Consider the following 144,179-nt stretch of genomic DNA (forward strand, 5'->3'; position numbering starts at 1 on the left):
TATTTGCATAGTTCAAAGTATCTCCCCCAAGGTATCTTTTAATTATAAATGGCAAAATAGTAACGTTACAACGGAGAAACCAGAAGACACCAGCCAAACCAAGTAATTGGGCTAATAGCACTAGTGTGGTAGGCATAATTCTAAGATGTCCACTCCCTCCCTTTCCTCCCCACCTTCGACATGCCTTTCATAACCATCCAGGCTATGAATACGATGGATTTTAATCCGTGACTAGGTTATGTGACACAGTTGACTTTAAAAAAGGGAGTATGGGTTTGGGCCTGACCTAATCATATGAGCCTTTTAAATCCGGGTCTAGAAGTCAGAGATTCAAAGCGTGAGAGGGACTGTAGGGAGGGGACATTCTCCTGCTGCCCTTGTAAATGGAGAAGCCACCAGTGAGAATTTGAGAATGGCTTCTAGGAACTGAGAGTGATTCCTGCTGCCAACCCGCAAGAAAACAGTCCATCCTGAATTCTGCCAACAACATGAATGAGCTGGAGGACCACAAGCTCCAGCTGAGGACACAGCCCAGCTGACACCTCGATGTTGGCCTTGGGAGACCCTAAGCGGGGAGCCCAGCTGCACTCAGCTTGGCCCTCTAAGCTGCAGAAACTGTGAGATAAGAAGCTGGGTGTTGGGCTTCCCTGGTGGCGCAGTGGTTGAGAGTCCACCTGCCAATGCAGGGGACGCGGGTTCGTGCCCCGGTCTGGGAAGATCCCACACGGGCTGGGCCCGTGAGCCATGGCCGCTGAGCCTGCGCGTCCGGAGCCTGTGCTCCGCAACGGGAGAGGCCACAACAGTGAGAGGCCTGCGTACCACACACACACAAAAAAAGCTGGGTGTTGTTCTACGGTGCCAGGTCTGTGGGGACGTGTCACAGCAGCAGCACAAAACCATACAACCAGTCGTAACACAGGTCAACATCATGTGCTCCCTGATGGGATGCTCTGAAAAGGACATATGATGTCTGAGATTTTCTTGCCAAAAATACATTCCCTCATCTAATCATGAGGAAATACCAGAGAAACCCAGACTGAGAGACATTCTACAAAATAACTGACTGCCACACCATTGGAAAGCAGTTATACTCTAATAAAGATGTTTTAAAAAAAATAATAACTGACTGGTACTGTTCAAAAGGGTGGAGGTCATGAAAGACAAGAACAGACTGAGTACCTGAAGCAGAAAAAGGACATTAGTGGTAGACCTGCAAAATCAGAATAAAGTCTGTAATTTAGTTAACAACAAAAATTACAACAGAACATACCCAAAGTTATTCCTCTATAGAATCAGGCGACTCTATGTAATCTTAAGCAATTCACTTCTAGAATGTTTTTCCAGTTATTAGGTAACACGAAAAGTATTTGTAGTGCGCTTTAGGATTCTTAGCTGAAATAGTAACGGTTGTGTTGCTTACTGTTTGTCTTTGCTATTTTCCTTTAAGATGGCTACATTTTGGAAGAGTTACTGTGTTTTGGAAGACTCAGTATGCTTCAACATTGTAATGGCTTTGGCGCAACAGTACAGATCAATGAAAACAAATACTATTAATGGATGCAATCCAAAAATGAAAAATTAGACAACTTAGTATATTGTGGAGGCTTCTGTGGTTGTTGCTTTGATGTTTGCTTTTTACTATTATTTCAAATTAAGGAGTTGGCATGTAGAACTATAAATACACAAAATCCTTTCAACAGCTTAAAAAAATCAACATTTCAGAAGTTGCCTGAATTCAAGTCAAGACAGAGGGAGGGAAGCAAAAAACACTGTTTGAACAGTTTGATTCAGTCAAGATAGAAATGCCCTTCCAGTAGAGGAAAAAAAAGGGCAAATGATCTGCATGGAGTATTTACATCAGTTTTCTAAGAATGGTATCATGCGTCTCCTTCCCCTATAATCTTTTTCTTAGCTTCATTTCAGAGAACTGGACACATCCTGTAGAGACTGAGTGATAATTTATCACTGCATCAGTGATTATTGCATGAAGTACTCTGACTTTGCTGCTCATACATTTTAGGTAACGTAATTCTTCCCTCCTTCCTCCATAGAGAGAAACATAGTGCCTAACATTTAGCTCAAGCCTGGCTTAACGGCCTCCTCTGAGGTTAATGTTAACATCATTCTGGACGGAGCAACAGGAAGCATCTGTGTATCTTACCACAAACCGAGATGATCCACTCTTTCCCCATTTGAAGTATAAATTTTGTTGGTATTAAATTACTTAACTGCTCTTGCTGTGCACACCTAAAACATTTAGATATATAAAACATCATGGTAATAAGCTCTGAGAAAACTGAAATGATTTATGACTATGTAAATATTTATTTAATTCTTCCCAGTTGGTCAATATTGATTTTTTTTTTCTCGTCTATAATTTAAAGGAAACTTGTAGTATGAAAGCTATTCTGACAAATCTTTGGTTCTTGTGTTCTGCAACCATCTATGGTGACAGCAAAACTCAGGGAACAATGTTAGTTAATTAACAGCTGCCAAGTTACCTGGAGGAGCAGATGGTATAATTGATTATGTCCTACAAAATGGGGGAAGGGAATACTCCAAGACATTTGCTCAAATATGCTTGAGCGTTTCCACACAAAAGGCTTTAATGAAAGCCATACTTTTTCCCTCTTGTATGTTTGCCTTTTACTTCGGGTGATTCTCTTATATTGTATTTATTAGCCTGTCAAGTGTTCAATATTAAGTGACATTAGTCATTTAAAAGTAGAGTATACAGAAAATAAATACATAAACAAAAATAGAGCATACATTTTAAGTTTTTTTTACCAATGAAGAATGTACAACAATTGGGGAATTCCCTGGCGGTCCAGTGGTTAGGACTCTGAGCTTTCACTGCCAAGGGCGTGGGTTCGATCCCTGGTCAGGGAACTAAGATCCCGCAAGCTGCACAGTGTGGTCAAAAAAAAAAAGAATGTACAACGGAAATACGCCAAGAATACTTAACACCAATCCCAGATATTTTTAACTGGACTATAACATGGTCAAATGGAATATAATGCTCAAAGGTTATTGACATAATTAAAATTGTACAGATATTTTACTAATCGTCTTGGACCTGTATTGAGATTGACAACAGAAAGTCCATACTTGCTTCCTTAGAACCTTTCTCATTTAACCTATCCAGAAGCCATATCTTGATTATCTAACAATCTCAAAGAGATTGTACTGCTTAAAAATTCAAAATCTCAAATATTCATAGTTTGTGCTTGGCACTCTTCTAGATGCTAAGTCAACAAAATAGCTCAAGAGGAAAAAAAAAAAAAGGACAAAACCCCTAGCCTTGGGACTTCCCTGGCTGTCCAGTGGTTAAGACTCCACACTCCCAACAAAGGGGGCCTGGGTTCGATCCCTGGTCAAGGAACTAGATACTGCATGCCGCAACTAAGACCCACACAGCCAAATAAATAAATAAAAACAAAACAAAAATCCCCTAGCCTTCACAGTTTATATATATATATATATATATATATTTTTTTTTTTTTTTTTTTTTTTGCAGTACACGGGCCTCTCACTGTTGTGGCCTCTCCCTTTGCGGAGCACAGGCTCCGGATGCACAGGTTCAGCGGCCATGGTTCATGGGCCTAGCCGCTCCGCGGCATGTGGGATCCTCCCGGACCAGGGCACGAACCCGTGTCCCCTGCATCAGCAGGCGGACTCTCAACCACTGCGCCACCAGGGAAGCCCCACAGTTTATATTTTAAAAAGTAGGATCTGTATAAAAATAAAACATCCCCCAAACAATAATTCTTTCCTTTCTTGCCAGACGTAAGACACTTGAGGGCAGGGACTGCTGTTTCCCTAATATCCTAACCACTGTGCCTAGCACAGTATAAGTGATTCACAGGTACTCCTTGAATAATTAAATAGCAGATCTTTTTAAAAAAAACTTTATTTATTTGTTTGGCTGTGCTGGGTCTTAGTTGCGGCATGCGGGATCTTTTTCAGTTGCAGCATGCGGGATCTTTAGTTGCGGCACTCAGGAAATTAGTTGCAGCGTGTGGGATCTAGTTCCCTGACCAGGGATCAAACCCAGGCCCCCTGCATTGGGAGCATGGAGTCTTAACTATTGGACCACCAGGGAAGTCCAGAAGATCTTGCCTGTTACACCTGTTTGAACTTTTCAGCTTGGCTCTCAAAGTCCTCTTAACTGGGCCCTACCCTACTGCTCTCTTTTCCTCCATTTTTCCACACACACCTTCTGTTGAGACATGCTCACTCCTGCTTTACCAAATGCCATTTTCTCTGTCCAGGTAAATAAAAATTCTCTCCATTTAAATTCAACAAACACTGATCTAGTATCTCCTATGTGCCAGGACTGTGCTAGAGACGTCCACAGATCTTCTTGAATCTATACACGTACTCTCGTTGGTTTTAAGAGTGGGAGAGGCTCACAGTTCTGAGAGCAGCCAAGGGTCCTTCGGCTACTGAGTCAGGGCCGGATCTCCCACAATAACCCAAGGCAGGCTTCTCTTACTCTGCCCCTTTTCGTCCCTACTGAGCCCTTGATTGTTCTCCAAGGGCTTCCCAGATGTCATTTACCTTGCAAGTAGATCATAAACTCCCTGTGCACATATGTGCAACTGTGCACGTATTTTCTTTTACTTTCCTGCAGAGCCTAACCGAGAAACATGCCCATTGAGCACTCAATAAATACCCTGCTAACTGAGAAGGTTAACCAACTCGGGAGTTAACCTTTGCAACAAATTCTTTTCTTTTTTTTTTTTTTTGCGGTATGTGGGCCTCTCACTGTTGTGGCCTCTCCCGTTGCGGAGCACAGGCTCCGGATGCTCAGGCTCCGGATGCTCAGGCTCAACGGCCATGGCTCACGGGCCCAGCCGCTCCGCGGCATGTGGGATCTTCCCGGACCGGGGCACAAACCCGTGTCCCCTGCATCGGCAGGCAGACTCTCAACCACTGCTCTCAACCACTGGAGATACAAGTTATCTTTGACTCGTAGGTAAACAATTTAATGTTCAGCTGATCTACTTCCTTCATTGACTTGAATTACAAGCCTGTTCAGTTTATTTTTACCAGCAACGAAGACCTAGTGTTTCCAGGTTCTCTCTGACCATACAACCACTCCTTCGTGTCTTTGAGGTACAGCCAGCTAAACTGCATGGTTAAGCTGTATTTTGATGAGATAACCTATCCAGGCTCAAATGTTCTCATCAGCCAGCACATTTACCACAGATGCGTCCAGCTTGGCCGGGAGTCGGAAAAAAAAAAAAAACTTAAAATATTTTTAAGCGCAGTGGTCTCCAAGTTCCTCTCAGGCCTCACCTTCCTTATAGTGTTCAACCAGGGCAATTCAGACCCTTATCCTGTACCTAGACTGTAAAGCCAATGAGGACAGGGACCGCCTGTCTTGCTCACTACTTAACCACTGCAGGATGCTACGAACGTCAGCCTCATAAGATATAGCAGTATCTCTTCAACTTTTTGTCCTTAACCCACCATAAAAATATACATATATGTATCTATAGCTGAAATTTTTTGTGAAATAATACTTCGACTGCAATGACTTTGGGTATTTTCTATTCTATATCACTCTACTCTTTTTAGTAGGTCATAAGCTGCGAAACTGATTTAAGTTCCCTCTTGTAAAGACTCTATGCCAGAGCTGAGATGAGGTCTCTCACCACTGTATCACCCAGGACCCTGAATAAGAAGACCCCACAATCATTTTCTGTTAGAGCCAAGTGCCAGGGAAATGCATAGCTGTCTGGCACAAGGCTGAGTGAATAAATGCTTGTGGTTTTGTGTTGGCTGAGCCTGTTCTTACTGTGAAAATATACAGTTTGATCATATATTTTAAAAATAATTAATCATTTTCTCAAGAGCACTAGTAACTAACCAAACAGAGAAATCTCACACAAATCATGCAAAAAAGTAGTAAATATGTAAATAGGGTTCTAATTAATTTGATATTTGTTCTTCAGTACTTGAGAAATTGCTTCTAGAGCATGACCCCTTTTTATAGTTTTCTAATTAAAGTCCTGCCTTAATTCTAGGCACTTTCTATGAATTCAGCAACAAAAAAATGGAAATGGACAGTTGTGGAGTGGCTGTTATATGTCATATAGTATACTACATATGGTTCTATAAATCATCTTATTCAAGCAATTGTGTTGAGAATGAGGGCACTGAGGTTTGAGGGTCTAGGGAAACTGCCTTAGTTTGTACAGTTAGTAAATAAATATTAGCTCTGGAATTCACACATGGTTTTCTGATCTAAACCCCACACTTTGTCTACTACTTAACACTGCATTTTAAAACAATAAACTAGTACCTGCCCTATCAAACAGTTCATTGGAAACATTAAATGTGTCAAACACCTACTATTCCCTTTGTGGGATGACTCTTTAAAAATTTTTATTTATTTATTTATGGCTGCATTGGGTCTTGATGCACATGGGCTTTCTCTAGTTGTGGTGAGCAGGGGCTACTCTTTGTTGCGGTGTGGGCTTCTCCTTGCGGTGGCTTTTCTTTGTTGCGGCGCACAGCTCTAGGCGTGTGGGCTTCAGTAGTTGTGGCACATGGGCTCAGTAGTTGTGGCTCACGGGCTCTAGAGTGCAGGCTCAGGAGTTGTGGCGCACAGGCTTAGTTGATCTGTGGCATGTGGGATCTTCCCGGACCAGGGCTCGAACTCGTGTCCCCTGCATTGGCAGGCGGATTCTTAACCACTGCACCACCAGGGAAGTCCCAGGATGACTTGCTTTGAAGATATTTCGTAAACCTTTTTATGCCTTATTGTCAGAAAAGTCTTCTCCAATATCTCATATTGAAATTTAAATGCATCTCTCTCTTTAGAACGGCTAATGAAAAGGCATTAACTGGTAACAATATTTCTCTTGCTATATGTTCTATATGTACTCTTCCTGTATCTCATTTTTTATATATATATATATATATATATATAATTTATTTATTTATTTACATTTTATTTTTGGCTGCGTTGGGTCTTCGTTGTTGCACACACGCTTTTCTCTAGTTGCTCTGAGCAGGGGCTACTCTTTGTTGCAGTGCGCAGGCTTCTCATTGCAGTGGCTTCTCGTTGCGGAGCACTGGCTCTAGGCTTGTGGGCTTCTGTAGTTGTGGCACACGGTTCAGTAGTTGTGCGTTGCAGGCTCTAGAGCACAAGCTCAGTAGCTGTGACGCACGGGCTTAGTTGCTCCTTGGCCTGTGGTATCTTCCTGGACCAGGGCTCGAACCCGTGTCCCCTGCATTGGCAGGCAGATTCTTAACCACTGCGCCACTACGGAAGTCCTCATTTTATATTCTTTAAGACCTTGATTGAGTCTGAAGGACACCCAAATCTCAGCTAAACTTAAAAATCTTTGCTACTGACTGTCAACTATTTGGGTATTCAAAAATATCTGGGGAAAAAAATGGATTGTTTTTGTAGGTATTTGGTATGGCATAATCATAGTCTTCTATCTTTTTCTGTATTGAATTAATTCAACTTGTGACTAGTGCTGCTAAGTCCACTGTCTTGGTGGTGTTTAAAAACAAAACACAACACAAACAAAGCAGTACTCCCTGACCTTGGGATGTGCTGCCTGTAAGGTGTTTACTGGCAAGCAACCAGAGAGAGCAGCTGAGCTTTACACGGCACTAAGACCTGCCTTGTGCCTTACATGCACTATGACCTGTAATCCTCAAACAATGCAATGAGGTAGGTACTGTTCTTACTCCTTAGAGGTTAAGTAGCTTGCCCAGGGTCACACTACCAAGGAAAATGGTGGAGCCAAGTTTCTAAACCAGATGGCCTGGACTGGAGATTAAGCTCTTAAACCATTACAGCTCCTCCTGCACAAAAGGAACGCATGTGGGGAAAAAAAAAATCCTAGAAAACAACTCAAGGCATTAAAGTAAGAATAAGGTCACTGTACACTCAGGTTGGCACCAGAAGGCTTCAGGAACAAGATTTTGAAGAAGTCCTCAGAGCAGTGCAGGATTGACCTGGCAGAGCTGAGAAGAAAAGAGGCATCACAAGAATGGCTGTGGCTTGCTCTGTGGGGCAAAAACAGCCTCGGCCTAATAGGAGGCGGCTACGTTGGGTAATTTTTAGTAGAATCTTATCTACTTCTGTGCCCTCATTTCTTTCTCCTGGTTTTCCTTAAGAATAAAACAAAATGCAAATACCTACTGTAAGACCATACAGCACCCAGGTATGTATAAAACAGAAACACCAGCGTATACAGTTAAGGTAAACAGTACAATTTTTATTTTTGACTGAGGTCTTTTCCTCTTCCTGGTGTACTACAACTGGCCTCACCATATTGTATCTTTGATAATCTTCCTTATGTGAATTTAAATCAAGCTGTTTAAATTGTGTTAAATAGTTATTCCTTATCTTAACTGAATGAGAGGATTTCCCCCTTTTCCCTTACGATTGAATTCTGGCAGCCTGTAACAAATATATGGCAAAGTTATTATAGAACAGGAAGTCCAAACTTATGAAAGGGCTGTGTTCCAGAATATCACTGTGAACTAGTTATTTGGAACCTGGGGTTTATTTTCCCATGGAAATAGTGGTTAAGGTCCCAGCGGGTCTACAAAGCTTGCTAACCAGGAACGTAGCAGAAATGAAGTCACCTTTGTGTTGATCTCTGCCTATCATTCCGAGGACTCCATGGATTTCTCTTCTTACTACAATGTTTTAGCTAACCACCACCTCTGGGACACAGTTTTCTCATTATGAATTATAGAAAAAGTTGGCTAACACTTATAATTCTGCCCAAATCCAATCTTTAATACTGCTTTGGGGTGTTTTTACTAACCATTACTTTAAAAACGACTTCAGTTGGAGAGGTGTTTTCCCCAGTGTAAGGTAAGGAGTCAATACAACGGCCCAAGAATGCTATGGCCAAGGCGATGGGGCATCCTCTGCCTGCAGCGTGACGAGAAGGCAGGGAAATGGCACCAGGGATGTGTCTTGCACCTGCTGCTGCCAGTGACCATCTGGTTTTTGGAGGGTATCTTTTGCCCCTTATGGGGATTTAAAAAAAAAAAAAAGACTTTCTTGGTTTCTGGCTTGGCATTAGGTAGTAGTCCCCAGGTCTCAGTGCCCCTGGGTAGGTGTCAGAACTTGGAGATTACCTGATCATGTGTGTTTTGACTATAGTTGCATCTATATTATAGAAATTTCATATTCGAATAACCTAAAGCTATGATGTGGATGTCTCCCAAATACAATGCTTGTCTCAGAAACATTTTCTTCAGGGCACAGTAACCACAATAAAACTAAAATCTTTGTTTTAGATAGAAACATTACCAACAAATGTTTCCAAAACAGAAATGCTTGAAGTGAAAAAAAATTACATTTATGGCCATCATAATAGTATGATTTTTGAAAACTTTTAGGCTCTGTACACACACTTCTTTTCACCTCCTTGGAAGTTTTCAAACTACTAGGGACCTCTTGGTATCACTTCAGAGTGTGCCTTTAGAAATGTTAGAAAAAAACATTTCTGTGATTAGGGAAGGTTTATAATCACGCCCCTACTCTCCCAAACCCCCCCCACTAAATTTGTATAATCATGTCTGCTGTCAGTGTCTTTTTAAACACTTGGTGATTCTGTCAGCAAAACATTCGCCAATAAAGGCATGGCTTTATTGCTTAAAAACATCTAATATATTAAACATGCATAAATCTTTCACTTTAAATCCACACAATCTGTGAATGAGCTCTTTTAAGAATATAGGTTGTATTTTCTTTTCTTTTCTTTTGGCCACACCCTGTGGCTTGTGGGATCTTAGTTCCCGGAGCAGGGATTGAACCTGGGCCCTTGCCAGTGAGAGTGTGGAGTCCTAACCATTGGACCACCGGGGAATTCCCTAGGTGGTATTTTCTTCACCATCGTGTTCACAATAAGGTGGTCAATTTTTACAAAATTAAAATCATTAATACCAAAAGGCAGATCAATTAAAGTTTATAATAGTAAAAATATTAAGGCAAGTGTCTCCTATTTCAACTAAAGGCCAAAACAAGCTACTGATGAAATTAAGGCATAATAACAGAATAAATAAAAGACACTACTGCTCTAAGTATCACATAGGTAAAACTTTGGCATTCATGGCTCCAGGTCACTTCATCCACTGACTAGATCTTTTAGAAAATACCATAACTTTACAACATAGGTAACATTTCTAATTATGCTAGTGCATTACATGTACTGTTCCCTTTCAGGATCAGGAAGGAAAGCTCTCTTAAACACAGTGCATTTCAATTGACAAATATATATTTGTCTGAAAACAATGGATAGACTTAGGTACTAGACTTCATGAAGGTGAAATAAGCCGCTGGTTGCCACTAGTGAATGAAGGGGCCCCAGCTGCTGGCTACTCAGTTTGTTTTTGGCAAAGAGTAAATGGCAGAAACTTAGCATTTCCAGATATAGCGTACAGAGGTGTGGAAGGCACCTCAGAAACTATAGAGCTAAAGGATTTGGAATCTTATTGAAAGCCTTAGGGCCAAGAACGTCTACATTCCTTGAAATTGAAGACGATTATCCCAACTGTACTTAAAAGAAGAAAGAAGTGGAAAGGAGGAGAAGGAGGGGAGAAGGGAAAGAAAAATAACGCTTTTTGGAGCCCTTGGGGGAATTAAACCAGAGCACATACATAAAAGTGTCCAGCAAGGTTACCAAGATGTATTAGGGGCTCAATGTTAGCCAAATTTGAGTACAGTATTGGGAATTTTATTGGGCAAAATACGTTCATTTTAGGTTAATTATGTCAGTAGTTTTGTCAGCACCTGTAGTTTCTAGGAATTAGAGATAACACCGGAAATGAGTTCAATTATCAAGTGAAATAAACTCTGACCAATCAAATTCACCAATGTTACAAACCTAGCAGGATTTCTTCTTGTTGGGGCTGTAATTCCCCAAGTCTGGGCTATTTAGCTCAGCTGGTGGATAAACATCATGGATCACAGCCCTGTACAAGTCAAGCTTTATAAAGAGAAAGACATTGAAATGCTAAGATGATGCACCATATCCCTATCCCCTGATGGACATCACACAAACAAGCTTGTTGGTCACAAGAGGGATTGCATAAAAGGGTACAGTCAGCTTAAGGCAAACACATCTTAATTTCTTGAAAAATTCAAAGCATATCTACAAAGTCATGTCATGTCACATGTAAGAAACAAGTTGCTCAAAAACACGTTTTTCAAGTCTAGATTTCTTCATTAAGGGAATGGATTTCCTTGTTGTGACCGAAGTGTTTGATTTCCAAATGTTAAAAAAATAACTAAATAGAACACAACTTCATAACTGAGGTTTCTGAGACGATAAGAATCAGTTAATTTTACTTTAATTACTTTAGATTTTTCTAGCAAAGAGTAAGGGAAAAAAACTGCAAAAGAAAACCAAGACTATTCAGGTACTGTATTCAAATATAGATGATAAAGATGGGGGTCAGCATGAAAATAATAAATATCTGTTACATGCATTATCTGAACTCATTTTAACATTATGGGAATTTCTAAATTTGGAAGCTCAAAAAACATTTTAAACTGAGTCATCAGTTATTTCTAAATGCTTTGTAATAAATTTTAAATGAAAGAAATTAAATATTCTACTGAGTCCATTGACAGATGAATGGATAAAGAAGATGTGGTACATACATACAATGGAATATTACTCAGCCATAAAAGGGAACTAAATTGGGTCATTTGTAGAGTCCTGGATGGACCTAGAGACTGTCATACAGAGTAAAGTAAGTCAAAAGAGGAAAACAAATATCCTATATTAACGCATACATGTGGAATCTACAAAAATGCATACATGTGGAATCTACAAAAAACCTGTTTGCAAGGCAGAAATAGACACAGAAAACGCATACATGTGGAATCTACAAAAAACCTGTTTGCAAGGCAGAAATAGACACAGACATAGAGAACAAACGTATGGACACCAAAGGGGTAAGGGGGGTGGGGTGGGATGAACTGGGAGACTGGGATTGACATTTATACACTAATATGTATAAAACAGATAACTAATGAGAACTCTACACAGGGAACTCTACTCAATGCTCTGCGGTGACCTAAATGGGAAGGAAAGCCAAAAAAGAGGGGATATAGGTATACACATAGCTGATTCACTTCACTGTACAGCAGAAACACAACATTGTAAAGTAACTATACCTCAATTAAAAATAAATATTCTACTGATGCAACGCACTACTATCACAAATTCATTCCCACTATGTCAGCCAACCTGCGTCAGAAAAATAACTCTTTGTACAAGATTCATCATTCCCTGCAGAACATACAAAAAGACTTTTTGTTCATTTTCTAGTATTCTTCTCTTTCTTCATAAAAACAGCAAAATCTCTCTGCAATTTGTTCTTCTCCAGTAAGAGTTCTATGGGAATTGTTGCGAGTGGGCAGCACCCTTCTCTCCCTCACCTGTGTTAGCTCTGCACTGTGTGACTTTGTTCCCATCTATCTACTAAGCTTTGCTTATTGGAAAAAAGTAGATTCATGACATCCATTGCAATATATTAAAAGCACTTCACACAGTTTGGCAGCACATTAGAAATTCTGAGCATTTCAACTCTAACAAGAATAGACACATTTCTCAATTCTGTGACACATAAAGTGGACAGCAACATGTGTAATGCACCAAAGATCTAAACCTTAAAGGATCTAAATTAAAATAAAAATTAAATGCCTGTACATAATTCTAAATAAGCAATTGTACTTAGAGAAAATCTAAAGCTGTCTTTAAAATCTGTTTTCAGTTTTACAGTAATATTTCTTCATGGGCAGATCATAACAGCATTAGGATTATTTCTATAAAGGTGGTCAGTTATACTTAAGTTGTATTTATGCCCCCAGTGATTTCTGCCTTAATTTGCACTGTGAAAAATAAACAGCTGTATCTTGCCCTTCTGGACAGTCAATAGGTTTTATTTACATTGCTTTGAGAAAAGGAGACAAAAGACATCCCTTTACAACTGTCTTCCAGCAATCTCAGTTTGGAGGGGAATATATAACACAAATTTTTATACATGAGGAAACATAAATCTCTCTGTATATCAATACAAAAACGTATAAATAAGTAGACAAATAAAGTGGCTAGGAAGTCTCTTGAAGTCCAAATTTATAAACTGACCACCAGACCCAGAACTTAGATCTGTAACGGAAAAAAAAAATCATTATTAGCCTGAAAAAAAATTCAAACACCACTCTCACGAACATGGAAAAAATTAAACAGAAAATAGAAAACAATAATCACCGGAAAACCTGTGTCTTGTAAAGATTTCTTGCCATCAGAAGATGCAGAAACATTTTTCCCCCTGGTGCAAATGCAAACGTTTCTCAAGCACCCCCAGTTTCTTCCCCGCTTTTTCTCCCAAGCGCCGGTGTAGACGGCCGGTGTGGACTTTTTTCCAGAGATGAGAATTCGAAATTTGTACTTTACCGGGAGCGGGTGCACTTTTCCCCCCGGCCCCCCTTTCCTCTGCCTCCAAGATGGTAGGAAAGTTGTCGTTTCGGAGGGCAGAGGAGCTGCTCTCTGGTGTTATGTCCTCGCAGTGCCTGTAGTGGTGCTGTAGGAGGCTGCTGCCTCTTCTTGTGCAGCTCCGGCAGCCCTGCCTTCTTGGCTGGAGAGTATATTCAGGGATTTCCCCTTAATAATCACCGACCCTGGGAGCACTTTTTAGTTTCCAAAATAAAAATATGATCCTCACCCCTCTTGCTTGACAGGGAAAGGCTCTTGCCGGAGCCCAGGGGGGAGCAGTAGCAGCGGCGGCCGAGCTTCCTAGTCCATTGCCAGCGCCTCTCACTCTGATCTGTCAGACCAGCCGAGGGAAAAGGGGGGAAGGAGAAAAAAAAAAAAGCAGCTGAAAGGTAAGCAGAGGCGGCCCCAGGCCCGGCCCACATCCCCGGGCTCCCGTAGGGCGGCGGGCTGGGCCGCGCAGGCAGGGCGGGCGGCGAGCGCGCTTACGTGAGGCCGGGGATTCGCCGGCCCGCGCCAGGCCCCGGGCAGAGAATGAAAGGGTGAGAGGGGCCGGCGCCGGGGTGGCGGGGGCTGGGGACTCGGGGGCCTGGGGGGCGCCCACGGTTGACGACGGCAGGCCGCCGGGCGGGGGTGCAGCCGGGGCCGGAGCGGGGCGAGCGGCGCGGCCTGCGCGGGCCAGGGTGGGGGTGGGGGTGGGGGCGCCGGTTAGGCCTCGGGCCGGCTGGCGCCGCAGCGGCCGCGCCCTGCCCCCGCACCCCGGGCCTCCCCGCGCCCCTTCGGGTCTCCCGGGGCCTCCGGGCAGGACGGCGGCGTTGCTGGGCCGAATCTTGCGCGGGGCCCCGGAAGGCTCCCCCGCGGGGCGGCCGGCCCGGGCGGCCGGGACCGGGGCGTCAGGGCCTAGGAGCGGGGAATGGGCGCCCAGCCGCCACCCTCCCCCGCTCTCTCGCCGACGCCCCCCACCCCCGATTCCGGTAATAGTTGAATTTATTTCTCCCCCTCCTCTGCGCTCCGGGCGGTCAGGCCGGGGCGGGGCGGGCGGCCTGGCGGGCGTGGGGTGGGGTGAAGGGGTGGTGAAGAGTCAGGTGCAGCCGCGGCCCGGAAAGTTTCCTTTTAGGCCCGAATTGGGGGCTGGTCTCCTTTCGGGGAGCCCCGGTCCTAGCGCTCGCGACCCCCGAGGGCGTGGGGGAGAGCACTCGGCTATTTTGAAACTCTTTGCCAGTTCCTGTCCGTGGAAGGTACTCCGCCCCTGCACCCCTCGCCCGCTCCCCGGCGAGCCCTTCCAGGGCTGCAGACTCCAGCCCCTTCCCCGGGAGCCCCCCGGCTGGGGAGAGGGCCCGCTCGGCCCGTTTGCAAAAGTTTTCCAGGGATTTGTCTTAGCTTATTAGTTAGTGACTGGGCTTGTTGCAGTGGGAAGGGAGAAGGTAAATTCAGGTGGTATTTCTACGGGGCAGGCTTTCCTAATCGCTTTTTTAGCCCTCACCCCGGAAACCGGGGGTGTTATGTTCAGATTGAGCACCCACCCTCCTCCCATCCCTGGCTCCTTTGGGTCTCGAGCCCCCTTTTCTGGACAGCCTTGCTGAGGGAAAGAGGTAGGGAGCGGTGAGGAGCCTGTCAGTGAGAGGGGGCTGGATGTCTCGAGCAGCCCCCAGGAGTTTCCTGTCCTATTTGGTCAATGTCCGGGAAAACAAGCGCGGGGACGGGACCCAAGAGGGAGACCCAGGTTCTCAGGACGGACCCTGCTGGGAAGCATTAAGAATGAGGAGGGAGTGGAGGTGGGCAGGGCAGCTCCTGAAACAAAGTCTGCAGTTTAAGGATCAGTCGTTTATTTATTCTGATAACAGCTATTTGGATTTCTGTGATACTCTTAGGTTCGACCCTAGAAATAGAAAAATGGGCATTTTAAGGAAACTTGTTATTGCCACAACTCAGAAGGGTCTGTGGAAGAGTCCTCGGGGGACAGAACATAGCTGACACGGTGTGGTTTGAGTATGGGTTTTTTTTTTTCTCTCTCTCTCTATGTTTAAACGGATCCAATTTTAGCTATATTTTGGTGCCGTGAGTTTTGAAAGTTAAAAAAAAAAAAAGAAAAAGAAATCGAAAACTTAAATTTCCAAATCTAGATTTCCTGGTTTTCGGGGATGGGATGTTTCCTGTGGCTACACTTAACCTCCTGGTGTTCTTTAGTGTGGAAGTCGAAATGTTAATGTGCCCTGCCCCCCACTCCCAGCCCCCAGCGTGGGCATGTTTGGAGAGGTGATTTTTCCTCTTTCATTCGCCCTTTTCTTCCCAGCTTTTTTTTTAGCAGACCTAGGACAGGAGGTTGTGTGTAGGTATGTGTGTCCTGCCTGGTAGCAGGCTGGAGTTGGCTGGCAGAGGTGTTCCACATTCTGACTGCTCATCCCTCCTCCCCCACCCACCCAGAACACTGTTACCCAGGGACAAGGTGGTACTTGCAGAGGGCAAGGGGTAACCCAGGACTTGGTCAGTGCTGACTTCTGTTAGGCGTGGAAGTGAGATTCCTTCTGTGATTCTTAGTAAGTGTGGCTTCTTTTCCTTTTGTCTGCCTAAAATAAAACTCCTTCTGTTTCTCCACAATGACAGCCATCCAGCCATTTAGTATTTACTTAAGAAAGGCTTGATATTTGAGATTGTATGGATTTCTTACAAAAATGCAAATTACATTTAATGGTTGTTTAACTTTATTGATTAATTGAAATTGCTTATTGATTTTGATGTTTTCATATACTGTGTACCCAAAATTATTACTTCTGTTATAGCTTGTCCTTATTTTTGGAGCATATTGGATGGAAGAAATCAGTCTATGAGCCTCTTAGGACATTTTAAGGTTTAAAAAAATCTCTTTGCCTCATAATTTGATATTTTTAAGGTATATTGTTGGCATCATATTCCCAGACTTTCAAAATCTGTATATGAACAAATCCCAAAAGTTTTGAACTCCCCGGCCTACACATCTTTTCTGATCTAATCACCCCATGGGCTACTTTATTTTTGAAGGAATGGTGGTTTTCAAATACATTGTATGTGAAACTAAGAAAAGACTTTCAAGGCAAAATTAAATGAATTTTAAGTTGCTAAGGTAATATACTTTTTCACTGTTAAATATTTAGTTTCAAAAACAGATGTTTACTTTTCATTTATAAGTCTGAAGTAATCGTTTTCTTTCCTCCAAAAGATTGTGTAAGGAAATTTGTATACCCTACCCCAACCATTTTTCTCAGTGAGTAATGTTAGTACTATTTTTAGAGAAATGAAATTATAGTTTAGATGGATTTAAAAATTTCCAAGTCAGAGCACCCAAAATTAAACATGTCATTTCAAAAAAAAATGCTGATCCATTCATTCTTACCTGAAATGTTTCCCCAGGGTTAGTAGCTCTCACTATCCAGCTTTGGAACAGTAGTTATTGATAATGAGAGGTATTTGTATGTGAATACAGTTAACAGCAATATTCCGAGACAGGTAGCACTCCGTGTCTCCCCACACACACCTGGTAACTTGTAAACAATGGATGAATTGGTGAGACTGGGGTGGAGGCAGCAAATTGTCCCCAGTGGAGCAACTCCACTGCCTATACAATGGTGTCCCATCCAAGTCCATTTAACTTATGCTAATGCGACTCTGTGCTTTGCAAAACAAACAGCAGTGGAGTCTCCTCCCCACTTCCTTTAGGTATGAGTTTATTCCAGAACCCTGACTGTAATGGCTGGTCCTGGCTTTTTGGGGACACTTGCAGAGTTACTTTTGATCAGCTTAAAATGAAAACCTTAGGTCTCCCTTTTTTCCCCTCCTTGCACTTAAGATGCCAGGCTACTTGGTTCTGATTCTTTCCCAGAATGTGACTTGGTTTTAAGACAGCTTTTTGGTTGCATTTTATTTGTAGCATAGTATCCTGCCGTCAGCCGTATTTGGGCTGGGCCTTGGGTTCTGATCCCAGTTCTTCCACTGGGCAGGTTCTCAGCCTTTATCTATAGAACAGAAATAACTTCTTTTTGTTGTAAAGATTAGATGAGATAGCCCATGTGCTTGGCTCCTAATTCCCCTAGGCCACTCTACTTTTCTATTAGCACCGTCTATACTATTTCTCATTTGTTTGCTTTTTTTCTGACTAAAGGTAATATTTGCTCATATTCATCCCATTCAGGAGATAACCACTGTTAACATTTTGTGTGTGTGTTTCCCTATTTTGTGATTGTATGTGCATACCGCATAATTTCAGGATCTTCCATTTAACAGTGTTGTATAGTTTTGTATTGCTTAAAAGCTTGGGCTGTGGAGACAAATTGGCTTTGAATTCTACCTATGTAACTTGGGTAAATTACTCTCATTAAGTCTCAGTTTATTCATCTGTGAAAGGGGGTGATAATAACACCTTTTTCATAGGGTTGCTGTGATGATTAAATGAGGAATTGCACATAAAGCCTTTAGAGTGGTGCCTGGCGTGTGACCTTTATATAATATTTTCCTTTAAAGATTTTTTAATATTCTCGATGTGAATTTTTCACTGTGAATGAGTGCTTGACTCAGCATATATTAATACTAATACGTATTTGAGTACAGATACAATATAATTATTACTTTCATGGGGCAAATAAATATTTTTGTGCCAGGAAAAATCAGCAGTATATTCATAGAAAGTTTCAGTAGCTTGATGTTAGCCTCATCTCTGTCGTTGAACTCTGAGTTGGTTAATGTAAAGGAGTGGTAAGTACACCAGTGGGCAGAGAAGGTGGGTTTACTTCTAGCTCCTTTTAAACTCTAGAAGTTATCTGCTTGCAGCTGTGTGTGTTGCATGGCTTTGAAGGGCTGAGTAGTCTGTGGCTTTGGTAGGCTCACCTTGGGAGGGTAGGATGTTTATCTGAGGTGGCCGGTAGGATTTGCTGAAGCCAGTGGTGTTTCATTCATTTAACAGATTAGCATCTTTAGTGGTAGCCCTGGGCCTTGTAATAAAAAGACACATTGTCTGCCCTTGAGGAGTTTTTAGTCTAGTGGAGAAGAAAAATAAAGCTGACATTTACATCTTTGAATGGTGAGGGATAGTTTAGCCTGGAGGAAGGAAACCTACTTATTCTGGCCTAGGGGCAAGCAGTTAGCATTTTCCAGGGGGGGATTTCTGCCCTGAGCGAATGGGAGGAGTTAGAAAGGCATTCCAGGAGGTGGGACCTGCAAGTACTAATAAATGCCTAAGGACAAAGGAGTATTCTGTATTGCAAATTGTAGGAATTGGGGGAGTAGGAATCTATAATGGGACAGGGAGTGGTCAGCCTGACCAGGTCCTAAGGAGTTTGTACTTAGGCCAAGGGATTTGGATTCATTTTACATTTATGTAGGCCTTTGGCCAAATAAATTATTTGCATTTTAGAAGATTTGAATTGTACAAAAAGTGGAAGGAAGGAGGGCAAGTGAGACAGCTGCTGAGAAGAGATTGAAGGTTTGGACTAACGAGGTGGCAGTGGAGATGGAGAGAAGGCAGTGGAGAGGCTGTTACGGAGGTAAAAAGCGGTCTTCATAGGTTGACGGGATGTAGATTTGGGAACCATCCTCGTATAGGTAACAGCTGAAGTTGTAGAATTAGAAAAATTTGGTTTAGTCAGTGGTTCTTAGTCTTTTTTGGGAATCTGATGATCTTTCTGGCCCCTTCTCCAGTAAAATGCATTTATGCCTATTCACAGTTTTATACATTTGCTTGAAACTTGGAATAATCTAATCTTGGGGTAGATGTAGAGCAGTCATTAAAATGAAAGCCTGTAAAAATGTTTTGTCTGACATTCACTCTTTGTGTGTGAGTTTATCATTGACACGTTATAGATGAGGAAACAGATTTGTAAAATAACTTGCTCAAGGTCACGCATCTTGTATTTCAACAGTTTAAATGAGCTGCTGACATGGAACAGATTTTGTGGGAAAATTTGGATTTTTGTCTTTGAAAAATTGGAAGATCTGGAGCCCTTGGGTCCACGCGTGCCTGTGTGTTTTAATCGCGACAACTTGTTGGAACTGGTTTGAGTCTGCTGCCTTTAGATAAGCAAAGTTTGCCAAAGTCCGGCCGTGGCCCACCCCTGTGGCCCATGTAGGCATTTCATCTTGGATCCCTATAAAACAAGATTAAGAGCATCTTGGGGAACATTGACATTTAAGCCTGGGGTCAAGAGAAGCCATGACTGAGTGGCCAGAAAGAGAGTTTTCGAGAAAGAGAAAGTGTCAGGTGCCGCAGAGAGGTCAAGTGAGATAAGGATGGAAAGGTGGACCTGGAATTTAGCAACAAAGAGGCCATTGGTTTCAGATTTCTTAGAACAAAAGAACTTTGAGGACTGTAACTACAACTTAATTTTTCTTTCTTCTTGTCCTGCAGTACAGGGTTTCTGTAACAATTGAGAGTGACTGTGGCATGGATAGAAACTCAGAAAGCATTTATTGTAAAGGATTGTTAACTGGAGCTAATAAATGCTGTAACCCAATCAAACACTGCTCATTCTGCTAGTATTGTCATCCTAAGAACACCAGAACACCAGGAATATAGATGTTCTGTAGAATGTAGAAGATATTTTAATATTAGATTTTTAATATGGATTATAGAAAACAGGTCTCAGTGGATTCTGTTACCCTAGCCTCAAGGTGGGAGGACCTGACTTAACTGAGAATTATGTTGTACCATTCAGAAAACCAGCAGCAGCTGGAGACTGCATTTCAGCCCTGCAGGTCTTTGATTAAAGTAGTACCAATAAACTACTACTTACTGCTTCTAATAGTACTTAACATTAAGTGATTAGTATGTGCTAGGTACCATGCACATGAAATACCTAATTTAATTCTCCTAAGTGACTCAATGAGGTACATACTATTGTAATCCTTTCTTTGCAACTGAGAAAACTCAAACCTAAATAACTTGCCCAAGGTCAGACACCCAGTAATTAGCAGAGCCAGATTGAAGCACCATCTCTGATGCCCACTAAAGCCAGTAAGTGCTCTAAACTGCTGCATGAGCTATCCTTACCTTTCTAGTAAATTAGGTAAAGAATTCGACTAGCATAAGGGCCATTTTAATTAAAATTCACAGTGCAAACTTATTTGTACAATGCTGTTTGAGCACAGTGTTTGGCACATAATAGACATTCAATAAGCAATTTATTTTTAAATATTCTAGTTTGAACTTCATGTTGAATATTGTTTATATTTTGGGGTGATAGGCAGTTTTTCTCAGTGATCTTTCTCTTTGAATCACATCAGTTGATAGATTTTTATCATTTCTGTTTGAACTTCATGTTGAAGTTTGAACTTCATGTTGAATATTGTTTATATTTTGGAGTGATAGACAGTTTTTCTCACTGATCTTTCTCTTTGAATCGCATCAGTTCATAGATTTTTATCATTTCCGAGTCTAATTTTACTACTTTTCACATTGATATGTGGGATATTGCTGGTTTTTAAAAAAATCAATAATAATAATAATCTGTTTAGTATCGCATTTTTATGCTCCATGAAGTTGAATTAAAATTCATTTCAAAAAAAGCTTAAAGTAGGGGGGGACATGCTTTTTAAGACTTTATATGATCTGGGATAAGTAAAAATTCTTTTCGTTTGTATTAAATATATTAGAAAACTAACATTCTGAGAATTTAGGTTCATGTTGGATTAGAAAAATTGTAAGGTATGTTGTAGGTCCAGGCTCTTAAAAGGGGGTAGAATATAAAATTACAGATGGCAATTAGGGGAAAATGCTGTGGCAGTGAAATGAACGTGCTTCTGAAACTTGAGACTCAAAAGAACAGTAATGACACGCAGAGATTCCACATGGAGGTGATACAGTGGCAGTCCCAAAGAGAATAATGTTCAGATTTTTGCAAATTGGTTTATGGTTGCTGTTGGAAGACCGAAAGGGCTGTAGGTTGCTTTTGTTAAAAGCTTATCTTTGGAGAAATGTCTATTTAGGTCTTCTGCCCATTTTTGGATTGGGTTGTTTGTTTTTTTGTTATTGAGCTGCATGAGCTGCTTGTAAATTTTGGAGATTAATCCTTTGTCAGTTGCTTCATTTGCAAATATTTTCTCCCATTCTGAGAGTTGTCTTTTGGTCTTGTTTATGGTTTCCTTTGCTGTGCAAAAGCTTTAAGTTTCACTAGGTCCCATTTGTTTGTTTTTATTTCCATTTCTCTAGGAGGTAGGTCAAAAAGGATCGCGCTGTGATTTATGTCAGTGTTCTGCCTATGTTTTCCTCTAAGAGTATTATAGTGTCTGGCCTTACATTTAGGTCTTTAATCCATTTTGAGTTTATTTTTGTGTATGGTGTTAGGGAGTGTACTAATTGCATACTTTTACATGTACCTGTCCAGTTTTTCCCAGCACCACTTATTGAAGAGGCTCTTTTCTCCACTGTATATTCTTGCCTCCTTTATCAAAGATAAGGTGACCATATGTGCGTGGGTTTATCTCTGGGCTTTCTATGCTGTTCCATTGATCTATATTTCTGTTTTTGTGCCAGTACCATACTGTCTTGATTACTGTAGCTTTGTAGTATAGTCTGAAGTCAGGGAGCCTGATTCCTCCAACTCCGTTTTTCATTCTCAAGATTGCTTTGGTTATTCGGAGTCTTGTGTTTCCATACAAATTGTGAATTTTTTTGTTCTAGTTCTGTAAAAAATGCCAGTGGTAGTTTGATAGGGATTGTATTGGATCTGTAGATTGCTTTGGGTAGTAGAGTCTTTTTCACAATGTTGATTCTTGCAATCCAAGAACATGGTATATCTCTCCATCTATTTGTATCATCTTTAATTTCTTTCATCAGTGTCTTATAATTTTCTGCATACAGGTCTTTTGTCTCCACAAGAGGGAAGAGATATGGGAACATATGTATATGTATAACTGATTCACTTTGTTATAAAGCAGAAACTAACACACCACTGTAAAGCAATTATACTCCAATAAAGATGTTAAAAAAAAAAGAAATATAAACAGGGACTTCAGGGAAAAAAAAAAAGCTTATCTTTCTTACTTTTCTCCCTGCTAATGTCTTATTCCTCCATTTTTGCAGAAGAAAGAAACTGTGGAAAGGAATTTATTTTTCATTAAACTCAGCATGTAATATCAAGAAGGATTTTTTTGTTTTGTTTTACACGGACCCGTATTTCCTTCTCTTGAATTTCAGTATATGGATATGTTTGCTGTGAAAGTATTCTTTCTGTGGGTCTATTCTCAGTAATAAGTTATTTTTGCTTTTTTGGTAATAATTAATAAGAGTGTATATTCTACTGCTGCTCTTAAGTGTTTAATTACCTTAATTCTCTTCTTTAAGGGAGCATAGATCTGTTTGTATTCTAATTCTAAACAAGTTATTTCCACAGCAGAATATAGTATGTACTATAGCTGTGATAAATTTAGTCTGGTTAGGATTTTTTTTTTAGTGATATTCATCGTGTATTAAAAGGTAGAGCTTAGGTATAGTTCTAAGTGGATTAGTCAGTGGGATTGTATTTAAATGTTAGGGTCTGTAAGCCATTTGATTAAGATCATGTGGACTTTATAAATTATATGTTTCATCTCTTGTTTTATCTTACAATGAATGTCAGTGAGTGAAGGCCATGTGAACTTCATCTTTGGTGGAGTAGGGGTAAAGAACTTAAGTGGTGGGAGGCTAGACGTAAAAAATGAAAAATATATAGTGTTTTTTGTCTTCCCCTGAGATCTACCTTAGCGCTTTTGTGATGATTTCTTCTTTAATTTAAAAGGAAAAACCTGTTAATGTAGAGAAGACCAGATGAATAGTTGTTTCTAGTTTACAGACAAAGTGATTTTTTTTTTGGCCATGCCATGCGGCATGCAGGATCTTAGTTCTCCAACCAGGGGTCGAACCAGTGCCCCCTGCATTGGGAGTGCAGTCTTAACCACTGGACTGCCAGGGAAGTCCCTATAGACAAAGTGGTTTTGATATTAAATAATACTCATTAAGAAGGAAGTTAGATTTCAAAGCAGAGGGCCATTGTCCCCCAACATTATTTCCTTTTATGGTATATAAAGTGAGTTTGAATACATTAAAGAATTGAAAATATAAGTATAAAGATTAAATTGGGCTTAAAAATTTTTTTTATTAATTTAATTTATTTTTGGCTGCATTGGGTCTTTGTTGCTACGTGCAAGCTTTCTCTAGTTGCCGCGAGCAGCGATACTCTTCTTCGTTGTGGTGCACAGGCTTCTCACTGTGGTGGCTTCCTTTGTTGCTGAGCATGGGCCCTAGGCACTCGGGCTCAGTAGTTGCTCTAGGGCATGCGGGCTTCAGTGGTTGTAGCTGTCGGGCTCTAGAGCGCAGGCTCAGTAGTTGTGGCGCAGTGGCTTAGTTGCTCCACGGCATGTGGGATCTTCCTGGATCAGGGATCGAACCTGTGTCCCTGCATTGGCAGGTGGATTCTTAACCACTGTGCTACCAGGGAAGTCCCTGAATTGGGTTTTTAAAAGAGGGATTTGAAAATGGAGAACAGGTAGGTGATTGTTCAAAAAGGAGATGGAAAGTTGGCTTTTAGTAGGACTTTAATACGTTAAAAATCAAAGAAATATTAATAGAAAAAAATAACAGGTAGATGTAAAAAAAACTAAGGTTGAAGAGAAGTTGTTTATAAGATATTGCAATTAAACACCCATTTGTAATGGCATAGAGGTCATTAGCAAGAGCTTTGGCAGCTTGTGGCAAATGCTGAAAGAGGGCAGTTGGATAGATTAATGAATTCTTAGAGTTAGGAGGAAGTTGAATAGGTAGATTTTAATTCAGAAGATGTTGGGGGTAGGAGTTTATTAATTAATTTATTTTTGCTGTGTTGGGTCTTCGTTTCTGTGCGAGGGCTTTCTCTAGTTGTGGCAAGCGGGGCCACTCTTCACTGTGGCACGTGGGCCTCTCACTATCGCGGCCTCTCTTGTTACGGAGCACAGGCTCCAGACGCGCAGGCTCAGTAGCTGTGGCTCACGGGCCCAGTTGCTCCGCGGCATGTGGGATCCTCCCAGACCAGGGCTTGAACCCGTGTCCCCTGCATTAGCAGGCAAATTCTCAGGCACTGTGCCACCAGGGAAGCCCCTTACATTGTTTTAAAAAACATTATTTGCCAGATAGACATTGGGTAGCAAATTATGTGAATCTATTTGATGAAACGTTTGGTGTTACCTCAGATGTACTGCAATATTCAAAAAATTTAAAGCTTCTAAATTATACTTTCTCTTGGTATATGGCTATGGCTATTAGAAATTATTGTGTAGACTGAAGTACCAATTTAGTGATTTTTAAAAATTAATGATTGGTGGGTGAATCTAGTAACCTGCTTTGGGTAGACAACCTAGAATTGAGGTACTACACAAGCTATTATGTAGGCAGCATGTACTTATTGAGCAGCTATTAACTTCTGGGCACTATGCTAAGCTCTGGGATATAATGATGAACAGAAAGCTGTTTATCCCTCTAGGAGCTTATTTCCTAAGACGGAAGACAACGGAAGAACAGGCAATTAAAGTAGAATGTGATAAGCGTTAAAACAGGGAAATGCACAGAGTACCTCAGAGGAGCATGTAACTAACTCAGCCTTAGGGAATCTGCATGGGTGACAACTGAGCTGTGTTCTGAGGCTAGGGCTGGCTGGAGGAGGGGGCACAAAGAGGAAGACATCCATTGCTCTGGACAGAGGGCCTATCCTTGGGCTTAGTGAGACCAGAGGCGCCTGGGTGCTCAGAGCTCTGGGTGAAGTCCTCCAGTTATTCACTTCCTTTCTATTGAGTGCCTCTCATTGCATAGATTATAATCTTTTCAGGGAAAAAATTATGTCTTTTACTATTAATATTCTCTATAGCTTCTCTGAAAATGATGGACTTGCCATCAGTGTTTAATAAATAAATACTTGTCATTGAAGCTAGAATCACATGGATTTGACATAGTGAAAATGAATCAAGTTTAGTAACTTCTTTAATAACATGTTGATTCTTTAAAATAAACAGAAAATAACGTAAGGAATATGTTTGTTGTAAAACTTAGATAATTTGTTTTATGATTTTGATTTTATTTTGGTACATTTTACTATACAGAATTTTAAAAGATACTTCTGGTTAATGATGTCAGAGTACTGACATCTCTGTTCTCTAAACCAACTAAAAAGAATAAGGAGAATGAGAAACAGAAGAAAAACTCAATCTTTGATAACTAAAAAAACCCTTGTAATCAGAATATATGAATTAGTGCTATTTAAGTGCAGTGGGAATGGAACCAGGGCAAGAGAGGATGCAAGGAGAGGATGATTTCCTCTGTAGAACTCAAGCAAAGTGGGGGGAGCAGCTTCCTCCCAAGTAGGTGACACACCATGAGGACGAAACTAGTGATCCCCTTACTAGGAATGTCAAAGTTGGTATATACATTGTGCTCCCTGAGTGGCAGGAGAGGTGGGGTTGAATAACAAACCGTAGAGTCGTACTATTTTTGCAAGAAGTTGAGAGTAGAGGAGAAACTGGCGGCATGCAGCCATATAGCTGCTGATCTGGTCAACTGAACAGAAATAAAGCCTAAATTATCATCCCCTAATCTATGCCATGTGGGCCCCTGCGAGTTGGGGAGACTAATCCAACATTGAGTCAAGCCTTAAGGGAGGAGTGTTGGAGATGATCATTTTCAGAAAGAACAGAGAAAGTGAAAATTATGAATAAATAGTTCCTTATGCTGGGAGGTGGTGTGCAGAGTTGGGGGCGAGACATGGCTCCTCTGAAACAGGAGTTTAAAGATGAGATGCAAAAGCTCAAGAAATAAATAAGATATAAGAGTGAGCTCAGGGAACCAGGGTATGAAATAAAAGAGGAAAATATAGTCATTGTAGAAATGAAGGTCACTTTCAAAGCAACACATATACACTATAGCTGATGATAATGGAGGTGAGCTTGAGAAATTTGAACAATCCAAAATGGAAAAAGTAAAAAATAAAGACTAGAGGGCTTCCCTGGTGGCTCAGTGGTTGAGAGTCCACCTGCCGATGCAGGGGACACGGGTTCGTGCCCCAGTCCGGGAAGATCCCACATGTCGCAGAGCGGCTGGGCCCGTGAGCCATGGCCGTCTGGAGCCTGTGCTTCTCAACGGGAGAGGCCACAACAGTGAGAGGCCCACATACCGCAAATAAATAAATAAACGAAAAATAAAGACTAGAGACAGACAGATATGGAAGACAGTAAATCTAGCATACCAATAATTGGTACCCCTGACGGATACAATAGAATAAATGAAGTAGAAAAAAAAATTCAAGATACTAAGGAAGAGTTTCCCACAATAAAAGACGAAATTCTAGAATGGCTTCTAGTATTTAAATATAGAGACTTAAAAAATTTTTTTTTTTTTAATTTTTGGCCACACCACGTGGCTTACAGGATCTTAATACCCTGACCAGGGATTGAACCCTGGCCCCGGCAGTGAGAGTGCTGAGTCCTAACCACTGGATCGCCAGGGAATTCCCATAAAGACTTTTATTGTTAGGTTAAAGTGGGGGGAAAAAATCAAACCTCCAATAAAAGAGGCTGGCCTCAGGCTTTTTCATTCTAGGAGACATGGAAAAAAATTATACAAAGTCAATAGACAGAAAAGAAAAAAATATGATCCAAGACTTATGTCCAGGCAAGCTATAGTTTAAGTATAATTTCAGTTGACATATATTTTTAAACAAAAACCATGGCTTATTTTCCATAAGTCAGTCCTTGGTGGGGAATGTGGAAAAGGGAGGTAAATATTTTATCAACTATTGAATCAAGAGATGAATTGAAAACGAAGTTAAAAGAGTAGTGATTAGCATCGAATAATTTTAAATGTAGGACAAACATTAAAATGTCATAAGCTATAGCAATGTAGAAATAATAATCTAAGGAAGAAACACTGAGTTGGAATGGGTAGGTAGTTAACAAAAACGGAAATTTTTCTCATTCATAACATGAGATTAATCACAATAATGCTAAATATACTAATTTTCTTAGTTTGGAGTAAAGAAATGTTATTTAAAGGACACAGACTATAAATCTTCTAAGAAAATAGACTGTATAGTGAAATATGTAATAAAAAGATAGAATTGAAAGCTAAAAACAATACAAAAAATAAGGTAATAAAATTAAGATGAAACATTTGTCATGTAAGTAAATACAAAATTATTAATTGGATGAACTCATTTATTAAAAGAAAATGACTCAGATTGGAGCAAAAAAGTCAAACCTGTTAAGAGATGCATCTAAAAATGGGACCAACAAATAATAATTTAGTAAATATTTTAGGCTTTGTGGTACAACTACTAGTTCTACTGTTACAGCATGAAAGCAGTCATATACAACGTGTAAATGAATGAACAGGACAGCCTTCCAATAAAACTTTATTTACAAAAACAGGCAGTGGGCCAAATTTGTCTTATAAGCCAGTGTTTGCTGACCTGTGATCTAAAACAGTGCCTCAGAAAACCTGAGAGTAAAATGATGGGTAAAGACTTAACCAGCAAGTTCACATCCAAAAAAATGGAGTCCAGGTATTAGTGTCAGACAAGGTTGAATTCAAGACAAAAAGCATCAATTGAGTTATATTTCCTAATGATAAAGAGTGACAGTCTAGTGATCATGAATCTCTGTATCAAATAATACAGCTTTAAAATTTATAAAATAAATACAAGGAGAAACAAATAAGATGATAGTAGGAGATTTTGATTCATCTCTTCCAGCTCTTGGTAGATAGAGAAAGCAAACGAAATAAGTAATAACATAGTGACTGTTAATAGCATGATATATGATACAACTAACAACATACCCTGGAAACAACGAATACTCTTTCCCAGGAATATCTGTTAGTCCCCAAATAAAAACTCAGTCAAATCCAAAATCAGAAATATATGCAGATTATGCTCCTTTTTCTTTTTTCCTTGTGAATTTGTTTTTATTAGGATATGGGGGATGGGTTGAGAAATATCTCCGTGGGTTATGCCCCACCAGGGAAGTGTCCATTCTGATCTTCCTGGGATGGCTTTTAGAACTTTTCCTTAGAGCTGCTATTCTTGCTGCCAGCAGACTCTAAAGGTCCACTGCTGAGTGGCTGCTCCTTGGAAGAGAATTTCCTCTTTTTCTTGGGGGCACTCTTGTTTCTGACTTCAGGGTCACTAACTGGTTCCTCTTTGGGGAATGATTTCTTCCTCTTGGGAAGACTTCCACTGCTAGCTGTCTCTTCAAGGTCACTGCTAACCAGCTTCTTGATTTCTTTTTCTTGGGTTTGGAGAAAGAGATGGGTCTTCCATTCCATTCTCCTGAGGAGCCTACTGGGGCTTTTGCTTTTCTTCATTTGGGGTCTTACACTCCTGGGAGGCAGCTGAGGACTTGCCCAGGGGATGAGTGTGTGCTGCAGTCAGCTCTCTGGGCTCTCAGCAAGGTCTCAGCACCTTTGTCCTTCCTCACACTCCTCTACACTGCTGCTGTTTTCTCAAGATGTGAGGGCAGTGGCAGCCAGCTGTTTCTCTTTTCCTTCTTCAAGTGTTTCTTCTGTTTCTCCAGCTTCCTTGTAATCTCAGCATCTATTCTCTTCCTGAACCATTGCCTCCTTCATGACATCCATTCTTTTGTGGAATCTCTCCAGTCACATAAGACAGCCGTTCCTCGACTTATTCATGAAGCTTCTCCCCAGATATGCTTGTGGGCACCTCAGAGAAGCAATCAGTTCATGAAGCAGTACTGCGTTTGTTTACTAGGTATCTGGAGATGCAGCCTTTGTTCTTGGTAGCTGCTAGGCCAATGAAGGTGGAATGGAAAATAAGTCCATATTTTGAGGTGTTACCCCTTGTCTTCAGAGCTCTGGAAACTTGGTTCCTTTGTTGGGCCCAGAGAATCACTCAGACACCAGTATGCTCCTTATTCTTTTTTATTTTTATTTTTTTGTGGGATCTTAATTCCCTGACCAGGGATTGGACCTGGGCCCCAGGCAGTGGAAGCACGGAGTCCTAACCACTGGACCACCAGGGAATTCCCAATGCTCCTTATTCTTAACTAGCACTAAAACAAAGGGAAGCATAAAACTCTACTATCTGAAAAAATTAAATAACTCTTGGGTCAAAGGAGAAATAAAAAAATAAAATCCAAATCAACTAGAAAGTATTGATAATCAGAATTCTGTGTATTAGTACCTATGGGATATGATTAAAACAGTACTCAGGAAAATTCATAGATGTAAACAAATTACTAAGCAAGAAAAGAATGAAAATAAAAGAATTCAGCCCAAGAAGTTAACAAAATAATAAAATAAATGGAAAGAAAGCAGAAAGAATGAACAAATATAAAAGCAGAAATTGATGAATTAGAAAATACATGGAGGTGCTGATAAATCCAAGAGGTTTTTGTTTTGTTTTGTTTTGCTTTTGTTTTTTGGGGGAGGATATTGGTAAAAACATTAAACAGATAAACTCCTGTTGAACCCAATCATGAACAAAAGGAGGAAGCACAAATATCACGTATATGTATGGACATACACAGAATACGAGAATGAGTCACAGATATTTAGAAATTTAAACGTAAGAGGTCACATTGCTAAATTGTATGCAGATAAACTTGAAAACCTCATCTGCAGAAAACACTAGTAGGCCCAGGCAACTTTCTAAGTAACATTATAACTACAATGCTTTTTAACTGTTCAGGAACATAGATTTTATAAATTGTTTTTTAAAATATTAACACCTAATTCTGCCAAAGCACAAAAAAAACCTCCAGACATTCTCAAAATACAAAAATCAGAAATCCTCAATATTAGCAACTGTAACTCAGCCATACGTTAGAAGAATAACGCATGATGACCAAGTTGCTTTCATCCCAGGAGTGTAAGAAGAGTACAGTATCAGGAAATACTAAATAGTAAATTTTTTTTTTGCGGTACACGGGCCCTCCACTGCTGTGGCCTCTCCCGTTGTGGAGCACGCAGGCCCAGCGGCCACGGCTCACGGGATCCTCCTGGACCGGGGCACGAACCCGCGCGCCCTGCATCGGCAGGCAGACTCCCAACCACTGCGCCACCAGGGAAGCCCAATACTAAATATTTTTAGTACATACTTTTAAAAGTACAAAAGAGAAAAATGATCATTTCCCTAGAAGCTGGCAAAGAATTCAGTAAAAATTAACCATCAATTCTGAGTTTTTTTTAAAAAAGAAACAACTTTTAATAAAGTAGGAATTTCTTTATACTTCTTTAACATAACACAGAAGTCAGCATTATTGCTGCCATTACTCAAAACAGTTCTCATTTAAAGTTAGGAGTACCAGTGGTTGCTATTATTAACATTGTTCCAGTAGTTCTAGCCAATGCAAATAGGAAAAAAGAAGATGCATAAACATTGGAAAGAAAGGGGGAATCATCAATCTTGATAGATATGATGCCACCTAGATAAAATATGTCAGTAAAAAGTGAACATTAACCATATGATTTATAAAATATTCTCATACATATATAGGCTACTTTTTTCATACTGGCAGTTACTTTTTTCAGTCACTTATTTCCAGCCTATTTATTTCCTGAAGTTCATGTAGATTTACTTGGACTAATTCATGAAAGATTTATGTTTGCCAGGTGGATGAGCAGGCCAAAGAGGGTGTAAAAATGAAACAGCATGGGTTTGCTTTGAAATAATTTCCTGTCCTGAACATCCAGACCTTCGGGGCAGCTAAATTTAAATTTTTAGTCCAACTTTTCTTCCTTGCCTCCTGATAAAGTGAAAAGGGAAAGCTCTTATTTTTGTTTTACATTGATGTATGATTAGGTTTACTCAGTAATAAATGTGATTTTTATTAACCAGGCTAATGTTTCAGATTTTTTTTTTTTTTTGCTAAAGTAAGCGTAATGCTTCTCAAAGGTAATACAAATTCTCTACCTTTATCATCAGCAGGTAAAATGTAGTAATAATAAGAACATTTATGAGTAATAACTTCTATTTCTTCAGTGCTTAACTTATACAAGGCATGGTACTTCACGTGTTGCGTGCTTTGTATCATCGGATCCTTAGAACAACCTGATAACATAGCTACTAATATTATCCCTATTTTACAGATGAGAAAACTGAGGTTAAATCATTTGTTCAAGGTGAATACTGTAGTTACCTTGGCAGATAATCAGACTTGAGCAGACTTATCTTCTGACTCTTCAAGGATTTATGTATCTTGTCATTCACTGGTATAAGGAGTTTTATATTTACTTTTGGAAGTGACAGAGTGTTTCTTGAGTTTCTCTGTAGCTGGTATCTAAGCTGGTCATCAGCTGTCTGGGTGACTTCTGGAATGTGGAGAAGGTGGGTTAGACCAGTGGTCCCCACCCTTTTTGGCACCCGGGACCAGTTTCGTGGAAGACAGTTTTTCTACGGACCGATGGGGTGGTGGGGGTGATAGTTCAGGTGGTCATGTGGGCGATGGGGAGCGATGGGGAGTGGCAGATGCAGCATCGCTCGCTCCCCGGCTGCCCACCTGCTGGGCCGCGGGTTCCGTCACAGGTCCACGGCCTGGGGGTTGGGGATCCCTGGGTTAGACCACAGCAGCCCCCTATGTCCTGATGTGACAGATTAGTTGTTTCAGTTTCATTGCAGACTATATGGTGTTATGGTACATAAATGTTACTGCTGGACCTTTTGTGTGTAGAGAGATAGTGACTATTGTGTGATTGCTTCCTTCTGTTTTCTTAAACCTCCAAAGACTCATAAGCCATGATAATTATACTATAGCACAGTGTGCTGCAGAGCACTCAACTGAATGGTGGAAATGTGGTGAATAGTCTTTGGACTCAAGAAATTTACAGTCTGGATGGGATAGGTAGGGGGGAATATTAGAGGGAAAATGACTTTTTAAAACAGGAATTTGTTCTTTTTTTTTGTAGTTTATAGAAACATTTGTTATAAGCTGCTAAATATTTTGCCAACATATCAAAAAATGTAGAAGTTCTGGGGGAAGTTTTGGGTCTATGAGCTCATTCCATTGTCATTTTAAAGAGACCTGGGTTCTGAAAATAGGCATAGCATGCAACCATCAGTGGTGAAAAAAGTGACTTGCCACCTTATGACATTAGTTTGGTGGAAGAGCCCTGCTGCTTTGAGTTATTTACAAAACTTAACCAAAGCAAAAATTATTTAGTTCAATTTGGAGTGGTAGGGCAACTTAATATTTTATAATGTGTCTTATTATTTGAATTCAATATTGGGATGTTGGATTACAATGAAGAATCCATCCTGTTAGGAAGGGTGATATCCTAGTATTTTACTTCCCAGATGAGCAAACTTTGCTTATTTCTCGTTGTTAACTAGGCCTTTTGATATTTTTGTAGACAATCTGCTTCATCTTGATTCTGCAGCATTCCAAACTGTGGTATCCTTGGGGTTCTCTTAACATTGCTATGGTGCAGAAGATTTAAAATCAGGTATGGCTGTGGGGCAGAAGTCCCTCAGTGAAATTCTCAACTTAAATCTGCATTATACTCTCTGATTTATCATTTGGGTTTCTTTTTTTGTGGTGGTCTTTTAGCTGATGTTCACAAGGAATAGAGTCACGTGATGTATGAAGGGAAACATATACACTTCTCTGAGGTTGACAATAAGCCCTTGTGCTCATATAGCCCCAAACTGTGCAAGCAGCGGCGACTCAACGGCTACGCTTTCTGTATCAGACACGTTCTGGAGGACAAGACTGCCCCCTTCAAGCAATGTGAATATGTGGCCAAGTATAATAGCCAGCGCTGCACCAACCCCATCCCTAAATCAGAGGACCGCAGGTAAGCGCTGACAGTGGAAAGCAATCTTTGATTATTAATTAGTAGGCTTGGGAGTTGGGTTTTCTTGTTTGTTTGTGTTTTGATACGATGAACTTAAATGTTGAGTTCTGGGGGTAATCTAAGTAAACTTTAGAATGGTTCTAAAGATGAGTGATGGCAATATTTAAGAAATGGAGTAGTAACTTTGGGGAATTATTTGAAAAGTATGTTTGTTTTCTTCTTTTTTACTTAATAGACTTTCTAGGATTATTTTTTAAAAAAAATTATTTTGCTTGAAGTCTTGGCACTGATGTGTTTGGTTTGCAGCCTCAGAAGGTATTTCCTGATTTCTCTACTTAGAATTTCATCAGCCAAAGTGAGAGAAATTATAGGAACTACTTAGGTGTTATAATTAATGATAATAATTTTAGAGTTTTTAAATCTTTGTTTGAAAGGTAGCAAATGGTATGTACTTATTGAAAAAGAATTATTCAAAAGAATGATTACTTGAATCATTCAGATTTACTTCCTCTCAGACTTCTTTTGGTTAAAAAGGGTTCCATATAGACTATATTTACTATAATTTAGAAACTGTATTTTCATAGTAAAGTAGGCTTTTTGACTAGGATTATGAATTTATATTTTTCTGAGTTAAATAAAATGTGGAGGTGTTTTAAAGGAGTCTTATGCTGATTATTCATCTTTCATATTCTTAGGAAAATTTATATGATTTCACATGTAATCTCTTTTTTTATGTCTCTTTATTCTCAGTTCTCCAGAAACCATGCTGATCATTGTAGGATATTACAGAGAGATGCATGCTTATTTTCCTAAAAGTTTCAAATACTTGTTATCTTTAGGTAGAAATTTGAACTTTTTACTTCTGTCTTTAAAAAATACATATACAACCTTTATTTTTGTTCCTATATATAAGCGAATGTCACCTATGTAAATTGGTTGAAAAGGAATCATGTATTTTGTATGTCATGGTGAGCAACTTTTAAACTTTTAGGGTGAAATAAATAATTTGTGTTGATAAATATCCCACCAAAATGAGTACAGTATAATGTGGTGATTTGGGAATACTCTCGTAGAATTTCTAATGAGCACTTTAGGCTTCAGATTACAATACCTGAAAGTTAGAAACAGCTGTTTAGTGAGGAAAGGAATAAAATTTTAATCTCAGGTGAGAAAGGTACCAAGGTATTAGGCTAAGCATGTCTGTCCAGTTGGTTTTAGCTGACTGAAAATAATTTCTTACTGCTGCCCTTTTCTAACTTGAAGAATGGATGGACTTGGATTAACTTTTTTACTTCAAGATCCATTATAATCACATTTCTATAATTTTGTCTTAAATTTAGTTTATCACACACAGTTGCAATTTTTGTCAACCTTGGATTTTTTTTATTTCAGTCGAAGCAAGTGTTATCTTAATAGCTAACAGCAAGAAGTAAAGTGAGAGTCACTCTGAATTTCTCCAAAATATTAATTCTCTGAAGCATACGTCTTCACCTTTATATTTGAAGTAATTTTCTTTTTTTAGAACAAGAAGGGAAAGGACTTTTGTGTTGCTGTGTCAAGAGAAACTAGGCTTAATAAATGCTAAGTTATACATTTTTTCAGAATTGGTCCAAAATCACATGAACACAAATGCTATGAATACTTTTCTTGTTGTAGGGTTGATTGAAAACAGATTAAAGTAGACATTAGTAGGAGGTAATATTTTACCTCGAGAAACCCAGATTGAATTCATGTAATATGTTTAAACCTGTGTATAAATATAATAGTTTTAACTGTACTATATGATACAATGTAGAAAAGATTAATATTCTTTTGAAAATAAGCTTTTATCATTGTTAAGGCAGTTACTCCTTGGACACTTAGGGATTTGACATGGTTTTATGTATAGTTTTAGAAAACAAATTTCCAAGGACTTTTAATTGGCAGAATTATCTGGTTGGTAGTCAGCTAGAGGAAGCTTCTTAATATCTGGTGTGTAACTTAACCTGGTGTGTATTATAAGTGCTAACTTATGGGATTCCGTCCTTTCGATAGAATAGTGTTATGTTTGGTAGAAGTACTGGTATAATTGAAAAGTCCATTTTCTAATATACAGTGGGAAGCTAAGGCCCATTACTGTAGCCTTGATAGCTTAGAGATAAATGGGTATATTAAGTTGGTTATTTTATATAGTATTTTAAATTTAAGTTTGGTATAATTTTATATATATATTTATTTAATGGTATGTATTTACCAAGAAATTTTCTTGTTTCCTATATTTATTCTTTTCTAAAACAACTTAAGATATAATTCACATACCATACAAGTCACGCATTTGAAGTGTACAATTCAGTATTTGTTAGTTTATTTACAGGAGTGTGCAACTATCAACACAGTCTAATTTTACATTTTCATCCCCTCAAAACAACCCATTTGCAGTCAGTCCCCTGTATTCTTTTAGACTGGAAATTCATATTTGCATTACTTTAAATGCTGTTCATAACTAAGCTGTTCTAATTCTAGTTATGAAGAATTTTCCCTTTTAGAAGAGGCAGAGTTTTTAAGAGTTCAGGCTAAATGTTGTGATAGTGTGACAGTGGCTGGAGTGGGAGTTGAGGGTGGGGTTGAAGGAGGACTGTACATGCGGATTTTCTCTGCTGGGTTAGGTAATGTAGTACATAGTAGCCTCATTTACCAGTCCAGGCTGCCCATGTAAATGAGCAGAAGAGTTTGATTTCTAAATTTAAAAAACCCACTTCATTTCTCCCCACTAATAGTACTAATCCTTTTGTTAATTTGAAAATGAGTAGAAAATAACAAAAACCATTAACTCTTTGTTGGGAAGCTTAGTACAGTTATCCCTGAAACCCTTTTCCCTGTTGGCTGCGGCTTTGAATCTGTTCTGTTTAAGGTTTGTAAGGGACCTAGCTCAAACCTGCTAGGCACACGCGTGTGCGTGCACACACACACACACACAAACACAGTGTAACGTCTCTTTACTGTCCAGAAAGCTTTTTCTTAATAGTTCTATTTAAAATTAAAGAGTGCCTCTGATAGATTTATTTTTAAGACAAACCAACAAAACCATGTGTCCTGATTTTTGGTGAATCTGTGTTTTTAACAATCATTAAAACAGTTTTTTGTTGCAGCCCATTGAGTTTGGGGATTGACATTATTTACTTTATTGCCTTTTTCCCCAAACTGTGTTCTATGGAGATGTCATAAATATGCTGCAATAAAAATAGGTGCTGTTTTAAATATGTTTGGGAAGCAATGCTATAGGGGTAGATTTCTACCCTTGGTGTATAATGCACAGTATCATACAGAATGCTTTGAGAGGTTGTTTAGCAGAAACAAATGATGAAATCATTATCTAATTCTGTTTAAGCCAGCATTTTCCAAATTTATTTAAGCATGGAATACTGTTTTTATGACATACTTGTTAACATACCTTGGAACTGCATGAGGTATACCAGTTTAGGAAATACTACTTTCCTACTGGTTAGAAGCCTTCACAGGATTTCAGTGAAATTTATTGGAATAACATGCATTCTACTTCATTATGTAGAAGGATTCTGTCTTTTCATAGTATTTTTAAAATAGCATTTATATTACAGAAGCAACCTGCTCATTGTTGAAGACTTATTGAGTCTGTGAGCTTTGACTTTTATTTTTTTCTATTTTTTTAATTGAAGTATAGTTGATTTACAATGTTGTGTTAATTTCTGCTGTATAGCACAGTGATTCAGTTATACATATATATACATTCTTCTTCATAGTCTTTTCCATTATAGTTTATCACAGGATATTAAATATTGTTTCCTGTGCTATACAAGCTTTGATTTTTAGTTTGTCTCAGCTCTGTCACTTTCCAGATAGGTGGCTTTGGGCAAGTTATTTAATTTGTATAAAATTTAGTCTCCTCATCTGTATAAAGGGCATTATTTTAGTACCTACTGCAGGTAGAAACTAGCTAGAGGAGATAATCCATGTACTTAACACGTGGCTGGCTATTGAGAAACTCATTTAATTGATTATCGCACTAACTAGTTTTATTATTTTATTTTCTCCTTCTCCCTCTCTCTCTTTGTGTGTGTATGTGTGTGTGTGTGTGTGTGTGTGTGTAGAACACACACAGTAGACATTTGACATTCTTTTTTTTTTTAAACTTTTTATTTTATATTGGAGCATAGCCGATTAACAATGTTGTGATAGTTTCAGGTGCACAGCAAAGCGACTCAGCCATACATATACAGGTATCCATTCTCCCCCAGACTCCCCTCTTATCCAGGCTGCTGCATAACACTGAGCAGAGTGCCCTGTGCTATACAGTAGGTCCTTGTTGGTTATCCTTTTTAAATACAGCAGTGCGTACATGTGGATCCCACACTCCCTGACTATCCCTTCCCTCCATCCTTCCCCCCTCCCCCCATAACCATAAGTTCATTCTCTAAGTCTGTGAGTCGGTTTCTGTTTTGTAAATACGTTCATTTGTATCATTTCTTTGACATTTAACATTCTGAAGTGTTATGTCATAAGATCTTTGTGAATCTCCAATACTTGAATGGCATTGGGACATATATTTTTTTCTCCATAAGAGAATTTTAAGTGATCCTTTAGACTCTTGAAGAGCTACTTTGTGTGCTATGAATAGAGAATAACAAAGCGGTGTGAGAAGCAATAGCTGGGTGGTTGGTTATCCAGGGCCACTCACTGTTTGAATGACTTGCTTCTGTCTGGCAGCCTCTTAACATGTGCAATTCATATATTTGCTTTAGCAAAATTGCACAGACTTTGAGGATTGCTTGAGGGTAGTGGAAGTTGTATAAATCACATCCATGAATGCCAAAGAGTTATTATAGTCATGCATTTTGAACATACTAGGATTCACATTTTATGATACGTAGTTTTATATTCTCCTTTTCTTAATATGTATCATGAACATTTTCCTGTATATGTGTGTATTTTTAAAGGTACTGCAACAGCCACTTGCAGGTACTTGGCTTTATCCCGAAAAAAGAGAGGAAGAAAAAGAATGATCCTATAGATGAGGTAAAGGTCAGGCACCAGATGGATACCATGGCCTTTAGCCTGACGGTGCCCACGTTGGCCTTGAAGATGCCCAATGGACTGGATGGAATGTCCCTCTCTCCACCAGGGGCAAGGGTCCCTCTCCACTACCTGGAAACTGAGTTGGAAGACCCATTTGCTTTCAACGAGGAAGATGATGACCTAAAGAAAGGGGCAACTGTGAGAAAGAAGTTGCAGAGCAAGTTGGCCCAGAATCGGCAGCGCCAGAGAGAGACAGAGATTTTAAAAGTTCGACAAGAGCACTTTAGTCCCCCTCCTGCACCTTCTCAGCAGCAGCCTCCGCAGCAGCACTCCCACCTGTCACCTTTATCCACTTTAAAACCTCCAGCGCCACCGCAGGGTCTAGTCTGCAAGTCACCTCAACCTCAGAACACCAGCCTACCAATGCAGGGAGTGGCCCCCACTCCACACACTATAGCACAAGCCAGGCAGTTGTCTCACAAGAGGCCTCTGCCCCTCCTGCCATCTAGTAGGGCTCCCGTCGTGGACCCGCCCAGGACTGACCGGGTCCTTATGAAAGCCACAGCCTTCTCTCCACACTTCTCTTGTATAAGTCGACTGCAGAGACTGGTGAAACTGTGCACCCAAAAACATCAGCTGGACACTGATCTGTTTCCCCATTTAGGTGAGTTACCGTCTGTTTTACCATATCATGTGTGTGTAATGTGACAAGACGTGCCTATTGCACAAGGTTTTATTTTCATAACCTTCTCATGTAATAGGAGTAAAAGAATACTTGGACAGAGTGGTCAATTAAAGATTCGTATTTAGGTAGACCACTTTAAAGTAAATATGCTACTGGACAGGACAGTGACTGGTGAACAGGTTACAGAAGAAATAGGAGCTGGGAATTTAGAATTCCAGTTATAGCTTCTAGCAGTAGTAGTAGCGGTATTAAAAGCAGTTGTGTTTGGTTTTGTGCCTCTGAGCTCAGTCCCTGTGTGTCTAATGAAGTTCTCCACATGTCTTATCACAGGACTTTGGAGTAAGATAGCATTGTAAATATCTGCTGACAGTTTTCTGAAAAAAAAAAAAATCTTAAAGTAATACCTGTTCACGATTGGAAAGCAAAAAATTACAGATAAAACTTTAATGTAGTCAAATGTCTGTCTTTCCTTTGTTGCTTCTGAGTTTTATCTTACTCAAGAAAATCTCTCTGATAGCGAGTTTATACAGTTATTCTGTATTTTCTATTAATAGTTTGTTTATTTTTGATCATTTAAGCCTTTGATTCACTTGGAATTTATTCTTGAATGTGTTGTGAGTTGTGATTCTAACTTTAGGAAAAATTATTTGCATGACATATGACAGCAATAGAAAAATGGGAAAAGGATGGGAATAGAGGAAGAAGAAATATAAATGGTCAATAAACAAATGAAAACCTCAATCCTCGTAACAGACGAGGAAACGCAAATTAAAGTAACAATGAGTTACCATCATATTGGCAAAAAGTATATCTGTTGTTGATGAGGATATGGGATCTCATACTTTGCTGGTGAGTAATGCAACAATATATACTAATTAAAAGTATATGTATAGCCAGCAAGCTCACTTTTGGGACTCTATCTATGGATAAAAAAAATATCAGAATATAAAGATATGTGTTCCAGGATGTTTACTACAGCATTGCTTACAGTATTGCTTGCAGTATTAAAAATCTGAAAACAACCTTTATAACCTATAGGAAATTCAGAATTGAGTAAATTCTGGTACATATACATTTTATGAAGTATGCAGCTATTAAAAAGAATGAATGAAATCTCCATCTTTTACCTGGATGTGCTCATGATACATTAACAAGTAGAAAAATACCAAGAGGTATTGTACTGTCCCATGTTTGTAAAAATAAGCAAAGTGAACAAACAAGGGACACCAGTATATCTATTGATCAATCATATGGATAGATGTATGCTTCTCTGGTATGAGCATAGTTAAAGTGTGAATGGATGTACACTATCAGTCTGTTAACATTGGCTACCATGGCGGGGGATGGAATTGGACAGGATGTGTTTTGGGGAGATGGGAGTGATATTTCTTCTTCTATAGCTTCATATTATTTCATTTGTTATTAAACCATGTATGACTTTTGGTAATTAAAAAAACTAATAAAACTTAAAGAAAAAATATAGATAAGCAAAGTAATAAATTAAAACACTCCAAGCCTTATTAATACCTATTTGTTAATATCTTGGCATATTCTTTTAGATATATAAAAGTAAGTTCCTGTTGTATGTACAGTATTGTAACCTGTTTAAAATGTTTTGCAGTGTATTATCACGTTAGTAATTTTTCATACACAGTTTGTCACAGCTGAATTCTTTCTTGAATTTAAATCATTTCCAATTTATTAAAGTGTAAAGTGTTGTAGCTATATAGCCCTCTCAGTAAAATAATTACCGTCACGTCTTTAATTTTTCCTTCAAATAGATTCCTGGAAGCAGAATTGCTGATCCCAAGCTTTTGCACTTTTTAAAAAGGTTTTTGATGTATATTGCCAAATTTTCCTTCAGAATTATTTTGTCAGTTTACTTTTCTTTCAGCAGTGTATGAGAATGACAGTTTCTCTACATCTTTATAGCCCTGGATATTAGATATTATTATTATTATTTAGCCTTTGCAAATTTGATAGAAAGTTTGCTTTAATTTGCATACCTTAGATCAGTGTTTCTCAAGTGTTTGGCCTTAGAATCACTTTTTTTGCACTCAAAAATTATCGAGGACACGGTAGAGATTTTATATATGTGAGTTATATTTACTGATATTTACTGAATTAGAAGTTAAAACTGAGAAATTAAAAAAAATACTAATTCATTTTAAAATAACAATAAAGTTACTGCATGTTAACATGTTCTTTTTATGAAAAATAACTTTTCTAAAACAAAAACAAATATAATGGGGAGAGCAGCATTGTTTGACGTTGTTTAGCAAATCTTAATGTCTGATGTGCTAGATATGTGCTTCTGCATTCAATGTGTCCTGATATGTGGGGTTTTTTTTTCTGGTTAGGAGATAAAAATATGGCCTTACACATTTGTAGCTGGAAAATGGAGGGATATTTTAATAGTTTTTTCCAAATAATTGTAGATATTTGTAATTGGTTCTACACCAAAACTTGACAAGTGGTAGTTTCTTAAAAATTAGTTTCAACATGGAATCTGAAACCATATCTAGGAATTTTGCATACTGTTACATTAAAATCCATTGATTTTCTTTTTTTTTTTTTTTGCGGTACGCGGGCCTCTCACTTGTTGTGGCCTCTCCCGTTGTGGAGCACAGGCTCCGGACGCGCAGGCTCAGCGGCCATGACTCACGGGCTCAGCCACTCCACCGCATGTGGGATCTTCCCGGACTGGGGCACGAACCCGTGTCCCCTGCATCGGCAGGCGGACTCTCAACCACTGCGCCACCAGGGAAGCCCTCCATTGATTTTATTTTTTAATTAATTAATTAATTAATTTTTGGCAGTGTTGGGTCTTCGTTTCTACGCGAGGGCTTTCACTACTTGCGGCAAGTGGGGGCCACTCTTCATCGCGATGCGCGGGCCTCTCACTATCGCGGCCTCTCTTGTTGCGGAGCACAGGCTCCAGATGCGCAGGCTCAGTAGTTGCTCCTCGGCATGTGGGATCTTCCCAGACCGGGGCTCGAACCCGTGTCCCCTGCATTGGCAGGCAGATTCTCAACCACTGCGCCACCAGGGAAGCCCCCCTCCATTGATATTTGAATGAATATTTTACCCATGCGTGATGTTGTAACATCGTATGTTGGTCATTTGGAAGATATTGCTCTACTGAGTTACACAGATGTCCCAAATGTTGACACATTTCATTATACAAAAATTTTAGATTGCATTCATTAATATTATCACCAGTCTTATCGGAGAAGTCCAACTCTTAGGTATTTGTCATACTTTCAGTGATAAATTCAAGTTTTCCCCCAAAACTGAGCTTTCAAGTGAACATTTGAATGTTACCATTGGCAATAAATACTGTTCATTGTTTTCCTTGGGGTGATGGTTTCACTATGTTCATTTTAGAAAAAATGACTGCAAGATAGCCAATAGTTTGTCAGTCACTCTTTCAAATAAAATTGGTATTGAATGAGGGAAAAGCAGCTAGTTCAGGTCACAACTAAGAGTCCTACAAAGTGCTTTTCCTCAAGACAGCTGCTGTACTTTCTTCGGATGCAGTAGAGTTGTTTTATATATACCTCACATTTCATCACACACAGCATCATAAAGACATATACACAAGAATCAAGATATAATCAAATAAAGTCTTTAATAAATGAATGCTTTATCAAGGATGGTCTTAAATTGTTTTTTGTGTACTTGTTTTCATTTAATTGCAAGTCATGGTATGGAATATATATTGACAACTGGTACAGTTTTGTGCCCCTGCCTTGGTTCACGCTAAGGTGTCAGCAGTTTCACCCACCATGGGTTTTTTGTTGTTGTTTTTACCATCAGTGCAAATGTCAACACAGTAAAAAAGGCAAATGACATTTTAGTATTGTTTTGAAGATAGCGTTGACCTAAGCATCTCCCTAAAAAGGGTTTCAGGGACCCCTGGGGATCTGTGGGCCATACTTTTGAGTAAGGACTGTTCTTTTAGATTAATAATGTAGTTTTGAATATTGGTTCATACTACTTTTTTTGGACATATGTATTTCCTATTTTATCTTGTCAGTTTTTTCATCCATTTTTATTTAAGCATTTCTCTTTTTTATTGATAGGTGTAAGAGCTTTTTATACATATTTAATGTTTGTTGCAAAACCTCTTTTCACTCCCATTTGTTACTTGCTTTTAGTATCTACTATAAAGGTTTGGAATTTAGAGGTTAAATTTTTTTATGTATTCTCTCTCTCTTTTTAAAGATTTCTTCCTTTTGAATCAGGTTTTTTTTCTCCTCTTGTTTAGGCTCTCTTCATTCCAAGAGTATATAAATATGTTCACCTATATTTTCTTTTAGCCCTTTTATTATTTTAGTCATCTGTTTGGAACTCATTAGGCATTAGTTTTGAGGCAGAGATCTAACTTTTCTTCCAAATGTTTGCCTTTTATTCTACCTTTTACCCATATCATCTGCTAAATTTTTACTTATATTTCTGTTTATTTCTAGATGCTGATAATATTTCAGCTTTTGAAACTATGAAATTTTATGTTGTGTTGAGGGCTGACTTTCAATCATTTTGAACAGAACTAAAACTCATAGAAAATATTGTCTTTTTATTTTTTAAAAATTCAAGCATATGAGGGACCCAAATTTTTAAAACAGTTTATTTTGGAGAAACCAGAAATTACAGTGCACTATTATAACCAAGTGTACTCTGCATTCATGTCAGCAAAGAATACTTAAAAGAAAAACGCAGTATTTAATTGGCTTCTACAGTCCTGTTTGGGCTGGTTATCTCAATTAGTTACGTTGAAACTAGTGATAATGAAGCCAAGATCAAAGGTTTGCTTTATTGGACAGTTAATTTTACAACAGGAGAAACACTTCCATCTTACTTCTTATGACTTAGATCTTGACTTTTTCAGAGAAAGCATGGGTATCTTAGTAGACATTATTATGACTTCTACAGAAAATATAAAAAATAACAACTCATGTTCTAATTTTTAAAGGTGCCTTGAGTGTCACTTTGTGTTTGAAGGACCTCACCTTTCAATGTCCTGAAGGTGATGATGTGGTCACTTATTTGTTTTTTATTTTTTTGATTTACTCTTTAACAAACTACTAATTATTTTAGTTAGAGAAAGTAACTTAGTTTTTAAGATGACCTGACATTTTGAATAGTCGTCTTGGAACTAGATTTGGCGTTTCTTTATGCCAATGGCAATATTTAATTTTAAGCATTTATAATTTGCATTTCAATTAATCTTTTCTTAATTTCCCAATTTGGCACATGTAAACTCATTTAAATTATGGAAGAAATCTGTGAGGTCCTTTTTAACTAACTGTGCCTAATGAAGATGGTCTTTTGATTTTTGAGGGTCTCAAGAAGGAAGACATAGAATACTAGTCATCAAGGTATCTAATTAAAGTTTCATAGTGGTATGAGTTTATTAAGGTTATGTAGTCCACACACTGTTGTATTTTAGGCTATGCAACATCAATATTTAAGACCTCTTCAAGATACAAAATTAAAAAGGCAAAACCTTTGGGTCTTCCTTAGCGGTCAGGTGGTTAAGATGCTGTGCTTCCACTGCAGGGGGCACAGGTTTGATCCCTGGTTGGGGAACTAGGATCACGCATACTCTGCTGTGTGGCCAAAAAAGAAAGAAAAAAAGAAAAGGCAAAACCTGTATGTTGGAAGCTAACAATTATCCAGTCATTAAAAATAATAGGATTTAACAAAATAAATAAGCATTATTATACTGTATTTCTCCACTTTTCCCTCTAACCCTGTTTTCCAAATGGAACTCAAAATGTGACAGCTCTTGTTTAAAAGAACTGAAAGAAACCCCAAGCGATACTAGAAATAGAACATTGCCATCCTGCCCTTCCCTCTTCCCGTAGGGGACAAGAGCCTGGGAATGGCCCTGCCTAGTGGATGGTGTCCTTTCCTCCAGAGATGATGTTGGGAAAAGGAGCTGCAGTGGGCCTGCCTTTCACAGTATACTCTAGGCCCCTTCTTTGTTGGCGTATAGCATGAGTCCCCTGGCACCTTTTGACTTTTTCTTGCCTGAACATGAATTAGGCTGCTTCTCCTGTCATTTTGAACATGTTTTATGTTTTTCGACATTATTTTAGTGTATAACATTTTGATACTTAAGAAATTTTACCCCTTTTTTTGACTTGAACTCTCTCTTTGCTTTGTGTTGTTTCTACTCCATTTGTGAAGCATCTGACGAAAGAAGTTCATCCGTGGAATATGGCCTTTTTGTTGTAATGTCATTATTTTAAATGCGAGTGCATGTCATACATTCATTATTAATACCTTTGCCAGAACAGGGCTGAAACTCATCAGGAGGGATTTATTCACACTATGAGAGTACTTGCTATAGGTGTCGGGTTATGTATTTCAGGTAGCTTTTTATCTAAATTTTAAATAAATGTTCATTTTTTCTAACTTGCAACATCCTCTCCTCCGTCCTAGGGTTGGACTGGTCTGAAGAGAGTGGAGAAGAACTGGAGGACTCAGAGCAGGCCTCGCCATACCAGGTTGCCTGGTCCATCCGAGAGACCCTCAGATACGAAAGACACACGTGAGTCTTCCTTTTTCTTTTTATTCTTTTTTTTTTTTTTCGGTTCATGGACCTCTCACTGTTGTGGCCTCTCCCGTTGCGGAGCACAGGCTCCGGACGCGCAGGCTCAGCGGCCATGGCTCACGGGCCTAGCCACTCCATGGCATGTGGGATCTTCCCGGACCAGGGCACGAACCCGTGTCCCCTGCATCGGCAGGCGGACTCTCAACCACTGCGCCACCAGGGAAGCCCTCTTTTTATTCTTAAATTTCCACTGTAGTAGATTGGTTTTTCCTATATATGCTAATTTCATTTTATTTTATTTTTATTTTTTAAATAAATTTATTTATTTATTTTTGGCTGCGTTGGGTCTCCGTTGCTGTGTGTGGGCTTTCTCTAGTTGCAGCGAGTGGGGCCTAGTCTTCATTCTGGTGGGCGGGCTTCTTACTGCAGTGGCTTCTCTTGTTGCGGAGCATGGGCTCTAGGCATGCGGGCTCAGTAGTTGTGGCTCATGGGCTCTAGAGCACAGGCTCAGTAGTTGGCAGCACACGGGCTTAGTTGCTCCACGGCATGTGGGATCTTCCCAGACCAGGGCTCGAACCCGTGTCCCCTGCATTGGCAGGCGGATTCTTAACCACTGCGCCACCAGGGAAGCCCTCGTTTTATTTTTTAAAGATAAATTTATTTATTTATGGCTGCGTTGGATCTTCTTTGCTGCGCGAGGACTTACTCTAGTTGTGGCGAGTGAGGGCTACTCTTCGTTGCGGTGCGTGGGCTTCTCATTGCGGTGGCTTCTCTTGTTGCAGAGCACGGGCTTCAGTAGTTGTGGTGCGAGGGCTTCAGTAGTTGTGGCTCGTGGGCTCAAGAGCACAGGCTCAGAATTTGTGACGCATGGGCTTAGTTCCTCCACGGCATGTGGGATCTTCCTGGACCAGGGCTCGAACCTGTGTCCCCTGCATTGGCAGGCAGACTCTTAACCACTGTGCCACCAGGGATATCCCTATCCATTCTCTGATATTTCTAATGCGCTGAATATTTCTGTGTTAAAATATTTTTTTGAAATAATCTCGTTAGAGGTTCTCGATATCTACCTTATCAGAAAGCTGTAGGTTAATGCCCAGCCCCTTCAGTGGTAAGAAGACTAGTTCTCTTTCAGGGGACTGCCTCAGCATCATAGGTATATGCTTGGTGCGGTGTGACAGGACTGAGATAGATCCTTCTCTGTGGGGCTAAAAGATGACTCACAGACTCAGCTAATTATTATTTTCGTTTAAGTACTGTGGTTTGGATAGGTGTTCAGCAAGACAGAGGGGAGACTATCTGCACCCAGGCCGACGCCTAGAATTTCACAGTATCATAGTATGCATATACATTCTAAGGTCCGGTTTCTGAATTTATAGGCTTAAAAATGTGATTTGTTAGTACACCCAGAAATGATTAGGCTTAGGGAGCTGATTCACTAGAGGCTAATGTATAAGCCAAAATGACAGTTTTTAGTAGGAAGTATCATCATTAAGTAGTACAGATGTTCACTAAGCAAAACTATATGGGAAGCAAATTATAGTCAGAAGCTTATTTGGACGTGGAATTAGAGCAAGGAGAGTTAGCTGGATTTATTAATGGTCAGTGTCATTAAACTGTAACAGCCTGATGCCTCCATTTCCACTCTTGGGCTTTATATCCCGTATAGTTGTCCCTGTCTCCCCTGTCTCCTAGTTACTATTGGAAAATGCTATATATTTTTTTTCTCTCTCTGAGATTCCATTTTATATGTCATTTAAGACTGTTTCCTCACCATTAGCATTTCTTGTTTTCAGACAGAAGTACAATTGAGCTTAAGCTTTCTAAGTTATAGATAATATCAGCTGTGCTTCCTAAGGTTGATATTCAAATCAGCTTAGCCTGACTTGGGATATTTTGGGTTAATTTTCCAAATGCTATAAATAGATAACATAACTAAATGCTCGGCACAATACCTGGTTCATGGGAAATGATAAATGATAGCTAAGAATCCTATTTTAATTCTGAAAATTACCTGAACATTAGTATTGGGAGTATTTGCCCTCAATTAGGAGCCATGTATATTCCATTTCTGCCTTCTAGTGCAGTTCTCAGAATATTTCTTTTGCTGTTACAGACTTGTGACCATCAGCTTTGTCTTCATCTCTGTAGCATTTTACTTTCTTGGCCAGTTTGGCTAACTTGCTTCTTCTTTGACTGGCTCTTCTTTTCCTTCAGTATATATTTCTCCTTTTTACAAGCAATTTTCCTTACTTCCTGCCCAGCTGTCCCTTTAATCTTTTCCTCTTCACTCATTTGTTTATTCACTTGTTCAGCATATTCTTGTTGAACTAGTATTATGCTTCAGGCATGGGGCACTACATTCTTTTCCTTGGGTGAAACTGGGATTGCGTTGGTTTACCATCCCTTCCCTGCCTGCAGCTGCCCATCTGCATCTGCCACTGTGTTCTCTCTCAGGAACCTCTGTCTTTTTTTAGACTACCTGTAGAACTACCTTATTCCAGCTTCTTGTTGTGCTTCAGTGTAATAGAAAATGGAGAGCTGTAGAAAATTGGCCCTACCTAGCCTGTCCATTATATCTTCAAGAAGTTTTGGCCATGTGAAATTTCTCAAGGTTTTGCCATTTAAAATTGCTCAGTGAGTTCATTGTGTTTGGGGGAAAAAAAGGCACAGTGGCGTGATCGCTACATTCCCCCCGAAGAACCTTTTCATGGGCTTTCTTCCAAAACCAAAATTGTACTTAAAGAAATTTGGGGAGAAAATTTGGCCTCGTTTTGGCAGAGGTTCCTTGGTTACTTAGTTTAGTTGTAGATGCCTATGCCAAAGTGGAGCTCTTAAGATTTTACTTACGTCTCTCAGTAGCAGAAATAAGTTGGTATCTTAAATGTACTATTAAGGAACAGTAAGTACTGCCAGTAACTGCTTCCCTTTTCACATTCCTAAAGATGTCTTTGATAGTTCTTAATTTCTTAATTTCAATGGGTACAGTTTATTAGTTTTTTCCTGTATGGTTAATTTGTGACCTGTTTATAAGAAATCACTGCTTACCCCAGGGTCATGAAGCTATTTTCTCACATTATCTTCTAGAAGCTTTATTGTTTCACTGACAATCTTTCTGGAATTTATTTTTGTATATTTTATATATGATGTGAGTTAGGGCCAAGGATCTTTTTTTTTTTTTCCATATGGCTTCTCTATTTAAGCAGCACTATTTATTGAACACTTATTTTTCATTGCATTGGAAGCCTTGACATAAATGTGTGTGTCTGTTTGTGCATTTTCTAATCTCTTACATTGGCCTATTTGTCCTTGTGCAAATAACTTCAAAGTTTTAATTAAAATAGCTTCAAATAGGGATTTCCCTGGTGGCGCAGTGGTTAAGAATCCGCCTGCCAGTGCAGGGGACACGGGTTCGAACCCTGGTCTGCGAATATCCCATATGCCACGGAGCAACTAAGCCCGTGCACCATAACTACTGAGCCTGTGCTCTAGAGCCCGCTGAGCCACAACTACTGAAGCCAAGCGCCTAGAGCCTGTGCTCCGCAACAAGAGAAGCCACAGCAATGAGAAGCCCGCGCACTGCAACGAAGAGTAGCCCCCACTCGCCACAGCTAGAGAAAACCCACGCACAGCAACAAAGACCCAACACAGCCAAAAAATAAATTAATAAATATAAAAAAATAGCTTCAAATAGATTTTAATCTTTCTTTTTTTTTTGTGGTACCCGGGCCTCTCACTGTTGTGGCCTCTCCCGTTGCGGAGCACAGGCTCCGGACGCGCAGGCTCAGCGGCCATGGCTCACGGGCCCAGCCACTCCGCGGCATGTGAGATCTTCCCAGACCGGGGCACGAACCCGTGTCCCCTGCATTGGCAGGCAGACTCAACCACTGCACTACCAGGGAAGCCCAGATTTTAATCTTTTTGAAGAAAGCTTTTGGTTTCATTGATTTTTTTTTATTTTAATTTCTTGTTTTTTATTTCATTGCTTTCTGCTCTTTGTTTCCTTTTGTTTGGCTTTAATTTTTTTTGACGTTTTTAAGGTAATAGCTTAAATCAGTTAAATCTGAGATATTTCTTGTTTTCTTTTTTTTAATTTTATTTCTGGCTGCGTTGGGTCTTGGTTGCTGTGCGAGGGTTTTCTCTAGTTGTGGCGAGTGGGGGCTACTCTTCGTTGCGGTGCGTGGACTTTTCATTATAGTAGCTTCTCTTGTTGCGGAGCATGGGCTTCAGTAGTTGCAGCGTGCGGGCTTCAGTAGTTGCGGCACGTGGGCTTAGTTGTGGCTCATTGGCTTAGTTGCTCCACGGCATGTGGGATCTTCCCAGACCGGGGATCGAACCCATGTCCCCTGCATTGGCAGGCAGATTCTTAACCACTGCATCACCAGGGAAGTCCTTCTTGTTTTCTAACATAGGTGCTTGGTGCTATACATTTCCCTCCAAACACTGGTTTTAGCTGTATCCCACAAATTTTGATACGACGTGTTTTCATTTTTATTCAATTCAAAATATTTTCTAATTCCCCCCCCCCCCGCCCCCGCCTTTTTCTGTTTTGGCCATGCTGCGTGGCTTGTGGGATCTTAGTTCCCTGAATAGGGATTGAACCCAGGCCCTTGGCAGTGAGAGAGTAGAGTCCTAACCACTGGACCACCGGAGAATTCCCTCTAATACCCCTTTTGATGTCTTCTTTGATCTATGGGTTATTTAGAAGTGATATTTAGTTTCCACATATGTGGGGATTTATCAGGAATTGGTTTTTAATTTAATTGTACTGTGTCCAGAGACCACATTTAGATTACAGTGTTCTGTAAATGTCAATTAAGTCAAGTTGGTTGATAGTGTTGTTCAGGTCTTCTTTAATTTTCTTTCTTTTCATCTTTGGTGATTTTCTTTCATTTTGTTCTGTCAGTTACTGGAAAGGGATGTTGAAATCTCTACTTGTGGATTTGATTATTTCTCCTTTTAGCTCTCTCACTTTTTTTTTTTTTGAAAATTACATTCTTTATTTGTAAACCATCCCTTAATATTATCACATTTGCTTTGTAGCCAATAAAAACAACATATGTATGCTTGGGTGTGGAAGATGGGGTGAGGCAATGTTGATGGAGAGCAGGACGACCTTCAGCCCCTGAATAAGACTCTTGGTATCATTGTTCACAAAGTTTCTTTTGCTGTCTTATTTCTACCATGAGAGACTAAACAGGATCGTTTTTTATTATTCAGTTTATTGAAACTGAGCTTCCCTGGTGGTGCAGTGGTTAAGAATCTGCCTGCCAATGCAGGGAACGTGGGTTCAAGCCCTGGTCTGGGAAGATCCCACGTGCCACAGAGCAACTAAGCCCGTGCGCCACAACTACTGAGCCTGCGCTCTAGAGCCCGTGAGCCACAACTACTGAGCCTGCGTACCACAACCACTGAAGCCCGTGCACCTAGAGCCCGTGTTCCGTAACAAGAGAAGCCACCTCAATGAGAAGGCTGTGCACTGCAACAAAGAGTAGCCTCTGTTCTCCACAACTAGAGAAAGCCCATGCACAGCAATGAAGACCCAATGCAGCCAAAAATAAATAAATTAAAATAAATAAAATTTTAAAAATTTAGGGAAACTAAAAAACAAATAAAACAAAATCCCCCAAAACACAGTTCACCTATTATTCTTACTCATTACCCCTGTCTCTGGCAACCACCAATTAAGTCTCTGTATCTATGAGCTTGATGGGGGTTTTTGTTTGTTTTGTTTTCTTTGTGTATTTTGGCTGCACTGGGTCTTAGTTGTGGCATGCAGGATCTTAGTTACAGCATGCGGGCTTCTTAGGTGCACCATGAATGCGGAATCTAGTTCCCCGACCAGGGATCGAACCTGGGCCCCCTGCATTGGGAGCGCAGAGTCTTAGCCACTGGACCACCAGGGAAGTCCCTGTTTTGTTTTGTTTTGTTAAAGATTCCACATATAAGAAAGAACATATGGTATTTGTTTCTACTTCTGACTTATTTCATTTAGCATAATGCCCTTGATGTCCGTCCATGATGTCATGAATGGCAACATTTCATTTTTTATGGCTGAATAATATTCCATTGTATACATATCATACAATTTCTTTATCCATTCATCTGTGTGTGGGCACTTATGTTGCTTCCACATCTTAGCTATTGTGAATAATGATACAGTGATGCTGATATCTCTTTGAGACAGTGATTTCACTTTGAGACAGTGATTTCATTTCCTTTGGTTATGTTTACCCAGAAGTGAGATTGCTGGATCATATGGTAATTCTGTTCTATTTTTAATTTTTTGAGGACCCTCCATACTGTTTCCCATTGTGACTGCTCCAATTTACATTCCCACCAGCAGTGTACAAGGATTCCCTTTTCTCCGCATCCTCACCAACACTTATTTCTTTTTGGTAGTAGCCATTCCAACAGGTGTGAGGTGATATCTTATTGTGGTTTTGATTTGCGTTTTAATGATGATTAACTATGGTGAGCATCTTTTTATATACCTATTAGCCATCTGTATGTTTTCTTTTGCAAAATTGGATTTTTTGCCTTTTTGCTGTTGATTTGTATGAGTTCTTTCGCTTTTTACTTCACCCATTTTGTAGTTCTGTTATTTGATACATAAACATTTAAGATTGTTCTGTTCTCTTGATGAAGTGATCCTTTTATTTTTATAAAATGACGCTCTTTATCCCAGTCATAGTGTTTGCTCTGAGATCTTACTTTATGTGATATTAGTATAGCCACTCCAGCTTTCTTTTGGTTACTGCTAACTTGGTATCTTTTTCAGTCCTTTTACTTTTAACCTATTTTAGTCTTTATATTTGAAGTGGGTTTCTTGTTGGCCGCATATAGTTAGGTCTTACTTTTTTATGTACTCTGACAATCTCTGCTTTTTATTTGGGGTACTTAGACCATTTAAATTTAATGTGATTATTGATACTATTGGATTTAAGTCTAAAATCTTCTGTTTGTTTTCTATTCGTCCTATTTGTTCTTGTCCTTTTTCCCATTTTTCTTTTTTGATTATGATGATTTCATTTTATCTCCTTTCTTGGCTTATTAGCTGCATTCCTCTGTTTTATTTTTATAGTGGTTGCTTTAGGGTTTGCAGTATACATACTTAATTGCCTTAGTGTATCTTTAAGTGTTATACCCCTTCATGTATAAGAACCGTATGACAGTGTACTTCCATTTCTCCTTTCCCATCCTTTGTGCTATAGTTGTCGTACATTTTACTTCTACCCATGTTATAATCCCCCACGTTTTTACAATTTCTAGAGAGCTCTTCATTCTTTGAGTAGTTCCAGATTGCCATCTGATGTCATTTTCTTCTGTATGAGAGGTTTCCTTTAATATATCTTGTAGTGCAGGTGTTCCAGTGATAAATTCTTTCAGCTTTTGAAAGTCTGAAAAAGTTTTTATTTTGCTGTCACTTAAAAAAATTTATTTTTTATTGAGGTGTAACTGTCTATGCCTTATTTTTTTCCCTCAGCTCTGACTATGCCTTCTTTTCTTAATATTTATTTATCTATACGCGTGGCATGCGGGATCTTAGCTCCCCGACCAGGGATTGAACCCATGCCCCCTGCAGTGGAAGCTCAGAGTCTTAACCACTGGACCACCAGGGAAGTCCCCTAATTCTTTAAACATTTTGTGTAAGTCACCAGTGAAGCCATCTGGTCATGAATCTTTTCTTTGTGGGAAGTTTTCGCTCTTTTGTTGTTTTAATAAAATAAGATAAAGTGACTTTTATTTGGAAAATTTCACGTCATGCCTTGAGATTACAGACAAGCCTGAAGTTTTACGAAATCAGGTTTGGAATTTACTGCTCTGTATTTATTTGGAGGTATTAGTAGCATCTTAATAATAATACCTGTACTTATATTGTGATTTCACATGTATCATTTCTTTCTCTTGACCATGGGAGTTGGGTGAGCCAGCTGTGTCTCCATTTCACCCAGATGAGAAAAGTTAAAGAAAGAAGGAAACTTAACACACATCGAGAAATGCTGTAGGTACCAGCCCTTGTCACTGCTGGTATATTATGGGAACTGGCCTTTCTCTTCCTAATTTGCTACTCTTCCTCAGCAACCAGATTTGAAATATTAATGTCTAGCATCTTAGAAGTGGGAGGCATCTTGAAGATTTTCTAGTTTAGGACAGTGCCAAGGATGGTCTGTGGATCTGTGCTAGTCTGCAAACTGCTTGTTACTGGACCACAGCAAGATAATTTTGGAAGTTATGAATAAGCTTTGAAAACTTTTATCATGATGTAACATGCAGCATCCAGGTGCATCTTCCCATGGTTAACTTGAGAAACACTCATCTAGTCCATTTTCTCTGCAGTAATAAGAGTCTTTTTAAATAACAACGTTGGCAGTTGATTTTCCACCCTAGCTTTATTTTCCCTTTAAGACTTACTGCTTCTCTTTCATCGTTCTGTTATGGCGCTTCCATTCTCTTAGTTATACAGATTCAAAGTCATTATTGCCTTTCTTATCCTTCATACCCAGTCACCAAGTTCTTTTGTGATAATGGCCCTTACGTGTTGTGTTCTTTCTATTATCTCTGTGGCCTTTTACTTTTAGTCCCTCCCAGTTGTTAGCCGTTGACTCCGAAATCTGTATCTCTTCTCTAAACGTGCCCAAGTTTATAATTTCCAACTGTTTCTCCACCACTCCCTATGTTGCCTCATCTGTACTTTTTTTAAAACATAAATTTATTTATTTATTTATGGCTGCGTTGGGTCTTCGTTGCTCTGCTGGGACTTTCTCTAGTTGCAGCAAGTGGGGGCTACTCTTTGTTGCGGTGCGCGGGTTTCTCATTGCGGTGGCTTCTCTTGTTGCGGAGCACGGGCTCTAGGCGTGCGAGCTAAGTAGTTGTGGCACGCGGGCTTAGTAGTTGTGGCTTGCGGGCTCTAGGGTGCAGGCTCAGTAGTTGTGGTGCACGGGCTTAGCTGCTCTGCGGCATGTGGGATCTTCCCGGACCAGGGCTTGAACCCGTGTCCCCTGCATTGGCAGGCGGATTCTTAACCTCTGCGCCACCAGGGAAGCCCCTCATCTGTACTTTAAATTATCTAGGTCTAAAATGGAATTTATTTCCTATCCCAGATCTGCTCTTGCTCCTGTTTCCTGCTCTTTGCCAATGGAAACAGCTGGGGGATTATTGTCCCTTCCATCTTCTTTGCCCAGTTGACAAAGTCTGTCTCTCTCTTTTTTCTTTTTTTAATTATTTGGTTGCTTCGGGTCTTCATTGTGGCACATGGGATCTTTGTTGCAGCACATGGGATCTTTTGTTGTAGCGCGTGGGCTTCTCTAGTTGCACCGTGCAGGGTCCAGAACATCCGGGGTCCAGAACACGCTGGCTCAGTAGTTGGGGCGCACGGGCTTAGTTGCCCCACAGCATCTGAGATCTTAGTTCCCCGACCAGAGATCGAACCCGCGTCCCCTGCATTGGAAGGCAGATTCTTAACCACCAGACCACCAGGGAAGTCCCCAGAGTCTCTCATACATGCAGATTACCTCTGATATTCTCTAGTCCTGCTGCTGCCCCCCTGGTGTAGGGTCCTTGTTATTTCTCACCTGGAGTTTTATCATAATTTCCTCACTGTTCTCTTCTTCTGTCTCTTCTTCCATTTATATCTGCTGACAGTGTAATCTTTCTCATGCATAGCTCTGTTATTGTTAGCTATTTTCTTAATAATCTACAAGGTTCTTCATTGCCTATGGAATAAAGGTTGAACTCTTTAATCTGGCCTTTAGCTTTAGAAAGTCTACCTAACCCACCAGCACTCCCCTGCATTCCCCACGCCTTAGCCAAACCAAGCTACTCAGTCCTTGCTGTTCCTCATCCTGTCCATCTCTGTATCTTGGCTTATATTGCTTTATCCTTGTGAGGTACCTTTCTGTGCTCATCTTCAAATTCTACCCTTTTTTCAAGGTTCAGTTCTGTTGTCATCTCCTCTACAAAAAGCCTTTCATCCAGCAGTCTTTCTAGGGAACTTTAAAAGCATTTTATCTGTACCTCTCCTATGTTTCTTGTTCTCTACCTCACATTAAAGATACTAACAGCATGTACTGGCTCTACTACAATTCCCAAATGGAGACCTGCTGTGGGACTTCGGGGAACAATTAAAATAGAGATTGCTGCGTCCCATCCCATGGAAATTCTGGTTCAGTAGATGTAGGGTAGGTCTTGGGAAACTGCAATTTTAAAAAGCTCCTAGCTTTTTCACAAAGCATGATAGACATAGAGTAAATGTTGAATGTCTAATAGGTGAAAAGGTTGAAGTGAGATCCTTCAATTGGTATATCTGTAGTAGAAGCTATACTGAAGAGAACATGACTCTTAAGACATATACCAAACAGAAGTTTACAGAGTAGCCTGTTATGGGCTATTCTGAAGAAAAAACAGGTACTACCACTCAAGAAGAGAAACCAGGAAAGGATCTACAGAATATTAGTAAGATAATAAATATGTCGTCTGTAGTGTCATATGTGTGCTGTTTGTTTATGTTACAAGAGAAGGAAGGTAAAATAACACAGGTCAGTTTTCAAGTCTTGTGTGCATTATTCCTAACAGTAAAAAGCAATGAGGTCACATTTATTCTATAGAAAGGTGGTAGACATTGCTAACTAACCACAGCTCTCTTTCTTGTTGAGCCTGAATGTGCCCTCAGCATCCTTTTCAGTGGAGTGCTCCAGCAGGGGCCACCAATCAATCAACATTAGCGTTAATGATAGAAAAGCCTCTATGTAATTCCCTGTTATATGAAATGTTGTTTAGGATATCTCCTGTAGTTTAAAAAAATACTGTAGAATGATTGTGATCCCTAGAATCAAAATTCTTTTAAGTGCTTAGCAAAAAAAGAGTAGTTAAAAACCAGTACATCTGAAAGAGCAGCTCTTAGATAGTATTCATGGTCCATTGGAATTCACTGCCCTATTTCTGGTATGACCCATTGTTTATGAAATTATGCTGTTTCCTCATAACCGTCGTGTCATTTACTCAGACTTTTTAGTAAGTAGAGGTAAAGAAATTATTTTCTTCCCCAAAATCCCTAGTCACTTAAAACTTGGAAGACACTGATGCATTGAGTCTCTAATCATGACACACTAAGAAGGTTAAGCTGCTTAGAGCATTGGATTGTCTCTACTGCTCACTTATTGTAAAAACACTGTACTTATTTTCAGCGGCTCTACTGAAATTCTCTTCCTCTAATTTTGTTAAATGTGTGCTCACATGCCACAAGTTTCAGGCCTGTGCATCCAGCCCCCCTTCTTCATCTGCTTTTCCCCTTTTTAAAATGAGCCTAACGTGTAATCAAGTTTTCTGCTTCTCTCCCTGCACTCTCTAGGTCGGATAATGATGATACAGAGAGTAGGAGCTCCAGGGTGACCCAACTTTGCACTTACTTTCAGCAGAAATATAAGCACCTCTGCCGCCTGGAGCGGGCAGAATCTCGTCAAAAGAAATGCCGGCACACGTTTAGGAAAGCTTTGCTGCAGGCGGCCAGTAGAGAGCCAGAATGTACTGGCCAGTTGATCCAGGAGCTACAGAGAGCTGCATGCAGTCGGACCAGGTCAGAGCCTCACACTACCACCTCTTTCTAAGAACTCACCTCAGTCTGTTTTCTCTAATTTTTGAGAGGATAGTCGAGACACAATGAGTGGTGGGCATATTATCTTGAAATATTTAAGCATTGTATTTTGGTTTTGTTGCTCAAAGTTCTATGATGGCAGAATAATCCTGCCATGAGGTGACAGTAAAATTAAAGTATTACTATAATTTTGCTGGAGTTTGATTAGAATTTATTCAGTAGAGGATTCGAGAAAGTTACCTGTCTTTAAAAAAATACAATGCTTAGAAATTTTGTGTTATTTAAAAGTAATATTTAGTTTTTTTGAAGCCACAAAAGTGGTATTGTATGTTTTTTACTTATATTATTTTAAAATTTTCTTTCCATTGTATTTTCTGTTAATATCTACATAATCCCATATATCATGTATTCAAAATGTTTTATTACATTGGATTTCTTTGGGGGGGGGAAATCCCTTCTGTTTATAATGAAGATACTTGCTTATTGTGAAAATTTGAAAAATATAGAAAAAGGCAGAAAATCACCATAATGTCAACATTCACAAAACAGACCAAGCGCTGTGAACATTTTGATTCCGTCTCCTTCTAGTCTTTTTCTGTGTGTGCGCGCGTGCGCACGTGCGCAAATAAACATTATATAGATAAAACATTTCGGGGTTTATATACCTAAATATTACCAGTGTTTATCTCTAGATGGTGGGATTATTGATAAAGTTAAAAAAAAATTTGTAGTCTGTGTATTTTAATTTTTCTGTAGTGATCATGCATGAGTCATTTGAGGAAAAAAGCAGAAAACTAAAAATTAACCTTTGCTTTGTAGCTATTGATCATATTCCTTACATAGCTATATAATTTTTGAAATTTCATTTTGTGTAATTTGGTTTTCATTATATTTGCTGTAAAAAAATAACCTATTTTTCAGTTGGGTATCTCAAAAAATACTATGCCCTTAAGATTTTTCTGCTTCTTGGCATATTTAAGTTGTTTGAAACTGTGTATGTATATCTAATATACCTCCATAGTGGTTGCAGCCTGCAGTATTTCCCCTCACTGTTTTTTTTTTTGGAAAAGCACTTGTTATCATTTAATGAATCTCCCACCATGTGGCTTCAAGCTACCAGGACACAAGCCCCACCGACACCCTTAATCTTCTCCTCAGCTCTTCTGCTGCAGAATTTGGCCTTCACGATGACAGGCTGCTTTGGGAGCTTTCCCTTCCCCAGACCTTTGTAGTAACCCGATCGCACCACGTCAGTGACAGGAGCAGCTCCATTCCTGCTCTTGGCGGCATTTACCCGTGTCTGCTCACTGACCAAGGTCCACAATTTATCAAGGTTGACAGTTGGGCAGAAGCTCTGGTTCCCCTTTAAGTGGTAATGCCTCATACCAACTTTCCCAAAGTATCCTGGGTGATGTTTGTCGAGGTTGATCCTGTGGTGATGCATGCCACCAGCATTACCGCGGCCTCCCGGGTGCTTCCGGTGTTTGCCGATGCGGCCATGGCCGTGGCTCACGTGGCCCCTAAGTTTCCGGGTCTTCCTTAGTCGGGATGGCATGTCGACGGCCGAGACGAAAAAAGCTCCCCTCACTCTTAACAGCTCCCAGTCCCCCGTAATGGAGGTAGTGTCTGTCATAGAACATCTTAGCTTACATCATAGAACATCTTAGATCATCTTAGAACATCTTAGCTTACTTCTTACTCAGAGACTTGCCTTTCTCAGAGAAGCATTCCCAGATTCCACTGACTGTGTTGGGTCCCCCTGATATATATGCTGTTGTGCTCTGTACTCTGCTTCACTGTAGAATTTATACTTACATTAATGTCTCTCTGTCATGCTAGACAGTGGTTTCTATGAGGGCAGGAACAATGTATATTTTGTTTTTAATCTCCAGTGTTGATGAATGAATGAATAGAATTGAACAAGTGAAGGTCTATTCTCTGTTTATTGAAAGAACTCCCTCAGTTTGACATAGGTTTTAAAATAGTGGTATCTAACATTTATATTATATAATGCTTTCAAGAGTATAATTTCAGTAGAAATTTGAGTTTTGTCCAACATAAAACAATCTAGATGTAGACCATTGTATGTATCGGGTCTCGTATATTATAATGACCCTGTCAGAGATGAAAGAGACTGTACTGTGAGCTTGGGACAATTTGCTGTTTGTGTGGAAACTGTATTTGCCTATGATTTTCAACTGGCAGAATCGACTGCTTCCTTTTCAGAACATCTCCCAAACCACCCTTAGTGATGTTTTTAAGAAAATTTCATGATAACTAAGTATTACAAAACAAACACCAAGATGAACTTGATTATAGTTCTCAGATTTATGTGATGTCATTTGGTTATGTCTCCCATGATTAGTAAAAAGTGTATTGCTCAGTGCATCACTGATGATCATATGCCAGTGTGCCATAATCATTCCTTGGTGATTAGTAACTAACTGCTTTACATTACATATATTTTAGGTTTGCAGAAATCAGCTGTCAGTTGAATAATGTCCTCTGTGTTTAATATTTTTTGTCTCAAAGACCTAGTTCCACAAAAGACATTTAAAAGATTGCTGTTAAATATTTTATTTTATTTTTAAATTTTTAAAATTTTATTTCTTTAAAAATTTTTTGGCTGTGCTGCACGGCATGCAGGATCTTAGTTCCCTGGTATCGAACCCACGCCCCCTGCAGTGGAAGCGCGGAGCCTTAACCACTGGACTGCCAAGGAAGTCCCGCCGTTAAATATTTCATTTATTTATTTACTTATAAATTTATTGATTTTTGGCTCTGTTGCTGTGCGCGGGCTTTCTCTAGTTGCAGGGAGCGGGGGCTACTCTTCGTTGTGGTGTGTGGGCTTCTTATTGCTGTGGCTTCTCTTGTTGCGGAGCACGGGCTCTAGGCATGCAGGCTTCAGTAGTTGCAGCACGCCGGCTCAGTAGTTGTGGCTGTGGGCTCTAGAGCACAGGCACAGTAGTTGTGGCGCACGGGCTTAGTTGTTCTGCAGCATGTGGGATCTTCCCAGACCAGGGATCGGACCCAAGTCCCCTGCATTGGCAGGCAGATTCTTAACCACTGTGCCACCAGGGAAGTCACTAAATATTTTAGAAATTAAAACTATAGTGACTACCTTCTAATAGGTATTCTTTAAATATAGTTTAGATATAAACTGAACAACATTAAAATGTTCTTTATATAATAACTTTGTCATATTTATTGGTGAATATGTGGAACAAGTCATTGAAATAGCTTAAAGTATGTAAACCCAAATCTCAGTATCTTGTAACCCACAATCCTGCAGAGAGATAGTGTTGGTTGTGTGAAAACTTCCTTTTTAATGGGGTATCCAGTAGAGCATACAAATGGGAAGCCCGTCGTAGATATTTTCGTATTAACAACATCAAAACCTTTGTTTTGTTGGGATTATTTGGATAATAAAATATATCTAACATCACAGCAGGCATTTTTACCTTAATTATCCATGGGGGTATTGAAATTCTGACTTTGGGTGTATTTTCAGAGAAAGATTGGTGAGTTGGAACATAATGGTGATTTTAAAAAGATGAAACTAATGGTTTACTTTGAAGTTTAGGGTAAAGAAAGTGAGGGTCGTGTTGTAACACTAGGCCTGGTAGCTGGCTGAGCAAATTATTAAACTGTTCAATGAAAATTATCCATTCAAAATAGCGAGGTACCTTCTATTTAAATCTAGACCAAGAGAAATTAGGCTTAACTGCCAAATTAGTAAAGCTTCCTTTTTTTTGAAAGTGTGTATTCTTTTTACAGGGCTTAATGACCTAGTTCCTCACTCTTGTGATCTGACAAATCTTGCAGAACTCTTTTTTTTTTTTGCGGTACACGGGCCTCTCACTGCAGTGGCCTCTCCCGTTGCGGAACACAGGCTCCGGACGTGCAGGCTCAGCGGCCGTGGCTCACGGGCCCAGCCGCTCCGCGGCATGTGGGATCTTCCTGGACCGGGGCACGAACCCGCGTCCTCTGCATGGGCAGGCGGACTCTCAACCACTGCGCCACCAGGGAAGCCCTTGCAGAATTCTTAATTGAAGCAACTTCTATGGCAGCACCTGGAAGCATCTATTTGCATTTACTGTTTATATGAAAGTTACAATTATAATGAAAATATTCTTTTATTTAGATTTTATGTAATAAGTTCATATGTAACTTATTCTATATGACCTTCTCTAATTAGTGTAAATCATTCCACTTAAATCCTTAGAAAGATATTAGAAACAAACAATTCAAAATATTTCTTTATTTTTGATGCCTGACTTGTGACTCAGCGCATTAAGTAGATTCTTTTCCATGCTTAGGCATGTGTAAAGGCCTAATAGTTTGTGACGCTTTATAGAATTACATAGATAGCATAGTTTTTATATTGATACTTTCGAGAATTTAAATATTGTTTATTTTTAAATTTTTTTTATGTTTGTATAAAACTATGGAAGGATCACAAACTAATAAAATGAATACTGGGCTTCCCTGGTGGCGTAGTGGTTGAGAATCTGCTGCCAATGCAGGGGACACGGGTTCGAGCCCTGGTCTGGGAGGATCCCACATGCCGCGGAGCAACTAGGCCCGTGAGCCACAATTACTGAGCCTGCGCGTCTGGAGCCTGTGCTCCACAACAAGAGTGGCTGTGATAGTGAGAGGCGTGCGCACCGCGATGAAGAGTGGCCCCCGCTCGCCGCAACTAGAGAAAGCCCTCGCACAGAAACGAAGACCCAACACAGCCAAAAATAAATAAATAAATAAATAAAGGAGTTCCTTTAAAAAAAGAATACTTATTATAGAGCGAGTGGGAACTAGCAAATCAAGACGAGGGTGGAAAGGAGATTCTTCACTGCGTAGCTTTCTCTTCTGTATCCCATTCCTCATGTATTAGGTTAAGTTTTCTGCAGCTGTATTGTTTAGCAGCTTGACGAGGCAGGACAGGAATAAAGACGCAGACGTAAAGAATGGACTTGAGGACACGGGGAGGGGGAAGGGTAAACTGGGATGAAGTGAGAGAGTAGCATTGACATATATACACTACCAAATGTAAAATAGATGGCTAGTGGAAAGCAGGTGCATAGCACAGGGAGATCAGCTCAGTGCTTTGTGACCGCCTAGAGGGGTGGGAATGGGAGGGGTGGAGGGAGACGCAAGAGGGAGGGGATATGGAGATATATATACATATAGCTGACTCACTTTGTTATACAGCAGAAACTAACACACCATTATAAAGCAATTATACTCCAATAAAGATGTTAAAAAAAATAAACTGAAAAAAAAATGATGATGATGATGATAGTGGTGGCTAACAACCATTGACTCTTTACTATCTATTTACCATACTATATACTGTATGTGGTAAGTGTTTTAGGTGTGTTATGTCTTTTGGCGCTTGCCTGTCGACTAGAAGTACTCTTATCTCCACTTTACAGGTGAGGAAATTGAGGCTTAAGCAAGGCTAAGTAACTTGCCCAAGGTCACAGAGCTAATAAGAGGTAGAGCGGAGATTCAGAACCAGGTCTTTCTGATCTAGTCTATGGTCTTCATAACTATTCTCTACTGCCTCTTTGTAAAGTAAAAGGAACCAAAATATCACTTAAAAAAGCAAAAAAACAAAAACAAATAGACATAGCTGAGACCAATTATAATGTAATATTTGTTTTGTCAGTAGGTTGGAAAAGTATTGGAACTGGTCATTGTAATTCATATTTGCAATTTTAAAAAATAAATTTATTTATGGCTGTGTTGGATCTTCGTTGCTGCATGTGGGCTTTCTCTAGTTGAGTCAAGTGGGGGCTACTCTTTGTTGCGGTGCACGGGCTTCTCACTGCGGTGGCTTCTCTTGTTGTGGAGCATGGGCTCTAGGCGCACGGGCTTCAGTAGTTGTGGCACAGGGGCTCAGTAGTGTGGCTCACAGGCTCAGTAGTTGTGGTGCACGGGCTTAGTTGCTCTGAGGCACGTGGGATCTTCCCAGTCCAGGGCTCGAACCCATGTCCCCTGCATTGGCAGGCGGATTCTTAACCACTGCGCCACCAGGGAAGCCCCCATATTTGCATTTAAATTATGAATGTAGGTAGTTAAAAATGTGGGTGTTACAGAGTAGTAACATTATTTAAATAATTGCCCTGGATTTTTAAACCATTTTTAAAAATCAGTTTTGTGGCTTTTGTTCCTTAGCATAAGCCGGACCAAGTTGAAGGAGGTGGAGCCAGCAGCATGCAGTGGGACCGTGAAGGGTGAACAGTGCACCAACAAAGCCCTTCCATTCACCAGACATTGTTTCCAACGTATCCTCTTAACTAAATCAAGTGTGCGTTGAAAAGTACTAATTCATTGGGGTGATATATTTCATTCTCAGGCCAAGTGATGAATGGCTTTTGAAATCATAACTGTAATAATTGAAAATAATTTTTATATTACTTCTGATTTTCTTGGTGTCCAATGAATAGTTTTTTTCTGCTTATATCATTGTGACTCTGTATTCAAGAATCATACCAAAATGAGCAAAGCTGACAGCAAGTAGTAGGTTTTTCCAGTGGCTGTCACTTAAATAAATTTTGTTAATAGGATTCTGGTCCTTCCAGTGGTTCTAGGTAGTTTGTATGAGGCAACCATGACACTCATTGATGGGAAAGTCAAATCCCATTATTCAAAAACTGTTTTTAGTCTTCCAAGAAAGTTATGCAGTTTTACAGTACACTTTTTGGTATGGGATTAATTTGCTATTTTTATAGAATATGGTGCTGATTTGAGATGAAAGATAACAAACATCACTGACTAGGAAAGAATATATCTTAAGACAGGATATGCTTGAGGAAAACCTATGTTAAGGAGCTTCAGACTGGTTATGAAATCTTATTACTTTCACTTTTATTAAACATTTGAAGTTGAGTGGCATTTAAAAAATTTATATAGTTGCAATTACTTTTCTTTGCTCTCTCTCTGATTTTTGCTTTCCTTTCTGTTCTTGGTGTTGTATTTTCACAGCTTTTTCAGCAGTAGTTTCTATGCGGTAAAGGCTTTATAAATAGCCTTAACCGTAAAAGCATAAAGGAAAAATGAAAGGTATTTCCTTAATAGATAAAAAGTAAATCTATGGAAATGTAGTTAGTGGCTGGCTAAAAGTATAGATGCTTAAAAATGATGATGATAAAAAGCTGATGTTCCAATTTTAACAGTGCAATTTTGATTTAAAAGTAATTTTTCATAAGTTATAAGTTTGAGTTTGCTGTTGGAAGTGTGAAATGAAAAATTCAAATTTGGATAGTCAAGTTTTTTGTAATTATATCTTTAAACATCTATTCTTGATGAGTATCTTAGGCAGAAATTTTCCTTAAAAGAAAGTTTTTTGTTTGTTTGTTTTTAATCATCATAGTGGAACTTTAGGAGTCAATGTGTTAGGAAGGAAATGACCCTGCTTGTCTAAATAGCAGAAATCACAATGGCCATAAATCACAATGGGAGACTCATGTTAGAAGCTCATTAGCAAAATAGACTCCTTCAGAAGTATATTCTGAGAAATAAAGATGTAAACTATTATCATTTTTCTATTATTAGTAGTTGGGTTGGTTCTTTAGCTTTTATAGATAATAAAATTTATACTTACTAAGCACAAGTTAGGGAAGAAACAAATTTTATGTAGAGCTCGAAAAATTAAATGGTTTGAGTGTATTTTATTCCTAACTTAAAAAAACCCCAGATATCCTCTTGAACCGCTCTCAGCAACTCTTCTCAAGTTGCACGGCCAAGTTTGCAGATGGACAGCAGTGCTCTGTGCCCGTTTTTGACATTACACACCAGACACCTCTGTGTGAAGAACATGCCAAAAAAATGGTAAGTTCAAATTTTATTTTCTGCAACAGAGGATTTCAAAGTTCATATATATATTTTTTAAATTGTATTGAAGTATAGTTGATTTACTATGTTGTGTTAATTTTTTCTGTAGAGCAAAGTGACTCAGTTATACATATATGTATATACATGCTCTTTTTCATATTCTTTTTCATTATGGTTTTCACAGGATATTGAATGCAGTTCCCTGTGCTCTACAGTAGGAACTTGTTTATCCATCCTATATATAATAGCTTGAGGCTTTCAAAGTTTTGATAGCTGTCCAGAGTAGGAAATATTTTATGACTTAGTACAAACTATATGTGTATGTAAATCACTGAAACGAGTTTTGTGAAACAATACTCTTTTAGGACCTCATATTTTGTAGTCTCTTCTATTTCACTAAAAAAAAGAAAAAGAAATGCTGGTCATAACTGATTGAATTAATTTTATACCCTCACTGAAAGAAAACACTGTTCTAGAAAGTATTTAGTAGTTAGTTAGATGTGGTCATTTTGTTTATTATCTATAGCTAGTCTATACATCTCTTCTCAAGATACATTTTTTTATACATAGGCGGATTTCCCAAGATCTTTCTTTGCTCCATTTCTCTAGGATTTTGCTTTTCTTATATATAATTCTGCGAATGTCTTGGATATTTGATGAAATTTCAGCCAAAAGCCAACCCTTATTATAATTCCATTGGACTTAATTATTGCTTTAGTTAATGCTGGTAGCGTAAGCCCTAATTAATTCAGAATAAGTTGGAGAGAAAAGTCTGAATTAGTGAACTACCTGAATTATATAATCACTTAAAATAAATGCATGTCACCCATCAGACACTTACTGAGTTGTTCTGCTATTTGCAAGGTATTGTGCTAGGTACCTATGTATTAAAAAATTGAATAAGACAACTCTTACCTGCTATGAGCATATTTTAGTTTGCAGGGATGCATCAGGGTAACCAAGTGGCCATTGGACAGGACTTAGTAGTGTAACACTGTGGTCCTGGCTTTGCCACTAGCTGTATGTATAACATGGACTAATGAGTCATCCTTTCTAGACCTCAGTAGCCGTGTATGAAGTTTACCGGCTTCTTCTCTAAGAACCTGTTTTGTTTTCTAGATTTCCTTTATGGACCATATATTTTGAAAAGTTGTATACTGAACTATGTATACAAATATTGAATAATTACTTTCCCATTTTAATTTTAAAACATTTAAAATATAGACATTTTTGTTAGCTTATTGAGGTGTTATCACGGTTAAAGAATGACTTCATATTTTTTTTTTGTTATTGTTGTTGGTTTTTTTTTTGCGGTACGCGGGCCTCTCACTGTTGTGGCCTCTCCCGTTGCGGAGCACAGGCTCCGGATGCACAGGCTCAGCGGCCATGGCTCACGGGCCTAGCCACTCCGCTGCATGTGGGATCTTCCCGGACCAGGACACGAACCTGTGTCCCCTGCATCGGCAGGCGGACTCCCAACCACTGCACCACCAGGGAAGCCCTAGTTTGAGCTATTTTTAAGTTTAAAATTACATAAGAGTAGAGCAAACACTTGTATTCCATCCGTCCCCCAGTGAGAGACTAACACTGGGTGATAAAAACTGTGCAAATCTCATGGCTCTACTTTCAGACTATATCTTGAATTCACACACATTTTACCAACTTCGCTGCTACCATTTTAGCCTTGGTTACCATCATCTTTGCCTGCATTATTGTAATAGCCTCCTAATTAGTCTCCCTTCTTCCTGCCACGCCTCCTGTGCCCGGATGTGTTGCTCACAGATCAGCCAGGGTAGACTATGCATGTGGGTCCCACTGTCTTTGAATTTACATATAGTAAAGTTCACTCTTTTTAGTGTACAGTACTATGAATTTTGACATGCATACAGATACATAATCAAGATACAGAATCATTCCATCACCCCCCAAAAGTCTCTAGTGTTGCCCTTTGTAGTCAGCCCTTTTCTATCCCCACTGATCTGTTTCTGTCCGTATAATTTTACATTTTCCAGAATGTCTTGTAAATGGAATCATTCAGTATGTAGCCTTTAGAGCAGGCCTTTTAGAATATACATCTGATCATTTTAGTTCCCTGATCAAAACTTTCCAGTGGCTTCCCATCGCATCTAGAATCCAATCTGAAATTCTTACCATGCCTATGAGGCACTTCCTGATCTGGCCCTGGCAACCGCTCCAGCTTCGTCTTATACCCTCTCCTCACTTCCACAGCTCCAGCAACATTGGCCTTCTTGCTCTTTCTTAAACACTCTAAGTATGCTCCCACCTCAGGGACTTCCTGCTTGTTTTTCTCTTTTCCTGGAGTGTTCTTTCCCCAGATTCTCCATGTCTCACTCCTTCATTTCATTCAGGGTTCTGATCAAGTGTCAGTTCATTTCTGCCTCCCCTCTACCCTGCTACTTTTTATCCTTGTACTCTACCTTATTTTTCTTCCTAACATTTATATTTGCCTAACATTATGTATTCATTAGTTTGTTTATTGTCTGAATCCCCCTACTAGAATGTAAACTTCACAAAGGCAGGAACATTTTTTTGTTCAATGCTACTGTATCCCCAGTGCTTGGAACAAAGATGCTCCATAAGTAATGGTTGAATAAATTATCGGTTAGGCACATGGCTTGTGGGGGATGGGGGTGAGATTCTGAACTAGACTCAGCCACTTGATAGGACAGCCATTGGTAGAAGAGGCTAGAGCTGCGCGAGGTCCAGGCTGGCAGACAGAACATGGTATTCAACAGGTATGAGACCATACAACAGATGGTAAGTTACTAAATGCGTTGTCCTGCATAGAAGTAGAATGGGACAGTGAGAATGCTGGGAGTGAACAGTGTTTGTAAGTAGTGTAGGTACATGAACAGTTGGCTTTAGGAAAACCTCTAGCACACAGGTGTTCTTTGGAGGAGCTAAGTAAGGGAACACCAAGGGCCAGGCAGGGTCTCAGTCATGGGCACTTCTGTGTGGAGGAGTTGGCACCTTACCAAACACGTTGCGTGGCTACACAGCATAAGCCTGAGAGTAAGACAGAAGCCCAGAAGCAGAGCCAGTAGGATTAGTATATTCTTGGCTAGAGCTCTCTTCCTCCCTCCTGCTCAAGATTCACACTGGTCCTAGAGGAAAATCCTGGAATGGATGCCAGCACCTGGTGGGTACTGGTAGCTGCTTATTCACTATTTATTCAGTTACATAGTGGGCATAAAAAAAGTAGATGTCACGTGTTGAATCAAAAGGAATTACAGAGGCTGGGAAGCAGCCTCTTTTTTGTTGTTTTCTAAATTTGTGAATTTTGAGTCTGTAATTGTGTTTGGATTCAAGTATTTGTCTGGGATTAAACATCTTTTAGATTTCCTGAATTTATGCTTAATTTTATTCTTGCTTTGAATTTGTTTGATGTTAGTGATAATTATTAGTCTTCAGGTCTTTTTATGTATTTGATTATAAGAGTTATTACTGAGTTCATCAACTCAAAGGTGACATCAATCGTAAAAACCACGTTTGTTTTATATACCACCAAGAAGGAAAAAATGTTGCACAGTGCATTTCTTATCACTTAAAATTTTTATTTTATACTTACCAAAATAGCTTTTTTAGTCTTAGATAGATAGACGTAGATATTTTTATCTTCTATAGCACTCCTGGTTTCAGCTAATTCTTGGTGTGTGAAAGGCAGTATTTTCTACATACATCTACTATAACACAGCTTTGTCCACTTTGTGGATTATTTTCCTTTTTCCTTTGGTTGTGGCTTTGCAATAAAAAGGTGGGTGGGGGATATTGTGGTCAGTTCTTCAATAATGAATATTTGCTTCACCAGTAACAGTTTTACACACTGCCACTTTTTGTGCCTTTCTGCATACTCAGCAGTTTTTCCTCTGCATGTAAAACCAATAATGCATATACCTTCATTCAAACAATGACAGGACAAAGAGCTATGACCAACTTTGAACATGTAGGCAGCACCAACTGTAATGACCATCACCTGGCTGACGGCAGGAATAATATGCCGTCATTGTAAAATGCTTTCCGATTGTAGAGAGAGTAAAATGTGCATCTGGGTCTTCAGATTTAAGGGTACTTAGCTGAAGAAAGCTAGTTGTAGTGCAGGTTTCTATTCCTTCCTGGTTCTTCTTCCTTTGCCTCCTCACTTAATTGCAACAGTTTTATAAAGCTGTGTGCCCATTGTCTTCTCTCTTTACCATGTCTCCCTGGTCCCTATAAATTATTTGAAGGACTTTTACTGTGTCAAGATTTCCAGGTCTCCATCTCCATCCCTGTCTTCCTTCCTGTGCACCAGATATGGTTTTCTCCTGCCTCCCTGGACGTCTTCACGTCTCAAACTCTATCTGAGGCCAACTGAATTCCTTAACTTTTTTCCTGATTCTGCTGTGTTCTGTATCCCAACTAATGGCATTATCCCCTAACAATCACCTCAGCTAGAAATCCTGGACACATTTGAGAATTTTATATTCCCCACATCCTCACCACATCCAAGGATCTGTCACATCTTGAGAATTCTCTCTCAACAGGCTGTCGCTTTTCCATTCCTGCTCACTTGGCCCTCAGCTATTTATCAGTCTCGTAATACTTGTTGAAATAGCCCTCTGATTGGAACTTCTTCCTCCACTCACTTGCCTCTTCTCTTTATCCCTTTACGTTACTAGCAGGATAGTTAATCCTTTTAAAACATGTACTCCTGTCATCAAAACTCATTCCCCATTGCCTATAAAATAAAGTTTAAAATCCTTAACAGAGTAGTCAAAGTCATATAGGATCTGGTTCCAGACTTCTTTACAGGTTACTTTTATATTTTGTCCTCCATTATACCCCGAGCAATAGTCATACCCAATTATTTGCTGTCCTTTTTGTCTGTTTGTGCCATTTCCTTTAGCCTAGAATGATCTTCCCCCTTATCCCAACAACTTAAAATCCTGTTTGTCCTTTAATCTCACATTAACTACAAATACAGGATTTTCCTTTTGTGTGCCCTTAGAAGGTGTTTATATCATTATTGCCCAATTTTTTCTACTGTATTTATGTATCCTTGTAGTCATGTTTTTCCCATGGGAGACTAAGTTCTTTGAGAGCACAAATCAAATTTTATTCAATTTTTTATACTACAGCACCTATGACAATGCCTGTAAATGTGGGATGAGCTATATGTATATATTGAATTGATTTGAATTAAATTTTAAAATGAATTTCTTATTCATTTAATTATCGTTATACATAGTTTTAGGCACTGTATAGAATTTTAAGAGATATAAGTATTTTTTTCAGATAGCTGTTTGGTTTTTCCCAAATAATCTCAGTTTAAAAATACCCATTTATTCATTCCAAAGGATAATTTCTTGAGAGGAGATAGCTCCCGTAAAGTTCAGCACCAGCAGCAGAGGAAACCCAGGAAAAAAACCAAGCCTCCTGCACTTACCAAAAAACACAAGAAGAAGAGAAGGCGTGGACCTCGTCGACCCCAAAAGCCCATTCCCCCTGCAGTTCCTCAGGGGAACCTCAGCATGCCCACCAGCGTCTCACTGCCAGTGGAGGCCTCTCACATCCGGTCAGTGGTGGCGCCAGAGTTTACGTCTGCTTTACGTGTTCTGATTGTTCTCAGAGCATCTGGCTTCGTTTACTTTTCTAGTGTTGGAAGGCTAAAGGAACCATTTGGTATATAAGCCTAGACCTTGTAGTTTTCAATATGATTTTTTTACAAAATATCTGATGGGGTTAGATCTGAAGTAAAGCTTTTGATAACCAAGAGAGCAAATGCTGATATTGGGAATTTAATTGACTACTCTCAGATTTTTCTGTTTCAACAGAAATTCCATATATGTTCCAACAGAAATATTCCATCAGAAATCTGATGCATTATTAATTTTGTCAGGGGTAATAAGCATTTTGACCAGATGAATGAGGCTTCTGTTTCAGCTAAACATCCCAGTTTTATCTGTTTCATTTTTTTAAATTTATTTATTTATTCATTCAGTCATTCATCCATTCATTCATCATTTATTTATTTTGGCTGCGTTGGGTCTTCGTTGCTTCACGCGGGCTTTCTCTAGTTGCGGCGAGCGGGGGCTACTCTTTGTCGCGGTGCGTGAGCTTCTCATTGCGGTGGCTTCTCTTGTCGCGAAGCACGGGCTCTAGAGCGCAGGCTCAGTAGCCGTGGCGCCCAGGCTTAGTTGCCTCGCGGCATGTGGCATCTTCCCGGACCAGGGCTCGAACGCGTGTTCCCTGCATTGGCACAGGCGAGTTCTTAACCAGCGCGCCACCAGGGAAGCCCTGTTTCTTTTTTTTTTTTAATTATTATTTTGACCAGATTTTAAATTCTACTATAAAGTACTAAGACACACTTGATATACCAAATTGTAATTCATTTTACTAGTGCACCAAATTGTCATTCATTCTAATTTGCAGTAAAAATAGTATCTCCAAATGGTTGTCTTCTCTTAATACATGGGTAAGCGTTGCAGAAGTGTGTAACTGCATATGGCGAGTTCTGTCGTTTTGGTTTCCGAATTTCTTCTCTTAGGGTAGGAAGGGAGACATTTTGAGTTAGGATTTTCCGTTTTTGCATCGACAGACTTGTCTTGGGGACACTGATGTGGAGGTCAAGTGGGGGGGGCGGGGCCAATCGTGTCGTCTTCCCCAGGAGCCCGTCCACGCCAGAGCTGAGTGCTGATGAGCTGCCGGATGACATTGCCAATGAGATCACTGACATTCCACATGACTTGGAATTGAACCAGGAGGACTTTTCAGACGTCCTGCCGCGGCTACCTGATGACTTACAAGATTTTGATTTTTTTGAAGGTATGGTCAATGTTTTGATTGGAGAAAACTGGTTTTTAAAATGAGTTTTTTAAAGGGGGAGGTAGCTTTTTTGAGATATGTTTGGAGTATCCCTCCTCACGTGTAACGTCTTTCACCAGAGACAGGAAAGGTAAAGCACTGAAGCTGTTTTACTCTTTTTAGAAGGTGAGGCATGTACAGTTTTTAGACTGATATCCTAGCCTTAGTGGATCGGTAGGTTTGAGAGCTACGTTTATAACTTTGTTCCTTTACTTATTTATTATCTTTGGCCTCACCGCGCAGCACGCGGGACCTTAGTTCCCCGACCAGGGATTGAATGTGGGCCCGTGGCAGTGAAAGCCCTAAGTCCTAACCACTGGACCGCCAGGGAAGGCACCTACCTTCGTTTATTTTATTTTATTTTATTTTTTTTACATCTTTATTGGAGTATAATTGCTTCACAATGGTGTGTTAGTTTCTGCTTTATAACAAAGTGAATCAGTTATACATATACACCCTTCGTTTATTTTTGAACAAAGACATTTTCAATTTGAGTTTATTGAAACCTTTCAGAACTTGTCCTCATTTTAATACCCCAGCATGTACTTCAATTGAAGTGCACTTTTCCAGAACAAAGTTGACTTAATACTGCCAATTCTCTAGTGCTTTCAGGGGAAATCTTTTCTACTCTTAGAAGGTTTCTTTCACCATTAAAAACTGGATATTTTGGGGGTGATTAGTCAAGTTCCTAACAATGGGTTTTTTATATTGGAAATGAAATCAGTGAGGCCTGTGACTTCCATTTTGTGAAAATCACTTAGAAATGGGAGAAGGATGAGAGGGGAAGGGTAGAGAGTAACGCAAAAGCATTTCAAAAGGTAACCTATGAAGTGAGCTGAGTGCTTGGTGTTGCGCTGAGATATGCACGTGAGTTCTGTATCGTAGGCTTCACAGCTGCCCTTCCAGCTGGAAGAGCCCAAGAGTAGAGGAGCAAAGGCGGCTCCTCCCACACAGCCTTTTGTCTCAGATCTGAACTGACTGACATGTTTTCCGTTTTAATGACGTTAATATAGCTTCGGGTAAAAACATACGTGAAATCAGATAGTCACCACGTGTTTTAAATTGGTAGTGCTTAGACTCCTAAGCACTGAACACTTGGCTCAGACGGATTTTGATAGTGCTGTAAACGAACTGAAGATGTGATTCAGGTTCCGGGACAGCTTGACCCCTCACACCTGTCCTGCAGCTGAATGTTTCACTTTTTTCCTTTCCATCCGATCCTTACTAGAATATTGTTACACATAATTCCGCTGTATGATTTTTGTGGTCTGGGGCGGTGAAAGCTCTGCTGACTGTTGATGGCTCTCGTTTACTCAGGCAAGAACGGGGACCTCCTCCCCACCACCGAAGAGGCCGAGGAGCTTGAGCGGGCCTTGCAGGCCGTGACGTCTCTTGAGTGCCTGAGTACCATTGGGGTGCTCACCCAGTCAGATGGTGTGCCCGTCCAGGAGTTGTCAGACAGAGGAATAGGGGTGTTCTCCACAGGGACTGGAGCTTCAGGAATTCAGTCCTTGAGCCGAGAGGTCAACACGGACCTGGGGGAGCTGCTGAATGGGCGTATAGTCCACGACAACTTTTCTAGTCTAGAGCTGGATGAGAGCCTGCTCCGTTCTGCTACCTTGTCTAACCCACCTACACCCCTGGCAGGGCAGATCCAGGGGCAGTTCTCTGCCCCAGCCAACGTTGGCCTTACTTCTGCCACTCTGATCAGCCAGAGTGCCCTTGGGGAGAGAGCCTTCCCAGGACAGTTTCATGGACTTCACGATGGCAGCCATGCCTCGCAGAGGCCGCATCCTGCCCAGCTGCTGAGCAAGGCAGATGACCTAATCACCTCACGACAGCAATACAGCAGTGACCATTCACACTCCTCGCCCCACGGAAGCCATTATGACAGTGAGCACGTGCCGTCTCCCTACAGCGACCATATCACCTCTCCCCACACAACATCTTACTCTGGTGATAACATGGCAGCTACCTTTTCAGCAGAGATGCCCATCATGGCGCAGCACTTGCTCCCAGCCCAACTTGAGGTGCCACTTGGAGGAGTCGTAAACCCCAGAACTCACTGGGGCAACCTCCCTGTCAGCCTCGGAGATCCCTCTCCATTTAGCAACCTTCTCGGCGCAGATGGACATCTTCTTTCCACTTCCCTATCCACACCACCCACCACTTCGAACTCAGAGACCACACAGCCTGCCTTCGCCACCGTGACCCCCAGCAGCTCCAGTGTGCTTCCGGGGTTACCGCAGACCAGCTTCAGTGGCATGGGGCCTTCTGCTGAACTGCTGGCCTCCACCTCTCCCAAGCAGCAACTCCCTCAGTTCAGCGCAGCCTTCGGCCACCAGCTGAGTTCTCACAGTGGCATCCCCAAGGACCTGCAGCCCAGCCACAGCTCAATAGCGCCTCCCACAGGCTTCACAGTGACAGGTGCCACAGCTACAAGTACCAATAATGCGTCTTCTCCCTTTACCTCCCCTAACTGAGCGTATCTGTGTGCTTGCAGGCAGGTGGGGAACCTGGTGTTTTCTATCTTGTTTTCCTCTTTATCACCCCTCTCCCCTTTTCCTAAAGAAGATTTTAAAAATAACAGATGGGGACTAGAGGAGAACTCCCTTTTCCTGTTAAGCAGGTTACCCCACAGTGGACCTCGCTTCAGTGTTCACGTGTGCTCCTTCGCACTGGTGCTCATTCCCTCCTGGCAGGTCCACTCTCCCCCAGTGGTTTCCTTAGTGGCTCAGCACAGTGACTGGATAGAATCGACTTTTAGCAGCAAGTCCTAGAAGTGAAAGATACCTCAGATTACCAGTGCCCTTTACTATTTCCTAGTATTCAGATCAATGCTTTCCATTCTAATACCAGGTCTTTACATAGGTGGTTCTAAATGGAATGAGCCTATTCATTGAGTTCCTGTGTAAGAGATGGCAAGTGGTGTGTAGAGGCAGATCAAGGCTCTGACTTAGCACCGACTGCTAAACATCACATGAGGCCAGGATTCCATTCCTAATTGTGATCATGTTTAATTAAAAAGAAAAAAATTAGTCTTTTAACTGCCTGTGTGTATGTGTGCACCCACGCGTGTGTTTTTGTGCAGGGCAGGAAGCAGCTGTCCCATTGTTTTGTTTTTTTTTTTTCTTTCCTAATGAGTAGAAGGCTCTTCTCCTTTCCCACATCTCACAGCCCTGATAAGGTTGGTCATTCTTTCCCACTGAGTTAACTGACTTTCCTGAATGGAGAAGGGTGGTGGTCTGGTGGCGTGAATAGCACAACCCTTTTCTGCTAAGTTAGCCCAGAACACAAAAAGCTGAATTCATGTCAGTGCCCTGCAGATGTCGTGAAAAGCTTGCCTGGAGGGACTGCAGGGTTGCTGCGATTCTGAGGTCTGGTGGTTGGTTATATTGCCTTTTTAGACATGCATTTGTTTCTAAATCCCTCTTCCATGGAATATATTCGCAAGATGTAATTAAAATATTTTGATGTGAAAAGCAGGATAGGTCAGATAGGTTTGGAAAGATGGGATCTGTGAACTCCTTGATCCATCTTTTGCTTTTGAATTTTTCATGTTTACAGTAGTGATTCTTTGGTAAGATTTGTAAAATGTTGAAGACACTTGTAGAATCAATGTACCAGTTGTGAAGTGATGTGTAATATCTGAAGGATACACATTTTAAAGTTTCTTTCAAAGCGGAATATGGAAATTAGACAAATTTTACCCACCCTTTGGTACTTTTAAAATAATTTAAGTATTTAGGTTTAAGTTTGGGGAAATTTTTTTTTTTTTTTACGTACCAGAACTTTAGGGTTAAAAATCCCATTGGATAGTTTAGTAAGTTGGTGACTATGAAATGAATATGTGAGGTTTCTTTTTACCTGCCTTCTCCCCGACCCCCGATCCCCCCGCCCAAGGGTGGAACTAGATTTTAAAGGCATCTGTACTCTGCTTTTGCTGAGAGGTTTCACTGTCCCTTGAGATACCATTGGCTATTTATACCTGAGTCTAGTCTAATTTACATATATATATTTTAAGATGAGTAGAGAGAACATATCTATTAATGATGGGATATAATAATTCATTTGTCAGGGAATATTTGATCTTAATTCCTTTTCAATAGGTAAAGATTTGGATGTATTTTCCTACTTCCTATATGTGTGCTCTTTATGCCGTGCTAATTCTAACCAGTCCCTTCTTTTGAAAGCTTTCCTTTCTCTGCTTTTTAAAGGAATGATGGTAATCAGCAGGCATTATGCAGATAAAACGTGCCTGAGATTATGGAGGGGAAATGTCACATGACTGTATGAAATCATTATATGCCCTATTTTGTATTTATTGAAGTTTCTTTTTGTGGGCCAAAAATATGTTTGTAATATATTTAGTTTTTTTTTTTAATCATGATAATTGATTGGAAGATTTATTTTTTAATAGCTTTGCCTTTTTTGCAGATTGAGAAATGTCTAAATTATAAAATTATGTCACAAAGCAAAATTATATTTGGTAGCACCGTAAATTTCTATTCTGAAGGGTGAGAAGAGATCATCTGAATATTTTTCACCTGTGAACCTATGTTAGTAAGCTTTTTTATTTTAATGTACTGTAATGAAATGATTATGAGTAGTTACCTCTGCTCAAAAGTGTCATTTAGTTTGCTAAACTCTTCACATCCCGTTATAATCATCACGAGATAACTGTCCATTCCCAGTGATTTGATTCCATCTCCATTGTGTACTAATTAAAGGTTGTAGCAGAGCAGCCCATTGACTTTCTTTTTTATGGAGGTAAAAGTGGTACATACACATTGACTTTCTCATCAGCCTTTCTTTGACAGTGAAGGGTAAGTCATGGGACGTTGATCTGAATTTTTCTGGCTATTTGTCCCTTGCGGTAGCTGCTTAAAATTCTTCAGTTATCAAAACTGAGTTTGCAGTAAGTTGCACATTTTATTGTTTGCAATTTTCTGTTTTCTGTGCATTTTTAAGCCCTTTTCTGCTTTCTGCTAAGGAGGCATGAAATGATCAGGAATGTTGCCAGTTACAGCTTCACACCAAAAACTTTGAGTAAATTCATTTTTGTGTAGATGCCCACGATGATAGCTGAAGGAAGGGCACCTGTAGAAAGTACCAGTGTAGGTTTGAGGAGTTAGCAAAAAAACAAATTTTTCTTCTCGTTTCGTCTACTTCAAAACAAATACCCGAGCTTGCGATTTGTTTGTTCTTGCTGTTTCTTGTGAGTCCCTTTTTGGAAGAGAGAAGAACATCTGTGAACCCAGAGATATCTGTTATGTTGTTCTTTCAGCTAATGGAGCAATTCTAGTCTATTAGTAGTAGGTTGGCTATTAATATGTAAAGAAAGGAATGAAGTGTCTTTTACTCCAGAAATATGAAAATCAGTGTCTTTTAAAATAGCACTTATTCTATAATAAGGCAATACTGGAATCAAAAACAAATTTTATATAAGGTTCTATCTAATTAGGTGGATACTAGCTTTCACTCTAGTGTTAAACTCATGAGAAATAGTGACAAAGAAGGTTCACTCTGTTTCTGCAGTACTTTGGGACCATTTATAAAGGCCAGTTAGATTGTGTTAATGTGATTTAATTTACAAAGTTGCTGCAGTTAATGGATACATTCTGTGCTCTGAGAATCTGAATTCCATTCTAACGTATAATATTCACTGGCTGTGATCTGTAGCATCCGAAGGAAAGATGTGTTTTTCTCCTTTGCACCCTCTGCATAATTGTTAGTATTATTTTAATTAAAGTACTTAAGACATTGTTTTTCTTCTGTACAAATGGCTTAGCAATTTGCACATCTGGGTAGGTTATGTAGTTAGTTAACAATTCGCAATAGTAAATAGCAATTACATTTAACCCACCAAGTGACAGACTATGCAATGGAAAAATTTTCTAATTATCGTCGCATAGCTTATATGGCAAAGGATTATTTTCTCTAGTAACCTACCATGTGAGATAGAACTGCTTCATAAATGACTTCCTGAGCAATTTCATGTTGGCAGGCAGTACGGCGTGTCTAGTGTCCTTCCATGAAAAGAGTATAATTTAATGAGAAGCAAATAGTAGGTATGGAGATAAAGTTGGAAAAAAATTTTTTTCTTTTCCTTAAAATTGTAGTTTATTGTCTTGAGCGGTTTAAGGCTAACGAAAGCTAATACTTTATCTTTGCCAAATAGTTATTTATAAGATTTATTTCTTAAATAAGCCCAACCTCTCAACCGCAAGTTAAGAATCATCACTTTCTGCGACTAACACTAAAGCTTTTCCTTATCAGAGCTCGTTCTCAGTCAGTGATCATGATCCACAGAGGCAAAGACAGTTCTTTGATTTGGAAGGAAACAGTGTCCGTGATACATGCAGATGCCCTAGCTGTACAGTTTGCTTCTTACATGAAGAAATTTATATTTCTGTTGACTTTTATCATTGGGCACTAGAATTTGAGCCTGTGTAGGTCACACCCATCCTGTGAGTTCACTGATACCTGCCTGCAGTCCTTCCTGTGCCCCTGCATGGTGGGAGTGGTGGTGACGGGTGGTAGCTTCGTCGGCAGTGCTTGTGTGGGGCACGTTGCCTTTTCCTCCCGTTAGTTCAAAAGATTGCTGTGGATGGTATCGCAAGGAGACGAGGATGTTAGCACCACCAGGTGAACCAGTTCAAGTTTTATAGGGTTAGAAATTCCTTTAAATTTTGTTTAGGTGTCTCGTTTCCAGTTTCTTCATCCTTTTTCTTTTTAGCCTTCTTTTAACATTCTGTTAAATTCTGTTTTTAATCTGGTATATATAGAATAATACAGTGGTCTTTTAAATGGTCAACAGAACTCTGCAGTTTAATGAGGCAATTTAAAGGATTCCCTGGAAGAAAATGTAGTCATACCAGATCTTTCATCACAGACACCTACATCGCTCCAAGGATTTTTTCCTGACAAGAAATATATTTCTTGAGGATGGGGTGGAGGGGGGTGGTGGGAATATATATGTGATAGAATGTAGATTTTTTTTTTTCCTCTCAATACATTGAAAACAACTGAATTTTCATGGGCATTCTATAGAAAAGTAAAACAATGTAATGACTTCTTAATATTCTGAACTTTATAAAGCTTTCCAATATCATATTCTGGAGGGACCCGAAATCCATGTTCAATAGAATAAAGTAGCATTTTTTAAATGCCACCTTTCAAAAGATGTGTAATAAGATATCAGTGAAGGACATAGTTGGATATCCGTTAAGCATTTTCTTCTTTCCTAACCAGTGAGTTAGGAAAGAAAACATAAAACATAAATGAATAATTATGTCTCTCCTAATGACCGGTGTCATTAATGCGAAAATTGTGGGTCAAACTTAGCCTTATTTCTAAATAGCAAAAATTCTCTTTTCACTCCAGCTCTTATTTTTTGTTAGCTTTCCTCTCTGCACTGTGATACAGAGCAAATAAAAAGAAACATGGCATTTCAGAGAGAAAAAAAGAGAGCAAACTTGGAATGACTTTTTTTACCCCAGGTTCCCAAATCTTGGGGCTGTTTGGCTACTTTTGAGTGGCAGGGTTTTGGTGATCTGAAGTTCAGTCCAAAAACAGTCTTATTAGAGACCCGGCACTGAAGTACACACACACACACACACACACACACAAACACACACACACACACACAATCTGTACTGCTCCTGGCCTAAGAGTAATAGAATCTTCTTCTTTCACTTGGTTTTTGTTTGTTTTTTTAAGCTGGGGACCACTGAAGTAAGCTCTATATGCACCCAAAGTTACCCTTGGAAAAATTTTCAACATGCCGTGCAGAAGGCTCTAATGCAGCTAAATGCCACCCTTGCTTTTACTTGGGGAATAGACTGATTTGCCCTGAAATGACTCCACCCTGCGTTGTTGAGGTACAGTTGGCTCCAGCCGAGGAGTGTGGAAGGGATGGGAGGTTTGGTGCTTGTGACGGTGTCTTCATCTGCTCCGAAGGGTTGAATCGGTTCCTCTCAACAGTGATAGTTCTTTTCACTGTATAGTGTTGAGTATGTCTCAGGGATTCCTTGTGGAAATTAGGGCAGTTTTTAAAATAAGAAAATAGTTTTAAAAGAAGCTAAAGGTGACTCATCATTGAAGAGAGCGCAAGAAAGAGAAAACATTTGGTTTCGTAGCCCACGGTGTCTTGCATGGGACGCTTTTCCTTCTCCTTCAGGCTCTCATCTCAGCCTCAGCATACAGAATCCTTTCCCACCACGCACAGCTTTAAAACTTTTATTTAAAAAATTTCCTTCCCCAATGAGCTTTCAGAATACTTATTGTAGATTTTAAGAGAAAAGGTATATTAATTTATACTATTAACATCACCTCATAAATTATAAGTTTTATACTAAAGCTGTATTGAGTGTAATGAATTATGTTGCCTATGTGTTTAATAGCTAAAAAATTATATATGAGCTTTTTTTTTTTTTTTTTTTTTTTTTTTACAAAACAAACTAGTGAAGCACCTTTTTACACTGGATCTCTGCCGTGTCAAGGTGTATAGCTATCCTTTGCTACCTTGCAGATATATAAAATAAAAGGATATCCTGGGGCCTCAAAACATAGAACACCTTTAGACCATTTATTACTGCTCATAGAACTGTTGAGAATGATGTCTCTTTAGTAAATGATCTGTGGTTTACACTTACGATGGCTAGAAGCTCAGTTACAGGGTAAATAGAAATACATAGATCAAGTAAAGCTCCCAACTACTGTAGCTGGAATTTGTAAACTAAGTTTTTAAAACCTCTTTTATTTCCTATGGATTTATTCTTTAATTACAGTTAAGTTGGGAAGTAAAATAGAGAAAATAATAAATCTAGATGTTCTCAGTGTCTTATTCAGGAACTTTTTATCCCTCCTCACTAAGGAATTCCCACTGTGACTTAAAAATAGAATTAAAGTACTTGTGTGCATGTATATGTCTGTGCTTTCACACACATGCAAAAATATACATTGGGGGCACGTGTGTGAGAGAGATGAATGTGTGCTTAGGTAAAAAGAGAAAAAGGTAACAATGTATAGTAGAAATATGATTTATTTAGTTGAGGGTATTGGAGTTACTTTCTCATCGTCTCTGTTGTATAAATACACCAAATTCTTGATTATGTTATGTTAAAAGGCTAGCTCTGATATCATGTGCATTTTATTTTAACCTTTTGATTAACTTATGCTGTGTTTTTAAAATGACTCAAGAAACAGCAGGTTCTAAAGACCAGCCTCTCACTTTTGAGAGTAAAAATAAGAGAAACAGACCTGGACATGAGCTGTGTTTATCTATTGGGGTGATGGGACCAGAGATCAGCTGAACCTTTTTTATGTTAATAATAGATTTCTTCATCTTCTGAGTTATAAGATATTATTGATCACCTTTTCTTGGTGAAATTTTAAGAAAAGTGTAGGCCTTTTATAAAGAATGCCATTTTTTAAGGGGCTGCTTTGTTTAAAGAGTTGGTGAGATCATTTCACCATGAACATTTCAAAGCTGGGTTGATTTCAGTTATTTCCAAAATTTAAAAAAAAAAAAAAAGTTACTCAGTTGTGTTGTTATTTATGAAGTTAGCATGCCCCCCAACCCCCATATTTTGGCTATACGAAAAGTTATGCTACCCTTGACTATTTACCTGATTTATCTGGAATTTAAAAAAAAATACATTCCTATATTTTGAGTTTTGTCTTTTTGCTATACATTCATTACTGAAGTATCTGGTGGTCTAAAATAGTCAAAGCTAGAGTTGTTATTAAATGCTCCAATCACATTTATTTTTAATATTAAAAAATCATATACTTTGAAACATGTCAAAACAACTTCTAATAATCCATCTGAGTTTGTAGTTACCTTTGAAGCCTCATTCATCTTAGATAACTCAAGACCTGGGAAAGCTTTGTACGTTGTTCTTTTTACAGTTGTATTTTTTGCAGCATCTCCCAGTTTCATTCACTCTTTGCTTTATAGGTTTTTAAAATCTGCGTATTTCTTGTACATATGCATGCAAATGAAAGAAGGGAGGTTGTATTGGTGCCATTTCTCCCTTCAGTTACTATGGGATTTGCTAGAATAAATTCCCCCTGATTGAAGGGTGAAAATAGACCCTTTTGTGTATATCTGTACAGAGATGTGTATATGGGATGTGGTGGCACTTTGCTGAATGTGAACTTGCCTTGTCAGTGGAAAGATTGAGAAGTATTATGTTTATTTATACATTTGTATAAATCTATATATACACGTATGTATATGTGTGTGTATAGATAAATATATATATACATATATTTCCCTAAAAAAAGTGTGTGTATAATAGATAAACAGCCTTTGTTAAGCAAGATTATACGTCTATGGAAAATTCTGGATTATTCTATAAGCAAGAAGAGGTGACAGTCTTGGGTAATCGTCAGAGCATACAAAGATGGAAGTCCTTAGGATTATAGTCTTGTTTATGAGTTCCTCTTAGAACCGTACTTACTTGCCAGTCTCACTATTCTTCATCTTCATTACCTTCTAAGTCAATCTCTCAACATTTAAAAATCACACTTCGTTGTGTTTTTTTCCCTTTATTATGTCCTTTCTAGCCAGAATCATTTGGCTTAGCCATATTTCATTAATATTTCACTCATTTCTTTTAAATATCTTTGTCTCTGAAATTTCCCAGAAGATACAAATTTTGTATATAATACTTTTTTTTTTTTTTTTTTTTTTGCGGTACGCGGGTCTCTCACTGTTGTGGCCTCTCCCGTTGCGGAGCACAGGCTCCGGACGCGCAGGCTCAGCGGCCATGGCTCACGGGCCCAGCCGCTCCGCGGCATGTGGGATCTTCCCGGACCGGGGCACGAACCCTCGTCACCTGCATCGGCAGGCGGACTCTCAACCACTGTGCCACCAGGGAAGCCCTATAATACTTTTTATAGTAATTTTGAGAATTGGGCATCATCTTTGTCTCAAAACAAGCAACCAATAAACCCAAAAAACCACATTCAAACAAGACTACTTCGAAAGTTTTACCTAGATAATTTTGGGACGTTTTACTTAAATTGAAAAAGAACATAATTATGATTTTATGATTGACATTAGTGTTAGGTTTATTTTGTCATTTATTGTCATTAATTTGTCCTTTCAAAAGTTTGGTTTGCTTTGTGATTTAATCATAAATTTACCATTTTCATTTTAATGGAAAGCCTCTTGACTTCTATAACCTAAGCCTCTTAAATTCTATAATTCATTTTATTCATGATGAAACTGCTTTAGTGAATTCGTGTGTAATGACTTCTGCTATATTTCCTTTTGACTTTTCTCACATTGGTGACATCCTGTCTTAACTTTGCTGCAGCTCTCTAGAAAACTTGCATCCCTATATATTGTGCCTTTAAAGCTTTTATGCACACACAGACAAAAGTGTATATATACATGTCGGAGCATGTGTACATATACTTTCATATATACTCACACAGTATGTCTCTAGTATATATTGTGGGAGTGGATATATAGATGTTCAAAGGCAATGAAATGTTGCTCTCTAGATATATATGTATATAAATAGTGTTGATATACTGTATATACACATGTATATGTATGAGTTTTAAATGGCAATCTTTTACATTTAGCAAAATGCTGCCCCTACTGGAATATTGTCACTGCAATGGCAGTTGTATGTAATGATTTAAAATACACTATCAAAAGTTATTTAAAGAACATTTAAAAGTCTCATCTAAAGACGTCCACACATTATTTATTTATCTTCCTTTTCCTTTTATTGTTATTTTTATTTTTTTTAACTGAAAGGGAGACTGTCATTTTAAAAATGCCATCTGTCCCGTGAGAGGAAGAGAGCTGGAGATTCACTTGGGGAACCTTGTGCATTTTCCTCTCTCTGAAATGGAGATGTACCACAAACTAACCTGTTTATTCCAGTTATAAAGCAATCCGAACATTTCCATTACTGTATGTCATCCACCATCTCCTAGACCAACTTAATTCACCAACTTGCCTCTTCCTTTCATTAATAAATAATGATCATTAAGATCATTTTGCCTGGGGGAAGTTAACTACTCTCTAGCTGCAGGGAAATATATCACCTAATTGTTATTCAGCCTTGTTCAAAATTCAGCTTTGAGAGAAGGCAGCTCTCTCATGCAGTTGTCTTAAGTAGGTTTTGCATTTGTTTAGTTAGAGGTCTTCCCAGACTTTTTTTTTTTTTAAGAACTCCAAGTCTGCACGCACTTGACCTAGATTTAATTCTTACTCCCCACAGCTTCAGGTATTTTTCATTAGTATATCAATTTGATACACTGAATGAAAGAATATTATGAGAAAACTGTTACATATTTTATTTTGTGATGAGTTGGCAGCAGATTCCATTTCAAGACCTTATAGAGAGAGGAGTGTGTAAATGGACAATCCTAAATCTTAAGATGTTAACAAAAAACAGGTGGAGTAAGAGTACCCCTGAAGACTCTAGAGGTTGGGGTTTGAGGGATTTCACACAGTAGCTTAGCTGAAACTTGATATCAGAAGCAGCCTTTAACAAGCCTCTTGGCAATTGTATGGTACTAACCAGAGTACTGAAGTACAGATTGAAACCAAGTTGCAGTGGGAAATCAAAGGTGAGGTAGCTTATTGGAAACCAGTAAAATGACAGGTTGCACAGTTTCGAAATCTCTTCTAACGAAGTAACTGCACGGTAGCAAGGACTAGCCGTTCTCAAAGCCCTTCTTTTTCAGTGTTCTCCTTCACCTTGGCACACAAGTATGTTTTAAGGCCATACATGAAAAATATATACAAAAAAAAAAAAGCTGCTTAAAGGGAACTTACAAACTGAGAATCTTCTCTGTATTTGTGTAAAGAGTGGCTGGAAGCTTAGTTATATGCACAAAAGCTAGGAGCCACTTGTTTCTGCACAGACTGTAGGAGCTAGATGAGGAGACTGGCAGATTTTGGGAAGAGGCCCCAGTTCTGAGGAAAGGCATATCTATAGCATTGGGTGTGCAGTTGCTGGGGGAGACCACATTTTGGGAGATGATGGACTTTCGGTTTGTAATTTCCCTTTAAACAAGAAGAGATGGCTCACGTTTTCCATATATATCTCAATGAATGTACTGTATCACCGTTTTAAAAATTTGATGAAATAATAATGGATTGGTCTCCTTTTGTTATCTGGTCCTTGTTTAATTTGTTTAAGGGTTTTTGTATACAAAGGTTTACATTTTTATGTATATTTTTCTTGTGTAAAAACTGATGTAATATGTGTATAAAACACTGTATGTATTATCTGTATATAGTGTGACAAAATGATTTTTCTTTCTTTCTTTTGGATGTATTAATAAATCTTGCTGTGAAGTAGCCTTGCTTTTGGTTTAATTTCTTTTGCCTGGATATTGATGGAAGCTGCTAATCCAGGGTAGGTATTTTTCCCCTTTGTTATTTAAATAGAGTATATGTGTGTGTGTGTGTGTGTGTGTGTGTGTATATATATATATATATATATATATATATATATATATATTTATACCTTATATTTTGTCAAGAACCCCAGGATGCTATATTCATGGTACTTTATGGTTAGACTAACAATGATTAATATTTGTGTAATAACCGTGGATCAATTAAATGCTACTCAAGATGACTTTAATGTGGTATCCAACCTTGAAATCCAACTGGAAGTTGCATTGGAAATTGTTATATGCTATAATGGAGGTCTTACAAGCCAATTTCTATTTCATTTAATCAGGAGCCCTTTCTCTATTCATTTTCATAGTTTCATAAGTATAAGAACAAACAAAAAACTGGAAGAAACACTCTTCCTTTAAGGCAAGGGTCCCCAACCCCTGGGCCACAGATGGGTACCGGTCCCTGGTGCCAAAAAGGTTGGGGACCGCTGCTTTAAGGCATTGCCAGGTGCCTTGTATCTCCTTGGAATTGAATTTTTTTTTTTAATATGTGGATTGGAACTTTTCATTTCCTGTACTGAGGGATTTTGTGGTACAAATAGAGGCTAGGAAAAAATTCACAAAGAAAAATTAGTAATCTTCTAATCACACATTCCTCGTGTAGAGATTTATGATTTTTAATTTTTGTGGGACATTTGTACTTTTTCCTTGATTTCTGTCTAATCCAGGCATGTTTAAGATACATTCCAAAATTGTACATTGCTTCTCTAAAAGAAATTAACGTTCTGCAGCTAGAAGCAGATGACTACAGTGCTAGTGAAATGGCCAGCACTGACAGCTTCATTCATCCGTTTCTCTGCATTTGAAATTGACAGGGTATGAAGAATAATGCTTGAAGTTGATCTGTCCATTTCTTCAGTTATATAGTAGTTGATTTTAAACTCCTTTTCTACTTAAGGTTAATTTTCTAGATATCTGTGTAAATGCAGAAACTTTTGAGATTGTGCTGAGTTCTTGATTTGATTTTTTTTTAAATAGCCTTAAGGAGATAAGCTTATTAGTGAAATGTTTGAGTTAGGCAGTGTTTAATGGGGTGGTGTTTAATGGGGTGAGAGCCTGTGGATTGCCAGGTACAAGCAAAAATTCAAGTTTAGAAGAGAATATGTTTTCTTAACTCCTTCATTAGCGTATCTCTAGCTCCTTGCTCTTTCATCTCCCTTATTAACTACAATGAGGTATCACTTCACACCAGTCAGAATGGCCATCATCAAAAAATCTACAAAGAGTCTATGTGGGAGAGGGTGTGGAGAAAAGGGAACCCTCCTGCACTGTTGGTGGGAATGTAAATTGATACAGCCACTATGGTGAACAGTATGGAGGTTCCTTAAAAAACTAAAAATAGAACTACCATATGACCCAGCAATCCCACTGCTGGGCATATACCTGGAGAAAACCATAATTCAAAAAGATACATGCACCTCTATGTTCATTGCAGCACTATTTACAATAGCCAGGACATGGAAGCAAGCTAAATGTCCATCAACAGAGGAATGGGTAAAGAAGATGAACATATATACAATGGAATATTACTCAGCCATAAAAAGGAACGAAATTGTGCCGTCTGCAGAGATGTGGATGGACCTAAAGACTGTCATAGAGTGAAGTAAGTCAGAAAAACAAATATCGTATAATATTGCTTATATGTGGAATCTAGAAAAACGATACAGATGAACTTATTTGCAAAGCAGAAATAGATACACAGACGTAGAGAACAAACAAGGATACCAAGGGGGGGAGGAGGGGGTGGGATGAATTGGGAGATTGGGATTGACATATATACACTAATATGTATAAAATAGATAACTAATGAGAACCTACTGTATAGCATGGGGTACTCAGTGCTCTTTGGTGACCTAATGGGAAGGAAATCTAAAAAAGAGGGGATACATGTATAAGTATAGCTGATTTACTTTGCTGTACAGCAGAAACTAACACAACATTGTAAAGCAACTATACTCCAATAAAAGTTAATTTTAAAAAACCCTCCAAAACAACAATTCTTAAAAAAAAAAAACCTGTATTGTTTAAAAGCCTACTTATTTGCATTAATTTCTAGCTTTCAGCAATGTGTGCATCTGAACATTAAGGTGGTACTACTTTGTTTCTTTCACATAACTGGCTTCTTGGAAAATTCTTCTCTAACATGTCACTATAGTCAGTTATTTTTCCTACTTTAAATCCCTGTGATGGAAAGATGCCTACTGCTTAGAATTCTGAAATGTCATTCTAGCCCATGGTAATATGCTATATTACTGCCTCTATTCTTCCATCTTTCCAATCTTCTGTCATTCCATCTTTTGTCTTTTTTGCCCTTCCATTCTTTTTATTCACTTGTTTATATTTTTGAGCACTTTGTGTTAAGGACAGTATCTATTCATATAAGAATGGATCACAACGGGATTGTGCATTCCAAGACTGCCACGTAGAAGAGAGAAGATGCACGACTACACAAACAAGGTATAAGTCAAGTGCTTAGAAGTGCAATAGAATGCTGTGTAAGTTCATGTCAGATCATTTCCAACCAAAGGGGAGAGAAAATTTTGCATCTGATCAGAGCATTCAAGGATGAGCAGTATTTGGACATCCAAAAATAAAGTATTCCAGATGCAGGAAGCTGCATACACAGGATGCCTCATGGTTGGTTTGAAAATAGGGAGCGGTTTAACTTGACATGTATAAGATGTATGAAGGAGAATGGTGAGGAGACGTTAATGGGGGTGAGAGCATAACGAGCATGGAAGGATAGACTAGGCAGTGGGACAGGGAGAGATGGTCAGCTGTGATTCAGGAAGACTAATCTGGCCTCATTTAAGAGATGGGGTTCATGGCAGAGAGGTGAGTTGGGATGCTGCTACTGCAATGGTTAGGCTTGCTAAGGAAGTTGAAACTGGTGTGGCAGTAAAAAAAAATGGAAAGGAAGGAGGAATTTTAAAAAAACTTGGAAACATACTGACTAGATGTCAGGACCAAGGGAGGAGAAGGAAGAATAAAAAGAGGCTTCTTCCCTGGATTTCTGGAAGAATGGTGGTGCTGGTGGCAGGTGTGGACAGCATCACTCTACACACAACGGTTTCAGAGAGTCAGTGGGTTGGTTTGGTTTGGTTCTCAATGGGTTTTAAATACTTAAGGTTTGAGTTGGAAGCAGGGGCATCCCATTGGCATGGACAACTGATTGTAGTTAGGGCTCAGAAGAGAGGCCCGAGCTGAAGTTGCAGATGCAGAAGCTATGGACATACAGTTGATTGTTGAAGCCAGCTATAAGTGATGGAGAAGAAAGATAAGGACAGATTTTGGAGAACACTACATAATCTGTTATATTTTACTTACAGACCTGAAAAGAGCTTCAATAATTTTTCCAGTCTCTTATCTAGTAAAGGCTAGCAGGCTGACTTGCCTAGGGGTGATGGTGTTGAGGAAAGTCAGCCCTTCCCCTGCCGCTGGCCTGTGAGGGCCTGTGAACGTGCATTCACCCCTCACACTCCATTCTAATGACTTCTTGTTCACCTCACCTGGACAGGGCGCTCCAGTGTCCATACTCTTAGCGCCTGAACCCCCAGCCCCCTGGCACGATGTGGGTTGCCCATAATCACAGGAAAATATTACTGAATGAAGTTAGTACTCTGAAGAAGTTCATGACTGGAAGGAATGCAGATTTGAAGAGACTTACAGGATCTGGTGAGAGGCAATGTAGCAATTGGTTAAGGCTATGGACTTTGGAGTAAGACTTCCTTTGTTTTCTAATCTTGGCTTCATTGTTTTTACAAACTATGTGATCTTGGGTAAGTCATTTAACCTCTCCCTGCTTCAGTTTCGTCATCCATAAAATGCATTGGGAGGATTACATGATACAACCCATGGAGAGCATGTACAGTAGTCCCTGGCACATACTAAGTAAGCACTTTGTTATTTTAGTTATGCTCATTTTATGACTAGAGGAAAAGACTGAAGATACAAACAACATAGGTGTCTAGGGGAGAGTGGAAAGAAAATGAGCAAAAGAACAAAAGTTAGCTGTGGAGAAGGAGGATGAGGATAGGCACGAAGATTGGGTAAGAAGTGTCTGAAGATAAAGGGTCTGATAAAGGAGTGCTGATTTTTGTAATACAAGAAGACATGGGTAACCAACAAATAGGGTTACTCTTACTCAAGTTCCAAAATATTCTAGGATGTATTCAGTTACTGAAACCCTGTAAACTAAAATATATTTGTCTTTTGCTTTATAACTTTTATAAATTCTACATTTAACCTTATATAGTACAAAGCATCATGTAATGGAACAAAATATATCATTGTATCCTTACTTGTAGAATATACATTGGGTTAAAAAGTATTTAAGAAAATAAAATACAAGTATAAAGAATTAGTAGAGGGTCCTTTATCAAAAGATGTGCATGTCAACTGCTAAACTAAAAAGTAGAAATCAAATTTAAAGAGTCAAACCATATATCACCTCCACAGTCCATAGAGGTCAAGCATGGTGCCCTGCAGTACTTACGCTCTGTACCACAGATATTTCTTTAAGATCTTTCCCTTACTTTCTTTTCCCTTCAACTGCTGTCATTTCTTTCTACTGCTAAGCATTACACTTGCTTTTGCCACCTTTACTCCTTAATCCATTGCAGTTTAGCTTTCACCTTGTTATTTTCCTGAAGCCATTCTTTCCAAGGCTATCTATGATCTTTGCTGTCATTCTCCTGAACCGCTCTGATCCAGTCAGCACTGACGACGTTTCATTGTCCTGTTTCTCCATTTAATTCTCAGATTATGTCTTTTCTGGGTTCTTTGTTAGTTCCAACTCCTCTTTCTTCTCCCTAAGTTTGAACATGTCTCAACCTCATTCTTCAGCCTTCTCTGTTGTTCTTCTCTGTACATGAGCTCCCAGTGTAGGATCCTTCTACTGCCATGGCTTAAACGTTGACCTCCCTGGGGATTAATTCCAAACATATGTCTACAGCTCTGACTGCTCTGATTAGTCTCACATCTCCTGCTGCTTCCTGAGGACCTCCACCTCCGTATTCAGTCATCACAATAAATTTGGTTTGTCTAAATCCAAACTTACCATCTATCCCTTTTAAACCAGCTTTCACTCTGAATTTCTGCCCTTGCTCCCTTGTTCAATCATTCATTCAGCAAGTATAAAGACTCCTAGTCACCCACACTAGAATCTTCAGTCATCTTGATCTCTCCCAGCCTCCCAGCTTTTCATCACTTGGTGACTGAACCAGCACATTAGTTTTCTGACTGGTATCCCTGCTTCTAATCTCTCCTTCCTCAAACCCATCCTTTACATATGCTCCTGCCAGACTGACCTTCCCACGACACTCCCAAATTGGCCAAGAGCAATTTATGATTTCCAGTGGGAACGTCCTTTATTCAATCTCCTTCCATTCCCCTGTTGGAAGTCCCCAACATAGTTTGGTTTTCAAGGCTCCACATGTTGTCTCTTCTAACCTGTATGAACCACATTTCATTGCATGATCATCAACAACAAATGTGCTTCCCTTCACAGCTCCTCTCTTCCAGCCAAACTTATCTATACACACTTGAGTGCATATACCCATAGTCCTGTCTAGACCTGTGATAGTGCATACTGTGAAGACCTTCCCTTTGCTTATCTAAGAGCTACCTTCCTTCAAGCCATCCTACCCTCAAGAAGACTTCCTCCTCCAGAGAAATCCTTAGTTACTTTCCCTCGGCAACACTCATTACCTGTAGTGATAATTTGATGCAAAATATGTTTCCTTGACTTATATATTTATCTTTCTATGTCCTATGTCTGCTCAAGAAGAACAAGCTACATTAGGATAGCTGTCTTTTAAAAATCCTTGTTTTGGGATGGTGGCCCAGTGCCTACAGCAGATCCTCAATAAACTGTTGTTCATTGTGATGCTTAGCAGAAGCCAAATAATACATCTGGTTTCTTTGAGTAGGGAGAAGACGAGGAATCTTCAAATATATCTTGATATTCAATGTTGCTGATCTTATCTATGACACTCATTTGTCACAGCATATGCTAGATTGTCAGCATTCATTTATTCATGTCTCACTCAAAATATGTGCAGAATATTAATCATTAAGAATGTGTGCCAGGGGCTTCCCTGTTGGTGCAGTGGTTAAGAATCCTCCTGCCAATGCAGGGGACACTGGTTCGAGCCCTGATCCGGGAAGATCCCACATGCCGTGGAGCAACTAAGCCCATGCACCACAATCAAGGATATCTGAGCCTGTGTGCCACAACTACTGAAGCCTGTGTGCCTAGAGCCCGTGCTCCACAACGAAGAGTAGCCCCTGCTCGCCGCAATTTGAGAAAGCCCGTGTGCAGCGATGAAGACCCAATGCAGCCAAAAATAAATAAGATAAACAAATTTAAAAAAAAAAAGAATGTGTTCCAGTGTCTTTTTTATTTATTTAATTTTCATATACTGATGGAGCAGCTATGCCAAAATTATTTTTGAATTTTGGTATTGAAAGTATAACATGTTTTCCTGTTCATGGCTATTACCTACAACATTTCTCTCTGAAAATAACAAGAAACTTGGGACTATAATTTATTTGTATTATTATCATTTATTTATCTTATCATACTCCTATTTAATAAATAAGCTACTTAACAAAATAAATTTATTCATGAAAAGTTGGCAGTAAATCTGATTTATATTAATTCATCATATTTTCTTGTTGACATAAATTACCAGATTGGAGATGTTCTCCTTTGGAAAGTGTTTTGGGTCTAAGACTAAATTAAAATATTGGTAGATAATGCAACGAAACATTAAAGTCACATATTCTTAAAGTTCTGATAAAATAATGCTTAAATTACTAAGAATGGAAGCTATTTTTGATGCCATGGAACTAGTCCAGTAGGGGAACAAAAGTGATTTTTTTTTTAAAGGTAATTTTATTTTATTTTTTAAAAAATTTATTTAATTTATTTGTTTTTGGCTGCACTGGTTCTTTGTTGCTGCACGTGGACTTTCTCTAGTTGCGGCGGGCGGGGGCTACTCTTCGTTGCAGTGCGTGGGCTTCTCATTGCGGTGGCTTCTCTTGTTGTGGAGCATGGGCTCTAGGCGCGTGGGTTTCAGTAGTTGTGGCATGTGGGATCAGTAGTTGTGGCTCGCGGACTCTAGAGCGCAGGCTCAGTAGTTGTGGTGCACGGGCTTAGTTGCTCTGTGGCATGTGGGATCTTCCCGGACCAGGGCTCGATCCCATGTCCCCTGCATTGGCAGGTGGACTCTCAACTACTGCACCACCAGGGAAGCTCTCTCTCTCTTTTTAAATTATACTTTTTCCTGCTTATTCCACCAGGTTGTAGCTGTGTAGGGTCTGAAGGATTAGGAAGATCCAGATTCTAACAAAGTCTGTTGACAATAATTAGGGAGCACCATCTATGACAGAAACTCTTCAACAGCATATTTATATAACATAACATAATATGTTTCTCAGAACAGTTCGTTAGCCTTTAAAAATTCTTTGTTCTGAATAGCTTTTGATTTTGTTGATGTGAAGTAGTGTTTTCAGATCCATGTGCTGGGGATGCCCTGGACTCTCCCGTTATGTTGTGTCCAATGGGCTATTTGTCAGCTCCTTGCCCCTAGTGGGTCCCCCCTCAATAAGCCAGTGCTGCCTGTAGGTCCTCTTTCTCTTGCCGACTAGTCAGTGACTCAGCTTCTTAATCAGAGCTCTTTTGACTATTTTTACTGATTTCTGCATGTTATTCCTCCCTCTCTTTCACCATCCTTCCCAAGAGACTCTAAGCCCACCATGGTATAGGGGACGGCTCCGCCCTGGCGCCGTGGCGATCTGTGCATGTCTCCACTCAGGCCCTGTGATTGTCTCAGAACATGAGAGACTTGTGAGAAGATGCTATCAAGCATTTCCCACTTGCCTCCCAGTCTCCCTAGGAAGCCAACATGAGACAGTTCCTCACTGTTTCCCAGCCTCTGATGAGGTTTGAGGCCTTGTCCCTACTCTGAGCGCACAACTGCAGCCTTTAAACTCTTTAGCTGAGCTTGGTGATAGCTCCTCTGCAATAGAGCTTCCTATCGTCCATGTTGTAGTCACCTGGCCCCCTCTGTGGGACAGAGGACACAGGAGCTGGCACCTTTGCTCCTTGCTCTTTTGCTATGTAAATAATAAACTGAATCTAACAGGGCTCTGGCCGAATCTGCCAGCCCCGCTTGACACACGGCAATTATCAGTGGACATGTTATATCTGTCCTTATCATTCCCCCAATTCTTCTCCAATATGCTGTAGAAAAATTTAAAAACTACGAACATGCTATGAAACAAACTAGATTGAAGGAAACTTCCCCAGATTTTGTTTAAAGGCAACGTCTCTCCTGTGGCAATTCCTATTTATTAGAATAGCAACATAATCATCATTTCTGTGCACATCCTTTGGTCCATTCATTGATTGGCACTGGGAAATCTTTGGATTAGTTTTAGCACCATTAGGAATGTTTGTCAGAATAATAGCCTGGGAGCCTAAGTGCATCAATTATTCAAGGACTAATTATCTGTCCTGTTAATATTCAAGCATCTTAAGTCTCCTACCTCTTCCTCTGGCTACTTGTTTTATAGCCATTTCCTGCTGGATAAGCACAGGTACCGTAGCACAGGCAGGGGAAATAAGGAACTTCAGTCAGTTCTGCCATTTCAAAAGTTGTAGTTGAAGACTTTAGGGGAGGAGGCTTGTTACGTGAGCTGTGGGCCTTAGTTACCCTAGTAGTCCTAACGCTGCCCCGGTACGCTTTTTCTCATGCACGGTATTCTTGAACATTTCATCTGAAGGGTAGAACATTGGAATTGGAAGGGTAATTTAGACTAACTCTGTAATGCATGAGCCATCCTTCACAACACTTAAAAGATGTCTTTTAACCTTCCCTCCCTCTCAGGTAGCCCATGCCATTATTGTACATCTCTAGCAAGGAAGTGTTATATACATTCCAGCTATTAATGTGTAGTCTGTATCTGGGGGACACACCACTCAATTATTTATTCTCTTCCCCTCCATAAGGATCTGAGTTCTGCCACTAACTTGTTTAGGGACCTCGTTTAGTAAACATCTTAACTTCCCTGGTCTCCTATGTTTTTCTCTTTGAAAGAAAGAAGTTGAATGATAGTATTTCAAGTTTCCTCCAATTCAAAAGGTCTAGGGCTCTGTGATTTTAGTAGTGAAGACAATATTTCCATTGACTGATTCCTAGTTATTCTTTAAAAAGGAATTATAGGGGCTTCCCTGGTGGCGCAGTGGTAGAGAGTCCGCCTGCCGATGCAGGGGACACAGGTTCGTGCCCCGGTCCGGGAAGATCCCACATGCCGCGGAGTGACTGGGCCCGTGAGCCATGGCCGCTGAGCCTGCGCGTCCGGAGCCTGTGGTCCGCAACGGGAGAGGCCACAACAGTGAGAGGCCCGCGTACCGCAAAAAAAAAAAAAAAAAAGGAATTATAAATCGGAGGCCTCAAACATGATGTTATGGTCACTGAATTCAAGTGTGCCTACCTTTAATGCTGCCTAGCAAACAAGTACCGTAATCCCTTTACTCTTCTCCCTCTCCTAGATGATAGGTTCACACTTTCTCCTCTTTCCTCCAACCTCATCTCACACCTCATCCTCACCTTGAGCAGATATCCTTTGCCTCCTGTTTCACTAAGAAAATTAAAACAATCAGAGACCAACCCTACACGCTCCTACAATATATCTACTTATTGGTAGATGCATCTGTTCCCATTTCCTCCCTTTGTCTTGGTACCGTGGAGGATGAGCCTGTGCCTCTAGCAAGGGCTTCGCTTTCCACTGGTGCTTGGATCCCATACCTATTCATCCACCCAAAACACTGCGCCGGTAATTTTCCCTTCTCTTCCCTATTGTTTCTACTGGATCATTTCCACTTACAGACAAACATGCTGTTATGTTTCACATCTCAGAAAAAACAAAACAAAAAACCCTCTCTGGATTCCTCCTCTCTAGTTATGATTCTAGTTTTCTTCACTTTAGAGCAAAGCTCCCAGAAAGCTGTCTCCAGTTTCTCTCCTCCCAGCCTCTCTTGATCCTACTCCTAGGAGATTTTCACCACTGCTTCCAGCCCTGACTGCCCCACCAGAACTGCTCTGGCCAAGGTCACTCACAACTCTGTGTTGCTGAATCCAAAGGTCACCCTCGTTCCTCCCTTCACTTATCCTAGCAGCAGCCCTTGACACAGTTGACCACTCCCTCCATCTTCAATCTCTTTTTTCAGTTAGCTTTTAGGATGCTAGAGCTTCTCCGTCTTTTTTCCTTCTCCACTCAGCTGCTTCTCAGTCTCCCTCTGGATCTTCCTCTTCTCCCTGAACTTATAACGTCGGGTGCACCAGGGCTCAGACCTGCAGCTCTTCTCCCTACACCGACAGTCTTGTCATCTCCTGCAGTCTCATACCTTTAAGTCCCATCTGTTGACAGCTCCTGATTTATGTCTATTAAGAACAACGGACCCCAAAGGGAGTTGCTTATGCGAAGCCCCCTGTCACCAAAGCCGAGATTTAGCTTAATTAAGGTTTTGATTTTCCCAGAAATGGAACCTTGAACCAGTCAGTTGGGAATCCGCTGATCAACACCAGTTAGATAATCTACCCGATAGGCCCCTGCCAAAAGGGAAAGTAACCTTGTGATAATCGATCCGATTTTTGCCTAACTTTCTTGTTCTTGCACCCTTCTGCCTATAAAAGTTTTTCATTTTGTACAGCTCCTTGGGGTTCCTTTCTATCTGCTAGACTAGATGCTGCCTGATTCATGAATCAGTGCCTGAAGCCAGTAAGATCTTTCAAATGTCCTCAGCTGAATGTTTTTTGTCTCTCAGTTGAATTTTGTTTCGTTAACATATCTCTATCCAGCGTCTTTCCTTTTGTCTCCAGAAACATTTATCTTCTTGATACCTCCACTTGGTGAAAACCACCAAGAGGTTTTCAGATTGAATGTTCAAAGCTGAGCTCCTGACTTCTAACCCTGTCTGCCCCTTCCCCAATCTTCCCCATCTCGAATACCAATCACTGCAATCGTTCCTCCTCAAAACCTCCGCGCTCCTTTCTGTCTTTTATACCCCACGTCTAGCCCGTCAGCTAATCCTGAGGCATCTACTCTCAAAATATACTCTGGTCACTAACAATTGGTTAATCTGATTAACCACCTGGTTACCATGGTGGTCCAAGCCGCTGTCATCTCTTGCTTGGATGATTCCAGAGGCCACCTGGTCACCCTGCTTTTGGTCTTACCCACTTCAGTCTATTCTCAACAGCAGCAGCCAGAGTGATTCTGTTAAAACACAAGTCAGATCACGTGAGCCCTCTGCCCAGAAACCTCCGTGGGCTGCCCATCTTAGAGGGATACGAAGCCCCGCTGATCTGGCCTTTGTTTCCTCTCTGACCTTGTCCCCTTCTCCCCAGCTCCCTCCACTCCAGCCCTGCTGGGCTCTTTGATAGTTTCTGAATGTGGGCCATGCTCCTGCCTCAGGGTCTTTGTACTTACTCTCCCTTGACTCTTTCCACACACACCTAAACTGTGGCACGTCCTTGTACCTACTTCTGGTCTTCACTCAATTAGCACCTTCTCTGTGAGGCTTTCCCTGACAATCTTATCTAAAATTTCAACCTCCCGTACACTTGCCACCCTTTGCCTGTTTTATTTTTATTCCAGATCACTTGTTACTACTAATATGCTATATATTTTTCTTATTTCTTTTTTGATATCTGTCTTCTTCATTAGAATGTAGGTTCCAGAAGTGCAGGGATTTCTGACTGTCTTGTTCACTGTTGTCTCCCAGCACCTAGAACAGTGTCTGACATATAGTAGACATTCATTCATTGAATGAATAAATGAATGATGAATGATTTGTCACTGATCCTTACCTGCTATGAAGACTGGTTACAATTTATTTACAGAAAACATTATTTAACTGTACTATACAAGGACCACATGTTCCTGTAAAAGAATGAGAAAATGCTGTTAAGCAAAAAGATGAAAATATCTATAACGCCTTCACCCATAAATAACCTCTGTGATATTTTAGTGTGTATTCTCCTAGACTTTTCTGTTTATTTATACTTATATATGTATTTTAAAAATGGGATCCTACGATACATATGGTTTTCTAGCCTGCCTTTTAATCATTTAACATATGGTAAAAATCTTTCAATGTCAATAAATCTGCATCTCCATCATCATTTTTAAATGGCTGCATAGTAATCCATTGTATGGAAGGACTACAATTTACTTAACTAATTCTCTTTCTGGACAATTATAATATTATATATATTGGTCTCAGATTGATATAAAAGTGTTGGCAGACTTGAACAGGAAGAGATCTAGGACAAGCACGCCAGAACATCTGTCTTCAATTATTTAAAGGATAAGGATGACATATATTTTGCGTAGTTCCAGAAAATAGGACTTGGATGAGTGGATGAACATTAAATGGAGGTAAATTTCCACTTGATAGAAACAATTTTGTAACATTTCTTAAAAATGGAAAAGGATGTCTTATGGAGGTAGTGAACCCTTTCTGGAAGTTCTCATGGAAGGGCTGGCTGGCTGTCCTTGTTTCTGAAAGAATTCCTGCCTTGAAGGGAGTTTGAAGTCGATGGTCCTCCAGTTCTATGACTTCCAGAAGCCAATTCTGTAGAAGAATCATGAGGGATACTCTCATGCTGGTTTGTAAAAGCTAAATGCTGTAGCTTCAAGCCTCCTCCCGTTTCTAGGCTAAGGCAGGAAAAAAAGTCTCCAAAATTCATCTTTTTGGGGGTAGTCTGGGAACTAAGAGTGAGGAAGTGAGAAAGTAAATAGAGGTTAAGTATTTAGAGGAGTTTTTCTTTTCCTTGGGGTTCTTTTATCTCCCACTTTTCTCACTTTCCTTTTTCTCTTTATTTTATACTTCTTTAATTTCTTTCTTGCCCTCTTTGATTTTGGCACTAAATTCAAGTCATAGGGTTGGTGAGTTTGGCCATGACCTCCGAGTCTGGGGCAGGGACCCAAGCAGCACCAGGTCAGTGATGGGTGGCGAAGAGTCAGGGACCGGAGAGCAGCTCAGGAGCTCTGGGGCCTCTTCCTTGCCTCTCACCCACCACACTTGGCCACCCTGAACTTCCTATGTCCTTGCTAGGCTCCCAAATGCAAATGCCCTCCTTCCTCTCTTGGAATCATGCCCCTCCCTAAAAGACAAGACATTTCTTGTCTCCTTTTCTGAGTCTCCAGGAACTCTTAGCAGACCTCTCACCAGGAAAGAATAGAGTAGAATGGGAATAATTCCCCTTAGCATTTGCTGCTTGTGGGGTGCCTGGCCAGGCATTACAGGGCCGCGTAAGGAGGTCCCTAGAGCTGTCCTGTAACAGTGGCCACTGGTCATATGGGGCTACCGAGCCCTTAAAACAGCTTGTTGGAATTGAGATAAGTGTAAAATACATACCAGATTTCAAGTACTTAATATGAAAAAAAGAATGTAAAACACCTCAAAAATAAATTCTTACATTAGTTATGATGACATTCTGAACTATTGGGTTAAATAAAAAGGTAGTATTAAATTTTTTTAAAACTTTTTATTTTATATTGGAGTACAGTTGATTAACAATGTTGTGTTAGTTTCAGGTGTACAGCAAAGTGATTCAGTTATACATATTCATGTACCTATTCTTTTTCAAATTCTTTTCCCATTTAGGTTGTTTCCCATTTAGGTTGTTTCAGTGGGAAACCTAAATGTTGCCCATTTAGGTCGTTTCGCTGAGCAGAGATCCCTGTGCTATGCAGTAGGTCCTTGTTGGTTATCCATTTTAAATACAGCAGTGTGTACATGTCGATCCCACACTCCCTAACTATCCCCCCAACCCTTCCCCCAGTAACCATAAGTTCGTTCTCTAAGTCTGTTTCTGTTTTGTAAATAAGTTCATTTTTATTAAATGTATTAAAAATGTAGTATTAAAATTAATTTCATCGGCTTCTTTTTACTTTTTTTTTCTTTTGGTCGCACCGCGCTGGCATGTGAGATCTTAGTTCCCCAACCAGGGATCGAACCCGGGTCCCCTGCAGTGGAACCATGGAGTCTTGACCACTGGACTGCCAGGGAAGTCCCTCTTTTTACTTTTTTAATGTAGCTACCAGAAAATTTAAAATTGTCTGCGGGGCTCACGTTTTTGCCTTGCCTTACATTTCTTCTGAAGAGTGCTGTTCAAAACCTCACTGCTTAGTGCGGTACCTGCTCAAGCAGCATCAGCATTTCCCGAGATCTTGGGAGAAATACAGACTCTCAGAGCTCAGCCCAGACCTAAAGAATCAGAATCTGCGTTTTAGATCCGCTGCGGATTCAAGTTTGAGAAGCACCTCTCAGAGGGCTTCCTGTAGGTTTAGTGGATCCATCTGCTACCAGGAAAGCATGCTAGCGTGGTGGCACGCTGAACAGCACCCAAGAGACTTTCAGAGTGTTACTGCCAATTCTGTTTTTTTTCCTGTCTCCCAGCATGGACCCTTTGGGTTGAGGTGAACTTCCACAGGGAGGCTGTTGTCTGATAACACTTTCCAGGGTGGGCTAGGAGGTGGGGTAGGGAGAAGCAGGTGTGTCACAGTAGAAGAGGGAAGCCTCAGAGAAAAAGACGAAGTCCCTGTTTGGTCTCAAGTTAATGGTTAACTTACCATGGAGAAAGAAGCAGTTGAGACGGTGGACTTTAGTTTCTGGTTCTTTTTCTACAAACTTCTGTGGCCTTGGCTTAATTATCCTCCTGTCCTGGAGAACTGCAAATGCTGGCAATAGATTGGGCCCTTTTACACTCAAGTCTTGTGAGGTAGGGGACTGAGCCAAGAGGAGCAAGGTCTGGGCTTTTCATTGTGGCTTGTTTTTCTCCCCTTCTCTGGGTAAGTTAGATAACTCATAGAGCTTCATGGACCCTCAGTAGATCTCCTACCTATAAATAATGGGTTAGTGCTTTGCAAATAGTTATGAATAAATAACTCAATAGTATTTGTAACAGCTTTATCGCATGTCTTAGTCCATTTGGGCTGCTATATAGCAAAGTATCATAAACTGGATGGCCTGTAAACCATAGAAATTTATTTCTCCCTGGTTGAAAGTCCGAGATCAGGGTGCCAGCATGGTTGAATCTTCCAGGTTGTGATAGCTACCTTCTCGTATTTTCACATGGCAGGGAGCAGAGAGGGAAGCAAGCTCTCTCCCCACTCTTATTAGGGCACTAATCCCACTCGTGAAGACTTCATCCTCATGGCCTTGTCTAACCCTAATTATCTCCCAAAGGCCACACTGAAGCATAGGGTTTCGACATGAATTTTGGAGGGTACACAAACATTTAATTTACAACATTGAGATGTAATTTATATGCCATAAGATTCACCCATTTTAAATGTACAATTCAAGCGGAACTTTTATTGTATTTAAGTAAAAAAATAATGACGCTTTTCTCAGTCCTCTTGTATTCGAATCAGTCATTGAAATTGTGGATGTTTAATTGTTTTTGACCTACAATGTGATTCAATCTTACATCTAAAATACTGTTTGTTAAAATTCTTTCAAAGCAGGAAAGTATTTTTCCAGAGAGATTTTCTGTTAGAATGATGTCATCCATATCTCATCTCTCTCTTCAGAGTAAACTGCAGTATAATATATGTTATGCCAATCTAGATTCAATAATTCTATTTTTTCCAAAAAGCTCCTTTCCTACTAATTCATTTTACACTTGGAGAATGGATTTTTTTCACCCAGTAGACAAGTCTAATCAACTTTTTTCTGAAAAGGAGATTTTTCAATATTCAGAAAAAAGAATGAGGAGAACTGAGGGAGAACTAAACATGGATATTCTGCTGTACATAGAAACGATGATTTTCATAAAGAAAATAAATATACATGCAATAAATGGATATAAATGGAGAAACGAATAACAAGCCCAATCTAAGTAATAGACTCAGGCCTGCTCAGGCCCAATGAGCTCCTCGGGCTGAAAATGAGAAGTGAATATTAACGCTCTGTTTTATCTCCTACTCTCAATTTCTTCACAAAATAATTGAGAAATATATGTTTGAGGGATACAAATACCCATTTCATACACACACACACACACACACACATCTATGTGTATTCTCCTCTTGGCTAGAAAACATCTTGTTTCACCCCTCAGTTAACCTGTCTGTGCCCCCTGTAGTGGAAGCATGGAGTCCTAACCACTGGACTGCTAAGGAAGTCCCTTGGTTGTTTCTTGACAGGACTTTGAGTGGATCTTCTCTCTCTCTCTCTCTCTCTCTCTCTCTCTCTCACACACACACACACACACACACACACACCATTAGCCAGGAAGAAAAGAGAAAATGCTAGTTAGTTACATGGAGCTCCCGTAACTCCAGCTGGATCAGCTTTTGATGCTGAAATGCTTGAGGTAGCAGCTGGCCTCAGACACTCCCGCCTCTCTCTGCCCAGGAGTCAGTGGTTTTCCCTCCCCGGCCCCATCCCTTGCTTGGCCCTTTCTTACTCTGTACTGTTGCAAAGTAAGTTTGGGCAGGTTCGAAGCCCTGGCCCTCAGCGCCTGTGTCAGCTGCTCAGACAGGGGCACCACAGAGGCATTTTGAAAGTGGACTGAGTGAACTTTTATTTTTTTAAGATTTTTTTTTTGATGTAGACCATTTTTAAAGTGTTCATTGAATTTGTTACAATATTGCTTCTGTTTTATGTTTTGGATTTTTGGCCCCGAGCCATGTGGGATCTTAGCTCCCTGACCGGGGATTGAACCTGCACCCCCTGCATTGGAAGGTGAAATCTCAACCACTGGACCACCAGGGAAGTCCCTGAGTGAACTTTTTGACCTGAGCATGTACACTATAGGGGGAAAAATCTTTAAAAATAGATGTCAAGTAGAAAAAAAATTTTTTTCCTGAGAGCAAAAGGAGATCTTAGGGGAGAACTTGACACTGTGACCCTGGCTTTGGTGGGGAGAGCTGGCAGGGGGGGTGGGTGGCAGTGACAGCCCTCCCACCCTGCCCCCTCCCTGGCTTTTGTGTGTCCTCTGGGTCACATGTTCCCATCCTTCTCACCCCTCTGACCTTGCTCCTCCAAGGAACTACTTTGAATGAAGGGCTGTTGTTTTTTTATTTCTTCCGGCTCGGCCTTCCCAGCGCATCATTCATGGAAAAGGAGGAAACCGGATTGTTGCCTGTGGAGCCTTTGCAGACTTTTAGGCCTTGCCTGTCACAAATACCAAAATTAAGTTATTTTTCCTTTTATTTCCCATGAATCCAGCCGAGGGAACCCCTTCCTACCTGATGTTTTCAGTCTGTGTCCAAGAGATCTGCTTTGTGGCTTTCGTGGATCGTCCCCAGGAGACCCTCAGACCTTCATTTCTGTTGAAATCTCGAAGGGCGTGTGTAATTAATTACAGCAGAGGCTTGACAGGACAAGGCTGTCATTGGCATATTCATACCCGATAAGGCCTAGCCTGCTGTGCCTTCGGCCTGAATGGCTTGCATCTAAATATGTAGCTTTCCCTATTTTCTTGAAAAGAATCCACATTTTCAATCAAAAAATTCTCTTAAGGTGTTAACCCAAGAATAGCTGCATCATTCGCTAGCTAGACGGCTACTGCAGAAAGAAATGTCACCGAAAGGTTACATTGAGATTAAATATCTCTCCATTTTCCTCTCTCTCAACACTTTTTTTTTTCTCTCCTCCCCACCTTGCTTCACTGCCAGCATCATCAACCCAACAGATCATAGATATCTGTGTTCACGTGTACACACACACACACATTCACCATACACACACATGCAGTGGGAGTGTACATGTGTGTGTCATTTCACCATCTGCTGAAATTCTGCCAATACTTGCGAGGCCCCACGGTTGTCTCTGGAGAACAGGGAAGGCTGGTGGAAATGCTCTTTACTCTGACATAGGCAAATGTTCACCTGTGGCACCCTGTAGGGCAGAGCTCACTTCTGTGGTCTTTAATATGCCTGGAGGATGCTATTACAATAATTTTTTATTATTATTATTTATTTATTTAATTTTTTTTTTGTGGTACTCGGGCCTCTCACTGTTGCGGCCTCTCCCGTTGCGGAGCACAGGCTCCGGACGCGCAGGCTCAGCGGCCATGGCTCACGGGCCCAGCCACTCCGCGGCACGTGGGATCTTCCCGGACCGGGGCACGAACCCGCGTCCCCTGCAGGCGGATTCTCAACCACTGCGCCACCAGGGAAGCCCGAGTTGAATCCTTTAGGGAAATTCAATTTTCAAATTTCGGATTGAGGAACTAACACATGAAGAAAAGTACTGTTGAAGGTCGAAGAGCCCCACAAGAGGAGGCGCTGGTTCAATCTCACTTTCTAACTCACTGTTTTCACAACACCTGGCACATCATCGGAGTCCAACAAACAGTGAATAAAGGAGAGAGTGAATGAGGTATTTATATCAAAGGCTGGACCCCAAGTCTCTTCATCATCCCCTCTCTAAACAGTCATGATATACATGAAGGCAAATTGAATTCTGTGTTGGATGTAAATTGGCATTCTCAAGAATGCCCTTGCTGTACTCTCTCCAATTAATTAGGATGCTGCATTCTGTCCCCAAAGAAAAGTTGTTCTGCCCGTCCCCCGTCACAGGAACTTCTTGTGAGATTCAGACACTGCGTTTTTCTACCTTTGGCACACCCCACCCTGAGTCGTGGAAGGGAGTGGGAAAATGTCAAATAATGAAATCACTAGATTGCTGTCTTTCCCAGGCGGTTTGATACAGAACATCAGTTCTCTTTGCTTTACTTCTTAGACCTTTGTTCCGAGAAATCTTCACATCCATCTTCTCTGATTCAACCTTGCTCTCCTCAAATGAGCACAGCTTTTATTCAAATGCTGTTCAAAGAGGAGAGGTTCACACAGTGGTTAGTGGCAGGTACCAAAAGACCATTTTCACCTGACTTGCTGCATTCCTACTTTATAATTGGATGGTAGATATACCTGAAAGAGAAGCATTAAAGTTGAAGAAAAGTGTTAGGAAAAAAAGAATTCTCATTATAAAATTCCCTTAATGTAGTCCTCTTTTTTTCCTATTTCTAAAGTCTTGGATAAAAGTGGGGCTTCTTATTTAGTGTATACATATGGTGGGTTGGCCCTGCCCAGGGATGTAGTTTTGTTTTGGCCGTGCTCTGTGGCTTGTGGGATCTTAGTTCCCTGACCAGGGATTGAACCCGGGCCCTCAGCAGTGAAAGCACAGAGCTCTAACCACTGGACTGCCAGGGAATTCCCAAAGTATTTTTGATATCTTTAGGATCTAGGCATTTGGAGTTCATACCAGGAAGATTTTTGCTTCCTGGGTTGAATTTTTGCTTCCTGGGTTGAATTTTTGGGTTGAATTATGTCCCCCTCAAATTATATGTTGAAGTCCTAACCCTTAGCACCTCAGAGTATGGCCTTATTTGGAATTTAGGTCATTGCAGGTGTGATGAGGCCCCTAATCCTGTATGAATGTGTCCTTACAAAAAGGGGAAATTTGGAGACAGACACACACATCGTGAGAACATGAAGGCAAAGATGGGGTGATATGTCCATCCACCGAGGAACGCCAAAGATGGCCGGCGAGCCACCAGAAACTAAGCAAGAGGCGTGGACCAGATTCTCCCTTGCAGCCAGCAGAAGGATGGAAACCTGCCGGCACCTCTCTCTTGGACTGTCAGCCTCCAGAACTGGGAAACGGTACGTTTCTGTCGTTCAAGGCACTCAGTTTGTGGTACTTCGGCTGGGCATCCCTACCAAATGAATACACTTCCCTTTTCACCTCCTTCTCTCCCAAAAGAGACTAGCTTGCAAAGTTGAGGTGCCTTCCTGAAGGCCTAGCAGGAGGATTCATGAGGGAAAGAAGATTCTAGCATCTCTGTTTCCAGTGTCATTTCTGTTTCCTCTGCCAACAGCAGGGCACAGTGGTTAAGGACGTGGGTCCACTCGATCTGGACCTGAATCTTGGCACCGGCCAGCTGCTTTTCACCCTTGTTCTTGGGTTTCCCTTTCCAACTAAACAGGGGATACGGGGATACGAATAGCACCACCGTTGTAGGCTTGTCCTGTGGTTTAAATGAGATAAATCATAGAGCACTTAGAGTGTCCTCCCCACATGCTAAGGGCACAATCAATCCATGTTAGCTGCTGTTATTGTTCCACTCCTTGTGTTTTTCAGTGGAATCTCTCCCTCTGTTTCTCCCCAGCCAGCTTGTGTGGCGCTGGACCTTTCCTTGTAGACTTGTGTGTGTTTCTTTTCAGGACCCGTCTGCTCAGATGACCTGAGAAAACAGGTGAGAGAGTTTACCCAGGGCTGGTTCGTAATTTCCGGCTGCGGGTTGGGCAGTAGCTGCATCAGTGTCATCTGGGGATTGGTAGGCTCCACCCCGGACTTAACGAAGCCACGTGCCTTTCTGTTCCAGGTGATTCCGGTGCTCACTCAAGTTTGAGACCAGGATGCAGGATGGCTTTCCCGCTTCTGGGTACAGCAGCATCTCCGTGTGTGCCTTCCCCCTTCCCCTTCTTAAGTACCTTTGCTCCAGGCTGTCAGATAATATCTGCTCACAAAATAGGAGGCAGTGACACGGTTTATGCCACCGCGCCAGCCCTCTTGTCTGAAGCGACGCTGCTGCAGGGTCTAAAAGGAGGATGCCTTTCTCTGCCAGGGACCACAGGAGGCACACCTTCTGCCTTCTTTCCAACTCTGGGTGTAACTAGCTCCCCGCTCCGTTTTGGGACCAAGTGTCAATCTCTCCACATGCTGCAGGGCCTGTGTCAGGTAGAACTTCAGTAATGTTTACTGACACAGGGAGGTCACGGCAATCTATCGATCACCGACATATTCCTTAGAGCACATCCTTCTACTGAGGCTGGTGAGGGCTGGCCTGGTACTTCTGTCATTGGTGTTCACTTTGTACAGAACCGAACCACGGTCAGAACCTGATATGGGGAGAGATTCAGGCTCATTGTGCTTGTCCCGGTGCTGCTGCCTTAAGGTCCCGTCCGTGGAACTCAGCATCCTCTATCCTCTCCTACCTGGCTGAGGCCGGCTGAGCCCTGCCCTGCCTCTTGGCCTGTGATGCTGTGCCCGCTGATTTCTTTAACTTCCTGTCCTGCTCCATTTGCCCCCGAGCCTACTTGAGGTCTTTTCCAGTCTGTGCCCTAGTCCCATCCTGATGTGGGTGGCCGTACTGTCAACTCAGGGAGAATGAAGAGAGTCTTCTCGGCGTGGGGTGTGCGGGCTTGTCTCTGCCACTCTCTGCCTTCACCTCCACGCCTCCCTGTGAAGCCCGGGATGTTCCCAGGCTCCACATCCTTCGCTCTCTGTCCCAGATTGAGACACCCTCCGTCCTTTTACCTGCTGTCACCTGCTGAGCTGAGGCTCACGGCAGTTTTTGCAATACCTACACTAACACATTTGAATGCAGGTGGCCAGCAGCTTCTTTTGCAAGACTGCATTCCACTTTGGGGAGTGATTGCTATTTTACAACTCTCCCAGGATTATTTGCATGTTAATAGGAGGCTCTCGACTATCAAAAGCCTTCAAGTCTCAAAGTTATAAATAGCTACGGGTGGAATACAATTACCCACACCAGGCAGTCGGGAAGGGATTGGGGGGCAGGCCCTTCCCCTGGGCTGACAGCCAGCCCAGAGCCCTACCTTCTTATTCAGTCACTATAAATTCATCACTGTGTCTTAGGAGGAAACTTGCACAGTCTGTTTATTTATTTATTTTAATAACAATTTTATTTGGATATAATTAATATACCATAAATTTCACCCTTTTAAAGTGTATGGTTTAATTTTTTTAGTATATTCATAGACATACAACCGTTATTGCTATCTAATTTAAGAACATTTTCATCACCCCCGAAAGAAACTTTGTACCTGTTAGCAATCATTTCTCATTCCCCCTTCCCCTCAGGCACTGGCAACCACTAATCTACATACAACGGCTGTTCTGAACATTTCATATACATAGAGTCATACAATATGTGACCCTCTGTGTCTGGCTTCTTTGACGGAGCATGAGATTTTCAAGGTTCATCTGTGATGTAGCATGTATCAGTACTTCATTCCTTTTTATTGGTGAATAATATTCCACTGTATGAATATGCCACATTTTATTTATACACTCATCAGTTGATGTGCGCTTGGGTGTATGTCTGGTTTTGTTCACCCATTATATGACCCAGCCATTTGAATTAAACCTGATGTACAGAGGAGAGAGAAACCTCTTTCTCATGCTTCATTCACCTTTCTTGGAAATATATCTCCTTCACATGGACCCATGCACACTCAACAAGAATAAGCTTACTGTTTTGATATTTCGTTATTCATTCTGACATTCCCTTTGTGTATTAACCATGTCTTTTATTTTCTGTATTCTGATGCTTTGTTATCTGGGGCCTTGATGACCCTGAAGGGACTGCCCCTCCCAGGGTTAGCCAATTCCTAGAGATAGTAAACAGCTTGCCCTCCAGTGTGCTTGTCAGAAGGAAGGAAACTGATTCAGAGCCCACACCCCAATCACCTCCTTCAATGGGGCTGTCACACTCTGGACCACTATCCACCTGCCCTATTCACCTGGGGCCAGGTACCAGACAGCTAGAGACACCCTTTGTGTCCAGCCTGATGAAATTATTCAAACTAGCCTGCTTACCCTGTTTCACCCATTCCTTCCCATGAAAACTGCAATACTCTTGCTGTTGCTTCCCTCTTCTGCCTCCTAACTGACCCTGGCGCTTCCTCGTGTGGCCCTGTGCGGCACACCATTCCCTCTCCTCTTGAGAAGTATGAGTTACAAACATCCTTTTCAGTGGCAATCAGTCGTCTCCTAATCTGTTGGCCTCACCACATCTACATGATAATAAAACATAACAGACCACCTTACCTTAGCACATTGCCAGATCTTTTATTTCTGGTATGATGTCGCAATTGTACCATCCGTTCCAACAAATGTCATGCTTTACAGCATCTTAAATTCTTGAACTTGCTTTATAGCATCTCGAACTTGCTTTATAGCATCTTATATTCTACTCAATACTAGTAAACTAACACCTCTTACTTTATTTTTAGCATTGGACATCACTTGTCAAATTGTTTTTCTCACTAGCTTTGTATACAGATTTTATTTTTTACCATCTCCAGCTTCTGTTGTGAAGTAAGACTTAAAGAAAAGCATATCATGCAAAGCATCTTTTATGAGATTACAGCTGTGCCTGCTAAGGAGAGGTGGCGATAGTGTGTGTTTGGATCCTATTTGGGAAAGGGTGACTGATGCACCTGTCTGTAAATGGTTTTAATTTCTGCACATAGAACACATTTTATCAAGCCAAGTATTAATAGATAATAGAGCTTTATTGTGGTAAAAGAAGAGGACAGCTTATCTTTTAACCTCATTTGAATAATTGTATCACAGTTTCTAGCACATGGTTTGTCATTCTAGGCTCTGCTTACATATTGGGTCAGATAATACTTTATTGGAGTGTGTGGAGGGAGCTATCCTGTGCATTGTAGAATTTTTAGCAACAGTCCTGGCTTCTACCTAGTAGAAGCCAGTGGCACCCCACCCCAGTCCCCAGTTGTAACAAAGAAAAATGTCTCTAAACATGGTTAAATGTCCCTGGGGGTGGGGGATTGTGGGGGTGGTATGGGGAAAGGCAAAATTGCTGTAGGTAACTACCACTCTCGGGTTATGAGGGACCTTGAAATCCAGCCATTTCCTGGCTGTGGGAAGCTCTCTATGTCATCCCCTGATGAGGGGTTGGGGGTGCTAGAGCAGAATGAATAATGCTTGAACACTTCCAGTGGAGGCTGGGACTCCCATTGCCTGAGGGAACTTGCTTCACTATGCTAATTTTTTTTTTCAGTTGAATTTACTAGCTGCTGTTGCTGCTCTCAAACAAATTGTACTTTCCAGGAAAGCTCCAAGTGTGTCTCTTGCCCCTATGGTTACGGAGTGGTCCCAGATGTTGGGAGTGGAAGGAAGAACTGGATCTCGTATGGACTCTGAGGTACAGGGACCAAACTGGGAGAGCGCCCCCGTGTGGAATGGGGTCCCGGAGCAGTGTTTCTTACGTAACCGGGGAGAGTGCTGCAATGCAAATTTCTGTACCCCAGCTGGCAGCTGCTGAGAGCACTAGCAAAGCAGAGGCTTTTGCAGGAACACACACAGATTAGAAAATCGTCCAGTCTAGAAAAACACTATTTAAACTTCCTATCCATTCTATATGTATTATGGATTGGGTAATTTAGGAAATTGAAGAAAAGTTTCCTGGCTTGGTATTGCTTTTTATTTTGAACAATATGTGGCACTTCTGGTCTATTTAGGGCATCCGTAATGGTCCAGAATCTCAGAGGGTAAAACCTGGGCTTCTGCATTTTAAGTAACTCCACAGGTAATGTCTATGCATATCAACATTTTGGGACTATGACTTTGGCATAAATATTTGTAAGTATGTTTTTTAAAAAGTGTTTGTTGAAATGTTTCAATTATAAGCACATTACACTTTTATTACAGAAAATTTGGAAATATCAGAAAGGAGAAGGAAGGCAGCACCGGGCCCCAGATCTCACTATCTGCCATACCTTCCCATGCATCTCCTTCACTCTAGTCTATTTCCTTTTCTTTTATTTAGTCAAAGACATACGTACACATAGCTGAAAAGTCAATGTGTATCAAAAGTCTTATAAAGAAAAACATTCATTTACTGCTCCATTTCTCTCTACTCTCCTTAGTCCCCCATTGTATTTACTCCATATTGATAAATAATATGCTCATGTTACTGTGTAGTGCTTATCCATTTTGGACACATCTCTTGGCTTCCTGGTAGTTGAGGAGTTCCTCCTTATACACTTTTCCCTCCACTCTGCCTTTCTCTCCCCCATTCTCCCAAAATGGTGATATCAGCATTGGGGGATAAATTAACAGTCCTGTCTCTTTACTGCTAGGTTACATGTGTGAAATAAAATTCATAGTTTATGGCAAAACAGGAAAAATCTAAACATAAAACATTTTTTCTCTGCCTTTCGACCTCCCAGCTCTCCCCGCACTGTGCATTGTGTTTCTGCATTATGCGTCGACCAAACCTCCTACACTGGCAGAAATACATCCTCAGCCAAAAAGAGCAACATTCTTCCAGCATCAACAAGACAACTCCTTAAGAGATAACATTCCTTCTTGACCTTGTAAGGGGCCACAATGATGCTTAGATCTGGATTGTGTAAACTGTCAATAATACATCATTTGATGCACAGCTCTCTGTCTCAAAAATCTTATATAACCGTGCCTTGACTTCTAACGGGTGGAACAGTTCTCAGAGTTTATTGAGATGCTCTTCCTGGGTTATAATTTGGCTTGGATAAAATTTTCCATTTCTTGACAAGCCTCTTAGATAGTCTCATCCTCCAGAGGGCAGACAGCAGAAGCAAGAAGAACTACAATCCTGCAGCCTGTGGAACAAAAACCACATTCAGAGAAAGATAGACAAGATGAAAAGGCAGAGGGCTATGTACCACATGAAGGAAAAAGAAAAAAACCCAGAAAAACAACTAAATGAAGTGGAGATAGGCAACCTTACAGAAAAAGAATTCAGAATAATGAGAGTGAAGATGATCCAGGACCTCAGAAAAAGAATGGAGTCAAAGATCGAAATATGCAAGAAATGTTTAACAAAGCCCTAGAAGAATTAAAGAACAAACACCTAGAAGAATTAAAGAACAAACAGAGATGAACAGTACAATAACTAAAATGAAAAATACACTAGAAGGAATCAATAGCAGAATAACTGAAGTAGAAGAATGGATAAGTGACCTGGAAGACAGAATGGTGGAATTCACTGTGGCAGAACAGAATAAAGAAAAAAGAATGAAAAGAAATGAAGGCAGCCTAAGAGACCTTTGGGACAACATTGAATGCAACAATATTCTCATTATAGAGGTCCCAGAAGGAGAAGAGAGACAGAAAGGACCCGAGAAAATATTTGAAGAGATTATAGTCAAAAACTTCCCTAACATGGGAAAGAAAATAGCTACCCAAGTCCAGGAAGTGCAGAGAGCCCCAGGCAGGATAAACCCAAGGAGAAACATGCCGAGACACATAGTAATCAAATTGACAAAAATTAAAAATAAAGAAAAATTATTGAAAGCAACAAGGGAAAAATGACAAATAACATACAAGGGAACTCCCATAAGGCTAACACAGATTTCTCAGCAGAAACTCTACAAGCCAGAAAGGAGTAGCATGACATATTTAAAGTGATAAAAGGGAAGAACCTACAACCAAGATTACTCTATCTGGCAAGGATCTTATTCAGATTTGACAGAGAAATCAAAAGCTTTACAGACAAGCAAACGCTAAAAGAACTCAGAACAACCAAACCAGCTCTACAACAAATGTTAAAGGAACTTCTCTAAGTGGGAAACAAAGAGAAGAAAAGGACCTACAAAAACAAACTCATAACAATTAAGAAAATAGGTAATAGGAACATACATCTTGATATTTACCTTGAACATGAATGGATTAAATGCTCCAACCAAAAGACACAGGCTCACTGAATGGATACAAAAACAAGACCCATATATATGCTGTCTACAAGAGACCCACTTCAGACCTAGGGACACATACAGACTGAAAGTGAGGGGACGGAAAAAGATATTCCATACAAATGGAAATCAAAAGTAATCTGGAGTAGCAATACTCATATCAGATAAGATAGACTTTAAAATAAAGAATGTTACAAGAGACAAGGAAGGACACTACATAATGATCAAGGGACCAATCCAAGAAGAAGATATAACAATTATAAATATATATGCACCAACATAGGAGCACCTCAATACATAAAGCAACTGCTAACAGCTCTAAAAGAGGAAACTGACAGTAACACAATAATAGTGAGGGACTTTAACACCTCAGTTACACCAATGGACAGATCATCCAAACAGAAAATTAATAAGGAAACACAAGCTTTAAATGACACAATAGACCAGATAGATTTAATTGATATTTATAGGACATTCCATCCAAAAACAGCAGATTACACTTTCTTCTCAAGTGCGCACAAAACATTGTCCAGGATAGATCACATCTGGGGTCACAAATAAAGCTTCAGTAAATTTAAGAAAATTGAAATCATATCAAGCATCTTTTCTGACCACAACACCATGAGATTCGAAATCAATTACAGGGAAAAAAACATTAAAAACACAAACACATGGAGGCTAAACAATACATTACTAAATAACCAAGAGATCACTGGAGAAAAGAAAGAGGAAATCAAAAAATACCTAGAGACCAATGACAATGAAAACATGACGATCCAAAACCTATGGGATGCAGCAAAAGCAGTTCTAAGAGGGAAGTTTATAGCAATACAAGCCTACCTCAAGAAACAATAAAGATCTCAAGTAAACAATCCAACATTATACCTAAAGGAACTAGAGAAAGAAGAACAAACAAAACCCAAAGTTAGCAGAAGGAAAGAAATCATAAAGATCAGAGCAGAAATAAATGAAATAGAACAAAGAAAACAATAGCAAACATCAATAAAACTAAAAGCTGGTTCTTTGAGAAGGTAAACAAAATTGATAAACCATTAGCCAGACTCATCAAGAAAAAGAAGGAGAGGACTCAAATCAATAAAATTAGAAGTGAAAAAGGAGAAGTTACAACAGACACTGCAGAAATACAAAGCATCCTAAGAGACTACTATAAGCAACTCTATGCCAATAAAATGGGCAACCTGGAAGAAATGGACAAATTCTTAGGAAGGTATAACCTTCCAAGACTGAACCAGGAAGAAGTAGAAAATATGAACAGAACAATCACAAGTAATGAATTTGAAACTGTGATTAAAAATCTTCCAACAAACAGAAGTCCAGGACAAGATGGCTTCACAGGTGAATGTTATCAAACATTTAGAGAAGAGCTAGCATCCATCCTTCTCAAACTCTTCAAAAAAATTGCAGAGAAAGGAACATTTCCAAACTCATTCTATGAGGCCACAATCACCCTACTACCAAAACCAGACAAAGATACTACAAAAAAAGAAAATTACAGACCAATATCACTGATGAATATAGATGCAAAAATCCTCAACAAAATACTAGCAAACAGAATCCAACAGCATATTAAAAGGATCAGACACCATGATCAAGTGGGGTTTATCCCAGGGATGCAAGGATTCTTCAATAGACGCAAATCAATGAATGTGATAAACCATATTAACAAACTGAAGAAGAAAAACCATATGATCATCTCAATAGATGCAGAAAAGGCATTGGACAAAATTCAACACCTATTTATGATAAAAACTCTCCAGAAGGTGGGCATAGAGGGAAACTACCTCAACATAATAAAGGCCATATAAAACAAACCCACAGCCAACATCATTCTCAATGGCGAAAAACTGAAAGCATTTCCTCTAACATCAGGAACAAGACAAGGATGTCCACTCTCACCACTATTATTCAACATTTTGGAAGTTTTGGAAGTCCTAGCCACAGCAATCAGAGAAGAAGAAGAAATAAAAGGAATACAAATTGGAAAATAAGAAGTAAAACTGTCACTGTTTGCAGATGACATGATACTATACATAGAGAATCCTAAAGATGCCACCAGAAAACTACTAGAGCTAATCAATGAATTTGGTAAAGTTGAAGGACACAAAATTAATGCACAGGAATCTCTTGCATACCTATACACTAATGATGAAAAATCTGAAAGAGAAATTAAGGAAACACTCCTATTTACCACCGCAACAAAATGAATAAAATACCTAGGAATAAACCTACCTAGGGAGATAAAAGACCTGCATGCAGAAAACTATAAGACACTGATGAAAGAAATTAAAGATGATACAAACAGATGGAGAGATATACCATGTTCTTGGATTGGAAGAATCAATATTGTGAAAATGACTATACTACTCAAAGCAATCTCCAGATTCAATGCAATCCCTATCAAATTACCAATGACATGTTTTACAGAACTAGAAAAAAAAATCTTAAAATTTGTATGGCGACACAAAAGACCCCGAATAGCCAAAGCAGTCTTTTTTAAAAACACTAATTAATTAATTAATTTTTGGCTGCGTTGGGTCTTCTTTGCTGTGTGTGGGCTTTCTCTAGTTGTGGTGAGTGGGGGCTATTCTTCGCTGCGGTGCACGGGCTTCTCATTGCGGTGGCTTCTCTTGTTGTGGAGCACAGGCTCTAGGCGTGTGGGCTTCAGTAGTTGCAGCACGTGGGCTCAGTAGTTGTGGTGCAGGGGCTTAGTTGCTCCATGGCATATGGGATCTTCCCAGACCAGGGCTCGAACCCATGTCCCCTGCATTGGCAGGTGGATTCTTAACCACTGCGCCACCAGGGAAGCCCCCAAAGCAGTCTTGAGGGACAAAAACGGAGCTGGAGGAATCAGACTCCCTGACTTCAGACTATACTACAAAGCTACAGTAATCAAGACAGTATGGTACTGGCACAGAAACAGAAATATAGATCAATGGAACAGGATAGAAAGCCCAGAGATAAACCCACACACCTATGGTCAACTCATCTATGACAAAGGAGGCAAGGATATACAATGGAGAAAAGACAGTCTCTTCAATAAGTGGTGCTGGGAAAACTGGACAGCTACATGTAAAAGAATGAAATTAGAACACTCCCTAACACCATACACAAAAATAAACTCAAAATGGATTAGAGACCTAAATGTAAGACCGGGCACTATAAAACTCTTACAGGAAAACATAGGAAGAACACTCTTTGACATAAACCACAGCAAGATTTTTTTGATCCACCTCCTAGAGTAATGGAAATAAAAACAAAAATAAATAAATGGGTCCTAATGAAACTTAAAAGCTTTTGCAAAGCAAAGGAAACTACAAACGAGATGAAAAGGCAACCCTCAGAATGGGAGAAAATGTTTGCAAACAAATCAACGGACAAAGGATTAATCTCCAAAATATATAAACAGCTCATGCAGCTCAATATTAAAAAAGCAAACAACCCAATTCAAAAATGGGCAGAAGACCTAAATAGACATTTCTCCAAAGAAGACATACAGATGGCCAAGAAGCACCTGAAAAGCTTCTCAAAATCACTAATTATTAGAGAAATGCACATCAAAACTACAATGAGGTATCACCACCTCACACCAGTTAGAATGGGCGTCACCAGAAAATGTACAAACAACAAATGCTGGGGAGGGTGTGGAGAAAAGGGAACCCTCTTGCGCTGTTGATAGGAATGTAAATTGATATAGACACTACGGAGAACAGTATGGAGGTTCCTTAAAAAACTAAAAATAGAATTACCATATGACCCAGCAATCCCACTACTGAGCAAATACCCTGAGAAAACCATAATTCAAAAAGAGTCATGTACCAAAATGTTCATTGCAGCTCTATTTACAATAGCCAGGACATGGAAGCAACCTAAGTGTCCATCAACAGATGAATGGATAAAGAAGATGTGGCACATATATACAATGGAACATTACTCAGCCATAAAAGGAAACGAAATTGAGTTATTTGTAGTGAGGTGGATGGACCTAGAGTCTGTCATACAGAGTGAAGTAAGTCAGAAAGAGAAAAATAAATACCATATGCTAACACATATGTATGGAATCTAAGGAAAAAAGAAAAAGGTCATGAAGAACCTAGGGGCAAGACAGGAATAAAGACATAGACCTAGTAGAAAATGGACTTGAGGATATGGGGAGGGGGAAGGGGAAGCTGTGACAAAGTGAGAGAGTGGCATGGACATACATACACTACCAAATGTAAAATAGATAGCTAGTGGGAAGCAGCCGCATAGCACAGGGAGATCAGCTCGGTGCTTTGTGACCACCTAGAGGGGTGGGATAGGGAGGGTGGGAGGGAGACGCAAGAGGCAAGAGATATGGGAACATATGTATATGTATAACTGATTCACTTTGTTATAAAGCAGAAACTAACACACCATTGTAAAGCAATTATACTCCAATAAAGATGTTTAAAAAAAAAAGAGACAAATGGATAGAGAAGATGTGGTCCATATATGCAATGGAATATTACTCAGCCATAAAAGGAATGAAATTGGGTCATTTGTAGAGACGTTGATGGATCTAGAGACTGTCATACAGAGTGAAGTAAGTCAGAAAGAGAAAAACAAATATCGTATATTAATGCATATATGTGGAACCTAGAAAAATGGTACAGATGAACCGGTTTGCAGGGCAGAATGAGACACAGATGTAGAGAACAAATGTATGGACACCAAGGGGGGAAAGTGGCAGAGCGGGGGTGGTGTGGTGTGATGAATTGGGAGATGGGGATTGACATAGATTGACATATATACACTAATACGTATAAAATGGATAACTAATAAGAACATGCTGTATAAAAAATAAAATAAAATTCGAAACAAATTTTTCCATTTCTTTCTTGCGTTGACTGATTAATTTTTCGTTGACACACTGTATAATGTTTTGCTTTTCCTGGAGTCAATCATTATCTTAATTTTTCAGTTTTGTAGTTTTCTGCGGATCTACCACTACACAAACTTTTTCCCTAAATACTTCAACAGACCTTTCCAACAAAGTACTTTATAATGCTTTCTCCAAATGCTCAGACAAATCACACAAGCCATCAGTCCTGTGTCTCCTTGAGTCCCCGCCCTCTGTGGTCTGCTCCAGTTGGTTGGGGTTCTCTGGCTTGGTGCACACATGACTTCCTGTGATTTCCCTTTATTGCTCAGCTGTGTTCCATTTTCTCTGTTCTTATTTTTTGGAACTTGTATTAGATGTGAGATTGCTTTGATCTATCCCCTAATTTTCTCCCTGCCCACTCCTTTGCCCCCACTCTCCCCTGCCATTTTCCATCTTATTTTCTTTTGGTTTAGCTTTTTAGAAGGTTTTGTCAGCTTAATCTGATAAGCCTTCTATTGAATTTTTTAAATTTCAGCTACCACATATTTACTTTATAAAGCTCTTTCTTACTCCCTGGTTATTTTTGTCAGCCCCACTATCCTAATAGCTTCCAACTCTTGTTGGGTGGACACTTTACTCCTCTCTGAGAATATTAATTAATACCTCTTTGAAGTTTTATTTTGTTCCTTACATTGATTTCATACCCCTTCCTTTTTAAATAATTTATTCATTTACTTATTCATCAGATATTTATTGATTACTTTTTTTTTTTTTTTGCTGTGTTGGGTCTTTGTTTCTGCACACGGGCTTTCTCTGTTTGCGGCGAGCGGGGGCTACTCTTTGTTGCACTGCGTGGGCTTCTCATTGTGGTGGCTTCTCTTGTTGCAGAGCACTGCGTGGGCTTCTCATTGTGGTGGCTTCTCTTGTTGCAGAGCACGCGGGCTTCAGTAGCTGTGGCACGCGGGCTCAGTAGTTGTGGCGCACGGGCTTAGTTGCTCCACGGCATGTGGGATCTTCCCCGACCAGGGCTCGAACCTGTGTCCCCCGCATTGGCAGGCGGATTCTTAACCACTGCACCATCAGGGAAGCCCTCTGAGCGGTTTTGTAAGTTATCTCCGGAACCGGTGTTTCATAGACCAGACTCTGGGAAATGCTCCTGCGGACCAGAACTCTGTAAATACATTCACGAGTGGCTCTCAGAATGTACCAGGTCCCCGTCTTGTAATTGTATTATCAGAATGAGCTACTTGTTTCCTCCACTTGGCTACCAATAGACATGTGCGTGGCACAATGGTTGGTCATTGTAGACATTTGAGCAAAGAGGTTTGCAGACTTAAATAACTGCAGTTTTTCTGTACACGTGTGGTAACCAGTCAGGCTCATCCAAGCAAGCAACGTAAGAGCTTGTGCGGCTTAAAGAAGATTCTTCAAAATTGGGTTTGTTTTTTCAGAATGCCATTTCTCTGCTCATTGGTAGAGGACTTGAGAAAACTGTGTTGTTCATGATTTCTATGAATTCACATGACTATCTGCAGTCTTTGGGTTGAGTATTGAGGGTCATTTCACTTTTGGCCACCAGATGGCAGAGCACTGTCGTGCTATGATGCTTGGATTTTCTCGGGAAGGTCTGTGCTTCTGGCTGGGAGAAGAGTAGCTGTGTGTGTGCCTTTGAGGAAGAGTTTATTTCTAGAACATTTTGAACATTAGATTCTATGTTGTTTTAGTGATGCTTGAATTTATTTCTATGTGGGTACTTAGGACAGGATAACTGAGCCATAAATAGGACTCACAAAAAGGGCTTCATTTTTTCTTAATGATTTGTCACCTGCACTATTTACTTGTGGGCATTTGTTTCTTCAAGATGAGTTTTCTGATAACATAACAACTGTATTTTTTTAACTGGAAAAATTAAGAAATTTGTCAAATTTTAAAATTCCTTCAATTCAGGTTGCTCCTTTTAGACACGGCAAAGAAGGCCTGAAGGGCTTGAAAACACCACTACTTCTTTTATTTGCATCTCAAGAACAAGGGTGTGATTAAAGATCTTCATGGATACAGGAGAGTTTCTGCTTTTCTAGTCAAAGATGATCTTTTTCAAGGGAGATGAGAATTGAAACACATAAGATTCAGGAGAGATGGGGCCGCTGAGGAAAGGAAGAGATCCCGGGACAGAAAACAAGAGAACTCCGAGTGGTTTGGCTGGAATACTCATGATTATGGAACCCATGAAGGGGGACGGAGTTCTCAAGAGGCCTTGAATCCTATGACATGAGGAAAAATTAACTATAAGGATATTTACAACCAATTTGCCAGACATTCACCTCAAACTGGTTCTTGAAGATGGGAAATGGGAGGACAAGGGTAACTGAAAGCAAAGTTTCATTTCCTCTCCTCACTTGCCCTCCATCCTTTCTGCCTGGAACCAAGATTTGGGAACGGCAGTCCTCTGTCTGTCTCCACCCCCATCTGGAAATACAAGCACACTGCCATTCACTAAGCGCCCTGTCATGGCGGCTGGGAGTTGAGAGGTGAGGTGAATGACTATTTATCAACTCATGCCAAAGTCCCTCTTAGCCTCTGATTAACAGCAAATGAAGAGAAATCCACACATAAGAAGTCCTGGCCTGGGCTCCGAGAGGCGAGTCATTTAGAATGTGCGTCCACGGTGTGGTAGGTCTGTGTTAACATCGTTTGTGGCATAGCCAAGTTCCCCAGCATCTGCTCCTTCCTGGTGGCCAGAGCGGCCATTTTGTGCCAGGTTGGTGCTCTGGGCCAGCCCTGGGCACCAGCTTCTCTTCAGCTTCCCTGTCTCACTGGGAGGGCTCTGGAGCTATTGCATTCTCTGCCCTTGAGTCTGGAAGCTTCGATTCCCCCTGGGGCAAGGAGGAGGCATGTCCCATAACTCATGGGCTGCACCGGTGTTCTCACCAGGAGCACAGCCACCCGACTGCAGTCAGAGGCCAAGTGCCAATGAGAGCGTCTCGTTTAGTCTGAGCTCTGGGTGAGAAGCTGGAAGGATGAATGAGGTGCCCTTTCCCAAGGTCCCTTCCTGCCCTATAATTCTAAGTCTCTGCTGTGTTTTGAGACCCTTGAATTGTTGAGGTCAAGAGAGTGAAAAGCATTACGATTATTTATTGTCACAATTGCCATCTGTCCGATTCTCTGCTGACACCCAGGGCTCTCATCAATCTCTATGAACATCAGATTACCACTGCTTAAGGGGAAAAAAGTGCTTTTATGAAAGATTCATAGAAAGATGCAGTTTGTGGGGACCACCTTCTTGGCACCTAAAACCATCACGAGGACCGGCATAAAGCAAGTTGTCTCAAAGCACGCGGGGATGAGGAGGGTGGAGCTTGAACTTGGGTTCCCGTGAAAGGTGAGGTTTTTATTTTGGGCGGGGATTGTCTTCGTGTACACACACCAGCTTTGTTTTCTTCTGTCTCTTCCTGCAAGATACACTGACTACACTTCTCCCAACATAGAGGATTTTTAAAAGCCTGGCTGAAAAGAATCATAATAAAAATATATAAGCCCCAGCTTTTACGTATTTCACTTTTATTGAATTCCTTTTAGTATAAAAGTAGCCTATTTTGTAGTATCCAGTCCCACGTCTGTCTGCAGATAGACCGAGTGAGAGCTGAGAGGAGGAAGGCAGATAAGGGAGAGGATGCAGCCCTGGGGGAGACAGAGACATCGCTACCTTCTGGGCCAGGGCCACTCCTGCATCTCTCCTTTTCCATTTCGTTTCCTTTCTGTGCTTGTGTTTTTCTATAGGGTTGGGTGATTTTCTGACATGGCTTAAGGGTGCCTTCTAAGTTTCACTCAAAAAATTGTTTTGAATCCCCTCTGTTTATTAATCAAATAAATGACAAAAAAAATGCACAGAAGGGACATACCATCAAAGCAGTTTGTTTGGTTCCTTTTGGATAAAACATTCATTTCCTCATAGTTTTCCTCAGAAATCCAGGTGTGGAATCAAATTGTGAATATGCGTCAGCTGATCAAGTTTTTCACGTCCTAGCTCAGTGGAAAGAGATTTTCCAGCAGTTGCTTTACCTCCTCGCCCCAGACTTTGCCCAGTCTCTCACTGCCCTCTTTTTAAGCACTTTACACTGTGGGCATAGCACGGTCACCACAAGCGCCGGGAGGCGTTTCACCAGATCACTGAGTGCCGGTGACTAGTGTGACAGCTTCTGCTCATGGGCGTCTCTGAGTCACTCTGTGGGCTGAGCGTGGAGTGCCACATCCACACACGTCAATGGCAGGGCTGTGCACCTTGTCCCAACAGAGGAGGGTTGGGAGGGGACGGGGCAGCCAGGACTCAGCAGGACGCCAGTTGCTCCCACAAAGCACCCAACGCTGTGTCTGCTGATCCAATTTCATCTTCTTTGCTGTGGCTCAGCTTCTGCCCTGTGAGTCCTGCAGGGCTGGTTTGTCTGCACTTAGGGAGCCGGTGCTCACAGAACGTGACGTGTGATCCTGACAGCTGGCGGGTGTGGAGGGGCTAGCATGGAGCCCGACACGGGGTGGTGGTGCTGGGGGACATGTCCAGGCAGTGATTTCTGGTCCAAACAGCCTGCCCTCAGCCGGCCTGAGTTGAATGGCTCTCTGTCCCGCAGACGGAGAAGTGGAGGTCCTAGGGTCTAGCAGAGTCACCTCAGGGGACTCAGGAAGGAGCAGGGAAGTACATCTTCCCCAGAGACAAAGCTCCACACCCTTGGCTACTCTCGGGCAAGAGTTTGCCTGCTTTACGCCACCGCGGCCCCTTCTGGGCTGACTCTGCCCCCCTGCAGAAAGGGAGGGCTGGTGACACAGCTGGAATCTGCTGCAGGCTTCCACTCTCCGCGGCCACGTGGAGGCAGGAGCGCGCTTGGCTTTGTCGGGTGGGTGTGCTATCATCACTCCCAGAACACGCGTCTCACGCTGTCCCACTGGAGCTTCCTAAATCTGACATCTCGCCACACCCTGTTTCCAGTGCTGAAAAAACACGATTCTTCCACATTAGTTCGTTACCACTTAGGAGATTGCCTGTCCTCAATTATCCTGACAGCTCACAAGCTCATAGCCCTAGATTTTCTGGTTAAATCTCCATCTAGGTTTTCTTTTTCTTTCTTTTTTTTTTAAAAAATTCATCAGGATGTCTGTATAATAGCTTTTTTGTCTTTTTCTTTCCTCTGCACCTTGTAACTTTTCAGGATGGGGTGTTATCTTTCTCACATAAACCGGAATTTGCTACAAATAGGCCCCATTGGATACTTCACTTTACCTAAACCAACCCCAGTTCCCTTCAGAGAAAAAAACTAGCAGGGGATGGCAGAGCAGAGGGTCAGAACCCGAGCAGTCTCACTCTGGCTAAATCTTTCAAGAGGTCTTGGTTTAATTGAACACTATAAACTTAAAATCACCCCTGCCCCCCAATATGTCAAAATACTGCTTAAAATACCATTTAACTAGGGTTAATATACTCCTTAACTATTTCATCAGTAGGATGAAGTTATACATGCAATATTATATTAAGGCGGTTGTCACAGAATCATAATGCTGGAAAGGGTCTTACATACATTTTCTGATGCCCCTCAGAAGAAGAAAGGGAAATGTCTGCAGAGAGGTAAGATATCTGCACAAGCATTGTGTGCGGATTAAAGGCTGGCCCCAGGGCTTCCCCTTCTGCGCCCCACTGAGGATGTAACTTTATGGTGCCCTCCAAGCTGCCGTGGCTCAGACATGTGGACTGGCTTTGGTCAATGGGATGGTAACAAATGTGACACAACCAGACGATGGAAAAGGCTTGCTCTCTCACTCACCCCTCTGCCAACCCCATGAGCATGCGGCTGGGCCGGCCTGCTGGAGGAGAGAGGTGTGGGCCAGAGAGCTGCCCCAGGGGATCCAGTCCAGGCCAGCTGACCCCCAGTCGGATCCCAAATGCATAAAGAGTCCAGATGAAATCAATGAACCGCATAGATTTTGAGAAATCAGCTGTTATTGAATGGCACTGAGGCTCTGTGGCTTGTTGTTTTATGGTGTGTCATTGTATAATGGACTGGACTGAATGTTTGTGTCCTCCACCATGATTCACATGTCGAAGCCATAACTCCCCAATGTGATGGTATTTATTTAATTACATGTATTAAACAGCTAAATATAGCACATATTAATGGCATTTGGGAGGTGCTTAGGGTTAGATGAGGCCTTCAGAGTGGTGCCCTGGTCTGGTGGGATTTGTGCCCTTATAGAAGAGATACCAGAGAGCCTCTCTCCCTCACCCACACACACCGAGGAAAGACCATGCGAGGACACAGGGAGAAGGCGGCCATCTACAAGCCAGGAAGACAGTTCTCACCAGCAGCTGGCCAGGCTCGCACTCTGATCCTGGACTTCCAGCCTCCAGAACTGGGAAGAAATAAATGTCTGTTGTTTAAGCTACCCAGCCTGGGGTGTTTTGTTACGGCAGCCAGAGCGGACTGAGACAGGTAGGAACAGAGCGCTCATGCAGTGGCAGAGTGAGGCCTGGGTCCTCGTTAACTTATGTGAATCTGTAGCTCTTTCTACCCACCCTCTAATCCTTTTTTTTTTTTTTAAATTGAAATATAGTTGATTTACAATGTTGTGTTAGTTTCTGGTGTACAGCAGTGATTCAGTTTTATATATATATATATATTTATATATATATTCTGTTTCATATTCTTTTCCATTATGGTTTATTACAGGATATTGAATATAGTTCCCTGTACTATACAGTAAGACCTTATTGTTCATCTATTTTATACACAGTAGTCTGTGTCTGCTAATCCCAAACTCCTAATTTATCCCTCCCCCACCCCCTTTCCCCTTTGGTAACCGTAAGTTTGTTTTCTATGTTTGTGTGAGTCTGTTTCTGTTTTGTAAATAAGTTCACTTGTATCTTATTTAAGACTCCTTTTTATGCGCGCGTGCATGTGTGAGAGTTTGGAAGTTCTCTCTTCCCTTCTCCTTCCAAATTCTGCATTTAGTGCCCGCTCCTTGTTCGTAGGCTCTGGGCTGAGGCCAGGGCCCGTGCACACCAGCTGGGCATCTGTACACAGGCCAGACCTCCCTGCTCTGCCGAGGAGGGGCTTCCTGACTTCTGAACATCACTCTCATTGCCAGGTGTAACCAGTCCTCCCTCCCAAGCTACCGCACACCTTACTTTCAAATCAGAACCATCCTTTTTTTTTTTTTCCTTTGCTCATTTCAAATGACAACTTGATAGAAAAAGAGTTTGAAATATAATCGTAGTGTTTTCTGATTTCTTTCTCTAGCAGGTAGATACAGTTTTGGGGGGAAGCTCCTATTTCAACATACCTAGATGGACCTAGAGATTGTCATACTGAGTGAGGTAAGTCAGAAAAAGAAAGACAAATATCATACGATATCGCTTATAGGTAGAAACTAAAAAAAATGGTACCAATGAACTTATTTACAAAACAGAAATAGAGTCACAGATGTAGAAAACAAACTTATGATTACCAGAGGGGAAAGGTGGGGGAGGGATAAATTGAGAGATTGGGATTGACACATACACACTACTGTGTATAAAATAGGTAACTAATAAGGACCTACTGTATAGCACAGGAACTCTACTCAATACTCTGTAAAGACCTATGTGGGAAAAGAATCTAAAAAAGAGTGGATATATGTATATGTGCTACTGATTCACTTTGCTTTACACTGGAAACTAACACAACATTGTAAATCAACTCTACGCCAATAAAAAGTTTAAAAAAACTGAATCCTTAAAAAGTCAAAAAAACCACAAAACCCATAACTAAAACTGATGTTGGAGACGGAAATAAGTGTTAGCAGCTGATTAAAATTATCAGAGCAAAGGACTCCCTGACGGGCTAACTTTAAACTTTAGGCATCGCCTTATTTTCAGTGTTCACTAGGCAAAGAATTCATAAAAAGAAGGAGAGGAAATGGTCCCTGTCTGAGTTCAGATAAAGAGGCCCACTATAGAGCTAAAAAATATATTAACCCTATTTATAACCCACTTGAAAAAAAATGGAATTCTGCACTGTACTATTCAGATTATGCATATGAACATATGTACTGTTATGCAACTGTATGATGATTATATTTGTTTCATAATTCAATATATTTTAAATAATTATTTCTAAACAAGAATATATGTATATACACATAAACCATATTAAAAGGTAGTAAGTGGAGTTGAGAGTAAAGAACTAAACATTATACCCATAGCCTTGGGGCTATGTTAGATTATGCTGCTAAGGTTGCAGTTGGAAGACAGGGATGATCAATGTGAGAGTTCAAGGAAAGAAAAGGGGAAGGTCACTATTTGGTTATGATGCTTTATGGACTGTGTTTATGCCACCCTTTCCCCAAAAGGATTTCAGCTGGTTAATTTAGTTTTCTCTCTGGAGTTTGCATGAGAAATGGGGAACCAGAAGAAGCAAATAGTTGAAAATAAAGGTGAAGGTTGGACGCTGTGAGGGGCGAGAGCCTATTTAATTCAGCTGGGTGACCTGAACCATCCTATGCTATTCAGACTCTCAGATGAAAAAGCTTTCATCTATCCCCATGGCTTTAATCGTCTCCACCTCCCATCACGAAGAGGCCAGGCGGAATCTTCCCTGGGACCCGATGGGGAGGGGTCTCCTGAAAGCATTGGAATAATGTCAACAGAAAACTCTTTCATGCATTCAGCCCACTTGAGTAAGAACCGCTGGGCTCCATCACCGATGAACCTGACCTTAGACACAGGGGCAAGGCAACAGCTGTTAAAGCAGGGGTATCGAAGCTGGGAGTGGGCCTGTCCGTGAAATTTGTGTATCTCCTCAAACATGAGAAATAATACAATGATTTAGTCACACAGGGAATCCATTAGACGTGGCAATTTAATTTTTTCTTCCTTAAGATCTTTTCTTGAGGGCTTGGGGCAGTAGTGTCTTTATAGTTAGCCTAATAGATCTGATTAGATTCCCTGGGGATTCCTGACTTGTTCTTTGGGGTGATTTTAAGAATGTGATTTAAAAAAAAATAATGTGAGTCTTGTCTGAAAAGAAAATAGGTTCTGAGCCTTCATAACTTGTCATTTCAGATTAACGTTGAAATGCTGGAAGTTGGAGATCTGTCCAATGGGGTAGCAGAAAATATGGTTATCTCCAAACAAGGGAAGTGCGGATTAACAAATTTCATATCCAATAATATTTACTGGGCGTTTGCTTTACTAAACTGAAAATTCTCCATTCTGAGTCAGTGAGTGTTCAAAGCGTCACAGGATAAATCTGTATTAAATGAAAAATAAATCAATTGTCATGCTCGTATAGCCCAGAAAATTTACAGCTGAAGTGAGACAGAGCAAAGTGACCCGCCTACGGCTTCCCCATCACTTTCCACCTCTGGGTTCTCCCGGGCACACAACAGTGGGTCAGCTCAGGATTACATAGGCACATAGGAAAAGGGTCATATAGGCTCAGGCTTCACTTTGTTTTCTCAGGAGTCATCTGACGCTGAGGGATGAGTTGGAAGCTCCGTGGCTTTATCCAGCCATCTCCTGGCCTCCTTCTCCCAGCAATGCTGTCTGTCTTTCTCTTGAAAACCTCAGCAATGTATTTTGTTTTATTTTATTTTTTAAGTTTATTTATTTATTTATTTTTGGCTGTGCTGGGTCTTCGTTGCTGCACGCGGTCTTTCTCTAGTTGCGGCAAACAGGGGCTAGTCTTTGTTGTGGTGCGCAGGCTTCTCATTGCGGTGGCTTCTCTTGTTGCAGAGCACGGGCCCTAGGCATGCAGGCTGAGTGGTTGTGGCGCACCAGCTTAGTTGCTCCGCGGCATGTGGGATCTTCCCGGACCAGGGCTCGAACCTGTGTCGCCTGCATTGGCAGGCGGATTCTTAACCACTGTGTCACCAAGGAAGTCCCAGCAATGTATTTTAGAAACACAAGAAAATAAACAGTAGTCTTTTTCCCCGAGTGCTTAAATGAGCTCCATTTAAAGCTTAAAAGAAGAGGTCTTATGGAATTTTAGCCAGCACCGTTCTCAGCCGCATTTCAAGGAGGGTGGGGGAAAGATGATTTCCTATTCTAGAGTTTGAAGAGGGTAGCATTTTATTTTAATGACTAAAAGAATGGTCTCACAGGGTAGCTTCTCTGAAGAGTATAGGGATTTTGCTACCAAGGGCCCCAAGCTGTGGGGAGCAAAACACTGGCTTAAGGATCTAGACACTCTGCCCTTGACCTGGAGTGGTCCCATGGGCCAGCCCACTTTCTCCAGTCTTCCCAGCTGGTGTTTTATGAGGTTGGCTTTCTGAGGTCTCCCCTGCTCTAACGTTATATAAGTGGCACTCTTTCTGTAAACAGTAGCTGAACTAGCAACTCATTCTAGGAGGAAGATGGAGCCAACCCCAGTGTCTGATGGGGAGCTAGCCTATAGAAGCTTGAGGGTCCCAGAGGCTTTGCCTCTGTGGGCACATGTGCCCTCCTAGGGTAAATTTGGAAGAATGTTCTAACCTCTCAGGTTCAGAAGGCTTTCCTTGTGAAATTCAACTCTTTCCTTTTGTATCTTGTGGGTCCCACAAGACTTCACTTATTTGAGGTCATGGTATGATCCTTGGACTAGAAGAACTGGTTCTAAAAATCTCAGTGCTCCTTCTGCCACTACGGTAGTCTTTTCAAGCCAAGTCAGTAGGGGGAATAAGCACCATTCAAGTCCTCTGGGAGAAATTTTTGGGAAAAAACTAGTTTCTTTTTTTTCTAATTGTCAAAGGTAGTGCCAGTGAGACAGTCTAGCTGCTTGTGACATATACTCATCTAAAAAGAGACGTTTTAAGCTCCAAATCTCACCTCCGACAAAGACTGAGCTTGTCGAATTCCTGTTTGGCAGGTACAGCGGAAGCACCCTTATTATTTTATAGGTAACAATGACTGGTAGTTGGCTAGTTAATCAAAAAAACTGGTTCAAGTGGGGGAATCATAAAAAATGTTACATACATGCCATAAACATTTGTTCTAACTTAAAACGTATACCATATTTCATGGATGCACTTTTTTTTTTTTACGTTAACATCTCTGAAATTGGGATTGTTTTCTAATCACCGTCTGCCAGGCAAAATTCAAGATGTAGCTGTCATTGCTAGCATGAGCATATTAGTTTGCTACTCCTGATGTCACAACTAGACAACTGCAGATCCTCCATGTTTTAAGCCACAAAGCATCTAAGGGACTCCTTAAGGAGGGAACATGAGAACTGGCTGTTACTGGCAAGCATTCCCATGACACCTTTTAGTAAGATCAAAAAAGGGACAGCATGAAAATTTGTTGAATGTGTGTCAGGGGATGGGGAGAATTCTTGGAAACAATTACGGAGCACTCTTTTAAGAAATGCTGCGTTACCATCACCCTGATGGTCTATTGAGGTAAAAGACACAGACTTTCATGACTCTAGAAGGAAAATGATGTATAAATCAGGCTCTTCATGTCAGGTTTTAGGAATGCATTAACCAATTTATTTTGCATATATATGTATAGTTAATGCACGCACAAAACTGATGAAGAACAATGTCTTCTATGTCTAAAATGATTTTTTCAAGAAGTGTAATACAAAAATTCTGAGCAATAAGAAAGTTTTGATTATGGTGCATTTTTTCTTTCTTAGCGGCATGCATAAAATAATGTACATCTTACAGTCAATGGGATCTTGGATTTGGTGAAACACAGTAAGCATAAATTTATCCTCCAATCTTGATACGTGGGCAATTTTCTTTGAACATCAGTTGTACTCCATTGTCTTTCTTGCATCTTCTATAATTTTCAGTTGCAATATCTTTAAAGTGGAGTAAGAACTTAAAGATGGTGAAGAAGAGGGAATTTCAGAAATATTTAAGAGGTAAACTCGGCAGACTCATCTATTGATTGGGTGTATGGGGTTAAAGAGAGAAGCAAAGATGGTGATTCCCAAGTTTCTGGACAAAAGGGTGGACAAATTAGGACCCTAGGGCCCCACCTGGACAACTACCTGTTTTTGTAAATAAAGTTTAATTGGAACACTGCCACGCCATTCACTGATGTATTATCTGTGGCTGCTTTCACACTACAACAGTGGAATTGAGTAGTTGTGACAGAGACCATATGGCTCCAAAGCCTAAAACATTTATTATCTGGCCCTTTACAGAGTTTCCTAACCCTTGGACTAGGCAATGACGGTGTCTTTGAGTTAGTATAAAGATTGTGAGAGGAAGACCAGATTTATAGCTAAAGATAATGGGTTTGTGACATTGGGCTTCTTTCACGGGTATATCTACAGATGAGCAATGTTTTTATTTAATGAGAAATCTGGAATTCAGAAAAACAAAGAACTGAACTGAAGGCAAATTTTTTTTTTAACAGCCTGGAGGGAGGGTGTTAACATGAATACAGATACTTTTGACACTGGTTCTGAACCAGAAGCATGAGAGAGAGAAAACCTGATCTTTCAAGGGTTTCATTCTCAGCCCCCTGTGAGGCATAAAGTGTACCAAACACATACACACAGCACTTCCGCCAGAAGGACTGGAGACGGAAGGGAGACATTCCCGCGATGTGGAAACTGGGATCGTGGTCTTATTTGAAGTAGTTATTTAGGGTGGTGCAGTGCCAATGGTATGCTTGGCAGAGCTCTCCAATCAAACATTATCTTGATGAAAGTGATCTAATCAACACACAGAAAATTAATTCTGAAAGTTAGTTCTGTGTATACTTTATCCTCTGAAGGTGAAACCAAAAGCTTTATTTTAGCTGGTTTTACTTGGAGCCTGAAAAAAAGTAAAGCTAAAAAAAACTGTGAGAAAGCAATTTGTAAGAAGCAAGATGATCAGTTTAAAGGACTCTTTTGCCTTCTGGTTCCTCAGAGTTAGGGTGTAGGAGTGGATTTTTTTTTTTTTTTACATCTTTATTGGAGTATAATTGCTTTACAATGGTGTGTTAGTTTCTGCTTTATAACAAAGTGAATCAGTTATACATATACATATGTCCCCATATCTCTTCCCTCTTGTGTCTCCCTCCCTCCCACCTTCCCTATCCCACCCCTCCAGGCGGTCACAAAGCACCAAGCTGATCTCCCTGTGCTATGCGGCTGCTTCCCACTTGCTATCTACCTTACGTTTGGTAGTGTATATATGTCCATGCCTCTCCCTCGCTTTGTCACAGCTTACCCTTCCCCCTCCCCATATCCTCAAGTCCATCCTCTAGTAGGTCTGTGTCTTTATTCCTGTCTTACCCCTAGGTTCTTCATGACATTTTTTTCCCCTTAAATTCCATATATATGTGTTAGCATACGGTATTTGGCTTTCTCTAGGAGTGGATTTTATGTATAACAAAAGGTCAGTCATTTCTGGACTCCAGAAGGATTAGAGAGTTGTCTGATGACATCAGTCTCTGTTTCCTGCTGACCACGGCCTTAATATTACAGCAAATGGGACGGTGGTGGTTGAGGTGGGGAACAGCCGGCAGAGGGGGTGGGAAACGGGGGGGGGGGGTGCGGGGGAGGTTGAAGCACTGAGTTTTAATCCCAGTTTGGAAATCGCTTGGAATGTCCGGGGAGGAGAGGCCAGTTGGAAACCTAAATAAACCGGCAATTGAAATTCATTAGACCACTTGAGTGAGCTCTGATCAAACAGAGTAGAATTACCTGCATTGCGAAAAATCAAAGAATGCCAGGAAAAAAGAAAACACAGATGAGATAAAGAGATCAACATTAGCCCTCTTCTGGGGAGGCCTGCTAGGATATTAATAACCTGGTTGAGCTTTTGATTTTCATGACTGCCTCCGAAATGAACAATCTGTTCACTGTGGGATGAGGATTTCCCAAACCGTCTTCACCAATTCACCCCAGATAAGCTGCTCCACAAGCCTCAAAGGCTCTCTGCTGCCAGGCTGGGCCCTGCCGGGGGAGGGTCCGGATGGACGTTTCAGTTGCTTAAGTTCTTTTCAGGTTTTGGATAAGGAAGGAGGTGCCAGGGACGAGTGAGGTATCCTGACTGCTGGGCCTCTGAGAAGCACAGTGAGGGCTCCAGACAGATGTCAGCTGTGTCTTCATGACATTTATTTCTCGGGGCTCGTTCTCAAAGACAGTTCCAATATTTGCCATGGGAAGGAGACAGAGAGAAAATGAAGCACGTCAGCCAGCCATCTTTGTTAGACGAACGGGAGGCTGTGATCACCTCTTCAAGGTGACCTTTGGACACAGCTTTATGGAAGTGTAGAGAAATTCCGGGGCGCCTGGCAGCCCCTGTTCCTGTGTATGCATGGCATATTGGCGGGCAATTACTGAGCGTGGGGAAAGGGACTGCATTATTAATATATGAATTATTAATTATTATAATTGCATTTGTCGTTTATTGAGCACAAGTCATGCACTAGAAGCTGAGCAGACCTTAAGAGTCCCTACCCAGTGGGAGGTGACTGAGGTAATTACATTTGAAATAGCTGCGATCACGATCACAGGTGACTGTCTCCTCCGTGCGGGGTGTAACTCCTGTTCTTTTGCTCTCCCTAGATCCATGTATCCTCATTTGGTTTTTCTAATTTGTTTATGTAAAGATGGGGGGACGAGCTATTTGTCAAGATGAAAGATGCTGCATCAGGTTATTTTAATTAGTATTTATTACGTCTTCCTACCGGCGATAAGAAACCAAGTGAGAAAATGCTTCCATGACAAAACACGGGCAATCCTTTTTTTTCTCACCAGCTTTCTCTTGGATGACGGCTGCTGGTCAGAAGGGGAGTCCGCACAAGGGGGGAGGGACCAATCTTGCCCTGTTGGGAAACCTCTTCTGGGCTTACCTGAGCCGTGAGCATTGTGTTTGCATGGTATGAGCAGCACATCTTTATAGTTCTTTTTTTTTTTTTTTTTTTTTTGCGGTACGCAGGCCTCTCACTGCTGTGGCCTCTCCCATTGCGGAGCACAGGCTCCGGACGCGCAGGCCCAGCGTCCATGGCTCACGGGCCCAGCCGCTCCGCGGCATGTGGGATCCTCCCGGACCGGGGCACGAACCCGTGTCCCCTGCATCGGCAGGCGGACTCGCAACCACTGCGCCACCAGGGAAGCCCTATAGTTCATTTTTAACATTTGAAATGTAGAGTCCTAGAAGTTAATGCTGGAAACCACTTTAGACATCATCGCGTCAAAACTTTTTTTTGCAGATTTGGAAACTGAGCCTCCAGATGTCACACAATCTGCCTGAGGTTATATGTTCAAAGCAAAACTGGGACCACAACAGGGGTGTGTCAATCCCCAGGTCAGGGATCCCACTGCTAGCCCTTGTTCTACTTTCTTTGGAGAAGGAGCTGGTATAGAACTGGACTCATGAATTTGGGAAGGGAAAAACCAAGTTCAAGTCATGAGGGTCATTGTAAGAGTTTTCCAAGCAGACCCTTATCAGTGATTCCTTTTTCTGCTTTCACTATGTTCACGAAGCAAGTGTCCATCACTGATATCATTCATACATACAATGATTCTCCACCAGGGGGCGCCTGGAGCCTTATCCTTCCTTGGGCACCTTAGTGGGTCCAGGGAAGACCTTGTGAAGGTTTGAGCCTCCACCCCATCCAAGTGGAATCTATCCAGACAGAGGAGCAGGTTTCCCACTCATTGTGTCACGGAGATGGTCAGGGGCCCTGGCTGTCAAGGCTCAACAGTGTGACTCCCTCTAGACTGCAACTTTGGCAAAGTTCCCAAAAGGCTCAGGGAAGCACATGGAATCCCGCCACATTTTAGTCTGAACCTCTGCAAATCATTTTGAGGCCCCCAACTGCAGAACGTTGCAAGCTTGATACCTCACAGGATGCATTCGTCTTTTCGTCCAGATGTAGCTGGGGACGGATGTCTGTTTGTTTCACCTCCTTCCTAGGTTGTCCCTGGACTGGCATGGAGGAACAGCAAAATGATCATCTTCACCTGAGGAATGTTCTTTTTCTGAAAACTGGAGCAACGTAGACACTATGTGTTCCTATTAGTCTTACTGAGCACTCTGCTGGGCATGGTGGACAGCCTCCTGGGTGAACATTCACTTATTTCCTCTTCCTAAAGGAATGTAGTAGGGTATTTGAATAAAACATATGCAGCCTTCAGTAGATGAGTTATTTATTTACAATGAAAATTATAACATGGGAATATTACCTATAGCAGGGTTTTGCCATTCGTTTCTGGGAACGCTCTGCATATGTCTCTAGACTTCAACTTCCAGGCAAAGAATTGTCAAGGAATCTCTGCATCAAACTGCTCACGTAACCTGGAAATGTTTGCATTGGTGGTGCAGGTCCAAATTCAAGCCTGCAATTTCTTTACACTCAAGTACTACTTTTTTCCCAATTAGACTTTAAAAATCTTAGTTTGCCTGAACACCAGGTTCGGGCTTGCCATGTTGAATGTCTGTTTCTTTGTGCAATGGTGACTCATCACCAATGCCAGCTAAGGCTCTCCTTTCACAGTTGTATAAATGACCACGTTCCCATCTATTTTTGTAAGTGCTTTGGCATTCAGACTGCATAGACACTTTATTGAATTTCCCCATATTATGGCTTTTCCATTGGAGATTAAGAGGCTAATTCAGAGCCATGTGATACAGGAAGATGTGTGAGGAAGGCGACAGGGATACGATTCTATAAGGTCCGCTGGGCCCAGGCAAGGAATCCATATGTTTCCATTTCCCTAATAGGCAGAGAAAGGAAAAAACAAGGAGGCCTAGAGACGTGCACCTGCATAAGCAGCCCAGCAGAAGTAACCTATAAACACATGAGAAGCAACTCTCAATTCCACCTGCATTTTATTGAAAGAAACCTTTGGAAAGGAGAGAGAGAAGGTACGATTTACAAGAACCGTGGTATAAATCCTGCCACAGGGCCAATTGCTAAAAGCATTGGAGCCTGGAAAGGAGGGAGAAACCCATTCATTCATTGCCCCCAGAAAATAGGCATCCAGACCAACCGCCTACCTCGTGCGTCCCCAGGGATTTACACCTCTGAGTGACTGAGTGCACGAATCACCTTGGATTGATTGCTTCTACACTGAATGCTCCTTCATAGCGTATATGCTTTCTCATTGCAGGGCCCGGCTCAATTCCATTCTGCAGAGCCTCTTTGGGACACTTTGCATGCGAGATGTGGGAGAAGGGAGTATTTTGTTTGTTGGTTTCTCTGGTACATTTCAAGACTGATTTACTCTTAAGCTGGGTGCAGAGGGAAATTCCATCATTCCCACCTCAAGTGAACCCCCAAATCAAGTGGCCTCCTCCCCATTTCTACAAAGGACCCTTCATTTTTCTCTTTCCCGTATTGTTATTACCATTAAAAAAAAATCTCTCCTGGGCACATATGTATCTTTTTTTCTTTCCTCTCTTCTCCCTTCTTTTTTTATTTCCATGGGAAAATAATTTTGTTCATTGGATCTATCATTCAGCAGTGGCTAGTTTGGTTTTTTTGTTTGTTTGTTTGTTTTTTGCGGTACACAGGCCTCTCACTGTGTGGCCTCTCCCGTTGCGGAGCACAGGCTCCGGACGCGCAGGCTCAACGGCCATGGCTCACGGGCCCAGCTGCTCCGCGGCATGTGGGATCTTCCCGGACCGGGGTACGAACTTGTGTCCCCTGCATCGGCAGGCGGACTCTCAACCACTGCGCCACCAGGGAAGCCCAGTGGCTAGTTTTAATGGTGCGCTCAGGGCAGCTGAATTCCAAGGTTTATGTTTTTCTCTCTTTACCTCCTTTGCCTATCTCTTCCTGAAACGTTGGGTTTCTCTCCGAGGGCTGTCCATCTGTCTCTGCCTCTTAAGGGTTTTGATAACACTTGCAGTCATTTTGTTCTTTGTCGTCCTCATTCCCGGTGAACGTGTTCAGGCCACCGAAGACCCCTTTGGAAAATCTTTCAGATCATCGGAACTGGCCACGTGGGACTGAAGATTTGAGAGAAACAAGGGTCTGAGAATGCTCCCGCGTCTGGCGGGCAGAAATCCATCGCCTCTGGGCACCAGCTGCCCTCGCCGGGATGTGTTGGTGCCGGCGCCGAGCACCAGGGGGCGCTGCAGGCTCGCGCAAGGAAGGGAGGCGGCGGCGGTGCCCGGGTCCAGGAAAGGCGCCCAGCCCCGACCCGACACCTGCGCAGCCGGCCTGGCTCTCACTGTCTGAGAGCCTCAGGGGCCACCACCGCTTTGGCTCAGACTCTGACTTGTGTGAACCTGGCAGGGACCCTCCGGGATTGTGGAGGGCACGAGCTGGAGCAGGTGGGGAGCGTTTTAACAAACGTGGGTCTGGCCTCCACACCTGCAGAACCCCTCTTCAGTTCAGTTGGTTCACCAGCCCATTCGTGTGGAGTACTCCCTCCTCCTGCAGTGACTTATTCTGACCATAAGAAGTAGTTACGGTTTTCATGAATAAATGAGTGAATGAATGAAGGAAGGAACCTAAGATCTGCTCTGTAGGAAGTGGCCCTGGGGAATGAGGCCTGAGCTGGGCTGACACTGAAGACTTGGGTTGGAGCCTATTCTCTAAATGAAGAGCCTTGGACAGGTTGCTTACCTCCCTGACTCTCTGAACCTCAGTTTTCTTCTCTGTGAAATGGGAACAATGATGCTACTATGAGAACGAATCAGAGTACTTGAGACCCCCTCCCTCCCTTCACTGCTTTCATGGCACCATTCTCCTGCTTTTTTTTTTCTTTTTCAGGTTTTTAAGAAGCCTTGTTTGTGGATTTCCCCCCTTTTGTATAGTTTCTTAAACGTATGTGTCTCCTGGGTTCTCTCCACACCCTGGATTCTTTTGCTGTGGTTGTTGTTTAAGTAATCCTGTGTACTTTCCCTGGGCAACATTACACACCAGGATTCGGCTCGCCCTGCAGTGTCCTGGGTCCACAGCTCCACGTCCAGCCCTTGTCCAGGGCTCCAGAGCCAAGCTCAGCGCCCACGGAGGAGTTTCCACATAGACCTTCCCCTCCCCAGCGTGTTATGCAAGCCCCTACCTAACTTGATGGCCACTTCCTTCTCTGACCCCCTCCCTGCTCCCGAATTCCTGGCCTCACAAATGACCCCAGTTTCTATCAGGCTTCTAAGGCAGACCCTGGGAATCAGCCTGACCTCCTGCACTCACCCTGGTCCAGGGGTCACAGAGAGTCGTTACTTTTCCGAACCGTTTCTCCATCTGTGTCCCTTCTCCCTACAGCCACCCAGGGAGTGGCTCCCCTGCTCTCCGACCTGCTTCCCCACCTCCGGCTTCCTCACACCCAGCCGCACTTCATCCCTTCCCACCTGCAGCCAGAAAGACCTTTCCCAAATGTGGATGCGGTGGAGTCATACCTCTGCTTCGAATCCTGCCATGATTTTTTTTTTTTACATCTTTATTGGAGTATAATTGCTTCACAATGGTGTATTAGTTTCTGGTTTATAACAAAGTGAATCAGTTATACATATACATATGTTCCCATATCTCCTCCATCTTGCGTCTCCCTCCCTCCCACCCTCCCTATCCCACCCCTCTAGGTGGTCACAAAGCACTGAGCTGATCTCCTTGTGCTATGCCATGATTTTTGTGACAAAAGCCAGACGTTTTGCCCCGGGGCACAAGCCCCATGAACTCAAACCCCTGCTGGCCTTGTCCTTCCACCTGCCCCCTCCTCAGGGCTGTGAGAGTGATGCTCGCAGCCTCCGCTTAGCCGGCCCCTCACTGCTCTGTGCTCCCTCTCCTTGCTGTCTGGAATCACAACCGGCCCCAGGACTGGGCTCAGGGTCACCACCACAAAGCTTCCTCAGCTGACCCCTGCCGGTCTGGGCGTGCACGGGGGCTTCTCTGTCGTGTGCCTGTCGTGCTGTGTTCTAAGTTTCCTCCTCCCAGCACGGAGCTCTGTGGGGCAGGGGCACCAATGGCCTTCATTCCTGTGACCCAGCACAGTGCCTGGCACACACTAGGTGTTCAGAGGGTGTTGGGGACGAATGACTGATGGGGAGGGACCCAGGCGACGGTGAAAATGAAGTGTAAATGGAAGTGTGTTGTTGTTACGTGGAGCACCTGAGGTAGGAGAGAGAAAGATGAATTAGACACGGAACTGGCCTCCGTGGAAACGCATTTTGAAAAGCATCACAGAATGCAATGAACCGTTGACGCGGCTCTTATTCAGGTTTTCAGATCCCATGGAAGAGCCATGTCATGTTACCTGCTTCCCCATTTACCTCTGCTCAAGTCGTTTTCATGCCCGGGAGCCACCAAGGGGCCCTCTGTTTCTCAGGGATCAGCCTGGGTCTCAAAGGACACGAGCGCCTCACTTACCTGAAATGGCCCGATTGCTTTGCTCAAGGACACCAAGTGCGGCGGGCAGATGACTTCGGCAGGAGAAGGGAGCACAGGAGGGGGAAGAAGGATCATTAACTCCTGGGAGACTTTGGAGCTGGGGATGGGGGAGATGTGGAGAGACCTGGACCTGCAGGGCCTTTTCTATTCACCGTGGACTCAGGAGGGAAGTGGTGCTGGGAGTCTGGGTGTGGGGGCTACATGGTGGCCACAGGCTAATTGCCCTCTTGGGCCTTTGCTATATGGGGGCCGGGTCGTTCTCATGAAAGGGATGTGATGCAGGGTCCTCTTGCAAAAGGGTTGGTGGCTGAATGACGTCCACACGAGGCCTAAGAACTCAACGTTTGTAGGACAGCTTCGTGGCTCCTCCTGCCGGTGGGAGGCATCTGCTGGCTGCGGGGAACATCCTCTCGCCCCACCCGGTAGATGCTTAACGTCTGGATCACGTTCCACTAAAACAGTTTGGAGTTGATTTTCTGACAATGTCTCCCAAGTGGCTTGGTATCATCTATAGTTCAAGACTTTTCTTTATGCTCAGATTCTTTTAATCACAGCCAAGGGTTCCCTAGTTCACTAGGATCAATATCCTGACAGGATACAATCCATCAGCTTGGGTAGCCTGCCAAGGGGCGAGTTCTGAGCGTCATGGGGGCCAGGCTGGGCTTGGCTGTGCCCGGCAGCAGCCTGTGTCGCCTCAGCAGGCCTCGGGCAGCAGGGCCCGTCGGGCTGGGGAGCAGCTAGGGATGGTTATCATAATGATGCCCGGTCCCCACGGCCCACGGTAGCTCGGCCTTCTCTGTGCACCTGCTGGGTGTGAGATGTTTCTCCTCTGTACTGCTGTGTGCCTGGAGGGCTCAGCGCTCTTGGGTCATCTGGTCTCCCCTCCCACCAGGCAGAGAATTCCCCAGAGTGTGTTTCCTCCTCTCTGTTCAGCAGTTATACGAGTCTTATGCCCCAGAGTTTCGGCCACTTTCCTTGTGGGAATAATTCCACACACATACACGGTTGATGGTTTCAGAAAGGCTGCAGCATCGTATGATGGATGCTGTGTGGGGCGGAGAGCATTACCTGGCTGGGTATTTTACCCTTCAAAAAAAAAGAAAAAGGGCTTCCCTGGTGGCGCAGTGGTTGAGAGTCCACCTGCCGATGCAGGGGACACGGGTTCGTGCCCCGGTCCGGGAGGATCCCACATGCCGCGGAGCGGCTGGGCCCGTGAGCCATGGCCGCTGAGCCTGCGCGTCCGGAGCCTGTGCTCCGCAACGGGAGAGGCCACAACAGTGAGAGGCCCATGTACCAAAATAAAAAAAAGAAAAGAATAAAAGACCTTAACTTCCTCTCTCTTTTTTTCTCATTTCAAAAATTAAGTAAATTGAATTGCCGTGAGCAATAGCTGACTCATTCCTAAGTAGCCCTTTCAAGTCTCTTGTCTTGATTTTCCTCTAAACTCAGGGTCTTCTGCAATTTTAGGTCTCTTTCAAAAAGTGCTGTCCTCTTTTCCATGGTGCATTATGGTGAATCTAGTAAAAGCAAACCTATGGGGGTGTTCCTTTTATCTCTACCCCAGTCGATCTAACTTGAAATTACTTGAAATCAGACTGACCTGGGTTGGAGTCCGAGAACTCTTCCTTTTTACGGGTCTTGTGACCTTGAGACACTTACTTAGCTTCCCTGCGTATCAGGCTCTTGACCTTGTGAATGAAGGGGGCAATGTGGGGTTGATATTATTTCACTGGTTGCTTGTGAGTTTTAATGTGACATTGCAGGTCACATGCTTAGCAGAGAGGTTGGCACACATCTACTTAATTAGATATCTACTTAATATAAAAACGGTAACAATAGGCCTATAGAGGTGTCTACTGACCATTCTGGGATTGGGTTGCTATTATCTAAGGGGAGAGAGTTTCTGAAGGAAGAGTCAGGAGCCCCAGCTCTGTCCCTTACTTCCCTCTCCCTCTTGGCAACTTACATCACATCCTCAGCCTGTTTCCTCACCTAGCAAATGGTGGTGGTAGGGATTCAAGAGGCAACGTCTGTAGGAACAGGTGATTCTGTGCTTGGTACTTCGTGGGCTCTTCATTTCAACCACTAAGGAAAAGCTGTGAAATCAGGTGTCTGTTCCTTCTCTTAACTCTCTTCACTTCCTCTTTTTCTCCCGGAAAGAGGCTGAACGACAGCAGCACATCACATTAGTCTTCACCACCATCCTGGGAGGCGGGGGAGATGAGGAAAGCACCCTTGACTCGTATGCAGTAACAGCCCGAGGGTCATCTCCACCGTGTCCCATGATTCCAAGACACCCCAACTACTGGATTTTGGCAGATGAGCCTTGAGAGTTATAAGCACTTTGAGGGCAGGTGGGGGGAAGAAGGTCTGAAGAAGATGCTCTAGACGGTACCACCGTTTTCTGCGGAAGATGCTTGGCTTACGTAAACTGGCTGCAGACCAGAGTCCTGGTGAAATGTGAACCTGTGACTTGAACTCCCTGCGGAAGTGGGTTCATCTGGGTAGAAGTCAGAAAGGAAAGTCTCTACGTTCGTGCTCTTTATCTCCGCCACCTCTCCAACTTGACTTGTTCCGATGGAGGTCACGAACAACTGACCATGTTAAATGCATCAGCCCTTCCACAGGAATTTTCATTTTCACATCTGCAGGAAGCCTCAAGTTAGAGGAATGGCTCACTAATAAGTGAATCGTAGACTCTATCCAGTGGAGGGGGGTATTATTTCAGCCAGTGAAGCGATCCTAACATCATACCAGCAATTCCTGTAGACATACAATGCATTTCACTATTCAAGCTTCAACAAAATGCTTGGCGAGGATAAGTATCAGTATTTCATGAGTCCAGGACAGGCTTTTTGGAGACAGTAAAGAGATAAATTAGAAATAGATGTGAATCTGCGCTGGGAATGAGCAGATTCCCTCTGCAGGTAGAATCAGTGAAACGTCCTAACCCACGATTTCAGGCAGGTGAGCCCTTCCCACTAGGCCGAGGAGCACAGCTTAGGGTGCGAGGGGACTGCTCTCCTCTTTTCCTTCCCTCTCCCTTCCAACTTATTTATTTATTTTAAAAATTGAGGCATAGGGTTTCCCTGGTAGCACAGTGGTTGAGAATCTGCCTGCCGATGCAGGGGACACGGGTTCGAGACCTGGTCTGGGAAGATCCCACATGCCGCAGAGCAACTGGGCCCGTGAGCCACAACTACTGAGCCTGCGCGACTGGAGCCTGTGCTCCGCAACAAGAGACGCCCGCGCACCGCGATGAAGAGTGGCCCCCGCTCGCCGCAACTAGAGAAAGCCCTGGCACAGAAACGAAGACCCAACACAGCCAAAAATAAATATAAAAATAAATTAACTTTTAAAAATGGTAAAAAAATAAAAATTGAGGCATAATTGACCTATAACATTATATTAGTTTCAGGTGTACAACATAATGATTCGGTATTTGTCTATATTGTGAAATGATCATCACAATAAGTTTAGTTTAACATCTGTCACCATACACCCCGTTACAAAAATGTTTTTTCTTGTGGTGAGAACTTCTAAGATCCACTCTCTTAGCAACTTTGAAATATGCAATACAGTATTATTAACTAACATCACCAATGCTGTATGTTACATCCTTGTGACTTATTTATTTTATAACTGGAAGCTTGTACCTTTTGACTTCCTTCTCCCATTTCACCCACCTCCTAGGACCTTTCTTTTGAGGGTCCTTTCTCTTTATTTCATTGAGGTAGCATTGGTTTATAACATTATATAAGTTTCATGTGTACAAACTTATATTTCAACTTCTGTATACCCTATAGCTCACCACCAAAAGTTTAATTTCCATTGGTCACCATATAGTTGACCCTCTTTAACCATTTTGCTCTCCCCCCATACCCCTTCCCCTCTGGTAATCACTACTCTGTTCTCTGTATCTATAGGTTTGTTTTTGTTTTGTGTGAATTGCTTATTTTATTTATTTTAAAACTATTGCACATATGAGTGAAATCATATCATGTTTTTCTCTTTCCATCTGACTTACTTCACTTAGCATAATACTCCCAAGGTCCATCCATGTTGTCACAAATAACAAGATTTCATCTTTTTTATGGCTAATATTCCAGTGTGTGTGTGTTGTGTGTGTGTGTGTGTGTGTGTGTGTATCACATTTTCTTTATTCATTCATTCACTGATGGGCACTTATCTTGGCTGTTGTAAATAATGCTGTCATGAACATAAGGGTGCAAATATCTTTTTGAATTAGTGTTTTCATATTCTTCAGATCAATACCCAGAAGTGAAATTCCTGGGTCATATGGTAGTTCTACTTTTAATTTTTTGAGGAAACTCCACACTGTTTTCATAGTGGCTGCACCAATTTACATTTCTACCAGCAATGTGTGAGGGTTCCCTTTTCTCCACATCCTTACCAACACTTGAAATTTACTGTCGTTTTGATAACAGCCATTCTAATGGGTGTGAGGTAATATCTCATCAAAGTTCTGATTTGCCTTTCCTTGATAATTAGTCTTTTTTTTTTGCGGTACGCGGGCCTCTCACTGTTGTGGCCTCTCCTGTTGCGGAGCACAGGCTCCGGACGCGCAGGCTCAGCGGCCATGGCTCACGGGCCAAGCCGCTCCGCGGCATGTGGGATCCTCCCGGACCGGGGCACGAACCCGCGTCCCCTGCATCGGCAGGCGGACTCTCAACCACTGCGCCACCAGGGAAGCCCAATTAGTCATTTTGAACATCTTTTCATGAGCCTGCTGGACATCTGTATGTCTTTTTTTGAAAAATGTCTATTCAGATCCTCTGCCCATTTTTAATCATGTTGGTTTTTTGAAGTTGAATTGTATGAGTTCTTTATATATTTTGGATATTGTGTAGAGGGTCCTTTCTCTAGGTACAGTTCAGTTTAGTGCTCCATGGATTCCATGAAAGATGTCATGGAGTTAGGAGTAGAAAAGAGACTAAAGAACAGTTCAGCTGATAAAATTGATGGAAATGGATGGTATAATGAAAAGGCAAACAATTATGATAAATTGAATCTCCGTTAAAGACAAAGAGGAAATGCTGGCGAAGCCAGGAGCCCTGTGTAACCATCGAGTAAAGTAAACTATTGTTCTCTCCAAATAAGAATAACTAGTACTGTTGAGTGCAGGAGGAAATACTCCTGAGGAGGGACTAGAGTGAAGAAAGGGGGCATTGCAGACCCTCTGTGGTTGGCAGAATAATGGCCCCTCAGAGATGTCCAAGTCCTAATTCCTGGAACCGATGGGGAATTAAAGTTGTAATCAGGTGGCCTTAAAATTGGGAGATTATCCTCTATTATCCAGATGGGCCCCAGGTAATCATAGAGGTCTTTTCAGTGTAGAAGAGAGAGGACGAAGATCAGAGTAAGAGAGAGATTGCTATGCTGCTGGCTTTGAAGGTGGAGGATGGGGCCATGGGCCAAGGAATGCAGGAAGCCTCTCGAAGCTGAAAAAGGCGAGGAAATGGATTCTCCCCTAGAGCCTCTGGGAAGACATGCAGCCCTTCCTGACAACCTTAATTTTAGTCCAGTGAGACCCATTTCAGACTTCTGATCTCCAGAGCTGTAAGATGCTAAATTTGTATTGATTTAAAGCGCTATATTTGTGGTAACTTGTTACACACATTTTGGTGAGCTCACCATTTTGCTCAGGGCAATAACATCAGTTATTTACATACACGCTTTTGTAAAGTCTTCACTGCTTTCATTGAAAAATGGGGCTGATGCTCAGATGTTTTAAGCTTTAATGAAACACATAAGCCGAAAACAACCCCACAGGTAATATTTCTTTGCTCATTTGGAAGGCATTGGCGGACCGTAGACGTCCCTGGATCCCCATCAGGGACGATGATAGCCAGTGGGCAAGCCTGCCAGCTCACAGAAGGTTCTGTTTGAAGGGAGGCCAGATGCACATGCGCACACAGACTCAACCTTCCACACGAGAGATACTGACACACAGAGAAAGTGGACCTTGGGCCCCTTTCCATGGAATGTAAAGTCTGAGAAGGCAAGACCATCATCTTGTGTGTCTCTCAGGCTGTGCTAAGTGGCCGATATGCTCCTTGAACTGTTCACCAAACTATCAAGAAGATCACGGCTTCCAAATGCAGGCCTCTGAAAGGTCTTCACTTCAATATATATCTCGTGATTTATGGAGGAGAAGGGGAAGCATTCATTGGGGCTGGGACTGAGGTCATCTCCACTCCCCACCCCATGGGAATGCCCTTCCATGGGGCCAAGAGAGCAGCTGTAAAATCAGCAGCAGCCTGCAGTACATGCTCAGCCCTGGTTTTTAAATACACAGCCTCCTGCATTAGTGCATTATCTGGCTGACCTGTTAATTAGTCCCCTGGTCCCCGTAAAGTCTTGCTACTTACAGGCCAGAATCTCTATTAGCACTCCCACAAAAATAGTCCCTTCTTCTTGCCCATTTTGTTCTGCCGTGAAAGAAAAAGCATAGGTTTTTGCCATATCTTTTTAAAGGGAAGGAAGAGCAAAAGCATACATACAAATAGGATAGCTCAGGGTGTCAGCTATGGGCCATGTCTTGGAACACTTGATTAGGTCCAGTGGATGAGTGAGTGTCTCACGAAGTGACTGTAAAAACTTCTTCTGTTCGAGCTTCCCTCTGGGGACTTGTTGGCAGAGAGAATGGAGTTTCTTAACAATAATACATTCTGAAGTCATTATGTGAGGAGAGGAAAAATACTGGGATTTGAGAGGGTGTTTTTATGATCGGCCAAGGTGCTAAAAACTAACTTATCTCAGGCAACCTCCAGACGCAATCAACACTTCAAAGTCTGCTGAAATTTGGTTGACGGCAACACAACTGACTTACTTAGGTTGTAACCTGAGATACAGGTATGAAATGATGCAGGGACAGAGGTGGCACAGACAAAACCTTCTTTCTAAGAGAATTCCCCACAATTTGTAGAAAGTTTTGTCATGTTCATTTCTCCCTGGCATCTGCTTAGTGCCTCTTCATTTTTAAGGATGTGATTAATTGTCCAAATCAGTGAATCGTACTGTTGCAAGTAGGTCAGAGTGTGGGGTGATTGGGTGTTTCTTTGAGCAGAGGGGGAGGCTGGGTGAGCGGAAGCCCCTCGGTGAAGGCTGGGCAGAGCAGACTCACTGGGTATGGCATGAAGCATTTGGTTAGAGGACGGATGCGCATGTCCATCCACCGGGCAGGAAAACACAAATCCA

General features: G+C 41.1%; 2 protein-coding genes, 1 long non-coding RNA gene and 1 pseudogene across 4 annotated transcripts; 1 reads left to right on the forward strand and 3 right to left on the reverse strand.

Annotated features, from left to right (window-relative positions):
* Window positions 1–12,911: 12,911 nt before the first annotated feature.
* Window positions 12,912–14,070, reverse strand: LOC132522146 (uncharacterized). 2 transcript variants are annotated; one of them, XR_009541093.1, is made up of 3 exons: window positions 13,980–14,061; window positions 13,269–13,824; window positions 12,912–13,166 (listed from the first exon to the last, which is right to left on the reverse strand). It is a non-coding gene; the product is annotated as an uncharacterized LOC132522146 (long non-coding RNA). The 2 variants fall into 2 exon arrangements; XR_009541092.1 differs by having other exon boundaries at window positions 13,269–14,070.
* On the forward strand, window positions 13,695–75,450 carry INO80D (INO80 complex subunit D). The gene is made up of 11 exons (XM_060152228.1): window positions 13,695–13,882; window positions 32,815–32,907; window positions 33,012–33,258; window positions 38,211–38,953; window positions 45,425–45,533; window positions 56,884–57,108; window positions 63,304–63,413; window positions 64,826–64,959; window positions 70,317–70,534; window positions 71,627–71,784; window positions 73,141–75,450. The coding sequence occupies exons 3-11, from the start codon at window positions 33,041–33,043 to the stop codon at window positions 74,304–74,306; spliced, it is 3,081 nt and encodes a 1,026-aa protein (XP_060008211.1). The 5' UTR covers window positions 13,695–13,882; window positions 32,815–32,907; window positions 33,012–33,040; the 3' UTR covers window positions 74,307–75,450.
* LOC132521510 (nucleolar protein 56-like) lies at window positions 28,456–29,073 on the reverse strand (annotated as a pseudogene).
* On the reverse strand, window positions 58,185–58,696 carry LOC132521685 (large ribosomal subunit protein uL15-like). The gene has a single exon (XM_060151345.1). It carries the CDS (start codon window positions 58,679–58,681, stop codon window positions 58,235–58,237), a length of 447 nt encoding a protein of 148 aa, XP_060007328.1. The 5' UTR covers window positions 58,682–58,696; the 3' UTR covers window positions 58,185–58,234.
* Window positions 75,451–144,179: the final 68,729 nt, after the last annotated feature.

This window comes from Lagenorhynchus albirostris, chromosome 6 (genome assembly GCF_949774975.1).
Source record: "Lagenorhynchus albirostris chromosome 6, mLagAlb1.1, whole genome shotgun sequence".
Classification (NCBI taxonomy): domain Eukaryota; kingdom Metazoa; phylum Chordata; class Mammalia; order Artiodactyla; family Delphinidae; genus Lagenorhynchus; species Lagenorhynchus albirostris.

What these genes read in the sequence shown, in the direction of transcription:
- INO80D (XM_060152228.1), top strand. Translation starts at nt 33,041, where the DNA reads ATGTATGAAGGGAAACATATACACTTCTCTGAGGTTGACAATAAGCCC. An exon ending in GTGGAGGCCTCTCACATCCG is followed by an intron (nt 70,535 to 71,626) that starts GTCAGTGGTGGC and finishes CGTCTTCCCCAG; the next exon opens with GAGCCCGTCCACGCCAGAGC. An exon ending in AGATTTTGATTTTTTTGAAG is followed by an intron (nt 71,785 to 73,140) that starts GTATGGTCAATG and finishes TCGTTTACTCAG; the next exon opens with GCAAGAACGGGGACCTCCTC.
- LOC132521685 (XM_060151345.1), bottom strand. Translation starts at nt 58,681, where the DNA reads ATGCCATCCCGACTAAGGAAGACCCGGAAACTTAGGGGCCACGTGAGC.